This window comes from Schistocerca piceifrons, chromosome 4 (assembly GCF_021461385.2).
Source record: "Schistocerca piceifrons isolate TAMUIC-IGC-003096 chromosome 4, iqSchPice1.1, whole genome shotgun sequence".
In the NCBI taxonomy this organism is placed as follows: Eukaryota; Metazoa; Arthropoda; class Insecta; order Orthoptera; family Acrididae; genus Schistocerca; species Schistocerca piceifrons.
Window position 1 is genome coordinate 236,906,370 of NC_060141.1, and position 121,896 is coordinate 237,028,265.

At 42.6% G+C, this 121,896-nt stretch overlaps 1 protein-coding gene and 1 pseudogene across 1 annotated transcript; both read left to right on the plus strand.

Moving 5' to 3' along the window:
• The first annotated feature begins 60,204 nt into the window (after nucleotides 1-60,204).
• On the plus strand, nucleotides 60,205-118,669 carry LOC124795098 (peptidyl-prolyl cis-trans isomerase B-like). The gene is made up of 5 exons (XM_047258932.1): nucleotides 60,205-60,355; nucleotides 109,953-110,157; nucleotides 114,928-115,047; nucleotides 116,259-116,341; nucleotides 116,438-118,669. The coding sequence occupies exons 1-5, from the start codon at nucleotides 60,287-60,289 to the stop codon at nucleotides 116,582-116,584; spliced, it is 624 nt and encodes a 207-aa protein (XP_047114888.1). The 5' UTR covers nucleotides 60,205-60,286; the 3' UTR covers nucleotides 116,585-118,669.
• On the plus strand, nucleotides 70,307-70,424 carry LOC124797044 (annotated as a pseudogene).
• Nucleotides 118,670-121,896: the final 3,227 nt, after the last annotated feature.

Below are 121,896 nucleotides of genomic sequence, written 5' to 3' on the forward strand. Positions count from 1 at the left end.
CGAGCTAACGTTACGCAACAGTTTCTTCGTGATAACAACTTTGAAGTGATTCCTCATGCTCTCTACTCACCTGACCTGGCTCCTAGTGACTTTTTGCTTTTTCCAACAATGAAAGACACTCTCCGTAGCCGCACATTCACCAGCCGTGCTGTTAGTGCCTCAGCGATTTTCCAGTGGTCAAAACAGACTCCTAAACAAGCCTTCGCCGCTGCCATGGAATCATGGCGTCAGCGTTGTGAAAAATGTGTACGTCTGCAGGGCGATTACGTCGAGAAGTAACGCCAGTTTCATCGATTTCGGGTGAGTAGTTCAAATGGCTCTGAGCACTATGGGACTCAACATCTTAGGTCATAAGTCCCCTAGAGCTTAGAACTACTTAAACCTAACTAACCTAAGGACATCACACACACCCATGCCCGAGGCAGGATTCGAACCTGCAACCGTAGCAGTCCCGCGGTTCCGGACTGCAGCGCCAGAACCGCACGGCCACCGCGGCCGGCCGGGTGAGTAGTTAATTAGAAAACAAATCGGAGGCCTTAGAACTTGAATGCACCTCGTACAGCATTCACATCATTTCACACACTGAATAAATCATTGACACGAAATGAAACGATCGTATGGCATTACTGGCTGGGAGACCGTGTCTGAGGTTGTTCGACCACTGACACTAATTCGGCAACTTACGCGTAGTTGTGATAAAGATGAGATGAAATGAAAAGGACAACACAAACAAGCACTCCCTGACCGAAGAAAATCTACGGCCCAGAGGGGAAGCGAACCCGGGACCTCGCAATATAGAAGCAGTAATGCCATCCACTAGACTACAAACTGTGGATAACAATATCGTTGTGAAGTTGCTCTAAAACAGAACAAACGACAATCAGACAAAACAAAGCAAATGCCTTGACCAGTTATAAACGAGAAAGTGAAGAGCAATTCACATCTTCGGTAAATTTCGCAACCAGAAATTCCTTTGATAACTCCCCGACGAAGGATTTTCGAACCCATGTTCATCTGAACTTTTTGTAATGTGTTGATGTCGATAACAAATTCGTAAAGGTTCTGACACATGTTTTCACATACCCTGTAGAGCGGTTCACAGCGGTGTTAATAAATCATGTTGACTACCTTAATGACTTCAATTCTTTCCATTTTTAGGGTTCTGCATCTCATACCTTTTAGAACGGAACTCTTATAGTATCTCTTCGCTTGTATCAAGTAGGCGACCAAGTTGAAATTCATGTCATGTACCAAGGTTCAAATGGTTCAAATGGCTCTGAGCACTATGGAACTTAACATCTGAGGTCATCAGTCCCCTAGAACTTAGAACTACTTAAACCCAACTAACATAAGGACTTCACACACATCTATCCCCGAGGGAGGATTCGAACCTGCGACCGTAGCAGTCGCGCTGTTCCGGATTGAAGCACCTAGAACCACTCTGCCACAGCGGCCGGCCATGTACCAAGGTCTACGGTCCCTGGGCAGTGTAAACAATTTATGTTTCTAAGCCAATGTAATCAAAAGATACGGCCATTTATGTCACAAATTTTGACTATTACAAAATGACCCATCTGACCTAGGATACTTCTCGTTTTTAAAATCGCGAAATTTGGCAAAAAGCAAGGCTTCACGGTACAAGTAATAAAAAAATCGGAAACCTGTTAAGTGGTAACTGTATCACACAAAAAATATTTTTTGTCATTTTTTATTCGTCTGTCTGTCTGTCCAACTGTTAAGACCTCTTTTTCTCAAGAACAGGTAGACGCATCAAGTTGAAATACATGGTGTCTTGGCAGCGTTGGCGGCAACGGCCACGATGAGTACAAAAAATGTTGCTATCCATCTTGGTAGGATACTGTGGAGTTCACTGAACACACATGATTGCCGCATTTTCCCGCGGCCTCCTACGAATGGAAGCATTCGAGCATGGTTGGGTCGTGAGGCTCAAGCTTTTGGTATCGGAACGCTGTGTACGACATGTTCAAAGGGTACAGTACCGCCCGACATTGAAAATATGTACAACATTCTTCGTTATTCTTGTCAGTACAACAAATTTTTTCTAATAATAACCCAATTTCAATTAATACAGCGAAGCCGGATACCAGTGTGGGAAAGAATGACAATTTATTTATTTAATTGATCACACATGCACTCCCACAAAATAAATCCCTACATCCAGTTTGGTGAGATCTGTGAAATGAATGAATGTATGGTCGTCTGCTAACCATAGATAGTGAATGTGCAATATATGATCATCTTTGAGACGATCCTTTGGCCACCTTTGGTGGAACCAAAGAGATGAAATTTACCTGAGCTTTGAGCGCCTGAAATGTGGCTGACCAATACGGTAGCAAGGTGCTCCCACACTTCGGCAGAGGTGCGAGAGGACCTGAAGAACGGCCATGTTTCAGCACTCTGCCGCTGGATCTAGTGTTGGTAAGACCTGTCCTAGGTGTGCTCCATAAAGACAAAAGAGTGGAGACATGGTATGCATGTGAAATACTTAAGAGTAGTTTGGAATAATAATTTCTCTATTTCAGGAACTTATGTGGGGAGATTTAAATGTCAGGGAGGTAATATTAAGGGGATCGTAGTAATCTTCGGAACTGACCAATGGTCACAATGAAACCACGTGTAGCAATAAGTTGAAATACTTCCGAGTGCTTAAGTTAAGCTGAATTACTAGCGTGTGTACTATAAGTTGTAAATATTTAAGAAATGGCGTGTGCAGGACTTGAAATTAGAGACGAGTACTTCCACGTGGTGAGTACTGTGTGTGTCTCAATCTGTGTGTGAGACAAAGGATAGAGAGAAGTACTCGTCCATGGTATCAGTTGAGGACTCGCGTGTGTGATGAATATGTTCTTAATATTACTTTGCGTGCTATGTTTCCGTGTGACACTTGATTCAAACTATAATACTCTGAGAGAGAAGCAGGGTGAGTCAGCCGTCTATCCAGCAACGCCACTTGGCTTGCATTGTACAGGAAGACGTGCAGAGTTCGTAGTAGGAAAGAAGAGTTACGAAGTGGGGCAGTGTCGTGTGAAACTGGGATGAATACGAATTGAAGTGGGAAAGCTGAAAGTAATAATGTTGTGACTATTCCTTGTGTTGTATTCCATGTTGCAGTGTGGTGTATGTCATGTAATTTAAGTATGTGTGGTTTGCATGGGAGAGTAGCAAGGTAGTTTCATAGGTAGTGGGTTATGCATGTTCCTTTTGTACTGCTCGGTCTGGAGGAAAGTTTCGTGATGATGGTTGTGAGAGACGAAGTGTGAGATATATAAAAAAAAAGGATGCACCATCCTACCCAGAAAGTGCACTGTAGCATTAAGTAATTACGAGACCGTAAGATAGAGAATCACCAATGTAAAGCCATGCCCACTGGGCGGAATTTCTCATGTGTTATTGTTGTAGGTTATAGAATTTGCGTGTATAGGTTATAGAATTTATCGGAATAAATAAGATAGTGAAAAGAAAAAGATTGGTGGCCTTTTCCTTCGAATAGTATGTTGTCATGATACCCAGAATTTATAATGTGTGCGCCATTCATATTCAGTGCGGTGCCACGTGTTGATCAAAGCCGTTAAATAAGAAAGAAAATGTGGTATTGCCAGTGCGTAGTGAACAGTCAGAGTCGTGTAAATTACTAATAGTCAGAAGTGCGTTTCCGTCGCGTAATATTCAAACAGGAGAATAACTTGTAACTTAATTGTGAGTACTAGACTTCATGTTACTCGATAAATAAGAATGAGTCCACTCGCTTGGCAGACCACTCATCTTGCAGGCTTGGCTGCTTGATGCCACAGTATGAGCAAGGTATGTGGGTGCCTCTCAATGTGGAGTCTCATTTGGACCTCCAGGGAGAGTGGGTGTACGGATACCATCTCCTGCTGGAGATAGTCTTGCGCAGATAGGCTTGCGCGGACATTCTTACTCCTGTAAGACTGTCTCGGTGATTTGGACAGAAGTTTAAATTTTTTCCGGAATTCATCTTATTGGGTTTTAACCATGGTCATCGATCATCAGAGAGCTCAGCAGTACAGAGGTCAGAGGCTGCACCATCCAACTGCTGTTTGCTCTCTAAACACTGCCTGAGATCTTGGTGGTAAAGTATTTGCAGCACCGATGTAACAAGGACGTGTAATTCTTCTCTGACGCCCTCAGCAGAGTTTGCTCTCGTTTTGGCGTTGCAATACCCATGAGTTTGCATGTGCATTTTTCACAAAATTATCATTTCCGATCGGCATTCTGTCGCAAAGTCTAGGTTTATCGGTATGTCTGTTGATTAGACCACTCATAAAAGACTACTATTTTCAGTATTTCAGAGTAGGTGCCCCTTATAAAACCTGCAAACTACTTATTCCCAACAACATTATTTTGTGCCCATGTTCTATTAAAGCAATGTTTATAGATAAAATAAATCTCTTTGTGATACATAATTTCGATTCTTATTTAGTAGTCATACGATGAATTTCATTTCCTACCCATATTTATAACTAATGAGCGTACAGACTGACTACTAACTTTATGAAATTATAGCGCGTGTGCAACCCTATTAAGTTAAGGGGGTAGTTAAAGGGGAGCAGGGAGCAAGAGCAGCTCTCAAATTCTGTTGAATCCCAGTGTTAACACACACTTCTCCACCCGGGCACCTTATTCTATACAGTAATCCCCTTTGCTTAGAATCCAGAAATTTGGCAACTAGCAAGGCTTCATCTTACAAGTAAACCGAAAAAAAATCAAAAAATTCCAAAACTGTTATTATATCACATAAAAATATCTTTTTGCCGTTAGAACTTACATTGCATTCATCACCTTTGAGAAAGAGAATAGAAAAACATTACTGCGTGTAAACATAAAATGTAAATTGTAGTCATGTTATACATTGAGCAGGCAAAGAAATTGTTACACCTGCCTACTACCGTGTAGCGCCCCGTGAGCACGCAAAAATTCCGCAACACGACGTGCCGTGGACTCGACTAATGTCTGAAGTAGTGCGGACACCATTAATGCAGCAGGGCTGTCCATAAATCAGTAAGAGTACGACAGGGTGGAGATCTCTTCTGAGCAGCACGTTCCGAGACATCCCACATAATGTTCATATCTGAGGAGATTGGTGGCCAGTGGAAGTGTTCGAACTCAGAAGAGTGTTTCTGGAGCCACTCTGTAGCAATTCTGGACGTGTGGGGCGTCGGTTTCTCCTGCTGGAATTGTGGAATTGCCCAAATCCGTCGGAATGCGCAACGGACATGGGTCGATGCAGGTGATCAGACAGGGTGTTTACGTACGTGTCACCTGTCAGAGTCTTATCTAGTTGTATCAGGGGTCCCATATCACTCAAACTGCACACGCCCCACATCATTACAGAGCACACAGCATCTTGAAAAGTCCCCAGCTGACATGCAGAGTCAATGCATTCATGAGGTTGTGTCCATACCCGTACACATCCATCCACACGATAAAATCTGAAACGATACTCGTCCGACCAGGTAACATGATTCCAGTCATCAACAGTCCGATGTTGGTGCTGACGGACCTAGGCGAGGCACAGAGATTTGTGTCGTGCAGTCATCAATGCTACACGAGTGGGCCTTCAGCTCCGAAAGCCCATATCGATGATGTTTCGTTGAATTGTTCGCACGCTCACCCTTGTTGATGGCCCAGCTTTGAAATTTGCAGCAGTTTTCAGATGATTTGCACTTCCATCACTTTGAAGGATGCTCTTCAGTCATCGTTCGTCCCGTTCTTGCAGGATCTTTTTCCGCCCGCAGCGATGTCGAAGATTTGATGTTTTATCGGATTCCTGATATTCACAGTTCACTCGTGAAATGGTCGTACGGGAAAATCCCCATTTCATCGCTATCTCGGAGATGCTGTGTCCCATCGGTCGTGCGACGACTGTAACACCACGTTCCAACTCACTAAAATGTTGATAACTTGCCATCTTAGCAGTAGTAACCGATCTAACAACTGCAGTAGACACTTGTCTTATATAGGCGCTGCCGACCGCAGCGCCGTATTCTGCCTGTTTACATATCCGTATCTGAATACGAATGCCTAAACCAGTTTCTTTGGCGCTCCAGTGTAGTATGTAACAAAAATATTTTATTAAATCATCTCTCGCTGCATATATGAATTGAAGTCGCCTGCTCGCTTCTTTTTGCATGGTCGCCTGCTCATTTCTTTTTGTATGTCCGGGCTAGTCTCAGGAAGTACTGCAGAAATTTTGGTACGGTCTTGGGATTCCTGGGACCAACATCTTGGCAATATTGATATCGATAACGGACAAAAATCGTCGAGATGAACTATTCGATATATAATTAAGGTTGTATGGAAGCCTCAGCATGCGCGTTCTTTTTTTTTTTTTTTAATTTTTAATGCCACGAATGCATTAGGTCACAAACTGTAGAGTAAACTTTTATACAATTTAATAACAAGCTGCAAATGCTGGCCGGCCGGAGTGGCCGTGCGGTTCTAGGCGCTAGAGTCTGGAGCCTAGCGACCGCTACGGTCGCAGGTTCGAATCCTGCCTCGGGAATGGATGTGTGTGCTGTCCTTAGGATAGCTAGGTTTAATTAGTTCCAAGTTCTAGGCGATTGATGACCTCAGAAGTTAAGTCGCATAGTGCTCAGAACCATTTGAACCATTTTTGCAAATGCTGATTTATAGGCTTTTAATTCGAAAACTGCTCTAAAATTGTATTTTTGCGAGTCACAGAAATTCCCTTATTAACGACCGAACCACAAATTCAACCTATGGCTGTGTAGGACCGAAATATGGCCCTGCCGGTGACTTGTCTCCAGTCTCATAGATTCCATACTCCAGCTTGAAACATCATTCGGTTGCCAGTTCCCGCAACGGCTGCAGAAATCCCGAAGGAACTGTTTCTATTCCTTCTCCCTTGTTTGATCGCTGCCCACTATTTAGCTATTACACTTCCGCGTCTGCCTCGTCTGCCCATATTTTCGCTTCTCAAGCCATTTGTAGTTCTTTTCCTGGGACCGAAGGGTTTCCTGGGGCTTTTTCCGTGGCAGGGAAGGTACCACCAACAGACACCTCCACAGCGAGTGGGGCGCCTTCCTTCTTGCTGCCTCCCTGACGGAGAACGGTATACGGAGCACACGTGTAAAAACAAAACGTACTATACGTGTCGAAACTCCAGCCACCAGCTGCAACTGCTGCTGCTACTGAACAACGCTTACTCCACGCCATAGGCAGCGGTGCTTCCCGTGATAGCGTGTTCTTGACTTGCCTTGTACACTGAGGTGACAAAAGTCGCGGTGTAGTGATATGTACATATACAGATGGCTGTAGTATCGCGCATGCAACTTATAAAAGGGCGGAGCTGTGATTTGTGTGCGGGTGACTCAAGTGAAAAGATCTCCGACGTGATTATAGCTGGACGACAGGTACTGACATACTTCGAACGCGGAATGGTAGATGGAGCTAGAGGCATGGGACATTCCATTTCGGATACTCTTAGGGAACTCAGTATTCCGAAATTCACATTGTCAAGAGTGTGCCGAGAATACCAAATTCAGGCATTAACTCTTACCACGGACAACGGAGTGGCCAACGGACTTTACGTAACACCCGAGAGCATCGGCGTTTGCGTAGAATTGTCAGTGCTAACAGACAAGCAACACTGCTTTAAATGTTTGGACAACATGGTTGTGGAGAAACACCGATTGCTATAAATTAACTTAGCATTAAGAAAACGGTCTTAACCGCGTTTTTTATTTATTTAGTGCCGACCGGTTTCAGCCCATCGCAGGGGCCATCTTCAGGGCGAACATACTGGCTATATAAACCCAGACATAAGGCAAATTCCTTACAGTCTCCTTCCTGCCACACCTCGGCAGACGTGACGCCACCAGCAGTAGGCCAGTGGGTAAAACATTATGTTTACGTAATCCATTCTTTTAAGATGATTATCATTAGTTTTGTCTAAGATATACTGGATGATCAAAAAGTCAGTATAAATTTGAAAACTGAATAAATCACGGGATAATGTAGGTAGAGAGGTACAAATTGACACACATGCTTGGAATGACATGGGGTTTTATTAGAACCAAAAAAATACAAACGTTCAAAAAATGTCCGACAGATGGCGCTTCATCTGATCAGAGTAGCAATAATTAGCATAACAAAGTAAGGCAAAGCGAAGATGATGTTCTTTTCAGGAAATGCTCAAATGTCCACCATCATTCCTCAACAATAGCTGTAGTCCAGGAATAATGTTGTGAACAGCACTGTAAAGCATGTCCGGAGTTATGGTGAGGCATTGGCGTCGGATGTTGTCTTTCAGCATCCATAGAGATGTCGGTCGATCACGATACACTTGCGACTTCAGGTAACCCCAAAGGCAATAATCGCACGGACTGAGGTCTGGGGACCTGGGAGGCCAAGCATGACGGAAGTGGCGGCTGAGCACACGATCATCACCAAACGACGCGCGCAAGAGATCTTTCACGCGTCTAGCAATATGGGGTTGTTTTTTTGGGTTCTAATAAAACCCCATGTCATTCCAAGCATGTGTGTCAATTTTTACCTCTCTATCTACATTATTCCATGGTTTATTACGAAGCCACGGACCCAAACTGTCAACAAGGTAGGGGCTACATAATGGTGTGGTCTGTGTTTACATGGAATGGACTGGGTTCTCTGATCCAATTGTACCGATAATTGACTGGAAATGGTTATGTTCGACTACTTGGAGACTATTTACAGCCAATCATGAACTTCAGTTTCCCAAACTACCATAGAATTTTCATAGAAGACAATGCGCCATGTCACTGGGCCACAAAGAAAATTCTGGACAAATCGAGCGAATGATCTGGCCACCTAGATCGCCCGACATGAATCGCATCAAGCATTTATGGAACATAATCGAGTGATCAGTTAGTGCACAAAATCTTGTTCCAGCAACACTTTCTCAATTATAAACGGCTATAGAGTCAGCATGGATCAATATTTCTGAAGGGTACCTCCAACGACTTGTTGAGTCCATGTCATGTTGAGTTGCTGAATTACTCCAGGCATAAATAGTTCCGACACGATATCAGGAATGATCTCATGACTTTTGTCACACGAGTGTAACGTAATGCTATCATCAAGCGCTTAACAAGGCGTCGTCCCATAAGAGGTGAATCGCCGTTGCCTTCCTCCGACTTTTAAAACGACTTAACCAGCCATATCTAAGGCGATCTAGAATATAACGTGGATTCCAGACCACAATGCAACTCGGCATTTTGTATCAAATAGTAAAAGCAAATTAGACACTAATTACAGTCAGTTTAGACTATTTTTATATGTCACCCCTTTCCCACTATTACCTCGCCGCCAGACATCACCAAAACTCTCACCAATCTGCGAAAAACCCCCAGAAAATTATGGATATCTGTCAAATATCAGTAACATTCTATTATTTTTTCATATCACCATCATCCTATCCCCATTCCACGCCTAGGGGTGACAGGTATGCCTTAACCGCAGTGTTTTTCCGGATGGTAAGCGATATGTGTACCAAGTTTGGTTGATGCTATAGAAATTCTTCCAGTTCATATGTGGCATAACATTTTACTGTTACTCGCTCCTGTAAACCGGAACGCGTTATGCAGATCTTGGTGCCTCTCGCGTCCATCTAGAAAAGATAACCTGAAGATGCATAAATAACACGAAACGCGTCGTTGAAAAATAAAAAACTAAAATTGCAACCAAGACTGTTTTTAACCAATACTGCTTCATGCATTCCACAGTTACGCTTTACATGTCACGTCCTGTCATACTTGTACCTCACGTTGGTCCCTAATGGAAAATGGTCATCAGCGCGGGCGTTGCTATCCAAGAAATCTGTGGATTCGACAGCAATAATTTATTAGGCTGGTGTAAACGTTAGTAGTGTTTGCGTTTTGCCTTTTGGTATTCCGGCTTCTATGGGTTTATTTAGCGAGCGTCATTTTTTAGTTGTTGTTCATTGTTGATGTTTGAGTTTTCATATTGTCATTTAGTCACTTGGAGATAGTGAGTGGAGCTCTGGACGCTAGAAAATGGAGCGCCAAGAGGAGAAATCGCAACATTTCCGGCATATTTTTCTATTTCATTTCAAGAGAGGGGTGGCAGCGGTGGCAACAGCCAGAAACACTTGCGCAGTGTATGTGGATAATGCCACTGGACAGAGCACGGCAAGAAAACGGGTTCTCATTTCAAGGAGGATCGTTTAACATTAGTGATCTTCCACGTTCAAGAAAACTTTTGGGGTTTGATGAAGATCGTTTAAATGCATTAATTTACAATGACCCACGTCATTGTACTTGTGAACTGGCAAATGTGATGAACTGTGATCATTCCATCATCGTGCGATATTTACATGCAGCGGGTCAACGGGAAAGGTTCAAAAATCGGGTGTGTGGGTACCACACGCTCTACGCCAAAATCACAAATATCAGCTGGTGATCATAGGAGCATCTCTGCTTGCTCGTCATCAACACCGACCACTCCTATCCTGTACCGTTACTGGTGACGAGAAATGGTTTCTTTATGTTAGCACACGGAAAAGAAAGGAATAGTTGAGCCCAAACAAAGCAGCAACTCCCTGTACACAGATCTGCGCGCATCCACAAAAGATAAGGTTGTGCATATGGTGGAACAGCTACGGTGTGGTTCACTACGAATTGCTTCCCCGAGGTGTAATCATCAGTCATGACATTTATTGTCAACAACCGAGACGTCTAGCAGACGCAGTGCCAGAAACACGAGCAGGAAGAATGCGTGAAGTGATACTACTTTACGATAACGCCCGCCCGCATTCTGCTAGACTGAAAAAAAAAAAAAACTATGCAGCAGTAGGATTGGGAAGTCATTCTGCATCCACATTATTCACCTAATCTTGCGCTCTCAGATTTTCTCTTTTTCCGCTCTCTATCGAACAATCTGCAAAGCTCTTGCTTTCCGGATGAAAACGTTCTCCGAACATGGTTCGGCGCGTGCTTCGCCTCAAAACCGTGTGATTTCTAGCAGTCGCGGAATCAAAAAGTTTCCAGAGAGATGGCAAGCTGTTTTAAATGGTGACGGAGAATATGTTATTGATGACTAAACTCTCTGTTATGTGTATCTGTTGTGATTATTAAGCCCATGGAAAAACGCCACGAACTTATGCATCAACCTAATAGTTTGTTTTGACTACTGTTAACATGTTTTTATTAGGTCACTTTCTTGTCTGTTTGTCTGTTCGGTACAAATATTGCAGTTGATTTTAAACTAACTTCTCGATAAACAAGATGGTTCAAATGGCTCTGAGCACTATGGGACTTAACATCTGAGGTCATCAGTCCCCTAGAACTTAAAACTACTTAAACCTAACTAACCTAAGGACATCACACACATCCATGCCCGTGGCAGGATTCAAATCTGCGACCGTAGCGGTCGCGCGGTTCCAGACTGTAGCGCCTAGAAGCGCTCGGCCCCTCAGGCCGGCCGATAAGCAAGAGATCTGAAACTTTCTCCATCGCTCAAAAGTGGATGACAATGCAAAATTAACACGCTTTAGTGTCTGATGTGTGGTGGAGGGGACCTCGTTTTTCTGCTTGTCTTTTCGGTACAAATTTTGCAATTGATTTAAAACTAACTTTCCGAGAGCTAGAGACTTGATAGTTTCCACATAGGTCAGAACTGGATGACAAATCGATACCAATTCGCTTTCATGTCTGGTGTGTGGCGGTGGGTATTTGTTTGCCACATTTGGTCGCTTTCTTATCTGTTTGTCTTTTCGGTAGGTATTTTGCAAGTAATTTCAAACTAACTTCCGGATGAGCTAGAGACTTGAAACTTCCAATGTAGCTTACAACTGGATCATATCGCAATATTAAAACTCTTTTTTGTCGCCGCGCGGGGTAGCCGCGCGGTCTTAGGCGCCTTGTCACGGTCCGCGCGGCTCCCCCCGCCGGAGGTTCGAGTCCTCCCTCGGGCATGAGTGTGTGTGTTGTCCTTAGCGTTACATTAAGTAGTGCGTAAGCTTAGATCCGATGACCTCAGCAGTTTGGTCCCATAAGACCTTACCACAAGTTTCCAAGTTTTGCTTTCATTTCTGGTGTGTGGCGGAAAGTATGTTGGATTTTGTGTCTTCTCGATGAGCTAGAGAACTGAAACTTTCAATATATCTCAGAACTGGATGACAGTGCAATACTAACTTGAATTGTTGTTTATTGTGTGGCAGAGGGTACTTTTTGTACCGTTGCTCTTTACCCGTTTTTGTCCCAGTTGCGAATGTTTCACAGTAGGGACGATTACCGAAAGTCTCTGTGTGAGTTCGAATCTCTCTCATTATTTCCTTCGCAGTCTATTCACGGGACATTCGAAGGTAGTAGCAATATGTTGGTTGACTCAGGTGAAGAGAAACTGAAATAAATCTGAAATTACCACATTCTCTGTTGTGGTATCTCAAAACGTTTTAAATCGATTGAAAAATTTCACACACAAGACTAAAAGACACTCTCATTCTAGGTGATCGATGGATCACAATCAAACACCTCGTTGCTCAACTGGAAGTCGCTGTTGCTAGTGCTAACACACTCGTCCTCCAGTTGGGATAATCAAACGGTGTGTGCCCGCCAGGTTCCTCGCCGTCTAACATAAGACCATAAAGAGGGACAAAGGACCATCAGTCGGCCGCTGTCGCCGAGCGGTTCTAGGCGCTTGGGTCCGGAACTGCGTTGCTGTTACGGTCGCAGGTTCGAATCCTGCGTCGGGCATGGATGTGTGTGATATCCTTCGGTTGGTTAGGTTTAAGTAGTTCTAAGTTCTAGGGGACTGATGACCTCAGATGTTAAGTCCCATAGTGCTCAGAGCCATTTGAACCTTTTGAAGGATCATCTGTGTGCAATTGCTTGCGCGTTACGAAGTTGATCGTGACAGTTTTTCTCCAAACAATCGCTTCGTGCCGGAAATAAAACGACAGTCCATGTAGTGGCGCCACACCACTCCACATCTGTTTGGGCCAACGAAGGATGCACTCTGCGGGAAGCAGTACTTGGATGATTGGGATGTTATGACGCATCAAGACGTCGTCACCGACGTCGATCAGCTGAATTCCTTAAGGCCATACATCACAGCAAAACGTTATTGCCAAAAGGTTTACATATAAAATTGAAGTGAATGACATGCACCAGCAATTTATTTTTGCAATTTTACGTTTTACAGTAAAAGTTTTCACTTTTATTTTTCAGTGTCATTCATATTGTCATTTTTTTGCACTGAAGAGACATAGAAACTGGTACACCTGCCTAATATGGTGTAGGGTCTCCGCGAGCACGCAGAGGTGCCGCAATACGACGTGGCATGGACTCGACTAATATCTGAAGTAATGCTGGACGGAATTGACAACATGAATCCTGCAGGACTGTCCATAGATCAGTCCGGAGCCGCGCGACTGCTACGGTCGCAGGTTCGAATCCTGCCTCGGGCATGGATGTGTGTGATGTCCTTAGGTTAGTTAGGTTTAAGTAGTTCTAAGTTCTAGAGGACTGATGACCATAGATGTTAAGTCCCATAGTGCTCAGAGCCATTTGAACCATTTGTCCATAGATCTGTAAGAGTAAGGGGGGTGGAGATATCTTCTCAAAAGCACGTTGCAGGTCTCTCAGATATGCTCAATAATGCTGGTGGCCAACGGAGGTGTTTAAACTGAGAAGAGTGTTCCTGGAGCCACTCTGTAGGAATTCTGGGCGAGTGGGATGTCGCATTGTCCTGCTGGAATTGCCCGAGTCCGTCGGTTTGCACAGTGGGCATGAATGGATGCAGGTGATTAGATAGGATGCTTACGTACATGTCACTTGTCACCTGTCAGAGTCATATCTACACGTATCAGGGGTCCCATATCACTCCAACTGCACACGCCCCACACCATTACAGAGCCTCCACCAGCTTGAACAGTCCCCTGCTGACATGCAGAGTCCACGGATTCATGAGGTTGTGTCCATACCCGTACACATCCATCCACACGATACAATCTGAAACGATACTCGTCCGAACAGGTAACATGATTCCAGTCATCAACGGCCCAATATCTGTGCTGACGGGCCCAGGCGAGGAATCAAGGTTTGTGTTGTGCAGTCATCAAGGCTACACGTGTGGGCCTTCAGCTCCGAAAACTCATGTCGATGATATTTCGTTGAATGGTTCGCACGCTGACACTTGTTTATGGCCCAGCTTTGAAATCTGCAGCAATTTTCAGATGGGTTGCACTTCCGTCACATTGAAGGAATCTGTTCAGTCATCGTTGGTCCCGTTCTTGCAGGAACTTTTTCTGGCCACTGCGATGCCGCAGATTTGATGTTTTATCAGATTCCTGATATTCACAGCACACTCGTGAAATGGTCGTACGGGAAAATCCCTACTTCATGGCTACCTCGGATATTCTCTGTCCAATTGCTCGTGCCCCGACTATAACACCACGTTCAAACTCACTTAAATCTTGATAACCTGCCATTGTAGCAGTAGTAACCGATCTAACAACTGCGCCAGACACTTGTTGTCTTATATAGGCGTTGCCGACCGCAGCGCCTTATCCTGCCTGTTTACATACCCCTGTATTTGAACATGCATGCCTGTACCAGTTTCTTTGGCGTTTCAGTGTTATAATCCCCGATATTGCATGGGGGCTTAATTAAATATGATTCAAAATATTTTTAGTTTTTAGTAGCTGTCTGTCCGATTACGCAAGTCTCGTAAACGGCTGGCCCTGACTAGTATTATTACGCTATCTGACTGCAAAGAACAACAAAGAATGAAATGAAAATTTTCATAAACACAGTTAATTAATTAAGTCCCCAGCAACTATAAAACCTACAAAACCCAAGCACAAATGTAACTGTTCTGTGTGTGGGAGTGTGACTCAACGTACACATCTGGCACGGTTCTTCTTCAACAAGACAAGAAATTTTAAATACCATTTATACAGAAGTAACTAAAGGAAATAAAAATACCATAATTACTCAGGAAAACCAGAATTACACTCTAATACAAGAACACAAGCCAGATGCTTTGTTGACTGAACCTATCATGACGCATTATTTAAAACATGGAAATAATGAAAAAAAACACGCAATATTCTACCTTCATATATATTGACGAAAAGCACTCTCATCGTTACAATATCTTCATTAGAATAACATCTGCTATCTCTCCCATCAAATAACTGGATAAAACATGGAACAAGCACTCCTTACTACAACATCTCGACAAGCCTTGCCCACTCGCACAGCTCAACACGAACTGTCTTCTACGAGCTCTGCCCACGCACTGACTACTACGAGTTCTCTCCAAGCACTGTGGAGGCGGCTTAATAATACTCTTTGGCGCAATCTCTGGCGCAGTGGCTCAGTGTAGCCACCTTTCAATATATCAAATAATTATTGACAGTGATTCCAGACCAAAAGAACTGGCATTCTGTGTATTTATTTTAATTAAAGTAGAATCACTAATCATATTAAATCATTGACTAACAAAAAGTGAAGCAATCAGAAAACGTAATCAGATATCACTGTAACTTCGTGCACGTAGTCATCATCGTAGGGCACGCAACTCTGTGTCACAGATAGAACAGCCCTCAGAGTGCATTATTGTTGTTACCAGGCTGGAGGGGTGTACAAGGGGTGACAACAGCGTCAGATATCAAGTGATCACTGTGAAGGGCACTGAGCTGCCGTGTACTCATATGAGACAGCGTTATTTGCACCTGTCAGGGATGGAAAGCAGCCTCATTGGGGGTCATCATTTGGCCAGCTGGTGGAATCGTGGAGTATCTAGACTCCTGGGGCCTTTATATGAGACAGTGGCCGATGTTGGGCAGCATGGCAACGTGAGGGCAGGTATACTCGTCGCCAGGTCTCCAGTTGACCACCTCTGTCCACCCCTAAGGAGGATCACCTTATGTGTACCAGTAACATCATCACCCCTTCACATCTGTGCCTGCCATCTGTTAACAAGTAGCGGACACCCGCAACATTCTGTGTTTTAACACATCATTGGTTGGAAATTAGAGACAGACAGACGTCCCATGCGTAGGTTGCCGCTCACACCACACCTGCGTTTCGTGTAGCGGCGCGACCGGCAAGCAAAGACTGCCGACGAAATGCGTCGTATTATGTTCAGTGGTGAATCGCAGTTCTGCACTATCCCGAATGACCATCGCCGGCAAACATGGTGATTGCATAGGGAAACGTCCCGTTCTTCCAGTGTTTTAGAGGGGCACAGCGATGTTACTCCTGGTGTCAAGATGTCGGATATGACTTCAAGTCATGGCTGCTAGTGACTGAGAGAAATCTGACAGCACAACAGTACGTCATGGACGTCCTGCGTCCTCACGTGTTACCTCTCATGTGATAGTACCATGGTGTCATTTTTCAAGAGGATAACGCTCGTCCACATACGGCACATGTGGCTGTGAACTGTCTGCGTGATGCTGAATTACTACCGTCGTCAGCAGGATCCCCAGATCTGTCTTCCAATAGAACATGTGTGAAACCAACTCGGACGGCAGTTGTGCCCTAGTGCCACTGTCCACGACATCAAGGACAAGTTACTAAAGCTTGCCTCAGGAGAGGATACAACAGCTTTGTGACATATTTCACAACCGGATCAATGCATACATCCAGATCAGAGGGGCTGCAACATCATACTGATAAGTGGGCTCATATTGCCAAGCTCTTGGCAAATTTGATTCGATAACGTAATCACTGAAATAATATCACACATCCCCTTATCTAAATCTACATCTACTTGAACACTCACTTTGAAACCTCCCCTTAGAAAAAATTATGAATTCCTGTGCTGATAAACCCCTTACGTTATTTGATTTTCAAACAGCTGAGTAAAACTGAACGTACTCAGACATTTCTCTCTTTACTTATTCTGATCATCACTAAACTGAGCAACAGCCTTGCCGCAGTGGCTACACCGGTTCCCATGAGATCACTGAAGTTAAGCGCTGTCGGGCGTGGCCGGCACTTCGATGGGTGACCACCCAGCCGCCATGTGCTGTTGCCATTTTTCGGGGTGCACTCAGCCTCGTGATGCCAATTGAGGAGCTACTCGACCGAATAGTAGCGGCTCCGGTCAAAGAAAACCATCATAACGACCGGGAGAGCGGTGTGCTGACCCCACGCCCCTCCTATCCGCATCCTCATTGAGGATGACACGGCGGTCGGATGGTCCCGGTGGGCCACTTGTGGCCTGACGACGGAGTGCACTAAACTGACACACAATATTTTTAACGCAACGCAATCTGACTTTCAATAATCCCTACAAAAGAATGACACCGACTAACAATAACCTATACCTTTCATGAATCACTTACCTCACAAAAATCTTTGTTACTCGAACTACTGCCATGCAACGAGCGCCAATACTGCCAGCTAAAAAAAAGCTTCTAACTACTGATGGCACTAACTACTGATAGACATAGTTAGCAAATGAAAGATTTTGATAGAGAACAAACAATGTATTTACCTTAATAGTGTTCAAAAGTCATCACATATATATCAGTTCATGATATACAGTATTACAAATTTACTCTTTCTGATGGACACACGTCCAGATCGTCCGCTCCCAAAATTCTGCCATCTCTCTCCCCACACCCACCACTGCTGGCGGCTCACCTCCAACTGCGCAACGTTACGCGCTGTTCACATCCAACTGCCCAACACTACAATAGCGAATATTCCAACAATGCCAACCAGCCACAGACTGCACACAGCACAGCCAGTGATTTTCATACAGAGCGTTACGTGACGTTACCAACATAAAAACCTAAACAGCCTACTTACATCTTAAGTGCATGGCAGAGGGGTCATCGAACTACCTTCACAATAATTCTCTATTATTCCAGTCTCGAACAGCGTGCAGAGAAACCGGACACCTATATCTTTCCGTGGGAGTTCTGATTTCCCTTATTTTATTATCATGATCATCTCTCCCTACGTAAGTCGGCGTCAACAAATTATTTTCGCATACGGAAGAGGAAGTTGGTGATTGAAATTTCGCGAGAAGATTCCCCCGCAATGAAAACCGCCTTTGTTTTAATGATGTTCATCCCAAATCCTGTATCATGACCTTGATAATCTCTCCCCTATTTCGGGATAACACAAAATATGCTGCTTTTCTTTGAACATTCTCGATGTACACCGTTAATCCTATGTGGAAAGTATCCCAGACCACGCAGCAGTACTCCAAATGGGGACGGAGAAGCGTAGAACAGGTAGTTTCTTTAGTAGATCTGGTACATTTTGTAAGTGTCCTGCCAATAAAACGCAGTCTTTGGTTAGCCTACCCCACACATTTTCTGTATGTTCCTTCCAATTTAAACTGTTCGTAATTGTAATTCCTAGATATTTAGTTTAATTTACGGTCTTTAGATTGGACTGATTTATCGTGCAACCTAAGTTTAACGGATTCCTTCTAGCACTCATGCGGATGACCTCAAACTTTTCATTATTTAGGGTCAATTGCCAATTTTTGCACCACACAGATATCTCTTGTAAATCGTTTCGCAATTTCTTTCTGACGACTTTACTAGACGATAAACGACAGTAAATCACGAATCCAATCACATAACTGAGACGATATCCCAAAAGGAAGGAATTTCACTACAAGCCGCTTGTGTGGTGCACTGTCAAAAGCCTTCTAGAAATCTTGAAATACTGGATCAATCTGAAATCCCTTGTCAGTAGCGCTCAATACTTCGTGTGAGTAAAGAGCTAGTTGTGTTTCACAAGAACGATGTTTTCTAAATCCGTGTTGACTGTTTGTCAGTGACTGCTACGGTCGCAGGTTCGAATCCTGCCTCGGGCATGGATGTGTGTGATGTCCTTAAGTTAGTTAAGTTAAAGTAGTTCTAAGTTCTAGGGGACTGATGACCACAGATGTTAAGTCCCATAGTGCTCAGAGCCATTTGAACCATTTTGTTTGTCAGTAGACTGTTCTCTTCCAGGTAATTCCTAACGTTCGAACAAAATATATTGAAACATCCCCTTAGAAAAATTTATGAATTACTGTGCTTGTTAAACCTCTTACGTTATTTGATTTTCAAACAGCTGAGCAAAACTGAACGTATTCAGACATTTCTCTCTTTACTTGTTCTGATCATCACCAAATTCATACACAATATTTTTAGCGCAACGCAATCTGACTTTCAATAATCCCTACAAACGAATGACACCGACTAACAATAACCTATACCTTTCATGAATCACTTACCTCACAAAAATCTTCGTTACTCGAACTACTGCAATACAGCGAGCGCCAATACTGTCAGCTAAATAAAGATTCTAACTACTGAGGGCACTAACTACTGACAGGCATAGTTAGCAAATGAAAGATTTTGATGGAGAACAAACAATGTATTTACCTTAATAGTGTTCAAAAGTTATAATACACTCCTGGAAATGGAAAAAAGAACACATTGACACCGGTGTGTCAGACCCACCATACTTGCTCCGGACACTGCGAGAGGGCTGTACAAGCAATGATCACACGCACGGCACAGCGGACACACCAGGAACCGCGGTGTTGGCCGTCGAATGGCGCTAGCTGCGCAGCATTTGTGCACCGCCGCCGTCAGTGTCAGCCAGTTTGCCGTGGCATACGGAGCTCCATCGCAGTCTTTAACACTGGTAGCATGCCGCGACAGCGTGGACGTGAACCGTATGTGCAGTTGACGGACTTTGAGCGAGGGCGTATAGTGGGCATGCGGGAGGCCGGGTGGACGTACCGCCGAATTGCTCAACACGTGGGGCGTGAGGTCTCCACAGTACATCGATGTTGTCGCCAGTGGTCGGCGGAAGGTGCACGTGCCCGTCGACCTGGGACCGGACCGCAGCGACGCACGGATGCACGCCAAGACCGTAGGATCCTACGCAGTGCCGTAGGGGACCGCACCGCCACTTCCCAGCAAATTAGGGACACTGTTGCTCCTGGGGTATCGGCGAGGACCATTCGCAACCGTCTCCATGAAGCTGGGCTACGGTCCCGCACACCGTTAGGCCGTCTTCCGCTCACGCCCCAACATCGTGCAGCCCGCCTCCAGTGGTGTCGCGACAGGCGTGAATGGAGGGACGAATGGAGACGTGTCGTCTTCAGCGACGAGAGTCGCTTCTGCCTTGGCGCCAATGATGGTCGTATGCGTGTTTGGCGCCGTGCAGGTGAGCGCCACAATCAGGACTGCATACGACCGAGGCACACAGGGCCAACACCCGGCATCATGGTGTGGGGAGCGATCTCCTACACTGGTCGTACACCACTGGTGATCGTCGAGGGGACACTGAATAGTGCACGGTACATCCAAACCGTCATCGAACCCATCGTTCTACCACTCCTAGACCGGCAAGGGAACTTGTTGTTCCAACAGGACAATGCACGTCCGCATGTATCCCGTGCCACCCAACGTGCTCTAGAAGGTGTAAGTCAACTACCCTGGCCAGCAAGATCTCCGGATCTGTCCCCCATTGAGCATGTTTGGGACTGGATGAAGCGTCGTCTCACGCGGTCTGCACGTCCAGCACGAACGCTGGTCCAACTGAGGCGCCAGGTGGAAATGGCATGGCAAGCCGTTCCACAGGACTACATCCAGCATCTCTACGATCGTCTCCATGGGAGAATAGCAGCCTGCATTGCTGCGAAAGGTGGATATACACTGTACTAGTGCCGACATTGTGCATGCTCTGTTGCCTGTGTCTATGTGCCTGTGGTTCTGTCAGTGTGATCATGTGATGTATCTGACCCCAGGAATGTGTCAATAAAGTTTCCCCTTCCTGGGACAATGAATTCACGGTGTTGTTATTTCAATTTCCAGGAGTGTATATGTATCAGTTCATGACATCCAGTCTTACAAATTTCGTTTTTCTGACGGACACAAGTCCAGATCGTCCGCTCTTAAAACTCCGCATCTCTCTCGCCACATCCACCACTGCTGGCGACTCACCGTCAACTACGCAACGCTACGCGCTGTTCACATCCAGCTGCCCAACACCACAATAGCAAATATTTCAATAGTGCCAACCAGCCACATACTGCACACAGCACAGTCAGTGATTTTCATACAGAGCGCTACGTTGCGTTACCAACATAAACATCCTACTTACAATATGTTGAAAAATCGTGCTGCATATTGACGTTAACGATATGGGTCTGTAACTTAGTGGATTATTTCTACTACCTTTCTTGAATACTGGTGTGACCTGTCACCTGTGCAACTTTCCAGTCTTTAGGTACGGATCTTTCGTTTAGCGAGCTGTTATGTATGATTGTTGAGTATGGGGCTATTGTATCAGCTTACTCTCAAAGGAACCTGACTGTCATTCAGTCTGGACCGGAAGACTTGCTTTTATTAAGTGATTTAAGGTGCTTCACTACTCCGAGGATATCCACTTCTAAGTTACTCATGGTGGCAGCTGTTCTTGATTCCAGTTCTGGAATATTTACTTCGTCTTCTTTGGTGACAGTATTTCGGAAATCGTGAAGTTTGATTTCGTTTCCTCCTTCCCTTCTGAGTGTTCCACTTCTTTTGTTAGGCAGTGTATATACACAGAACGCTAGCTTGACAGCGTCGAATGTGAAAATTGAGTGATTGAGTGCCAAGTTCAGCGTCTCAGTGCCCGCGCGTGGACGCGACGCGGTCACCAATTGAACTCACTTGAGTCCTGCAGTGAGTCTGCTACTGAAGACAGTCGCAGTTGCTGTTGTTTCTGTTCCCCGGCGGCTGGACAGGTCGGTGTAAACACAGGCGCGCAGCAACCGCTCCGCCGTGGCCCTGACTCTGCCACTACCACGCGTGCCCCCTTCGTCATCCTACCACACCGCATAAAGCGGAGGCAAACGGCGAAGCAAGCACAGAGGCTGTTTACCCATGACACATGCAGAACATGCTACGGGTTTCGCAGTAGCATCACCAGTTTTTCGGGGGAAATTAACAGCAAACAGTTTTGAACTGAAAACTGGGAGTTTTTGGTTGGAAAATGATTGTAGTAATACGGTTTGGTACCGTATGCACAAGACTGCGTACCACTGGAAATGGGTTGACTGTGCCGAGAAAAATTCATTCAGTGCGTCAGCTGGGACCTGAAAAACAGTTTCTGATTTTTTGCCTTTCCAACAGCCGAGCTATGGAGATCCTTCCACAGAATCGCGGGCGTCGTATAGCTGCATACAAAGGAACAAGCGTAGCTGATTTTGGCATTGCGAAAGCACTGTTGTACGCGGATTCGAAACTTTCTGTATTCTCTGTGGCGTTCCGATTTTGGTTCAAATGGCTCTGAGCACTATGGGACTCAACTGCTGAGGTCATTAGTCCCCTAGAACTTAGAACTAGTTAAACCTAACTAACCTAAGGACATCACAAACATCCATGCCCGAGGCAGGATTCGAACCTGCGACCGTAGCGGCCTTGCGGTTCCAGACTGCAGCGCCTTTAACCGCACGGCCACTTCGGCCGGCTCCGATTTTGGATTTGCCTTGAAACGTCTGACTAATACCGCCCGCAAGAACACCGAGACTACATAACTTACCACGATAAGGAAAGAAAAGTGTTGTATGTTGAGTAATGAGCTTGAACTGATGAAAGAAACATTACAGATCGAAAATATTAAATAACAGGAATTGAAGAATTTACACTGTGGAGAGTACAAAACGCTGGAGGAGTCCCACCCGGAGACTTGATGAAACACTTAATGATCTTAAACAAGATTCAGAAAAACTGAAACGTCACTGGGAATCTCAGCTACCAGAAGAGAAAGCTCTTAAATACTGATTTAACATCGAGGACTGTAAAAAACAGAGTGGACTTTCACCATTAAAAGCTGAGTTTAAGGTTTGTAAAAGAGAAAGTGAGAAAATCATCAGTGATCATAACATAGAAAAGTCTGCATTGAGATGTGAGCGCAGCAAAAATACTGAAAAGGACGAAAAATAAATAGAAGAGATAGAAAGCAAACATTGTCTAGAGAAACGTGTTTTTGAGGAACGGTTCAGAAACTTGAAGAGAGATTGCACAGAATATAAGACGGCAAATAATAATCTGGAAGCTGTGCTGAGTGCCAAGGGTATGGAAGTCTCAGAGTTGAATGCAGAGGGTGAAATACAGAAAGCAGAGTATGTCAATATGAAACTGAAACAGGATACAGATTTTAAAAACTTAATAGAACAGTTCCACGATTTGGAAGATACATTTTCTTGTGTAATAGATTTTCAGAGAACTGTACAGTGGAGCTAAAAGAAATAAGTTTCAAGTTTGAAACATTGATAAAACATATTTCGCAACTGAATAGCAATAAAGCGAAGGAGCTAGAGAATTATATAGGTTTACAGACGGAAGGTATGATGAGAGACTCAGAAAAAGCATCTTCTGATTTGTAAAACTCGGTTTTAGGCTCAATGAAAGACAAAGGCAATACTGAGGCACAGTTAGTTCTGAGAACTGAAGAACTACACGGGATACCTACAGCTTTAGTTGTCTTACACAATTAAATAAGTTGGATTACAGTTTCAAAACATGTTGAGCAGCAGGTAACAATTGCAGAATAGCGAGACAAACTAATATTCTAACTAATTGATCACAATTAAACACCCAGTTAAGTTTGTTGCGGCCAGATAAGTAACGCGAGTACCACACGCTTCGTGTACTTCGCTGGCTCCTCGTTGCACAGACACCGAAGCATCTCGCACTAGGGATTAAGTACTTGTCATCTCATCATAATCAAAACACGAGGTCTCGCTTATCCAGCACAGCAAAGCAAATGCCCAGACCCTCTCCTATTTACGCTTTTTCCGCTTTTCATTTCTGGCTCCGGTCACATTGTTCTCCCCTACCTTCATAGTATTGTGTTTCCACCACGTTCGTCTTTTTCTCTCTCTCTTCAACGCATTCTGCCATGTGCATTGCTGCTACAACTCATAGTTTAAAACTACCTCCCTGTAATTTGCCTCTTTTTGTCTCTGTAACGAATGTAAACTGCGCTTATTTTTTTCTGTTTCTGCCCCAAAGAGTTTTAACTACTAAACGTTTTACACTCATGTTCAGGAAAAACAGAACACCTTGAACGACTTCAGGTAGGACGTTCATATTCATAGGACGTACACATTAGTGTGTTCTGCAGAAATTAGCAGCATTTGAACCATGTCGGCCCACAGCTTCAAGGTCAACGTCGATATAGTAAAAAGTGCCTGTGGCTCTCGTTGTCGCTATAAACCGAAGGTAATGGATCAGTGTGACTTGAGCAGACGTGCAGGGTGCCTCGCAGACGTATGGGCGAACCATACCGTCAAATCAGTGAGTTTGAATGAGGACGCGTTATTCACATGAGGGAATGTAATGCGTTCATCCGGGAAATCGCTGCTTGTCAGGGACAAAGTGTTTGGACAGTGTAACGGGTATGTGCAGAATGGCTCACGAAAGGCCCTAGAACATGACGAGATGGATCAGGTCACCCCATCCAGACCACCCTTCGGGAAGATCGACACCTCATCCGAATGGCATTGCAGGATAGATCTGCGTCCTCCTCGGCTCTGCCACATCAGTGGAATGGTGCAATACATCGTATACTATCAAGAGTGACGGCCCGTTCCCATTTATTACGGGATAGCTTACGTGCACGTCGTCCACTTCTCTGACTACCTTTGACGAATGTACAGAAACATGTTAGACGGCAAAGGTGTATTGAACGTCACTGGGGACAGGAATGGCATTACATAGTGTTTGGGGAAGAATCCAGGTTCTATTTGTTTGAAAATGAAGGCCGCATTTTGGTACGCTACGGGCAGGGCGAGCGGTGTCACAGTGACTGCATTTGCACAAGACATACAGCGCCAACTCATGGCCTTATGGTTTGGCGCTATGTTTACTACATCGATACGGTGTGTGCTGAAATATAGCCGGGTTGGAGATGGGTTTGACGCTGAAATATTCAAGCCTCCGTCGTCAGTGGCAGACCAGAGTAACTGAGCAAGTGACTTCCTGTATTTTACATCTGTAGACCACTTTTGCAAGTTTTAACTGTCAGTGCAATATGGCAAACTGTATAAAATAGTTTTGCTGCTGAAAGTCTCATCTGTGGAAAAAAAATAAAGGCGAACAGTGTTCCCACATTGGCAGAATCAGTAATTTGGCAGGTAAATTCAGTAAGAGCCAATCAGAATGCTTCATTCATTCACAAGACATCCTTTGTGCTGGGGCACTGGAGCCGTACAGCCGTACAGACTGGTTCTAGCACGATGGGGGCTGAGGTATCTACAGCGGGATGCTGTCCCTCATTCGCGCTTGTGGCATTGGGACATCTCCTGCAGCTGTAGGACACCGAAAATACCAGATATTTTTTTCTTCTGCAGGACAGTGCTTCAAATTCTTTTTGCGTAATCGTTCTGATTTTCCCGTCTGTGATTAGACAGTACTCACATTCCAAACAATGAGAATGCATTTATGATTAATGGTGTTTTCCCAAGCATGCACATACATGATAAAGGCTTTTAGTGGTGAGAACCTTTACCGTTTCTGAGACGTATGTTGAAAGAAGGATGTCACGATTTCCAGGAAGGCTAGCATCGATTACCCCATTAGGACCATCGTGAAGAATGCATTCGGTGTTACCCTGGACTATTTTCGTAAGCAGGTCCTGGTAGGGCGATAATTTCCATACAGACAAGTTGAGACATCACGCCCGCATCTCGTGGTCGTGCGGTAGCGTTCTCGCTTCCCACGCCCGGGTTCCCGGGTTCGATTCCCGGCGGGGTCAGGGACTTTCTCTGCCTCGTGATGGCTGGGTGTTGTGTGCTGTCCTTAGGTTAGTTAGGTTTAAGTAGTTCTAAGTTCTAGGGGACTGATGACCGTAGCAGTTAAGTCCCATAGTGCTCAGAGCCATTTGAACCATTTTTTTGAGACATCACGAAAGCTCCTACAACAACAAAAGCGACCGTTCACTATTTCTACAACACTATACGATTTTCGAGAGGTAGATTTGGCTCTTATTTACATAGACATGTGATGTCAGTATGACACTGACAGCCTTTTAGTTAGACCTGCGTGGGTGAGCCGCTATGCAAACGTCTCTCACTCGGCGTTGAACCCCCAGCTCTGAAAGCTATGCGTCAGCCACAGTAAACATGTGCATGGCTAGACTCATCTGTCATGTCCTGTTAGGATCACTTGGAACAATGCATCCTGTGCTATTCTGGGCAGACATTGCAAAAGACTTCTATAGTGTGTCCAGAGGTAGACTTGGCTCTTATTTAAATAGGCCTGTGACGTCAGTATAACACAACCTTTTAGCTGCGCTTGAGATGGTGAGTCAAAAATTACAGGTCTTCGCTTGACTGCAGGTAGAAAGGCATCGCGCCAGCAATGGTAAACACATGAGCGCAGCCCAGAGGTGTCTTGCATACGGGACTGGCGTAAGTGCGCCGTCCAGTGCGCCTGCCTTGGGACCGCTGCAGGGAACAGTTTGCTGATACATTGCGATTGACGATAGTCCAAAAGCGTTTTTACGTGCACTGAGTATTTGTGCACCGCATTATTTTAGACTGTTTAAGTGTTGTGAGCGTGTTTGCATAGCGTTACACATGCATTATTTTTTGACAATTTACGAGTTGTTTTTGTGTCTGTTGCATTACTTTGTGAACATGTTTGTAGGCTGTGCAGTGCATTATTTCGACAGTTTGCAATTAATGATCTTGTTTGTAGAGCGTTGTACATGCATTATTTCGACATTTTACGAGTTGTTTTCCTGTATGTACATCAGTATACTGCATTATTTCGGTGACTTAGGAGTAGTTTGCAGATTCTAGGCTGTGTATTGTGACCCCAAGCATGCCAGAGCGAGTGTTTTGTGTTGTTGTTGTGGTCTTCAGTCCTGAGACTGGTTTGATGCAGCTCTCCATGCTACTCTATCCTGTGCAAGCTTCTTCATCTCCCAGTACCTACTGCAGCCTACATCCTTCTGAATCTCCTTAGTGTATTCATCTCTTGGTCTCCCTCTACGATTTTTATCCACCACGCTGCCCTCCAGTGCTAAATTGGTGAACCCTTCATGCCTCAGAACATGTCCTACCAATCGATCCCTCCTCCTAGTCAAGTTGTGCCACAACCTCCTCTTCTCCCCAATTCTATTCAATACCCCCTCATTAGTTATGTGATCTACCCATCTTATCTTCAGCATTCTTCTGTAGCACCACATTTCGAAAGCTTCTATTGTCTTCTTGTCCAAACTAGTTATCGTCCACGTTTCACTTCCATACACTCCATACATATACTTTCAGAAACAACTTCCTGACACTTAAATCTGTACTCGATGTTAACAAATTTCTGTTCTTCAGATACGCTTTCCTTGCCATTGCCAGTCTACATTTTATATCCTCTCTACTTCGACCATCATCAGTTATTTTGCTCCCCAAATAGCATAACTCCTTTACTACTTTACGTGTCTCATTTCCTAATCTAATTCTCTCAGCATCACCCGATTTAATTCGACTACATTCCATTATCCTCGTTTTGCTTTTGTTGATGTTCATCTTATACCCTCCATTCAAGACACTATCCATTCCGTTCAACTGCTCTTCCAAGTCCTTTGCTGTCTCTGACAGAATTACAATGTCATCGGCGAACCTCAAAGTTTTTATTTCTTCTCCATGGATTTTAATACCTACTCCGAACTTATCTTTTGTTTCCTTTATTGCTTGCTCAATATACAGATTGAACAACATCGGGGAGAGGCTACAACCCTGTCTCACTCCCTTCCCAACCACTGCTTCCCTTTCATGCCCCTCGACTCTTATAATTGCCATCTGCTTTCTGTACAAATTGTAAATAGCCTTTCGCTCCCTGTATTTTACCCCTGCCACCTTCAGAATTGAGAGAGAGTATTCCAGTCAACATTGTCAAAAGCTTTCTCTAAGTCTACAAATGCTAGAAACGTAGGTTTGCCTTTCCTTAACCTTTCTTCTAAGATAATTCGTAGGGTCAGTACTGCCTCACGTGTTCCAACATTTCTACGGAATACAAACTGATATTCCCAGAGGTCGGCTTCTACCAGTTTTTCCATTCGTCTGTAAAGAATTCGCGTTAGTATTTTGCAGCTGTGACTTATTAATCTGATAGTTCGGTAATTTTCACATTTGTCAACACCTGCTTTCTTTGGGATTGGAATTATTATATTCTTCTTGAAGTCTGATGGAATTTCGCCTGTCTCATACATCTTGCTCACCAGATGGTAGAGTTTTGTCAGGATTGGCACTCCCAAGGCTGTCAGTAGTTCTAATGGAATGTTGTCTACTCCCGGGGCCTTGTTTCGACTCAGGTCTTTCAGTGCTCTGTCAAACTCTTCACGCAGTATCATATCTCCCATTTCATCTTCATCTACATCATCTTCCATTTCCATAATATTGTCCTCAAGTACATCGCCCCTGTATAGACCCTCTATATACTCCTTCCACCTTTCTGCTTTCCCTTCTTTGCTTAGAACTGGGTTTCCATCTGAGCTCTTGATATTCATGCAAGTGGTTCTCTTTTCTCCAAAGGTCTCTCTAGTTTTCCTGTAGGCAGTATCTATCTTACCCCTCGTGAGATAAGCCTCTACATCCTTACATTTGTCCTCTAGCCATCCCTGCTTAGCCATTTTGCACTTCCTGTCGTTCTCATTGGTGAGACGTCTGTATTCCTTTTTGCCTGCTTCACTTACTGCATTTTTGTATTTTCTCCTTTCATCAATTAAATTTAATATTTCTTCTGTTACCCAAGGATTTCTACTAGCCCTCGTCTTTTTACCTACTTGATCCTCTGCTGCCTTCACTATTTCATTCCTGAAAGCTACCCATTCTTCTTCTACTGTGTTTCTTTCCCCCATTCCTGTCAATTGCTCCCTTATGCTCTCCATGAAACTCTGTACAACCTCTGGTTCTTTCAGTTTATCCAAGTTACATCTCCTTAAATTCCCACCTTTTTGCAGTTTCTTCAGATTTAATCTACAGTTCATAACCAATAGATTGTCGTCAGAGTCCACATCTGCCCCTGGAAACGTCCTACAATTTAAAACCTGGTTCCTAAATCTCTGTCTTACCATTATATAATCTATCTGAAACCTTTTAGCATCTCCAGGGTTCTTCCATGTATACAACCTTCTTTCATGATTCTTGAACCAAGTGTTAGCTATTATTAAGTTATGCTCTGTGCAAAATTCTACCATATTCACCTACTACGTTTCCTTCTATTCCTTTTCCTACTGTCGAATTCCAGTCACCCATGACTATTAAATTTTCGTCTCCCTTCACTACTTGGATAATTTCTTTTTCTCATCATACATTTCTTCAATTTCTTCGTCATCTGCAGAGCTAGTTGGCATATAAACTTGTACTACTGTAGTAGGCATGGGCTTCGTGTCTATCTTGGCCACTAATATACGTTCACTATGCTGTTTGTAGTAGCTTACTCGCACTCCTATTTTTTAATTCATTATTAACCCTACTCCTGCATTTCCCTTATTTGATTTTGTATTTATAACCCTGTATTCACCTGACCAGAAGTCTTGTACCTGCTGCCACCGAACTTCACTAATTCCCACTATATCTAACTTTAACGTATCCATTTCCCTTTTTAAATTTTCTAACCTACCTGCCCGATAAAGGGATCTAGCATTCCACACTCCGATCCGTAGAACGCCAGTTTTCTTTCTCCTGATAACGACGTCCTCCTGAGTAGTCCCCGCCCGGAGATCTGAATGGGAGACTATTTTACCTCCGGAATATTTTACCCAAGAGGACGCCATCGTCATTTAATCATACAGTAATGCTGCATGCCCTCGGGAAAAATTACGGCTGTAGTTTCCCCTTGCTTTCAGCCGTTCACAGTACCACAAACAGCAAGGCCGTTTTGGTTGTGTTACAGGGCCAGATCAGTCAATCATCCAGACTGTTGCCCCTGCAACTACTGCAAAGGCTGTTGCCCCTCTTCAGGAACCACAAGTTTGTCTGGCCTCTCAACAGATACTCCTCCGTTGTCGTTGCACCTACGGTTCGGCTATCTGTGTCGTTGAGGCACGCAAGCCTCCCCACCGACGGCAAGGTCCATGTTTCATGGGGGGGGGGGGGGGGAGTGTTTTGTATCAGTGTAATAAATAAACTACGTGAAAGCCATCCCTAAATAAATTATTCCAAAATAAATAAAGTACAATCCTTCTTCTCCAGCAGTCCAGCAGAGGCTCAGTCATTGGTCTGCCATTTTTCCCCAGACCGAAATGGGATGACAGTGCACTATGGTGGCGGTACTGTGTACTTGGTCAGTTGGACTCTCGACCTCATGGTGAACACACAGGATTGAGTTACTGCCTATGACAACTCAAATTGTTTAAATAAACACTGCACGCAGAATAAAGACTTACATCTGTCCTATCCAGCAGCCCACCACAGGCTGAGTCCTTTTCCCGCCAAGTCCAAGGAAGAGGTGGTGGTCGGATGACTTAGGTTAGTGGAGGTAGCCCAAGTGGCCTATTTTCCCGCCAAAATTTTCACGCCATTTTCTTAGGCTAGTGGAGGTAGCCTAAGTGACCTTTTTTCGCGAAAATTTGAACTTCCTGCCATTTTCTGGGGGGAGGGGAGGGGAGAGGGTTAGGTTAGTAGAGGTAGCCCAATTGACCTATTTTCCGGCTATAATTTGAACTCACCATGACGTCATTGCGACATTGCCACATCTATCGCTGCCATCTTGAATAAATTTGGCAACAATGCAGAGTGGGGTGACACAAACTTTGTCTCACCTGCTCTTCAAAAACGAAGCCAATCACTTTCGACTAGACTCTAATGCAAATGGATGGGGGAACACAATTTTTGGTTATTTGTAGTTGGGCTTTACATCAGGAAAGAAATGGAACCCAGCATAGTTGCAATAAGGTATGTAAACGAACGACTGATGTGGATAGATTTGACAGTGTCTAGCAAGAAAATTAGGATTGTGTCAGTATATTCGCATTGTGAAGGGACAGATCAAGATAAGATGGATAGTTTTTATGAGGCACTCAGTGATGTAGTTGTTAGAGTAAAGGACAAGGACAGTGTTCTGCTCATGGGTGATTTTAACGCCAGGATTGGAAATCGAACAGATGGGTATGAAAAGGTTATGGGTAAATTTGGAGAGAATATGGAGGCCAACAGGAACGGGAAACAACTCTTGGATTTCTGTGCCAGTATGGGCTTAGTAATCACAAACTCCTTTTTTAAACATAAGAACATTCACCGGTATACTTGGGAAAGCAGGGGAACCAGATCTGTCATTGACTATATAATAACAGATCAGGAATTCAGGAAGGCTGTGAGGGACACACGTGTATTCAGGGGATTCTTTGAGGACACTGATCATTATTTAATCTGCAGTGAAATTGGGATTGTGAGGCCGAAAGTGCAGGAGGTCAGGTCCATATGTAGGAGGATAAGAGTGGAGAAACTTCAGGATAAGGAAATCAGGCACAAGTACATAACAGCGATCTCAGAAAGGTATCAGTTAGTTGAATGTAGTCAATTACAGTCATTGGAAAAGGAATGGACAAGGTACATGGACACAGTACTAGAAGTGGCTAAAGAATGTCTTGGAACAGTAGTGTGTAAAAGTAGGATGAAGCAAACAGCTTGGTGGAATGACACAGTCAAGGCAGCCTGTAAAAGGAAAAAGAAGGCGTATCAAAAATGGCTACATACTAGAACTCAGGTAGACGGAGAAAGTTATGTTGAAGAAAGAAACAAAGCCAAACAGATAATTGCAGCATCCAAGAAGAAATCTTGGGAAGACTATGGAAACAGGTTGGAGACTATGGGTCAAGCTGCTGGAAAACCATTCTGGAGTGTAATTAGCAGTCTTCGAAAGGGAGGTAAGAAGGAAATGACAAGTATTTTGGACAGGTCAGGAAAACTGCTGGTGAATCCTGTGGACGCCTTGGGCAGATGGAAGGAATATTTTGAAGAGTTGCTCAATGTAGGTGAAAATACGATCAGTAATGTTTCAGATTTCGAGGTAGAATGGGATAGGAATGATGATGGAAATAGGATCACATTTGAGGAAGTGGAGAAAATGGTCAATAGATTGCAGTGCAATAAAGCAGCTGGGGTTCGGGGCAGGTTCCATCAGACTGGACAAAAGCAGTAATCACACCAATCTTTAAACATGGAAACAGAAAAGATTGTAACAACTACAGAGGTATCTCTTTAATCAGCGTTGTGGGTAAAATCTTCTCAGGTATTGTTGAAAGAAATGTGCGAGTGTTAGTTGAGGACCAATTGGATGAAAATGTGTGGGTTTAGGCCTCTTGGAGGTTGTCAGGACCAGATCTTTAGCTTACGGCAAATAATGGAGAAGTGTTATGAGTGGAACAGGGAATTGTATCTATGCTTTATAGATCTAGAAAAGGCATATGACCGGGTTCCTAGGAGGAAGTTATTGTTTGTTCTACGAGATTATGGAATAGGAGGCAAACTTTTGCAAGCAATTAAAGGTCTTTACATGGATAGTCAGGCAGCAGTTAGAGTTGACGGTAAATTGAGTTCCTGGTTCAGAGTAGTTTCAGGGGTAAGACAAGGCTGCAACCTGTCTCCACTGTTGTTCATATTATTTATGGATCATATGTTGAAAACAATAGACTGGCTGGGCGAGATTAAGATATGTGAACACAAAATAAGCAGTCTTGCATATGCGGATGACTTAGTTGTGATGGCAGATTCGATTGAAAGTTTGCAGAGCAATATTTCAGAGCTAGATCAGAAATGTAAGAACTATGGTATGAAGATTAGCATCTCCAAAACGAAAGTAATGTCAGCGGGAAAGAAATATAAACGGATTGAGTGCCAAATAGGAGGAACAAAGTTAAAACAGGTGGACGGTTTCAAGTACTTAGGATGCATATTCTCACAGGATGGCAACATAGTGAAAGAACTGGAAGCGAGGTGTAGCAAAGCTAATGCAGTGAGCGCTCAGCTACGATCTACTCTCTTCTGCAAGAAGGAAGTCAGTACCAAGACTAAGTTATCTGTGCACCGTTCAATCTTTCGACCAACTTTGTTGTATGGGAGCGAAAGCTGGGTGGATTCAGGTTACCTTATCAACAAGGTTGAGGTTACGGATATGAAAGTAGCTAGGATGATTGCAGGTACTAGTAGATGGGAACAATGGCAGGAGGGTGTCCACAATGAGGAAATCAAAGGAAAACTGGGAATGAACTCTATAGATGTAGCAGTCAGGGCGAACAGGCTTAGATGGTGGCGTCATGTTACACGCATGGGAGAAGCAAGGTTACCCAAGAGACTCATGGGTTCAGCAGTAGAGGGTAGGAGGAGTCGGGGCAGACCAAGGAGAAGGTACCTGGATTCGGTTAAGAATGATTTTGAAGTAATAGGTTTAACATCAGAAGAGGCACCAATGTTAGCACTGAATAGGGGATCATGGAGGAATTTTATAAGGGGGGCTATACTCCAGACTGAACGCTGAAAGGCATAATCAGTCTTAAATGATGATGTTGTAGTTGGAAAGTCATTGAAAGAGTCGAAGGGTCCTATAGTCTCCTTTCATTATCATTGTATTTGCTTTCCAGTGCACTTTGGATCCTACAGAACAGTTCAGGTGTTTTCGTTGCTAAATTTCGTACCAGAGAAGACTGAGCTGTGATTCAATCCAGCCACAGCCTACTTCTTTCTATGATTTGCAAGCTAGTCTTACATAATGGCCAACCCTTGTAGTTTTCAGGTAGGCACAGAGGTTTGTCCCGTTTGTGTGAAAGTTACCGGTGTTAGGTAGGTGCCAGAAGCCTCATATCAGGGTTTTCCTGGTCACAGGGTTGTGTGGGAGAAGTTTTAGTATGAGATGGGCAATCTGCTGCCAGCTCTCCGAGGGTCTGCTGCCGAGGTCTCTTCGAAGAAGGGTGTGCTGATTTAACCGCGTGGCGCTTTGTCTCATAGCGAGAAGGGAGCATTTTGTAATTCAGTCTTACTGAACCTGCACCTTGTGCAGCTTCTGGACTCGTGTTTTGTTTTATAAAGATTGTTTAGCTGGGTCGCAGCAAGGAATGCAAGGCTTTTGCAGACTTTCAGTTTGATTCCTAATGCAATAATCCATGTGAGTTACTGTTAGAGTTTGTTGGCCCTCGGCCATTGCCCTTTGTCTATTCAAATGTGTCCTCTGTGAAATGTTAATTATTCGCGGCTGTTTGGTTTAGCCGGACGGAGGGGCCGAGCGGTTCTAGGCGCTACAGTCTGGAACCGCGCGACCGCTACGGTCGCAGGTTCGAATCCTGCCTCGGGCATGGATGTGTGTGTTGCCCTTAGTTAGTTAGGTTTAAGTAATTCTAAGTTCCTGGAGACTGATAACCTCCGAAGTTAAGTCCCGTAGTGCTCAGAGCCATTTGAACCATATTTGTGTGGTTTACTGTGGCCACGCTACGTAGAAATTGTGTCTCCGCGAACCACGTAACCACACTAGTTAACTGAGAGCCTAACTTTCCTGTGCCCCCTTTCTCTGTCCAGAGTTTACGTATTGCTCTGATTTTGGAATATTAAATATATCCTAATCGAATTATTCAATTGTATTTGTGGTTTGTGATTTCATGCTAAGCGGGTAAACGTGTACGTGTGGCCCTCGAAGAGGCGGTTTTTCCAAACTGAGGTTCAACTTTAAATTCAACCGTGATATTCGGATTTACTCTTTTATTTAATTATTTCTCAACACAGCAGAACAAACCTCCTAGTCTCGTTGTATGTTAGTGTTGGGGCCGTCCTTGCTGTTCTTTGAGTGATTGTGGGTCTGAATGCAAGTATTAAACCTTTCCCATCCCCCTCTAATTACGACCGCGATTTTAAATTAAGTTATTCTGTTGTGAATCGTATAGCATTTCACAAGCAATCGGACGTAGTTACCAGGCAACAGCAGTTATATAGATGTCTTGTATCAATGTCTTAAGAAATAAACAGTTTTGTTTCAAGTCTTATCCAGTGTACCGTTGTTACGTCCCCTTTACCTATGCCATTTACCTTTTCCCTTTTTATTTAAAACAAACTCTTTAGAGTAGATCTCGTTTTCAGGAAGATTGCTGGTTCAAATGGCTCTAAGCACTATGGGACTTAACATCCGAGGTCATCAGTCCCCTAGACTTAAAACTACTTAAATCTAACCAACCTAAGGACATGGCTCACAGCCATGCCCGAGGCAGGATTCGAACCTGCGACCGTAGTAGCAGCACGGTTCCGGACTGAAGCGAAGATTGCTGCAAGCTGCTCTTATTCACATTGTTCACACGCTTATTTGATTCATGTGAACAATCCCTGGATCATATTAATAATTACATCCGATTTTTTATGGGTGCCATTACAATAAATGTTCTTTTATGAGTTTTTTCTTATGACTAAATTAATTAATTTTCCAACTGCTGCGCAGGATTACCCGAGCGGTCTGGGCGCTGCAGTCATGGACCGTGTGGCTGGTCCCGGAGGAGGTTCGAATCCTCCCTCGGGCATGGGTGTGTGTGTTTGTCCTTAGGATAATTTATGTTAAGTAGTGTGTAGGCTTAGAGACTGATGACCTTAGCAGTTAAGTCCCATAAGATTTCACACACACACAGACACACAATTTTCCAACTCAGCCGAATCTCTTGTTTGTCGTGTGGCTTGAGTTGGTAGCGACCCAATCTTTTACTTTGATTTTAATATCAGATAGCATTTCCATTTACGTGTGGCTCTTTTAGCCATCAGGATATAGCTCAGGGCTCCACTCATTTCATAAACGCCACTTACGCGCACGTCAGTTACACCATATGCTTTATGTCTAAACGCTGGTTAACAAGCACTATTTTCCAAGGTTTCTTCTTTTTGGCTGAGGTTTCTTCATTTTCCTCTTTCCTACTTTTCATAACGTAATACCAAGGGAAGTGGCGCAATGGTTAGCACACTGTACTCGCATTCGGGAGGACGACTGTTTCATATTCCCATACGGTCACCCAGATTTAGGTTTTCCGTGATTTTCCTAAATCGCTCCAGGGAAATGTCGAGATGGTCCCTATGAAAAGGGCACGGCGGAATTTCTTCCCCATCCTTTCTTAATCCGAGCTTCTGCTCAGTCTCTAACAACAGCGTTGTCAACGAAACATTAAATTCTAATCTTCTGCCTTCTTCTTCCTAGTGTAGTCTCAAATGGTTAATTCTGAAATTTACGTGTATTCTCAGCTGTGAGCGTTTCCATTTCTTTGTTCTGAGCAGCATGGCATTCAGCCCGAAAGACTTGATGTGAACCACATGTGCCTTTTATTCTTACCATTCAGCGTCGCAGAAACCTTACTTGTTGAAGAAAATAATAGTGAGTTATTACGATGATTAAATTTAGCTACAGTAATTAGAAGAATATGAACTTGAAGATAAGCGAAGAAAGATGTGATATATTTCGCGAGATAATTCTCCACTATTTTCTGGAACTGTCCTTCACAACAGAAACTACGAATATTGTTCTGCCCCATGTATATCCACCCTGTAGACATCGTGATGATGTAATATCAGGTAAACAGTAGGTCGAAAGAGGTGTACGCGCAGTCATTCATACCACCCTCGATCAGGAAATGGGACGGGAAGACATGTAAATGAATAGTAAAATAAAAATTGCCCTCTGCTTCGCACTTCACAGTAACTGGCAGTCTAGATGTAGATTAAAAAAAATTCAGAATCAGTTAGATGGAAGCTTTAACCTGTTTCACAGGAGCTATTAGAGGTGAAAAAATTTTCACGCAACAAAACGCAAAGCTCCTATCAAAAACAAAAAAATGTTGTGCTGTCGCCCGGTACGTCCTTCTCTCCCTTTAATGAGCGCGAAGAATCTTCTCCATATTTCGACTTCTCGGAGTTTTGCTTGCGCAGTAAGGTAGCACAATGTGATCGCTGGGTCATTGCCTGAGCTGATGCAGTTGCGAGATTTCGTCTCCTATCGTCGCTCGCCGATGACCTGTATGCTGAGGCACCACGTACATGTCGCGGACGCTTCTAAGCTCAGGAAGCGACCGAACCCTGTATTAATCTACAGATCTCTCCCACAGAACGGCCTCCTAGGCGCCTGCGCCTGGATTACAGGAGTGCGCCACAGCCCCCACCTGAAAGCATACGATAGAGAAGCCCTCAGAAGTGGGTGACTGATTTACCCGCTACTTCGAGCATGTTCCCCGCCCCCCTCCCCCCCCCCCCCCCCCCGCCTCACCACCCACCATTTCTTCTCCTGGCGTTGTTGTCTGTCTGATTATTAGCGACCCTATTGGATCCATAAACAAATCTATACCACTAAGTGAAATTCGTACTAAGTCGATGTAATGAAAATGTAATTCGGAAATAGAATAAAATAAATGCAAAACTGACGCTGTCATAGTTGTATCGCGAAGACAATATACGTATTTAGAGTACAATGCGTGTTCTTCAGCGTATGTGTTCGGTCTGTAATCCCTTCCCTTCAGTTTGGCTGTACTCTTTATTATCAAAAAATTATCTCTTCGATTATTTTCAACCACAAATTATGGAAGAGAGCCGTGATCACTGTGGGTTGGCGATTTTAGAGCTTGCTGCGTGTAGATGGCGCATTCGTGGAACGCTGGTATCGAGGCGCTTTTTTGTCTTAAACTTAAGCCCTTCCGACAATTAGATTAACAGGTGTAGTCAGTCTGTAAACTGAACAGCGAGCAGCGCTTGTCATGGGGAAGTGGCCTTTTGCGAAAGAACGCTCTAGCTGCTGTATAGGATAAATGAGAATCAGTTCGCCCTTCCGACAATTAGATTAACAGGTGTAGTCAGTCTGTAAACTGAACAGCGAGCAGCGCTTGTCATGGGGAAGTGGCCTTTTGCGAAAGAACGCTCTAGCTGCTGTATAGGATAAATGAGAATCAGTTCGCCATCTAGCAGTGCAGTAGAGCGTACGTTGATTTACATAGATTGTTTTGATATGCGTTACTTGCGTCTGTCATGTTAGTTTCCAATTTATGTATTCCATATACTGTTAACAAATTTTGTGGAAAACAAACTCTTCCAGATGTACCGGAACACTGCGTTTCCACTCATTTAAAAGGTGCACTGCGGAAGGGCCGGTGTAACATTGTGAATGAGCGTGTAGTTGCTCCTTGCAATGTAGTTGGGTAGGGAGGTTGGGGACTATCCTGTTCGCTCTTTTACGAGGTCATTTTAATGAAATGTGGGATATGAAAAAGAGCAAAATGTAACAAATTACAAGGACATACAGAACATGAAGGTCCCAATTAGAACATAATAAAGGATGCCATATTATAGTGAAACATCAAATTTTGAAAGCTAAGCTTTGACATTACATTACTTTATTATTTTAGGACAGAAACACACGATAAACTGTACTTGCAAAGATCAATCATTTCCTTGGAAGTTTAGTTATATTTTTTGAGGAACTAACCTTATCCTAAATCTATGTTAGTTCTGAAATAAAGCAATAAAATTCTGAGCAAGTTCCATCGTGGTAACTGTAATGTAATGCAGTTAACTGATTCCACATGTCATCTGTTTCTGTCTTTTGTCCAGAAGCCCGAAGTTAATTGAGACACACGTTCAACACTTGCAGTTGAGAGGCACCCACATGCCTTGCTCATACTGTGGCATCAAGCAGTCAGGACTGCAAGATGAGTGGTCTGCCAAGCGAGTGGATTCATTCTTATTTATCGAGTACCATGAACTCTAGTACTCACAATTAAGTTACAAATTATTCTTCTGTATGAATATTACGCAACGGAAACGCACATCTGACTATTAGTAATTTACACAACTCTGACTGTTCACTACGCACTGGCAATACCACATTTTCTTTTTTTTTATTTAACGGCTTTGATCAACACGTGGCCATCGCACTGAATATGAATGGCGCACACATTATAAATTCTGGATATCATGGCAACATACAATTCGAAGGAAAAGGCCACCAATCTTTTTCTTTTCACTATCTTATTTATTCCGATAAATTCTATAACCGAAACACACAAATTCTATAACCTACAACAATAACACATAAGAAATTCCGCCCAGAGGGCATGGCTTTACATTGGTGATTCTCTATCTTATGGCCTCATAATTCTTTAACGCTACAGTGCACTTTCTGGATAGGATGGTGGATCTTTTGCTATATCTCACACTTCGACTCTCACAACCATCATCACGAAACTGTCCTCCAGACCGAGCGGTACAAAAGGAACATGCATAACCCACTACCTCTGAAACTACCTTGCTATTCTCCCATGCAAACCACACATACTTAAATTACATGACATACACCACACTGCAACATGGAATACAACATAGGAATAGTCACAACATTATAATCCCATCACTTTCAGCTTTCCCACTTCAATTAGTATTCATCCCAGTTCCACACGACACTGCCCCACTTCGTAACTTTTCTTTCGTACTACGAACTCTGGACGATATATGCACGTCTTCCTGTGCAATGCAAGCCAAGTGGCGCTGCTGGATAGACGGCTGACTCACCTTGCTTCTCTCTCAGAGTATTATAGTTCGAACCAAGCGTCACACGGAAACATAACACGCCAAGTAATATTAAGAACATATTCATCACACATGCGAGTCCTCAACTGATACCATGGACGAGTACTTCTCTTTATCCTTTGTCTCATACACAGATTGAGACTCACACAGTACTCACCACGTGAAAGTACTCGTCTCTAATTCCAAGTCCTGCACACGCCATTTCTTAAATATTTCCAACTTATAGTTCACACGCTAGTAATTCAGCTTAACTTAAGCACTCGGAAGTATTTCAACTTATTGCTACACGTGGTTTCATTGTGATCGTTGGTCACTTCCGAAGATTACCACGATCCCATTAATATCACATGCCTGATATTTAATTCTCCCCACAAAAGTTCCTGAAATAGAGAAATTATTATTCTAAACTACTCTTAAGTATTTCACATGCATACCATGTCTCCACTCTTTTGTCCTTACGGAGCACGCCTAAGACGGGTCTTACCAACACTAGATCCAGCGGCAGAGTGCCGAAACATGGCCGTTCTTCAGGTCCTCTCGCACCTCTGCCGAAGTGGGGGAGCACCTTGCTACCGTATTGGTCAGCCACATTTCAGGCGCTCAAATCTCCGGTAAATTTTATCTCTTTGGTTCTACCAAAGGTGACCAAAGGGTCGTCTCAAAGATGATCATATATTCACATTCACTATCTGCGGTTAGCAGACGACCATACATTAATTCATTTCACAGATCTCACCAAACTGGATGTAGGGATTATTTTGTGGGAGTGCACATGTGATCAATTAAATAAATAAATTGTCATTCTTTCCCACACTGGTATCCGGCTTTTTTTTACAAAAAATGTGTTGTTCTGACAAGAATACTGAAGTATGTTGTACCTATTTTCAATGTCGGGCGGTACTGTACCCTTTCACAGTATTCGCTGGAATAGCGCAAATAAACTCCACGATCATCTGCGGTTCTGAATAACAACCTTCTTGCTTATTGTCGCTGTCGTAGTAATTCAGTGAGTGACCTCGATATGAGATGACGTAAACTCACAGACAACCATGGAGGTATACCTCCACAGAGACAGCGATCAAATGTACATTACTGCATGATCTCCATCTATCTTTCTACGTTTTCCCTTCCGTAGGTCCATTATTTGAGAGGGAGTCCGATTTTGCCAATAGACAGAAAAGCACACAACCGGTCTATATCAGTGGTCGTCAGACTTTTTTGTATAAGAGACAATACTGAAATTGTAGAGCATCACCTCGGACCGCATACGTACCGATCTTATTATTAACTGGTAATCTACGTAAATTACTCAGAGACTTCCAAAATAGTCTTTGCAACTTTGATGATCTATTTTTCGGAGAGGGGATTAGATAGAAAGGTGTTATTTGCGACTTTATGCATAGCAGCCACTTAACAGATTTCAACGTATGCGCCACCTGTAGCACGCAGGATACTTTGGCGATATTATAGTCCCTCCCCCCCCCCCCCCCCCCCCCCGTCCACCCATGAACCATGGACCTTGCCGTCGGAGGGGTAACTGTTGGGATGGGAGGCCAGACAAACGTGTGGTTCCTGTAGAGAAGCAGCAGCCGTTCAGCAGTTGCGGGGTCAACAGTCTGGATGATTGACATGTAACATCAACCAAAACAACATCGCTGTGCTGATACTGCGAATGACTGAAAGCAAGATGAAACTACAGTCCTAATTTTTCCCGAGGGCTTGCAGCTTTACTGTAAGTTGTTGAATGATGATGGCGTCCTCTTGGGAATATTTCGGTGGTAAAATAGTCCCCCATTCGGATCTCCAGGTGGGGACTACTGAGAATGACGTAATTATCAGGAGAAACAAAACTGGCCTTCTACTGAAGGGAGCGTGGAATGTCAGGTCCCTTAACGGACAGATAGGTTAGAAAATTTAAAAACGAAAATGAAGAGGTTAACGTTAGATATAATGGGAATTAATGAAGTACGGTGGCAGGAGAAACAGGACTTCTCATCAGGTGAATACAGGGTTATAAATACAAAATCAAATAGGGAGAATGCAGGAATAGATTCAATGATGAATAAAAAATAGGAACGCGGATAAGCTGCGACGAACAGCATAGTGAACGCATTATGGTAGCCAAGGTAGACACGAAGGCCACGCCTACAACAGTAGTCCAAGTTTATATGCCAATTAGCTTTGCAGATAATGATGACATTGAAGAAATATACAATGAAATAAAAGAAATTATTCAGATAGTTAAGGGAGAGGAAAATTAATAGTCATGGGGGACTGGAATTCGGAAGTAGGAAAAGGAATAGAAGGAAAAATAATAGGTAGGTGAATATGGACTGGGGGTAAGGCGGTTAAAGGCGCTACAGTCTGGAACCGCGCGGCCGCTACGGTCGCAGGTTCGAATCCTGCCTCGGGCATGGATGTGTGTGATGTCCTTAGGTTAGTTGGGTTTAAGTAGTTCTAAGTTCTAGGGGACTGATGACCTCAGAAGTTAAGTCCTATAGTGCTCAGAACAATTTTTTTAGTATTTCTATCCTTTCCAAAGAACAGGTAATACAAGAAAAACGCCGCATGTAGGTCACCGCTGCCGGCTAATCGGTATACATACTACACGGAAAATGTCTGGTGGATTTACTGATAGAAACGAGTTCGACATAATACTCGTATTACTGGATACTACCTGCCACCTCGACACACTTTCATACAAATTCGGCAAACCCGTAAACTGAGCAAAACAATACCTTACTGTTACTGATACACTTCGTTACTCTGCGTTACATCCCCGTCGAACAAAACAATACTGATATACTTCGTTACTCTTTGTTACATGCCCATCGTCTGTGCCAGAAAAACACGCACGCCGCCCGTAACTAACACAGGCGCTCGCGAGCAGGTAGGTCGCTGCCCAGCGAAGCTACGTCAGTGCGGCTCACAATACTCTGTCAGTAATGTAACGTAACGAACGTATTGGCTATGTGTTTCGAATAAATGTAACGGTTTTTCCTAGATACTGTTGAATAACAGTGTGATTATAATTGGTTCAAATGGCTCTGAGTACTATGGGACTTAACAGCTGTGGTCATCAGTCCCCTAGAACTTAGAACTACTTAAACCTAACTAACCTAAGGACATCACACACATCCATGCCCGAGGTAGGATTCGAACCTGCGACCGTAGCAGTCGCGCGGTTCCGGACTGAGCGCCTAGAACCGCTCGGTCACCGCGGCCGGCTGTGATTATAATTACATAATTTATTTATTTACGTACATTGAAGATAGAGAGGAGAAGACAGGGAAAGGGAGATATCACTGCTGTCAACTGGACTGGGACATTCCGCGTAATCGGTGGCGACGAATGAAAATGTGTACCGGACCGGGATTCGAACCCGGTATCTCCTGCTTACTAGGCAGGTGCTGTAACCACTGCGCCATCCGGGACACGGTTTACAGCAACTGCACGAACTGTCTGGGCACACCTCACTGCTGATCCACACTCCCATCGAGCGCCACCAATCCGCATCCCCTGTTCCTTTCGTCCACATTCGCTCTTCCGAGGCTCACACAGGAGGTCGAACGTGTTTGTGCATCCGCACTGAAGCAGGTAGAGTCAGTTGCCCAGTTAGACCTATCAAATTATATGAATTTGTGTGTCTGTTATTTCGGATATGTCTGAAAGAACAGACGCCACACATTCACGTAACATAATTTATTGTTACAATCATTGTTACTGAAGCAATGTTTCAGTAGCTTCCCCTGTATGTACTAATTTCCTTTTAGGCATTGCATCCCTTGTGTTTGGCAGTCAGAAGAACCGGCGCTACGAGGTACAATCAGCAACTTGCCGTTCCGAGCTGCCTTCGTAGGTCTTTTACCTTTCCATTACCGACGAACCACTATTTCATTCAGATGTTAGCAGTCTCCAACAATAACAAACAACAATCACGTACTCACGGCCGTACTCAAATTGGTCAAGGTTCGTACTTATAACCATCTTAATTCATTGCACTATTTCAGTTTTCTTCCGGTCCTGCAGAAGTAGTAATTACAATCACAGTAATATATTCCTCACAATGTAGGGCATTTTGAGAAACTCACTGATCTCGAATCATGAACCGTGGAACCAACACGATGCATTCCAAGATGTTGTGTCAGAATATCATGACATGATCCAACTGAAATGTTAAATTCTTCAACAATCTCTCGAACAGTCTTCGATTGGCAAGCACAATTTCTTTGACGCTCCTGATATGAGCATCGTCGGCAGACGTCGAGGGCGTCCTGAACGAGGGTGATCTTTAACTTCCGTCCGCCCATTTTTAAATCGTCTGAACCATTCGTAACACGGAGAACGGTTTAAGCACTTTTCACTGTAGGCTAGAAACACCATGATTTGCTGTGTCTCTGTAAAGGTTTTATTGAGTTTCGCGCAAAATTTAATGCAGACGCGTTGCTCCTCTAACTCTGCCATATCGAAATTCGCCAACTGTGTGACACAACGTTCTACTCAAAACAGCTCTGAAGAATAACTAACACACATAGAACAATGAAACTTCCGGCAGTCACACATTAAACACAGATGTGTGCAGGGTGCCAACCGCATTTCGCTCCAACACACCATTGGCCCGAAATTGGGAATGTTCCGGAATTTTTTGAACAGGCCTCGTATAAATGAACTAGTAGATAACGTCAGAAGTTCCAAGAGGCTCTAAGTGGATGACGCTGTTGTACACGGAGAAGTCGCGAAATGCAGGAAGATCTGCAGAGGATCCACGCGTGAGAACGGAGTGCCAATTTACGGTCAACATACAAAAAATTCAACGTATTGCGAATACATGGACAGAGAGATCCTTTATTGGATGATTAGAAAATTGCAGAACAATCACTGGAAGCAGTTACTTCCATAAAATACATCTACATTTATACTCCGCAAGCTACCCAACGGTGTGTGGCGGAGGGAACTTTACGTGCCACTGTCATTACCTCTCTTTCCTGTTCCAGTCGCGTATGGTTCGCGGGAAGAACGACTGCCGCAAAGCCTCCGTGCGCGCTCGAATCTATCGAATTTTACATTCGTGATCTCCTCGGGAGGTATAAGAAGGGGGAAGCAATATATTCGATACCTCATCCAGAAACGCACCCTCTCGAAACCTGGACAGCAAGCTACACCGCGATGCAGAGCGCCTCTCTTGCAGAGTCTGTCACTCGAGTTTGCTAAACATCTCCGTAACGCTATCACGCTTACCAAATAACCCTGTGACGAAACGCGCCACTCTTCTTTGGATCTTCTCTATCTCCTCTGTCAACCCGACCTGGTAGGGATCCCACACTGATGAGCAATACTCAAGTATAGGTCGAACGAGTGTTTTGTAAGCCACCTCCTTTGTTGATGTACTACATTTTCTAAGGACTCTCCCAATGAGTCTCAACCTAGAGTATATCTAGGAGTACGCGTACAAAACGACTTTAAGTGGAACGACCACTTAAAATTAATGGCGAATAAGGCAGATGCCAGACAGATTCATTGGAAGAGCCTTCGTGAAACATAGTCCATGAACAAAGGTGTACCTTAGAAAACACTCGTTCGACTGGTTCTTTAATATTGATCTTCAGCAGGGGATCCGTAACCGATAGGACTGATAGAGGAAGTGGAAAAGGCTACAGAAAAGTAGCACGTTTCGTTACAGGTTCCTTTAGTCAGCGCGAAAGCGTGACGGAGATGATCGGCCAACTCCAGTGGCAAACGATGCAAGGGGGCATTCTGCATCACCTTATGCACTGAAGAGCCAAAAAAACTGGTGCATCTGCCTAATATCGTGTGGGGGCCCCCACCGCGAGCACGCAGAAGTGCTGCAACCGACGTGGCATGGATCGACTAATGTCTGAAGTAGTGCTGGAGGGAATTGACATCAAGAATCCTGCAGGGTTGACCATAATTACGAGGAGGCGGAGATGTCTTCTGAAGAGCACGTTGCAAGGCATCCCAGATATGCTAAATAATATTCATGTCTAGATAGAGTGGTGGCCAGTTGATGTGATTAAACTGAGAAGAGCGTTGCTGGAGCCACTCTGTAGCAATTCTGGACGTGTGGGGTATCGCATTGTCCTGCTGGAAATGCCCAAGTCCGTCGGAATGCGCAATGGACATGAATGGGTGCAGGTGATCAGACAGGATGCTTACGTGTCACCTGTCAGAGTCGTATTTAGACGTGTCAAGAGACCCATATCACTCCAACTGCACACGCTCCACACCATTACAGAGCCTCCGCCAGCTTGTACAGTTCCCTGCTGACATGCAGAGCCCATCCGCTCTATACAATTTGAAACGAGGCTCGTCCGACCCGGCAACATGTTTCCAGTCATCAACAGTCCAATGTCGGTGTTGACGGGCCCAGGCGAGGCGTAAAGCTTTTGTTTCGTGCAGTCATCAAGGGTACACGAGTGGGCCTTCGGCTGCGAACGCCCATATCGGTGGTATTTCGTTGAATGGTTCACACGCCGACACTTGTTGATGGCCCAGCACTGAAATCTGCAGCAATTTGCAAAAGATTTGCACTTCTGTCACGTTGAACGATTCTCTTCATTCGTCGTTGGTCCCGTTCTTACAGGATCTTTTTTCGGCTGCAGCGATGGCGGAGATTTGATGTTTAACCGGATTCTTGATGTTCACGGCACACTCGTGAAATGGTCATACGGGAAATCCTCACTTCATCGCTACCTCGGAGATGCTGTGTAGTATCTCTCGTGCGCCGACTATAACACCACGTTCAAACTCACTTAAATCTTGATAACCTGCCTTTGTAGCAACAGTGACCGATCTAATAACTGCGCCAGGCACTAGGCTTATATAGGCGTTGGCGACCGCAGCACCGTATACTGCCTGTTTACGTATCTCTGTATTTGAAAGCGCTTGCCTATACCAGTTTCTTTGGCGCCTCAGTGTAATTCCGACAGTGTACGTTCCTAGCAGAGTCACCCAATATATTGCTGCTCCTAGGTGTATCTCGCGAAAAGACCAAGCAGATAAAATCAGCGACATTGGAGCCCACACGGAGGCTCACCGGCAATCGTTCTTCCCGCGAACCATCGCGACTGGAACAGGAAATGGGAGTGAGTGACACTGGTACACAGACTGACCTCCGCCACAAGCCGAATGGTTGCTTGTGGAATATAGATGTAGATGTAAGTGTGACGTTGGTTTTGAGTTTTACCTCTCTACAGATCAAAGCTTCTGAAATAGAAATTTCCCATGAAAGAAATCAGTCAAAATGACCACAAGTGTAGTGCAGCATTCTAAAAAATTTACTTGGTCTGCCGTAAATGATGCGTAACTTACTTTCTGAATTTCCCTCGTATATTACTCGTTACTCCCCAAAGCTATATTTCTGAGGATTTCAGAAATTTTGCACTACTTTACACTGCCGAACGGTTTCTCTAGGTCGACAAATCCTACGAAAATGTCTTGATTTTTCTTAACTCTTGCTTCTATCATCAAGCGTAAAGCCAAATTTCTCCTCTGGTCCCTTTGCATTTCGGAAAGGAAACAGGTCGCCATCTACGAGATCCCCACCCTAAACCGCTTCCTAATTGAATAATAACTTGTGGAAGAAAGTGTTGTTTTTATTGCTATAAAATGATTACACTACAATCAGGTCTTCACATCAAGCGTATATTTTTTCTCGATTCTACACACACACATACACACACACACACACACACACACACATACACACACGCTGGCAAGTTGCTCTTACTGATCCGTTTTAGAATAAACCACACGAAATAAGACTAACAGGTGATATTGAATGTATACAAAAAAGGTTATCAAGAATGATCACATGACCCATGGCATAGCATCACAGAGGTAGTGAAAAACCGGAAGAAACCTGTTCGTTGAAGGTAGAAACCAAGTACCCGGCGAAAGCGTACTTACGAAAGTTTCAAAAAACAGTATTAAGTGAGCATTCTTAAAATATACTACAAGTCCTCCCTCGGGAAAGAATTAAACAAGATTAGACTAATTACAGCGCCCATAGAAGCTTTTAAGTAACAATTCCTCCTGTGCTCCGTACGCTGATGAAACGGGAAGAAACATTAATTCACAGTACAGTGATAAGTATGCTATGCCATGCTCTTCACAGCTGCTTGTAGTGTACAGATGTAGATGTAAATGCAGAGTTGTACAGACAGGCCTTCTACAGTTCTGCAGATGGCTAAATGGACTCACAGTGGACTGTCAGTTGTGTACGTGATGTACACAGATCAAAAAACGTTTTGCATCGCCCCGGTTCGCAGAACTCCTGAAGATGAGCCCCTATTAGACGGAGGGGATCCGGCAGCCGATCAGTTCCAGTCATTATACCAGAAAGGATGTACACAGCTCGTGTTGTCTGTAATCCAACCATGCCTAGACGGTCAATACCGCGGGTCGAACGCGTCCGCATTGTTACTTTGTGCCAGGAAGGGCTCTTAGCAAGGGAAGTGTCCATGCGTCTCGGAGTGAACCAAAGCGATGTTGTTCGAACATGGAGGAGATGCAGAGACACAGGAACTGTCGATGACATGCCTCGCTCAGGCCGCCTAGGGGCTACTACTGCAGTGGATGACCGCTGCCTAAGGATTATTGCTCGAAGGAACCCAGATAGCAACGCCACCATGTTGAATAATGCTTTTTGTGCAGCCACAACACGCCGTGTTACGACTCACACTGTGCGCAATGGGCTGCATGATGGCGTAACTTCTCTCCCGACGTCCATGGCGAGGTGCATCTTTGCAACCACGACACCGTGCAGCGCTGTACAGATGGGCTCAACAACATACCGAATGGACCGCTCAGGATTGGCATGACGTTCTTTTCACCGATGAGTGTCGCATATGCCTTCAACCAGACAATCGCCAGAGACGTGTTTGGAGGCAACCCGGTCAGGCTGAACGCCTTAGACACACTGTCCAGCGCCGGCCCGGTTGGCCGAGCGGTTCTACGCGCTACAGTCTGGAACCGCGCGACCGCTACGGTCGCAGGTTCGAATCCTCCCTCGGGAATGGATGTGTGTGATGTCCTTAAGGTTAGTTCGGTTTAAGCAGTTCTAAGTTCTAGGGGACTGATGACCTCAGAAGTTAAGTCCTATAGTGCTCAGAGCCATTTGAACCACATTGTCCAGCGAGTGCAGCAAGGTGTACGTTCCGTGCTGTTTACGGGTGGCATTATGGGGGGCCGACGTACGCCCCTGGTGGTCATGGAAGGAGCCGTAACTGCTGTACGATATGTGAACGCCATCCTCCGACTGACAGTGCAACCACATCGGCAGCACATTGGCGAGGTATTCGTCTTCATGGACGACAATTCGCGCTCCCATCGTGCACATCTTGTGAAGGACTTCCTTCAGGATAACGACATCGCTCGACTAGAATGGCCAGCATGTTCTCCAGACATGAACCCTATCCAACATGCGTAGGATAGATTGAAAAGGGCTGTTTATGGCCGATGTGACCCACCAACCACTGTGAGGGATCTACGCCGAATCGCCGTTGAGGAGTGCGACAATCTGGACCGACAGTGCCTTGATGAACTTGTGGACAGTATGCCACGACGAATACAGGCATGTATCAACGCAAGAGGACGTGCTAGAGAGTATTACAGATAACAGAGTGTAGAGCAATCTGGACCACCACCTCTGAAGGTCTCGTTGTATGGTGGTACAACATGCAATGTGTGGTTTTCATGAGCAATAATCTCTTTTCCAATTTTCTGTACAGGTTACGGAACTCTCTGAACCAAGGTGATGCAAATCTTTTTTTGATGTGTGTATAATGGGCGATCAAAGAATTTCCGTTTGAGAGCGTTGCTGCAACGTATATGCAAGGTAGCGCGACACCTATAGTGGTATGCAGGGTATCTTCTCTATGAATCGTTAGGCGTATTTTCTCGGATGTTTTGTCAGATACATGCAATTTCGGTTTTGCAACATGTAGCTGGTGTGAGCCCAAACAAGTACTACTCATCACGTGTTTCATACGAAAGCCAGAGTCGACGGAAAGGGTCGGATGTTTCCCTTAAAAAAAAATACATTCTCATTAGTTAGGGTGGTCCCAAATTAGTCTAGTGCATCTTTCGTTTAATCGATACGCATTAACAGGAAGAGTAAAAGACGAAAAATAATTAGTACTCCAACAGCGACTGAGCAGCGCTTCTGCATGGCGGTAGCAGTCAGCCCAGGCCAGGGTGGTGCTGTCGCCGCTTGAGTGCTGGTTAATCCCCGAGTTTTACTTTCAATGTTAAAATACCTTGATAAAAGGAATGTCGCACAAGACCAATTTGAGACTGCGCTGGCTAGTGGGCGCGTGAAATAGCACTGCAAAAATCATTTTGTTTGTAACCGGAAACAAACCGGCGTTTTCCATCGACGATGGGCATCACATGAAAGACTTGATGAGCAGTATTTGTTTTGGCTGACCACAGCTACAAGTCACAAACAAAAAAAAAATTGCAAATATCTGCCGAAAGATTGTGATGTTGATGTTTGATTTGCTGGGCGCCCAACTGCGCGGTTATCAGCAACATTTGCTCAATCCAATCTCGATTCTTTCATGAATGATGATGAAATGATGAGGACAGCACAAACACCCAGTCATCTCGAGGCAGGTGAAAATTCCTGACCCCGCCGGGAATCGAACCAGGGACTCCGTGCTCGGGAAGCGAGAACGCTACCGCGAGACCACGATCTGCGGACTCTGCCGAAAGAAACACCGGAGAAAATGCGCCCGACGTCTCTTAAGAGAGACACCCTATACAAACACTGACATATAGATAATGGCTTAGTGTGGCAGTCTTTTCTTTCTCACGTGCGTGCGGTAAATGCAGAAATGTGAACCGTGGTGGCATTATTAACAAATGCGTCCAAACAGGACCATCGTGCTGTTATTTCTTTCTCGGCTGCCAAAGGACAAACACGCTACACAACTATCGGAGAATCAAGAATGTGTGTGAGGCAGCCTGTCTGTCGAAAACCACCATTGTGGAATGTTGCACCAAGTTCCGTGCTCGTCGCGATTCGACAAAAGACGCCAGTGGAGCTGGGAAGCCAGCAACATCCATTACGGGTGATGCTAACTGAAATAAGAGACACTCGAGCACTCGCCCCATAGTCCTGATCTCTCCCCATCCGACTATCATGGCTTTGGTCGCTGCTAGAGTATAGTACAGAGGGGTCCAAAAAAATGTATCCACTGTTTAAAAGTCCATAACTGGCAAACTAATTGACAGAGTTGTCTCATCTTTGGTAGTGTAATAATTTGTAGTTCCGGCAATCGCCACACAAGCGTTGTATTGCGTTGTTTTGTTTTGTCAGATGACAGTCGCCAGATAGTCAGTGTTTTGTTGTTAGTTGCATCTAGTTACTCGTGTAAACATGGCTGGCGCAAGGCTTACATTCGATGAAAGGAAGGCAGTTTTTAAGTGGTATTTTAAGTACGAAAACATTAATGAGGTTCAACGGCAATGGCGAAATGAGTATCAAACAGAGCCACCGACACGTTTAACGATTCGTCACATTCGAGACAAATTTGAAGCCGAACGCTGTGTTAAAGATGTACACAAACATCGACTGGACAACTTGTAACAGCTAACTCCCGTCGTGTGTTACAACAATTCACTCGCTCACCACAGAAGTCTGAGACAGTGTGCCCGTGAAACTGGAGTGAGTCGCTCAAGTGTTCGGCGAATTTTGAAGACAGCAAAGTGGAAGTGCCACATCCCACGATTGCTACACACAATGAACGAGGACGACCCAGATCGTAGAATGGAGTACTGCGAGTGGTTTACTAACATGGTGCGCAACGATGAAGAGTTTGCAGGGATGATTGTGTGGTCTGATGAGGCACAGTTCAAACTCAATGGTACAGTAAATCGCCACAATTGCATCTACCGGGCCTCCGAAAATCCGAACGTCCATATAGACAAAGCCGTGAATTTGCCAGGAGTAAATGTGTGGTGCAGTTTGTCTTACCGGGGCTTGATTGGGCCATTCTTCTTTGACGGCACAGTTACCGATGATGTGTACCTTCAGAAGCTTCAGACATCCATTCCACCTGCCATCCAAGACTTTTATGGAGATGGAAGAGCTTACTTTCAACAAGATGGTGCCCCAGCCCACTACCAAAATCGTGTTAGGGCGTATCTCGACGAAAATCTACCAGGAAGATGGACAGACCGTAGAGGTGCTGTGGAGTATCCACCCACGTCCCCCAGACCTAACTCCTCTGCACTGTTACCTAAGGGGAACGCTAAAGGACGTCGTTTATCGACAAAAGCCACGCACATTGGATGAACTTCGAGAACCCATCGTACATTCGTGTGCAAATATCCAACTGAACACGTTGCAGTCAGTAGTTCGTGCTGCAGTTCGGAGGCATCGTTTGTGTGTGGATGTTAATGGTGACCATTTCGAACACCTACAGTGATATCTTTAGGTATGATTTTAAGCTACACTTTCATTAAAAATGAGACAACTCCGTCAATTAGTTTTCAAGTTATGGGCTTTTAAACAGTGGATACATTTTTTTGGACCCCTCTGTATATTACGAGGGTAATCCCAAAAGTAAGGTCTCCTATTCTTTTTACAAGCACATAGACCTGTTTATTTCTACAATGCTTTACATCAGTTTACAGCTTGAACATTTAGTTATTTTTCGACATAATCACCATTTCTGTCGATGCATTTTTGTAGACGGCTGTGCAAGTTTTTGTATGCCCATGTCATACCAGCTCGCCGCCATGCTCTTCAGAAAGTTATGAAGCTCTTCTTTCACCTCGTCGTCGAAGCTGCACCTAGGGAACAGATGATAGTCACTGGGCGCCAAGTCAGGACTATAGGGTGGGTGGGTGATTATGTTCCACTGAAACTGTTGCAGGAGAGCAACGGTTTGCCGAGCGGTGTGTGAGCGAGCGTTGTCATGGAGAATGTGTACGCCCTTGCTCAACATTCCTCTTCTCCGGTTCTGAATTGCCCGTTTGAGTTTTTTCAGAGTCTCACAGTACCTGTCAGCGTTAATTGTGGTCTCAGCGATTCAGCTCCGACGACGAGGTGAAAGATGAGGTTCATAACTTTCTGAAGAGCATGGCGGCGAGCTGGTATGACATGGGCATACAAAAACTGCCACAGCCGTCTACAAAAATGCATCGACAGAAATGGTGATTATGTCGAAAAATAGCTAAATGTTCAAGCTGTAAACTGATGTAAACCATTGTAGAAATAAACAGGTCTATGTACCTATAAAAAAATGGAAGACCTTACTTTTGAGATTACCCTCGTAATATACAGAGGAGTCCAAAATACGGAAGTTAACTGAAATCAGCAAGCTGTAAGATGAACAGGAATGTCACTTTTGTTAAAAAATGGTTCAAATGGCTCTGAGCACTACGCGACTTAACTTCTGAGGTCATCAGTCGCCTAGAACTTAGAACTAATTAAACCTAACTAACCTAAGGACATCACACACATCCATGCCCGAGGCAGGATTCGAACCTGCGACCGTAGCGGTCGCTCGGCTCCAGACTGTAGAGCCTAGAACCGCACGGCCACTCCGCCCGGCTTTTGTTAACAGACAGTAATTACACTGAAGTTAACGCGAATCGTGATAGTGCCTGGACGTTACAAAAGGGGTGATATGGTCCTTAATAGGGTGTGTGATCACCCCAGGCCAGTCGATTCGCGAAATACCCTCTCGCTCCAAGAGCTTCTCCGACTAAGCTGTTCGATGCGGTCGCGCATTCTCATCCATAAAAATGAAGTCAGGGTCGAGTTCATCAGTGAAAAGACGCACAGGGAGAAAGAGTACAGAGTCACAATAATACTGACCGGTGAAGGTACTATGTTCAAAGATTTGACGGTCAGTAGGCCCGTACAGTACTATATTCCCTGGACCACCAAAACGATCACGACAGACGATGATCCTGGGTGCATTACGTTTTCCCACTCCCGTACGAGAGTACGCCCAGCATTGTCGAACATGATCGTTTTGATGGTCCAGTTGTCATGTTGAGTGGGCGTACTGACTCCAAATCTTTGAACACTGTTCACTGACCGTCAACAATATTGTGACGTTGGACTAGTTACCCATGTGCGCATTTTCTGGTGTACATTCGCCGCTGACTTCATTTTTATGGACCACAATGCTCAATCAGATCGACCAGCCCAAGTAGAGGAGCTTTTCGAACGTGAGGACATTCAGCGAATGGACTGGCCTCACTGTTCCCCCGATTTACGTCCCGCGTGTGTGATGCGAAGGTGAGAGACGTATTGCAGCAAGTCCGCACGTACCAACGACTGTCCCCCATCTGTAAATCGGTCTGGTGGAGGAATGGAAATCACTATCACAAGAAATCCTAACTAGCGTTGCGGCCAGCAGGGGAGCAGTTGCAGAGCATGTACGAGGGGCGTTTAAAAAGTCCGTGCAAAAATAGAAACTACTTACGTGTTTGGGGTAAACCTTTATTATTTTTCGACATACTCTGCTGTTAGACTTATACACTTCGTCCAACGCTGTTCTAATTTGTTGAGCCCTTCCGAATAATACACTACTGGCCATTAAAATTGCTACACCAAGAAGAAATGCCGATGATAAACGCGTATTCATTGGACAAATATATTATACTAGAACTGATACGTGATTACATTCCCACGCAATTTGGGTGCATAGATCATGAGGAATCAGTACCTAGAACAACCACCTCTGGCCGTAATAACGTCCTTGGTACCCCTGGGCATTGAGTCAAACAGAGCTTGGATGGCGTGTACAGGTACAGCTGCCCATGCAGCTTCTACACGATACCACAGTTCATCAAGAGTAGTGACTGGCGTATTGTGACGAGCCAGTTGCTCGGCCACCATTGACCAGACGGTTTCAATTGCTCAGAGATCTGGAGAATATGCTGCCCAGGGCAGCAGTCGAACATTTTCTGTATCCAGAGAGGCCCGTACAGGACCTGCAGCATGCGGTCGTGCATTATCCTGCTGAAATGTAGGGTTTCGCAGGGATCGAGTGAAGGGTAGAGCCACGGGTCGTAACACATCTGAAATGTAACGTCCACTGTTCAAAGTGCCGTCAATGCGAACAAGAGGTGACCGAGACGTGTAACCAATGGCACCCCATACCATCACGCCAGGTGATACGCGATGACGAATACACACTTCCAATGTGCGTTCACCGCGATGTCGCCAAACACGGGTGCAACCATCGTGATGCTGTAAACAGAACCTGCATTCATCCGAAAAAAATGACGTTTTGCCATTCGTGGCACCCAGGTTCGTCGTTGAGTACACCATCGCAGGCGCTCCTGTCTGTGATGCAGCGTCAAGGCTAACCGCAGCCATGGTCTCCGAGTTGATAGTCCATGCTGCTGCAAACGTCGTCGAACTGTTCGTGCAGATGGTTGTTGTCTTGCAAACGTCCCCATCTGTTGCCTCAGTCATCGAGACGCGGCTGCACCATCAGTTACAGCCATGCGGATTAGATTCCTGTCAAATCGACTGATAGTGATACGAGGCCGTTGAGATCCAACACGGCGTTTCTTTTACCCTCCTGAACCCACCGATTCCATATTCTGCTGACAGTCATTGGATCTCGACCAACGTGAGCAGCAATGTCGCGATACGATATACCGCAATCGCGATAGGCTACAATCCAACCTTTATCAAAATAGGAAACGTGATGGTACGCATTTCTCCTCCTTACACGAGGAATCACAACAACGTTTCACCAGGCAACGCCAGTCAACTGCTGTTTGTGTATGAGAAATCTGTTAGGAAATTTCCTCATGTCAGCACGTTGTAGGTATCGCCACCGGCGCCAAACTTGTGTGAATGCTCTGAAAAGCTAATCATTTGGATATCACTGCATCTTCTTCCTGTCGGTTAAATTTCGCGTCTGTAGCACGTCATCTTCGTGATGTAGCAATTTTAATGGCCATTAGCGTAGGAAATGTCTAAGTCTGCAAAATAGCTACTTGTTGCTCCAATCACCTCCTCGTTTGAATAAAATCTTTGTCCCGCCAGCCATTTCTTCAAATTGGGAAACAAATAGTAATCCGAGGGAGCCGACTCTGGAGAGCAGGGGAAATGTGAAACGAGTTGGAATCCTATTTCCATAAATTTTGAGACCACAACTGCTGAGGTGAGTGCTGGTGCATTGTAGTGATGGAAAAGGACTTTTTTCGCGGTCCAATCGCCGGCGTTTTTGTTGCAGCTCGGTTTTCAAACGGGCCAATAATGATGAAATATATTCACCTTTAATAGTTTTACCCTTTCCCAGATAGTCGATGAGGATTATCCCTTGCAAATCCCAAAAGACAGTCGCCATAACCTTTCCGAAGTAACGGTCTTCGCCTTTTTCGGTGCAGATACTCCCTTGGTAACCCATTATTTAGATTGTTCTTTGGTCTCAGGAGTATAGCAATGTATCCATGTTTCATCGACAGTGACGTAACGACGATTAAAGTCCTGCGGATTCTTTCTGAACAGCTGCAAACCATCCTTGCAACACTTCACGCGATTCCGTTTTTGGTCAAGCGCGAGCAATCGCGGAACCCATCTTGCGGATACTTTTCTCATGTCCAAATGTTTACGCAAAATATTATGTACCCGTTCATTCGAGACGCCCACAGCACTAGCAATCTTACGCACCTTAACTCTTCTGTCATCCATCATCATATCATGGATTTTATCAATGCTTTCTGAAGTCGTAACCTCCACAGGGCGTCCAGAAAGTTCAGCATCACTTGTGGCCATATGGCCACTCCAAAAGTTTTGAAACCTCTTATAAACTGTTCTCATCGAAGGTGCAGAGTCACCGTAATGTTTATCAAGCTTCTCTTTAGTCTCCTAAGGCGTTTTGCCTTTCATAAAGTAAAGTTTAATCACCACACGAAATTCTTTTCCGTCCATTTTTTGACAATCACTCGGCTTCCTTGATTCACACAAACGCCAAACACAGAGAAATAGACCAATATGGCTGAAACTTGGTGTCCTTTCTTTCCAATGATGCTATTAAGTAAACATGACCTCGATACGCGCCGGTGGTGCCATGTCTCGGACTTTACACGGACTTTTCAAACGCCCCTCGTACTGCCGTCCGTAGTGATCACTTTGAATTGCCCCCCTCTGTTTATTGATTGTATAGCCACTGAATTGCTATTTATTTATTTAATGGGATAATAATAATTATTAAAAGGTGGCAATTTTATTTAAGCATTGATTCTACTCTTTCGATTGTTGCGAGCAGCGATAGTGCAATGCTGCTCGCTTTGGAGAATACACATTTTATAAGAATTATTTGGTCCAGGAAACACTTTTGCGATCACGGTTGCGATTTTGACGGTATTCGCGTAATTGTACTGATTAAAAGTTATCGTTTCCGAAAGACGCAGGTTCGATTAAAGTTGTGTGCACTTTTGCGCGTATAATGAAAATATTCATAACACGTCGCGTAAGAAAAAGAAACATGCGAATCACAACCGTGGTCAAACGAAGAAAATATATGATAACGTAAATGTTCTTTGCTGTTATTCAGGACAGGCTCAGATTAGACCTTGCAATTTTTAGTTATAGGAAATGACAAGACGTTACACTTGGGAGATATTTGTTTTGAGTAACTTGTGTTTACCTTCTCTCTCTCTCCTTTTTACAGCCTTCATACCTTCACATCGATTAAGGAACTTTTTCTTCTCTACCGACCAGTACGAGAACAAAATTCAGACTCAACAAAATGTCTTACATCGAATTATTATATGCTTAACCCTTAACAATCATATATAGTTTCGTAGAACAAACAACGCTAAGTTATTCCGTGCACTAGAGAGTCTTTCATACACTGAGCATAAAAATGAAAAAAATAAAATTATAATTACATTTTTAATATCATGAATACCTCTGTAAATCATGAAAATAAGGTTTGACATCGTCGTAATATTAATTTTCATCGTTGTAGCACTACAACTTGCCCTATTGAGATCCATGTCCCGTCTTTTGTAACGTCCAAAATCGCGGTAACTTCAATATAATTATTACCTTTGAATAAAACTGACATTTATGTTCGGAACATCGCGTATTTGTTTCAGGTACTTTCTCTATTATTTTGTAGCAGCTCTTTCTAGGAATGGTCCAGGTTTCATCGAGCTATGTTACCTGGCAGTCAGATACCACGCTAAAGCTAATTCCGTCCTTAAGTTTTGCCCTCCAGTGTATCTGTGAGTTTCTACAAGAGAGGAGAACAAGAAATCCTAAAAGCACCAGAACACGGCAGTAACTCACACATATCAGGAACATCACGTGAACATGCCATAATACCCTAAGAAGGCACTTGATAATGGGAATCACTTCTCGAAACGTATTGGGTAAGAATTAAATATAGGAACACCGTTACTGTCAGCAGCAAATGTTGTTTTGCAAGAAACAAAACGACTATGTTCAAAGTTTTCACCAACTATTTGCCGTGGATAAAGTAAAAAATATCGTAAGTTGTATCATTCAGATTGACTCTGGCTGCGGAAACCTACGCACTTCCCCAATGATGTTACAAATTTTCATTGTTCAAGGGTAAATGTATCAGTTTGGCCGGACGCAGTGGCAGAGCGGTTCTAGGCGCTTCAGTCCGGAACCGCGCAGGTTCGAATCCTGCCTCGGGTATGGATGTGTGTGATGTCCTTAGGTTAGTTAGGTTTAAGTAGTTCTAAGTTCTAGGGGACTGCTGACCTCAGATGTTAAGTCCCATAATGCACATAGCCATTTGAACCATTTTTGTATCAGTTTGACTTAAGAGACCCTGGTAAGGAAAAGACAGAGTCGGAAGTTATAAGCGAAAATCGTTCTGATATCTCTGACAGGACTGGAATACTCTCTTTCAAATTCTGAAGGTGGCAGGGGTAAAATACAGGGAGCGAAAGGCTATTTACAATTTGTACAGAAACCAGATGGCAGTTATAAGAGTCGAGGGGCATGAAAGGGAAGCAGTGGTTGGGAAGGGAGTCAGACAGGGTTGTAGCCTATCCCCGATGTTATTCAGTCTGCATATTGAGCAAGCAGTAAAGGAAACAAAAGAAAAATTCGGAGTAGGAATTAAAGTCCATGGAGAAGAAATTAAAACTTTGAGGTTCGCCGGTGATATTGTTATTCTGTCAGAGACAGCAAAGGACCTGGAAAAGCAGCTGAACGGAATGGACAGTGTCCTGAAAGGAGGATGTAAGATGAACATCAACAAAAGCAAAACGATGATAATGGAATGTAGTCGAATTAAATCGGGTGATGCTGAGGGTATTAGTTTAGGAAATGAGACGCTTAAAGTAATAAATGAGTTTTGCTATTTGGGGAGCAAAATAAGTGATGATGGTCGAAGTAGAGAGGATATAAAATGTAGACTGTCGATGGCAAGGATAGCGTTTCTGCAGAAGAGAAATTTGTTAACATCGAGTATAGATTTTAAGTGTCAGGAAGTCGTTTCTGAAAGTATTTGTATGGAGTGTAGCCTTGTATGGAAGTGAAACGTGGAGATAAATAGTTTAGACAAGAAGAGAATAGAAGCTTTCGAACTGTAGTGCTACAGAAGAATGCTGAAGATTAGATGGGTAGATCACATAACTAATGAGCAGGTATTGAATAGAATTGGAGAGAAGAGAAATTGGTGGCGCAACTCGACTAGAAGAAGGGATCGGTTGGTAGGGCATATTCTGAGGCATCAAGGGATCACCAATTTAGTATTGTAGGGCAGTGTGGAGGGTAAAAATCGTAGAGGGAGACCAAGAGATGAATATACTAAGCAGATTCAGAAGGATGTAGGTTGCAGTAGGTACTGGGAGATGAAGAAGCTTGCACAGGGTAGAGTAGTATGAAGAGTAGCATCAAACAAGTCTCTGGACTGAAGACCACAACAACAACAATCTCTCACAGTGGAATACATGTACTGGTACTGTAGCTGCTAAGATTGTAGATTAGACCATTCTCAGAGGCAGTAGTATAGACCAAAACAAGAAAAAAATCTCGTTAAACATGGCCTCTAAAATGCATATCTCAGGATCTATGAACACTTTTTCAGCAGGAGAGGACAATAGCTAAGATGAACAATTGTTTATAGCTCTTAAGTTATGCAATTTAGAGCCCATGTTTACTAGACCTTTCTTGCTTGTTTTGATCCATACTACCACCTCTGAAAGTTTCCCACGCCACAGTCTTAGCAACAACAGTACCAGTATATGTACCCCACAGTCAGGACTATGGGAACCATTTTCGCTTATGCCTTTTGACTCGGTTGATTCCTGATCGGGGTCCCTTACCAGATATCGATACAGTTACCCTTCTCCATAATCCCTGAAAGTTTGTAAGATTGTTACGGAATTACTGTGTATAATGCGCTCAGCCACTGGCAATTTAGCTGATGAAAGGCCCTTAACGTGCACAAGTTCCTAAGACGAAGCCTCGGCGGACACCACTCGGGTCCCCTCCGCTCGCGCCTCCCTGCTTGTGGCTGAGAAGGGGACTCCACTGTGCATGAGGCCCTTCGCTGCTAGGCAGTCGCATTCCAGCCGGCAACGCGTGGGCCTCCCACTGCCTGTGCTTTGGCGCTCCCTCGGCGTGTGTGAATGTGTGTGGCTGTGTGAGTGGATGTGCGGCCGCGACCACGTGACGTCAGCCTTAACGAGATTACGCTGGCAGTCGCGGGACCCTCTGCCGTAGCTCGCCACCAGCCAGCCAGTCAAGATGGCAACGTCGGCGCGAGCGCACCCCCTGCTGCTGCTGGCCGTTCTCCTGCTCTGCACAGCAGTCCAGGTGCGTGCGCTCTCCCTGCCTGTACCCGGACAGATGTTCCTTTATTGCCGCCTCTTTTTTTTGTGATACCTAATGTTTCAGCGACTTCCGCTGTACTGATCGTCAGGAGTTAAGTGTCGTACTAACTGGCCCTGTGGTACTTTCGCGTGTAGTCAGCCGAATTACGTCACAGGGGCGTCACGAAGTCATGGAACTTTCATATGATACCAGAAATGATATGGATATCTGTGACGGAGATACGTTAGAAACAATGCTAATCCGTTCTATGCTAGAAAACGGCTTATTTCTTTCTGTGCATTCAGCATCAAGCGCTGATGTCCAGGCACCACAAAGGGTACAAATTCAGACGCTGTCCAGGTAAAAGTTGTTGTTGATTCTGATCTCGGTGGCTTCTTTGGTGACAGAATCCCGGTAGGAAGGCGCACGGAATGATAATTTTTCTTCAAACCTAATCATTTGTTTCTTTACGAGGCTGTGCTTGGCAACGGCAAGTTTGTCAAGACCGCGGTATTTAATGTGGCGTCGGTCCCCTATGCAGTGTGCTGAAATCGTTCGTAAAGACTAACCAATGTAGCTGCTACCGAATTCGCAAGTAATTTTATAAATTGCAGGAACACTGAGACCAACGCTAGCTTTTACTAAGTGCATCATCTCTCTAATTTGCTGGCGTTCGGAAAATGGACGGAATTCCGTGTCTGTTCGGAACGACCCAAGAAAATTAAACAGATGCTGCACCAACTGCCAGCCGCTGTGGCCGAGCGGTTCTAGGCGCTTCAGTCCGGAACCGCGCTGCTGCTACGGTCGCAGGTTCGAATCCTGCCTCGGGCATCTACATCTACATTCATACTCCGCAAGCCACCCAACGGTGTGTGACGGAGGGCACTTTACGTGCCACTGTCATTACCTCCCTTTCCTGTTCCAGTCGCGTATGGTTCGCGGGAAGAACGACTGCCGGAAAGCCTCCGTGCGCGCTCGAATCTCTCTAATTTTACATTCGTGATCTCTTCGGGAGGTATAAGTAGGAGGAAACAATATATCCGATACTTCATCCAGAAACGCACCCTCTCGAAACCCGGACAGCAAGCTACACTGCTATGGAGAGCGCCTCTCTTGCAGAGTCAAAACATCTCCGTAACGCTATCACGCTTACCAAATAACCCTGTGACGAAACGCGCCGCTCTTCTTTGGATCTTCTCTACCTCCTCTGTCAACCCGACCTGGCACGGATCACACACTGATGAGCAATAGGTCGAACGAGTGTTTTGTAAGCCTCCTTTGTTGATGGACTACATTTTCTAAGGACTCTCCCAATGAATCTCAACCTGGCACCCGCCTTACCAAAAATTAATTTTATATGATCATTCCACTTCAAATCGTTCCGTACGCATACTCCCAGATATTTTACAGAAGTAAAATGGGTGAGTTTGATGTCCTTAGGTTAGTTAGTTTTAAGTAGTTCTAAGTTCTAGACCTCAGATGTTAAGTCCCGTAGTGCTTAGAGCCTTTTGAACCATTTACTGCACCAACTTAAAGACAACCTTAGTAGCAGGCACGTCAGCTCAGCGTGTTCCGCCAGAGGGCTGCCTGCTCTCTTTAATAATAATAATAATAGTAATAAAACTGAGCGAAGTATTCAACGATCAACTGGAAGAGGTCAAGTGAGATGCACTCAAACCAAACGACAGAAGAATGACGGAAAAATGTGGCCAGCGCGGCTAACCCCTGCAGAGAACTCAAGTTAGATTCCTGGTACTGTATAAATTTTTGCTTGGTGTGAGGATTGGAACGGGGTGAACTCTAGGGATGGGAAAATTGAAACCAGTGTTTTACTTCTGAATAACCGTTATTTTCCGGTATTTGTTTGAGCTCTTTTATAACAAATGTTATTTTAGCTTTTACTGATAACCGAGTAAGGAACCGAAGTATCAGTTAGTCATGACAGCAATGCTAATTTTTTTTTTTTTGTTTTTAAATAAATCGTTTTTTTTTGTAAAAAGAAATAATTTTTAACAGCAAGATTTGCATTGGTTGGAAGTATTGCATTATTATAGAAAATGGGAAAAGCAAACAGCGCTACATTATTGACAATTCTGACAGAAACGAGCAACAAACACGTGGCACAAAAATTGGTACAGCACTGCCAGTGTTGCCAACTCTAAAAAACCCGAGTCGCTAGATTCAATATCAAAAGTCGCTAGAAAGTCGCTAAAACTGGTTTTACTAGGGGTGTACTGAAAATTTCGTGCTGTGAATGGTGCAATAAGCCAGTGGGGGAGGGGGGGGGAATAAAATATTAATAAAACTCTCATACGTAATTGCTATATTGTCTTAATTAAATGACACATCGCTTGCAACAACATATATATAAAATACGCTAACGTTTAATTAAACTTGTTATCATAATTGACGCAACACATGAACTGTTGTTTCAATCACAGTAGTTGGTTGGTTGGTTTTTGGAGAAGGAGACCAGACAGCGTGGTCATCGGTCTCATCGGATGAGGGAAGGATGGGGAAGGAAGTCGGCCGTGCCCTTTCAGAGGAATCATCCCGGCATTTGCCTGGAGTGATTTAGGGAAATCACGGAAAACCTAAATCAGGATTGCCGGACGCGGGATTGAACCGTCGTCCTCCCAAATGCGAGTCCAGTGTCTAACCACTGCGCCACCTCGCTCGGTAATCACAGTAGTCAAATATAGTAGAAATATACAACTATATTTGTAACAAAAGAAAACAAGGAAACAAATTAAGTTACACAATATATACATACCGGTATGTGAACTATTCATCGTCGTCACTCAGAAGATCGAATAACTCTTCTGTTTCATGCTCTGACAGAACTGTAGTTGATGTAGAGGGCTGAACGTCGCGCAACAGATGATGCAGTTCGACTGGTTGTGTCGGAAAAGATGCACAATCTTTATTTTGTTTCTTCAGCTGGTCTCTCAATATGATCAAAGCATTAATTGTCTTTAACGATAATCTGTTACGTTGTTTAGTTTTTATAATGTTCATAGAACTGAATATTCTTTCCATTTCTGCATTTTAATGCGGTAGGCATAGAACAGTCATTGCTAGCTGTGAAATCAAAGAAAAAGGATTCTCCCCTGCGGTATTTTCATACTGCAAAACCTCACTCCAAAATAAAACAGTGTTAGTAGTGATATTCCACCTAATGAAGTTGATATTATGCCATTCTTGCAACATGTTGTTATTGTTGTGGTCTTCAGTCCTGAGACTGGTTTGATGCAGCTCTCCATGCTACTCTATCCTGTGCAAGCTTTTTCATCTCCCAGTACCTACTGCAACCTACATCCTTCTGAATCTGCTTAGTGTATTCGTCTCTTGGTCTCCCTCTACGATTTTTACCCTCCACGCTGCCCTCCAATACTAAATTGGTGATCCCTTGATGCCTCAGAACATGTCCTACCAACCGATCCCTTCTTCTGGTCAAGTTGTGCCACAAACTTCTCTTCTCCCCAATCCTATTCAATACTTCCTCATTAGTTATGTGATCTACCCATCTAATCTTCAGCATTCTTCTGTAGCACCACATTTCGAAAGCTTCTATTCTCTTCTTGTCCAAACTATTTATCGTCCATGTTTCACTTCCATACATGGCTACACTCCATACGAATACTTTCAGAAATGACTTCCTGACACTTAAATCAATACTGGATGTTAACAAATTTCTCTTCTTCAGAAACGCTTTCCTTGCCATTGCCAGCCTACATTTTATATCCTCTCTACTTCGACCATCATCAGTTACTTTGCTCCCCAAATAGCAAAACTCCTTTACTACTTTAAGTGCCTCATTTCCTAATCTAATTCCCTCAGCATCACCCGACTTAATTAGACTACATTCCATTATCCTTGTTTTGCTTTTGTTGATGTTCATCTTATATCCTCCTTTCAAGACACTGTCCATTCCATTCAACTGCTCTTGCAAGTCCTTTGCTGTCTCTGACAGAATTACAATGTCATCGGCGAACCTCAAAGTTTTTATTTCTTCTCCATGAATTTTAATACCTACTCCGAATTTTTCTTTTGTTTCCTTTACTGCTTGCTCAATATACAGATTGAACAACATCGGGGAGAGGCTACAACCCTGTCTTACTCCCTTCCCAACCACTGCTTCCCTTTCATGTCCCTCGACTCTTATAACTGCCATCTGGTTTCTGTACAAATTGTAAATAGCCTTTCGCTCCCTGTATTTTACCCCTGCCACCTTTATAATTTGAAAGAGAGTATTCCAGTCAACATTGTCAAAAGCTTTCTCTAAGTCTACAAATGCTAGAAACGTAGGTTTGCCTTTCCTTAATCTTTCTTCTAAGATAAGTCGTAAGGTCAGTATTGCCTCACGTGTTCCAGTGTTTCTACGGAATCCAAACTGATCTTCCCCGAGGTTGGCTTCTACTAGGTTTTCCATTCGTCTGTAAAGAATTCGTGTTAGTATTTTGCAGCTGTGACTTATTAAGCTGATAGTTCGGTAATTTTCACATCTGTCAACACCTGCTTTCTTTGGGATTGGAATTATTATATTCTTCTTGAAGTCTGAGGGTATTTCGCCTGTTTCATACATCTTGCTCACCAGATGGTAGAGTTTTGTCAGGACTGGCTCTCCCACGGCCGTCAGTAGTTCCAATGGAATATTGTCTACTCCGGGGGCCTTGTTTCGACTCAGGTCTTTCAGTGCTCTGTCAAACTCTTCACGCAGTATCATATCTCCCATTTCATCTTCATCTACATCCTCTTCCATTTCCATAATATTGTCCTCAAGTACATCGCCCTTGTATAGACCCTCTATATACTCCTTCCACCTTTCTGCTTTCCCTTCTTTGCTTAGAACTGGGTTTCCATCTGAGCTCTTGATATTCATACAAGTCGTTCTCTTATCTCCAAAGGTCTCTTTAATTTTCCTGTAGGCGGTATCTATCTTACCCCTAGTGAGATAGGCCTCTACATCCTTACATTTGTCCTCTAGCCATCCCTGCTTAGCCATTTTACACTTCCTGTCGATCTCATTTTTGAGACGTTTGTATTCCTTTATGCCTGTTTCACTTACTGCATTTTTATATTTTCTCCTTTCATCAATTAAATTCAATATTTCTTCTGTTACCCAAGGATTTCTACTAGCCCTCGTCTTTTTACCTACTTGATCCTCTGCTGCCTTCACTACTTCATCCCTCAAAGCTACCCATTCTTCTTCTACTGTATTTATTTCCCCCAGTCCTGTCAATTGCTCCCTTATGCTCTCCCTGAATCTCTGTACAACCTCTGGTTCTTTTAGTTTATCCAGGTCCCATCTCCTTAAATTCCCACCTTTTTGCAGTTTCTTCAGTTTTAATCTACAGGTCATCACCAATAGATTGTGGTCAGAGTCCACATCTGCCCCTGGAAATGTCTTACAATTTAAAACCTGGTTCCTAAATCTCTGTCTTACCATTATATAATCTATCTGAAACCTTTTAGTATCTCCAGGGTTCTTCCATGTATACAACCTTCTTTCATGATTCTTAAACCAAGTGTTAGTTATGATTACGTTGTGCTCTGTGCAAAATTCGACCAGGCGGCTTCCTCTTTCATTTCTGTCCCCCAATCCATATTCACCTACTATGTTTCCTTCTCTCCCTTTTCCTACACTCGAATTCCAGTCACCCATGACTATTAAATTTTCGTCTCCCTTCACAATCTGAAGAATTGCAACATACAGTCTATGAAATCGCTACTAAAACCCAGTTCTTTGGCTACATCCGCTACAGCATTATTTTTATTCACTTTTAGTGTTTCTTCAACTTTCAGCATTGACATTTTTTTCAGGATCGTAACTTTATTTGGCAGTCTTTGTTGAATTTCTTTTATGAGTTTCAGGCTAAACTGAATGCATCTCTTCTTCAAATAAACTTTATTTTCTTCAGACAAACTTGACTCAGACAATTTCTATAGTTAAAATCTTAGTTTTGTTAATGAAAATACTGGCCCAAAATAGTTTTGAGTCGTCAGTACTCCAAAAGTCGCCAGATAAATCGCTAAATAATTTTTGTCGCTAAAAAGTTTTTTTTTGTCGCTAAGACGAAGGCAAAAGTCGCCATTTCTAGCGACAAAGTCGCTGAATTGGCAACGCTGAGCACTGCTGAGACAATGATGTCCCTGTTGCAGTGTGTCGTAGCTTAGGGTACGAATGTAACGTGCTGTGCGCACGACTTGCCTCACCTGGTCTTACAGTAGTTTGTCGCTATCTTCGCCGGAGATACGTTGTATTGCAGAATGCCACCAACCCTGTTCTGGAAACATTTTTCCAAGTGACTTAACAATGAAGTACAATGCTTCACTTGCTTTAAAACATTAAAGATTTGTCTGCCATTTCTATGGCATACTAAAAGAGGAATGAAATTATGGTAACAACAATAAATTAGAACTTAACAATTCATTCATAGCACACAATAAGAATAGAAGTAGCTGATATGCTGCGTGAGTCTGCGTAATGCACCTTTATCTGCTTGTAGCCCTTGAAAACTGACAAATTAACACGAAAAACAGAGTTCCTCAACCTCAGTTCTCACTCTTTAGCACTGACTATTCGTAATGACCAAATACTAGTCTGATCCCCGATTACAGCGTGATTTTCGAGCAGAGTTACAAAAAATTAGAATCAGTGGAAGGATACTGGCGATTTTTTTTAGTATTCAACCAATTATCATTTTTCGAGAAAGGCGACAAACGGTGGACGGACTAAGTTTTCTTTTATTTACCTGTTTAATTTCATGTTTTGATTCTATCTTGAAACTGAGAAAGTCAAAATTTTTCAATCTTTGTTCGATTTCTACGTTAATTCTAGGAAATAATATGAATAAAAAACCGAAAATCCGGTATTTCAGAAACCGGTTATTTTGAGCGGTTTTAACATCCAGGTTAAACAGTGGAAGAAAATCGAAGGTCGGTTGTTTCAGCGATAACCGCCATGACTACTGCACACAGCCTCGCGAGGCCAACAGAGAAGCTACTTGACCGAGTAGTAGCTGTTCCAAGGTCAAGAAACCCGAAACGTCCGGGAGCGCGGTGTGCTGAGCCCATCCTATGATGCCATTGGTACAGGAGGACCTGGCGGTCGGTCGTGTCCGATTGGACGGTCTAGGACAAGAACGCCGAACTTTAGTTACCATTTTCTTTATTAGCATAAATATCAGTCACGGATAAATACACGTGAGCTTAAGCTGGATTCCGTGAACTTCAAACAAAGCTACAAAAATAGAAATTTTGCTTCTTAGTCTCAATTTTAGGCGCAACGTCGACCTAGACTTGGAAATGCTGCACAGAGCGCCGACGGCACATTAAATATCCCAATTTTTACGAATGTGCTGTTGCCGCAAGCAGCCTTATAAACGAATACATTGTTATGTTTGATGAAACGAAAATCTTAATCCATGCATCTGTCTACTTGGATTCTGTCATCAACGAAGCCGTTGAGATCAGGACCAGCGACAACATCTTTACCTGGACAGCGGCTATACCCTTAGAGGCCCATAGAAACCAGCGCTCGATGCTGAAAGGCTACAGAGAATAAGGTGAACTTCCCACTTCCATTATACAGGATGTAAATTTTAAGTTGACAAACCAGAATAACCAAAAATAAGCTTCACATGAAAAAATGTGTAGAATCCAAAGTTGATTATTTTCGAGGGGGACATCTGCTGATGCTAAAATTAGCCCGCCATCCCAGCCCCCTGGGGGTGGGGCAGGAGGCAACTTTAAAATTTCAAATGGGAACCCCCATTTTTTATTGCAGAATCAGATTCTACATAAAAAACTAGGTACATTTTGTCTTAAACATTTGTTTCGATTCTTGGTAGTTGGCGCTGTAATTCAAGAAAATCCATGTTCTCATTTTTTGCATGGAAAATGGTTACGGATAAATACAAAAATACTTATTTACTTCGTAAATTTTGATTCGCTAAAACTAAAACTCTCCCTCTCTCCCCATAGAGTGGGATTTTAGAGAGAGGAATCAGAGTTTTACAAATGTTGACACAAATATTAATGTTTTCCGCAGATATTTGGGTCAACATTTGTAAAACTCTAATTCCCCTCTCTCAAATCCCACCCTATGGGGAGAGAGGGAGTTTTAGTTTTAGCGAATCAAAATTTACGAAGTAAATAAGTATTTTTTATTGAATTACAGCATCAACTACCAAGAATCAAAACAAATGTTTAAGACAAAATGTACGTAATTTTTTATGTAGAATATGATTCTGCAATAAAAGATAGGGGTTCCTATTTGAAATTCTAAAGTTGACTCCCGCCCCACCCCCAGGGGGCTGGGATGGCGGGCTAATTTTAGCACCAGCAGATGTCCCCCTCGAAAATACTCAACTTTGGATTCTACACATTTTTTCATGTGAAGCGTATTTTTCGAGTTATTCTGGTTTGCCAATTTAAAATTTACACCCTGTATAATGGAATCGGTATCGCTACCGATGTTCGTCCATCGCAGACATCACCATAATATCTGGTAGCTTACGCAAATTCCGAGATTTCGTGACGTCTTCATGACGTAATTCGGCCAACTAGATGCGAAAGTACAACACGCGCTATTAGTACGACAGTTAACTCCTGCCGTTGTCGACAGAGAAGTCGTTGGAAGCTAGAATATACAAACAAATCCGATGCGGCAAGAAAACCGAGAAATATTGTACAAAACTGCCGCCGCGTAAAACTACGTCACCATGTCCATGTGTACCAGTCTGCTACTTAAAGTAAGTTCCTCACCTCTGCAACAATTGGGTTAACAACCCGCGCATTCGCAGGGCTTCGAAGTGGTGCTGAACCAAGATCTCGATTTCCGAAAAACGTTTTATTCAGTTCCAATGCGAGATCTTCGAAGGAGAATACGTTTCTGGTAGATGTATAACCAGCTCTGCGACTGATCGATACTTTTCGGACAGGCACGATCCAGCACGTTATCCTGGATGGAGATTCATCCACAATAGTTGGTGTGTGGTGGTGGAGGTGGTGGTTAGTGTTTAACGTCCCGTCGACAACGAGGTCATTAGAGACGGAGCGCAAGCTCGGGTTAGGGAAGGATTGGGAAGGAAATCGGCCGTGCCTTTTTAAAGGAACCATCCCGGCATTTGCCTGAAACGATTTAGGGAAATCACGGAAAACCTAAATCGGGATGGCCGGAGACGGGATTGAACCGTCGTCCTCCCGAATACGAGTCCAGTGTGCTAACCACTGCGCCACCTCGCTCGGTAGTTGGTGTGTCCCGGAGGAGTTAGACAGAACCTTTACTGTTTGTGTTACGCAGGGTGATTCCGTAATGATGATACAAACTTTCAGGAACTATGAAGAAGGGTAAAATGCATCAATTTGATGCAAGGGACCTTGGTCCAAAAACGTTCGAGTTGAAAGTTATAAGCGAAAATCCTTCTGATTTCTCTGACAGTGGACCTCTTCTACTGCAAGCTCTTTGCTTTCCATGTTTTCGGAGGAGGTAGTATGGACCAAAGCATGGAAAAAAATGTTCAGTGAACATGGGGTCCAATGTGTATAAAGCTAAGATCACTTGTTCATCTTTGCTAGTGTGAAACTCATCTCTTCCACTGAATAACGGTTAACAGCACTTAAGGAGTGCGTTTCAGGGCCCATGTTAATTAGACAATTTTTTCTCGTTTTGGTCCGTACTACCCCCTCCAAAAACATGGATAACAGAGAGCCTACTGATCGCCAGAGGCAGCAGAACGATTTTCCCTTATAACTTTTGACTCGGTCGTTTCCTGTCCAGGGTCCATTACTTCAAATCGATACACTAACTCGTTTCTTTCATTCCTTGAAGTTTGTAACATCACAGAATTACCCTCCACATTACTGACTACTGGTATTAGCTGCAATCTCATACTTTTAGCAGATGATGCAGTTATCTATAGGAAAATTCAAGCCAGTAAAATTTACAGTGCCAACGGCCTCGCCGCAGTGGTAATACCGGTTCCCGTCAGATCACCGAAGTTAAGCGCTGTCGGGTTGGGCTAGCACTTGGATGGGTAACCAACCGGTCTGCCGAGCGCTGTTGGCAAGCGGGGTGCACTCAGCTCTTGTGAAGCATACTGAGGAGCTACTTGACTGAGAAGTAGCGGCTCTGGTCTCGTCAACTGACATACGGCCGGGAGAGCGGTGTGCTGACCACATGCCCCTCCATACCCGCATCCAGTGACGTCTATGAGCTAAGGATGACATAGCGACCGGTCATTACCGTTGGGCCTGCATGGCCTGTTCGGAAGGAGTTGAGTTAAAATTTACAGTAACATCCTGTTAGGCGTCAACAAAGCATCAGTCTGTTGCGAAGACTGGCAATTAACTCTTAATGTAGGAATCTGTAATGTTCTGCAGTTCCCTCTGACTTCATTACTAATAAGTCACAGCTACAGGCAGTCATCTCATGCAATGGGCGTTCAGTAAGTAATGGAACACTTTTTTTTCCCGAAAGCAGGTTGGTTTTATTGAAGATTCCAATACACTGTGTTATTCCCCATTCTTTTGGCTCAAATCCCTATATATATATAGTTAAGGCTCACCGGCCATTTTTTTATATATATATATATATATATATATATATATATATATATATATATATATATATATATATATTTAAGGCTCACCGGCCATTTTACTATCTTCTTCCATACGCATGCACAAACAGTGCCCCAACTCTTACGAGAATCGGCAGTAAAGCCGCGAGTAATGAGTATAATGGGCAGGGGCACTATGAATATAGTCCGGGACAATAAGTTGCGAATGTGGGTCTCACGGGAGGCGTGCCAGAGATAAGTCCCTGCAGTCGCACTATCCTCTGTGTCCTCGGTGGCCCAGATGGATAGAGCGTCTGCCATGTAAGCAGGAGATTCAGGATTCGGGTCCCACTCGGGGCACACATTTTCAACTGTCCCCATTGATTTATATCAACGCCTGTATGCAGCTAAGGGTATTCATTTCATTGTAATTTCAAATCCCTGTTTTTGAACACAATCTTCATCAATGCGACGGCCTAGCGCCATCTTGCTGGGAGGGCCTATATGCCCGCTTGGTATCACTCTACTGGTCGACATCGTCTTGCTGCACCAGTAACCTCACCATCATCCATGTACTGCTTCCCGCGGAGTGCATCCTTCATTGGGTCAAACAGATGAAAATCGGAAGATACGATATCTGGGCTGTATGGTGGATGAGGCAGAACAGTCCAGTAAAGTTTTGTGAACTCTTCTCGGGTGCGCAGACTTGAGCGAGGCCTGGCTTTGTCATGAAGAAGGAGAAGTTTTCATTTTTATGGCGACGAACACGTTGAAGTCGTTTCTTGAATTTCCTGAGGCTCGCACAATACACTTCCGAGCTAGTTGTTACACAGTGATGGAGGACACTAAAAAGAATAACTCCTTTAGAGTCCCAGAAGACCTTCGCTATGACTGAGGCTGTGGCTCTGAGCTTTATCTTTGGAGGGCAGGTGATTTGCGGCCACTCCATGTTTCCGGTTCGAAGTGATGAACGCATGTTTCATAGCTTGTGACGAGGATCGACAAAAAATTGTTACGATCAGCCTCTTAACGTGCAGGCAATTTCGCAGAGATAGTCCTTCGTTGCGGTTCATGGTCTTCAGTCAGACGTCGAGAAACCCATTGGGCACACACATGCTGGACGAGTGTGTCAGCACTACCAAAGGAGACGTTGAGTTGTGGAGCGAGGTGTCTATGATCTGTCGATCACCTCGAATGAGAGTGTCCGCACGTTCCAACATCGCAGGAGTCACAGCTGCAAGCGACCGGCCAGCACGCAGGAGATCGGACAGTTTTGCGCGAATTTGGTGCTGTAATGGGAATGCATATGAATATATGCGTTGCTCTGGTTTTCCGCCAAAAGAAACTCAATGACAGGTCTCTGCTTGGAACGCACCTCCATTACAGACGCCATTTTGAAGGCTACGTACGAGGAGCATTTGAAAAGTCCGTGCAAAAATAAAAACTACTTACGTGTTTGGGGTAAACCTTTTTTATTTTTCGATATAGTCTCCTTTTAGACTCATACACTTCGTCCAATGCTGTTCTGATTTGTTGATCCCTTCGGAATAATAGGAATTGTCCAAGTCTGCAAAATAGCTATGAGTTGCTGCAATCACCTCCTCATTTGAATAAAATCTTTGTCCCGCCAGCCATTTCTTCAAATTGGGGTACAAATAGTAGTCCAAGGGAGCCAAGTCTGGAGAATAGGGGGGATGTGAAACGAGTTGGAATCCTATTTCCATTAATTTTGCGACCACAACTGCTGAGGTGTGTGCTGGTGCGTTGTCGTGATGGAAAAGGACCTTTTTACAGTCCAATCGCCGGCGTTTTACTTGCAGCTCTGTTTCAGACAGTCCAATAACGATGAATAATATGTACCTGTAATAGTTTCACCCTTTTCCAGATAGTCGATGAGGATTATCCCTTGCGAATCCCAAAAGACAGCCGCCATAACCTTTCCAGCCGAAGGACTGGTCTCCGTCTTTTTTGCTGCAGATTTTCCCTTGGTAACCCATTGTTTAGATTGTTGTTTGGTCTTTGGAGTACAGTAATGTATCCATGTGTCATGCACAGTGATGAAATGACGCCTGAAGTCCTGAGGATTCTTCCTGAACAGCTGCAAACTATCCTTGTCACGAGAGGCCGGCCCGCCAGTTGAAAGAAGGCGGGGAATACTGTGTTGTCAGTAAAACAGCAATAACAACAGAATGGGTTAGTCGAACGTGGATGTCACCTGAATAACAAATACATCAAGTACATTTCAAACCTTTTGAAGCGACCCTTGTCAGCTGGTGATGATGTGACTCTGAAGTAGGAACGTGAGGGAGCGATCATAGCTAAAACAAGACCAGGTGGACCACATGTACTGTCTCGAGCACTACAGAGAGTGACTGTAAAAATAGCATGAAATCAGTGAAAGGAATTACTTGTGAGTTCCATCATGCAACCAGCAGTCCAGCCAAGCACAATGACTGTTTATAGGGAGTTAAAAAGAATATGGTACAACGATCGAGCAGTTCCTCATAAACCACAAATTTCTGTAGTCAGGGCTAAGTACCACTTGAGATTGGGCACGAGCGACGCCATGGGACAGTGGATGACTGGAAACGAGTGGATTGGAGTGGTGAATCACGCTATACTCTGCGGCAATTCGATGAAAGGGTTTGAGTTTGGTGAATGCTTCGAGAACGTTACCTGGCGTCGTTGTTTGCAGTGCCCATAGTGAAGTACGAAGGTGTTGGTGTTTGGGCTGGAGTGTTTTCCGTGTTGGTGTTTGGGCTGGAGTGTTTTCCGTGGTGAGCGTGTAGTCTCGTAATCGCGCTGAGGGAACTGCTAAATGCGGAAGAATATGAGCACATTTAACGGCATTATTTACTGCGCACAGTAAAGACACAGTTCAGAGACGTTGATAGTTTGTATTAACATGACAATGTATCCTGTCACAAGAGAAAATCTGTGAGGCAATGGTTTGTGGAAAATAATATTTTCTGAAATGGCTAGCTTGTCCAGAGTCGCGATCTGAACCAAATGGAAAACCTTTGAGATGAAACTTCCTGGCAGATTAAAACTGTGTGCCGGACCGAAACTCGCACTCGGGACCTTTTCCTTTCGCGGGCAAGTGCTCTACCATCTGAGCTACCCAAACACGATTCACGACCCGTCCTCACAGCTTCAGTTCTGACAGTACCTCGTCTCCTACCTTCCAAACTTCACAGAAGCTCTTCTGCAAACCTCTTCGAGTCTCGGTCCGGAACACAGTTGTAATCTGCCAGGAAGTTTCATATCAGCGCACACTCCGCTGCAGAGTGAAAAATCTCATTCTGGAAACCTTTGAGATGAGTTTGAAAAGTCAACTTGGGTCCACACTGCCGGCAGGAGTGACTGAGCGGTTCTAGACGCTTCAGTCTGGAACCGCGCGACCGCTACGGTCGCAGGTTCGAATCCTGCCTCGGGCATGGGATGTGTGTGATGTCCCTTAGGTTAGTTAGGTTCAAGTAGTTCTGAGTTCTAGGGGACTGATGACCCCAGATGTTAAGTCCCATAGTGCTCAGAACCATCTGAAACATTTGATTTGGGTCCATACTCCAGCGTCCAAGATCTCCTCTCTGGGTTCTGCACTTGAAGAAGAATGGGATGCCATTCCTCCATAGACATTCAGACACATCACTGCAAGTGCCCCTGCACCGCTCCCCCCCCCCTCCCCCCCCCCCCCATCCCCATCCCGCCCCCCAGGAGAGGGAGAGTTCAAGCCGTCAGAAAGGAGAAGGATGGACACACCCCATGTTTACTGCTACGAGTAGGTGTACGGATACTTTCATTCAAATAGCGCATATGGTAAAATAAAAGTGCCGTCTACCGTACACCCAACTATGATTCGCAGAGTACAGAATTACGTAGCTGGACACGGTGTGTTTAGTAAGCGAGGTGCCACATTATACCGTCTCCGGGAGAGCTGTTCGTGACTTGTAGGGCAACTGTCTAAAGGCCGCAGGAATCTCCTACGTCTAAGTAGCTTTGCAACTCAAAATTGCTTATCGGAGAATGGGTTGTTCAAAATTAATTGGCAGTAAAACAGAAGTCATGTATTGCTGCTCCACACCCTCACAAAAAAGGATGTGAATTAACTTCTCCATCGTTGGTCTGGGTGTAGCATTGTAGCCTCGACAACTGAAGGTCGCTCTGTGAAAATCAGCTGTGGCCGCGGTTTTTGGTTTTACACTGAGGTGAAAAAAAAAGTCATGGGACAGCGATACGCACATATACATATGGCGGTAGTATCGCATACACAAGGTATAAAAGGGTAGTGCATCGGCGGAATTTTCATTTGTACTCACGATTCATGTGAAAAGGTTTCCTACGTGATTACGGCCGCACGACGACAATTACCAGACTTTGAACGCGAAATGGCAAATGGAACAAGACGTATGGGACATTCTATTTCGGAAATCGTTAGGGAATTCGGTATTCTGAGAGCCACAGTGTCTGCAGAAGATACCAAATTTCAGGCATTACCTGTCAAAAACCGACAACAGTGACCGACGGCGTTCACTTAACGACAAAGAGCAGTGGCATTGCGTATAGTTGTCAGTGCTAACAGACAAGCAACACTACGTGAAATAACCATCGAAATCAATGTAAAACGTATGACGAACGTATCCGCTAAGACAGGGTGGCGAAATTTGGCATTAATGGGCTATGGCAGCAGACGACCGACACGAGTGCCTTTCCTAACAGCACGACATCTCCTGCACTGCATCTCCTGGGCTGGTGATCATATCAGTTGGACGCTAGACGACTGGAAAATCGTGGCATAGTAAGTCCCGATTTCAGTTGGTAAGAGCTGATGGGAGAGTTCGAATGTGCCGCAGACCCCACGAAGACACGGAGCCAAGTTGTCAACAAGGCGCTGTGCAAGCTGGTGGTGGGCACATGATGGAATGGACTGGGTCCTCTGGCCCAACTGAACGGATCATTGACTGGAAATGGTTATGTCCGGCTACTTGGAGACCATTTGCAGTCAAACAACGATGGAATTCTTATGGATGACAATGCGCATATCACAAAGGCCACAACTGTACGCGATTGGTTTTAAGAACACTCTGCAAAGCTCGAGCGAATGATTTGGCCACACTTTCGCAATTATGGACGTCTATAGAGGCAGCATGGCTCAGGATGCTTGCAGCGACATTCAGCGACTTGTTGAGTCCATGTCACGTCGAGTTGCTGCACTAGGCCGGGCAAAAGGCGGCCCGGCACAATACTGGAGGTATACCAAGACTTTTGTCATCTCAGTATAAACGTGCCGTTCATGTGTGTGTCTTTTAGGGTAACAGAAAAAAGACTACAGAATTGTCTGTGTGTGTGTGTGGGGGGGGGGGGGGGGTTCGACGAATGAAATACAGTAGAAGTAAACGCAGACTGAAATTAAGAAGAAACAAGTCGAGTAAACATCTTCGCTACTGTGAGACGCCCTCTATTCTGCTGAAAGCTCTCTGTTTTCGATACTTTTTCAGGTGGTAGTATGGGCCAAACAAGAAAAAGGTCCGATAAACATGGGCTCTCAAATGTATATCTTTGGAGCTATGAGCCCTTGTTAGTCTTCGTTGCTGTGAAACACATTTCTTCTACTAAACAAGTGTTTATAACACTTAAGGTATGCATTTCAGAGCCCATGTTTACTAGACTTACTTGATTCGAATAATCATTCTTGTCATATCTCTGAATAGTGATCGTTCCTCCTGGGACGACTTGTGTAGGGGTGTCGCGCAAGCGTAAGAACCCTTGTCTTTCGTGAGAGTTCTACAAATCGAAAAGAGGTTTTGGGAAAATGACAGTGCGCACAGCGGCACGTAATTTTGTTTTATAGTTAATTCTCTTCACACTTGTATCAAACCGACACTGAAGCAAGCATTTTGTATTTAATGTGACGGTATACTTTCCTTTACTGCATTGGAAAGCTATTGAAAATACGAGTACAATGCTATAAAGCTTGTTAATATATGCGTCAAAACGTTTCGTAAAATGACCTAAAAAATTTGCTAAAATTGAGAAGCAGTGATAGTGAATCCAGTTCTGCGATGTAAACCCCGCCCAGTGGGTGTCTCATGTCAGGCTCGGTACTGATGAAAAATTATATGTCGAAAAAGTATATATTTCAAAAAAAAAATTCTTCTTAAACATAATGACAGACGAAAGTTTGAAATAGTTTTCCTAACATTAGCACACACCTCCATTTACAACAGTCGTAGCTTCCCTGTATCTCTGACATAGAAAGCAGGGCCAAGAGGAGATACATTTTATACTGGTAGTCTCATTCTACCTTCTTGCTTGCATATAACGACAGTCTGTTATGGGAGCCACGCTTGTTCGCGTTTTTCACTGAAATGGTTCAAATGGCTCTGAGCACTATGGGACTCAACATCTGAAGTCATCAGTCCCCTAGAACGTAGAACTACTTAAACCTAACTAACCTAAGGACACCACACACATCCATGCCCGAGGCAGGATTAGAACCTGCGACCGTACCGGTTCGCGCGGTTCCAGACTGAAGCTCCTAGAACCGCTCGGCCAAACCGGCCGGGCGTTTTTCACTCAGCAATAGTCGATTCCTGCTGCCTTCCCTCTTGTCTCAGGACGTTTTCCAGACTGTTTTGCGAAAGTTTCACGGTCAACATTAAGAAGTGTTATAACAATGCACTCCTTGACTTCCGATGTTTCTCTTTCGAATGCTGTTAAAGAAACTTTTTTCCATGTAAAAAAAAAGAAAATCATCCATGCTTTGGTATCTTGTGTCATGCAAAAGTATTAATCACGCAAAAAATATGTGCCCCTGTGCGTACTGTCGTTTGCCAAAAACTGCCTTTCGGTGTCTGGAACCGTTCACAAACTGAGAGGGCGATTGATGGTGTACAAGAGCGTTTGCAAGTAAAACAAATTACGCAGCTATGCAGAATTTAGCAGCGTTGACAGTCAGATCGACTTCGCTAATTCAGTGAATATATCAGCACTTACGTATCTCTATATATCAAAGTTAAAACGAAATTCTCTTTAATTAAATGAAGGAACTGAATGATTTCGTGGTGAGTTCAAACTTCTTGTCCCTTAATCCAAACAAAATCCGGCAGGCAAACCCACATTCACAGAATCGATAGTGGAGTGTTTACTTGACCAATCGGATGCGGTATTGGGAAATCGGTTTACCGAAAACCGGATTTGGGAGGCCTTGTAAACGTACTTAGAGAGGCGTAAGAGCGGTCTTTCTTCCACCGCTCCTTCCGCGAATACAACAAAATGAAACATTAACACGTGATACAATAAATAGTACGTTCTGTTACGCATTTTACAGCGATCTACAGAGCGTAGGTGCAGACGTAGATTCGAGGTCAGTTGGAAACGAGGATTCCCGCCTGGCGATCTCCATGACAGTGGTAAATTTCTAACGCAATCTACAGGTCGTGAACGATTACTGTTTACAACGTACCACATTGGTGTAGGGATAGTCGAGAAGAACAGTTGTATACAGCACACTTGAGGTCTATCAATGCTGGAAATAATCTCATAGTGGTCTACAAAAGCCGCCCGAGGTTTTGACTATTCTCTTGCCCACTCAATCCACCGGATTACAAGTTAGTCGGTGTTAAACGTTTGAAAATAATTCTTGTCTCTTCTGGCTAAAATCGTCCTTGAATATTAAACACACCATCTTCCTGTACTTACAGACCGTAAAATTGACATCAGAACCAATTTTTTAAAAAATTTTATCATTGTAAAATTAACAATTAAATTGTTCTGTTTCTCTGGCCGTCTCTCTGTGACACTGATCTGCTTGTAAGGGTTAAGTTTAGAGCGAGATGTAAACGTAATTAGCTTTTGCATAACGTATACAAAACTTGGTTTTCTTTCATTACCCACGTGAAAAACTTTAAATTACTAATGTTAACAAAATAAAAAAATATATAAAAATATGACCGACGAAGATGGTGGCATAAGGAGGCAAGAGGATATTCAGAATCTCACGCAGCGCGCATGCGCCGAAGCGTAGGTTGCTTTTGTAGGCCAATTTGAGGTTTTTTCGCGGACTGACAATTGTCCTGTATCAAACTGTTCGCCTCAACTTTCCCTACGCAACTGTGGTCCGTTACAAAGTTATCGTTTACACGCAGCATAATTCAGTCAGTGGAAAATATGTCCGCAGCACGTGATCTCTCGTCGCTGCCTCTACACTGCAGGGTTCCATGTTCGATTCTCGGCCGGGTCGGAGATTTTATTCGCTCGAGGAGTGGGTGTTTGCGTTGTCCCCATAATTTCGTCACATATTCGTCAACACGCAAGTCGCCGAAGTGGCGTCAAAGAGAAAAAAACCCATATGGGGTCTCCGGTCAATAATGGCATAAGATCATTTCAGTGAATAACATTAGAAAACATGTAAGGTTTACCGCAGCTTGTGTCCTACCTGCAGTTACTCTGATACACATTTTACCCCATCAGTAATATTGTACGGAGATCCTTTAAATGTGGTAAGTTCACGAATTTCATTTTCAATAACTGGGATGACTCTCCTGCCTGCTGGAGTATTCTCACGTACTTGTTGCACCGGAGTAGTCAGTATGACGCAACATCCTCACAGTCTGTTCGCGGCTGCACGTAACAGGCTTCTCTGCAGGATAACAAGTCGTGACTTTACATCACATCACCGATTAGGTGCCACCCACTGTAGCCGAGCGGTTCTAGGCGCTTCAGTCCGGAACCACGCGGCTGCTGCGATCGCAGGTTCGAATGCTGCCTTGGGCATGGATGTGTGTCATGCCTTTAGGTTAGTTAGGTTTAAGTAGTTCTAAGTCTAGGGGACTAATGACCTCAGCTATTAAGTCCCATAGTGCTTAGAGCCATTAGAGCTATTAGGATGCTGCTTAAATTCGTAGCGTTTTTCCATAAGTTACACAATGGACACGTATCAGAGAGTTTATTCATCAATATCATACCCTCCTTCACTATTTACAACAACCTACCAACGCTGGTATAACATTCAGACTGTAGAAATCACGTGGTTTGGGGCGAAGGACTTGTCGAGTCAGGTTCGGAGCGCATTTTCATTCGGAAAGGAAGTTCCTTGAATGTTGTTCGAGAGAGCGGAAAAAGTGAAAATCTGAGGGCACAAGATCAAGAGAATAAGGTGCGTGCGGAATGACTTCCCAACCCAATTACAGTACAGTGTTTTTGTCAGTGTAACAGATTGTGGGGGGGGGGGGGGGCTTATCGTGGAGTAGCATCACTTCACACAGTCTTCCTGGTCGCTGTGTTTGGACTGCACCTGCCAGACATCTCAGTTGTTGACAATAAATATCAGCAGTGAAGGTTACACCTCGGGGAAGCTTTTCGTAGACCGCCATTCCGTCGCTATTCCACCAGATGCATAGCCATGGGAAGGCGCTGCTTTGATTGGGCTCAACCATTCTTGCCTTTTCCTTACGTTAGCATAAAGAACTATTTCTCGCCACCAGTAACGATACAGCATAGGAATTGTCGCTGTTTTTCACGAGCCAACTGATAACGTGCAAGCAGAGATGCACATATGACCACCCGCTGATTTTTGTGATTTTGGCTTAGAGCATGTGGTACCAACGCATCCGATTTTTGAACCTTCTCCATTGCGTGTAAATGTCGCACGATGGTAAAATGATCATATCTCGAGTACACTAACGTCGATAGTTGTGATTAATGCGTTTAAACGCTCTTCATCAAATCCCGAAGGTTTTCCTGGACTTGGAGAGCCACTAACGTCAAAACGATCTTCTTTAAAACGAGAAAACCATTTTCTTGCCGTGTTCTGTCCAATGGCATTTTCCCCGTACACGACGCAAATGTTTCTGGATGCCTCCGCTGCTATCACCCCTCAAACAGAAGAATACGTCGGAAATGTTCAGTTTTTTGCACTTGGCACTCCATTTTATAGCGTCCACAGCTCCTCGCACTATCTCCAAATGACGATACGTAAACTCAAATAGCAATAGTGAACAACAAATAAAAAATGAAAATCGATAAATAGACCCATAGCAACTGAAGTACCAACAAGGAAAACAAAAACGCTACGAAATTTTCCACCAACCTAATATTTAATAGGAGATCATACCACGAGTGGGCAACTGTTCGTTGATAAGTCTTCTCCCAATTTTGTCGCTGTTTTTGGCATATGATAAAACGCTCTGGTAGATTTGTACGTTAATCCTCGCAATACCCAGAGAAGGGGGGTGGGTGGGGGGGGGGGCAGGTACTTAACATCCTCTTTTTTAAAAAACTGTAATTTAGTCAATTAAATACTTTATATTTTAAAATTTAGAAGAAAAGATTTATTTCTTCTGCCAGATTCCATAAATGTCTTAAATTTTTCAGATAAACTTGTTGTTCTTGTGGTCTTCAGTCCTGAGACTGGTTTGAAGCAGCTCTCCATGCTACTCTATCCTGTGCAAGCTTCTTCATCTTCTAGTACCTACTGCAACGTACATCCTTCTGAATCTGCTTACTGTATTCATCTCTTGGTCTCTTTCTACGATTTTCACCCTCCACGCTGTGATCTACCCATCTAATCTTCAGCATTCTTCTGTAGCACCACATTTCGAAAGCTTCTATTCTCTTCTTGTCTAAACTATTTATCGTCCACGTTCCACTTCCATACATGGCTACACTCCATACAAATACTTTCAGAAACGACTTCCTGACACTTAAATCTATACTCGATGTTAACAAATTTCTCTTCTTACAGAAACGCTTTCCTTGCCATTGCCAGTCTACATTTTATATCCTCTCTACTTCGACCATCATCAGTTATTTTGCTTCCCAAATAGCAAATCTCCTTTTCTACTTTAAGTGTCTCATTTCCTAATCTAATTCCCTCAGTATCACCCGACTTAATTCGACTACGTTCCATCATCCTCGTTTCGCTTTCGTAGATGTTCATCTTATAACCTCTTTTCAAGACACTGTCTATTCCGTTCAACTGCTCTTCCAAATCTTTTGCGGTCTCTCACAGAATTACAATGTCATCGGCGAACCTCAAAGTTTTTATTTCTTCTTCATGGATTTTAATACCTGCTCCGAATTTTTCTTTTGTTTCCTTTTCTGCTTGCTCAATATACAGATTGAATAACATCGGGGATAGGCTACAACCCTGTCTCACTCCCTTCCCAACCACTGCTTCCCTTTCATGCCCCTCGACTCTTATAACTGCCATCTGGTTTCTGTACAAATTGTAAATAGCCCTTCGCTCCCTGTATTTTGCCCCTGCCACCTTTAGAATTTGAAAGAGAGTACTCCACTCAACATTGTCAAAAGCTTTCTCTAAGTCTACAAATGCTAGAAACGTAGATTTGCCTTTCCTTAATCTATCTTCTAAGATAAATCGTAGGGTCAGTATTGCCTCACGTGTTCCAATATTTCTACGGAATCCAAACTGATCTTCTCCGAGGTCGGCTTCTACCAGTTTTTCCATTCGTCTGTAAAGAATTGGCGTTAGTATTTTGCAGCTGTGACTTATTAAACTGATAGTTCGGTAATTTTCACAGCTGTCAACACCTGCTTTCTTTGAGATTGTAATTATTATATTCTTCTTGAAGTCTGAGGATATTTCGCCTGTCTCGTACATCTTGCTCACCCGATGGTGGAGTTTTGTCAGGACTGGCTCTCCCAAGGCTGTCAGTAGTTCTGATGGAATGTTGACTACTCCCGAGGCCTTGTTTCGACTTAGGTCTTTCAGTACTCTGTCAAACTCTTCACGCAGTATCATATCTCTCATTTCATCTTGATCTACATTCTCTTCCATTTCCATAATATTGTCCTCAAGTACATCGCCCTTGTATAGACCCTCTATATACTCCTTCCACCTTTCTGCTTTCCCTTCTTTGCTTAGAACTGGGTTTCAATTTGAGCTCTTGATGTTAATACAAGTGGTTCTCTTTCCTCCAAAGGTCTCTTTAACTTTCCTGTAAGCAGTATCTATCTTACCCCTAGTGAGATAAGCCTCTATATCCTCACATTTGTCCTCTAGCCATCCCTGCCTAGCGATTTTGCACTTGCTGTCGATCTCATTTTTGAGACGTTTGTAATCCTCTTTGCCTGCTTCTACATCTACATTTATACTCCGCAGGCCACCCAACGGTGTGTGGCAGAGGGCACTTTACGCACCACTGTCACTACCTCCCTTTCCTCTTCCAGTCGCGTATGGTTCGCGGGAAGAACGACTGTCTGAAAGACTCTAATTTTACATTTGTGATCTCCTCGGGAGGTATAAGTAGGGGGAAGCAATATATTCGATACCTCATCCAGAAACGCACCATCTTGAAACCTGGCGAGTAAGCTACACCGCGATGCAGAGCGCCTCTCTTGCAGAGTCTGCCACTTGAGTTTGCTAAACATCTCCGTAACGCTATCACGGTTACCAAATAACCCTGTGACGAAACACGCCCCTCTTCTTTGGATCTTCTCTACCTCCTCCGTCAACCCGATCTGGTAAGGATCCCACACTGATGAGCAATATTCAAGTATAGGTCGAACGAGTGTTTTGTAAGCCACCTCCTTTGTTGATGGACTACATTTTCTAAGGACTCTCCCAATGAATCTCAACCTGGTACCCGACTTACCAACAATTAATTTTATATGATCATTCCACTTCAAATCGTTCCTCACGCATACTCCCAGATATTTTACAGAAGTAACTGCTACCAGTGTTTGTTCTGCTATCATATAATCTTACAATAAAGGATCCTTCTTTCTATGCATTCGCAATACATTACATTTGTCTATGTTAAGGGTCAGTTGCCACTCCCTGCACCAAGTGCCTATCCGCTCCAGATCTTCCTGCATTTCGCTACAATTTCCTAATGCTGCAACTTCTCTGTATACTACAGCATCATCCGCGAAAAGCCGCATGGAACTTCCGACACTATCTACTAGGTCATTTATATATATTGTGAAAAGCAATGGTCCCATAACACTCCCCTGTGGCACGCCAGAGGTTACTTTAACGTCTGTAGACGACTCTCCATTGATAACAACATGCTGTGTTCTGTTTGTTAAAAACTCTTCAATCCAGCCACACAGCTGGTCTCTGTACAACTTCATTTGCTGCATTTTTATATTTTCTTCTTTCATCAATTAAATTCAATGTTTCTTCTGTTACCCAGGGATTTCTACTAGCCCTCGTCTTTTTACCTACTTGATCCTTTGCTACCTTCACTACTTCATCTCTCAAAACTACCCATTCTTCCTCTACTGTATTTCTTTCTCCCATTCCTGTCAATTGTTCCCTTATGCTCTCCCTGAAACTCTGTACAACCTCTGGTTGAGTCAGTTTATCCAGGTCCCATCTCCTTATATTTCCACCTTTTTGCAGTTTCTTCAGTTTTAATCTAGAGTTCACAACCAATAGATTGTGGTCGGAGTCTACATCTGCCCCTGGAAATGTCTTACAATTTATAACCTCGGTCCAAAATCTCTGTTTTACCATTATATGATCTATCTGACACCTTCCAGTATCTCCAGGCTTCTTCCATGTATACAATCTTCTTTCGTGATTCTTGAACCAAGTGTTAGCAATTATTAAGTTATGCTCTGTGCAAAATTCTACCAAGCGGCTTTCTCTTTCATTCCTTACCCCCATTCCATATTCACCTACCACGTTTCCTTCTCTTCCTTTTCCTACTATCGAATTCCAGTCACCCATGACTATTAAATTTTCGTCTTCCTTCACTATCTGAATAATTTCTTTTATCTCATCGTACATTTCATCAATCTCTTCGTCATCTGCGGAGCTAGTTGGCATATAAACTTGTACTACTGTGGTAGGCATGGGCTTCGTATCTGTCTTGGCCACAATAATGCGTTCACTATGCTGTTTGTAGTAGCTTACCCGTAGTCCTATTTTTTTATTCATTATTAAACCTACTCCTGCATTACCCCTATTTGATTTTGTATTTATAACCCTATATTCACCGGACCAAAAGTCTTGTTCCTCCTGCCACCGAACGTCACTAATTCCCACTATATCTAACTTTAACCTATCCATTTCCTCTTTAAATTTTCTAACCTCCCTGCCCGGTTAAGGGATCTGACATTCCACGCTCCGATCCGTAGAACGCCAGTTTCTTTCTCCCGATAACTACGTCCTGTTGAGTAGTCCCCACCCGGAGATCCGAATGGGGGACTATTTTACCTCCGGAATATATTACCCAAGAGGGCGCCATCATCAAGCTGCATGCCCTCGGGAAAAATTCCGATTGTAGTTTCGCCTTGCATTCAGCCGTTCGCAGTACCAGCACAGCAAGGCCGTTTTAGTTTGTGTTACAAGGCCAGATCAGTTGCCCCTGCAACTACTGAAAAGGCTGCTGCCCCTATTCAGGAACCACATGTTTGTCTGGCCTCTCAACAGATACCCCTTCGTTATGGTTGCAGCTACGGTACGGCTATCTGTAACGCTGGGGCACGCAAGCCTCCCCACCAAGGGCAAGGTCCAGGGTCATGGGGGGGGGGGGGGGGGGGCAGATATACTTAACCCAAATATTTATGTCTTAGGAGTAAATCTCAATTCCCTAAAGAAAGTCACATTCAATATTTTCAGGTTCAGGACCTTACTCACATACCAGTGTCTCCTTAAATAGTATGTTGCGAGCAAAAGTCAACAACAGTTAACGAAATTTCTATTTTTTAATGTGGGCATAAAGTACCCCTGTGTCGGTAGTACACTTTATTGAAAGTGCGTTTTGCTACTAAGAGTATGCTAAAAGATATTTTCAGGTTCTGGACCCTACTCACCCCTTAATATGTTTTAAAAAGTATATACTTAATATACGTCAACAATAAATAATGATTTTTAAAGGGTGGGCGTATACTTTCCCACAGTCTACACGTGACTGCACTTAAGAGGCTTCTTCGTAGAATAGCAAATCTAGAGTGCCAGTGAAATATCGACTGTGTGCCCTTACGTGAAGTCCTCGTGGACGAGACTATTTGATGTATCAGAACAGGAACGTGTACTGGGGTTGGGCAAAAACACGGAAACGCCGCGAGAAATGTATCTTTGAACATAAATGCAGATGCTATCTGAGCCTGAAGGTTGCACGGTTGTGTTTGACCACGTTCGGCACCTGTGCAATGTCCTCAACACGCTGGAAGTGTCAGTTGTGGTCAGAATAGTGTTCCGTGTATTTGCAGGTACTCTTACCTTATGGCGGAGTTACGTGGATTCGAACGTGGGCCAGCTGTTGGCGCTGGTATCGTGGGTGCTTCTGTAACCAAGTTAGCCAGAGAGCTTGCTGTTTGAAGAAACACCGTACCGAATATTTATATCGCGCACAGAGAAAGCAAAAAACATAATCCGTTAAGTCAGAACGCGGATGAAATTGTATGCTGAGCGATCGTGACAGACGGTCATTGAAGAGGATTGTGGCGAAAAATAAGACGACGCCAGTTGAAAAAGTCACTGCAAAACTGAATGTCGCAATCGCGAACCAGGTCAACAGTACCAAAACAACGTGAAGGGAGCACCGTAAACTCGGAATTGCAGGACGAACTAGAATTCCAGTACCGCTCATTAATGGTACAAATGCCCTTAACAGAAAAACGTGATGCAGAAGCCATAAAACCTGGACTATGGAGCAATGAGAGAAAGACAGTTTGTAACCTACCCCTCACTTATCGACCTTAATGACAGTGAAAAATTAAACCGCGTGTGCCTAATGGAAATTTGAGAAAAGCAATCGTCACCGAAGTTAATCTGTCGGTAAAGAGGGAGGAAAGGGTTACATATAGATGAAAGGAAAAATGCAAATGAAATTGGTGGAAATTAATTTTGAAAAAGGGTACAGTTAATGAAGAAAGTAAATGTGCCGTATTTACGTTAACAATTAACTGGCGTTAATTAGATATTTGAGATTTGTGGAAAATTACGGTCGCCAGTCCTATGGACAACTACTATAATAACTGAAAAAGAAAGGTTATTGCACATATAATTAGCACTAAAAGCGTGGTAACTGAAGGTTGACACATGTTGTGTGAAAACTGAATAATTTCGCTACACTCTGACTTAATTTAGCAAAAGAACTAACAAAACCGGAAAATTGAAAGTAATTTAGTGACTGAAACTAATAGTGAACTTTGCTTCTGAAGCACTACGAAATTAAAGAAAATAAGGTTAGTCTTGGGCTACCGCAACAATCATCTCAAAAGCTACTTGAATCTACACAATTTAGAAATAAGAGATTTTACTTTGAACTTGAATTAAATGATTTTGAACAATTAACAATAGTAAAATTTAGTACGTACCAAGCTGAACTGCAGTCACAGGTAAGCTAAAATATATACGCACACCCAATTTGTGCTTGTTTCATCTAAATATTGTAGCCAGCTATGAATACTTTAATTGAATTTTGAAATTAAAGCAGTGAAATATTACTTTAATGCTGGCGTTTGAATTTCAACGACACTCGGGTTCATTTCGGAGAAGGAAGGGACCCTGCTTGGTAATGCAATTGGGACAATGAGCAACAAAGGTTTATGCTAAGTTGCTGTATTTTAGTGATGCAAATAGAACAGTTTGAAAAGCTGAGGTCTGCCATACAGTTCTAAAACTTAACGTGCTTTCAGTCTTCCTTGTTGGTTGATTGAAGGTTTGAAGTCGTCGATCGATGAGGTGGCGACATTCACTTATTGTCGACGGTAGCTGTTGCAGAAGCTGGATGTTGGCGCGCCTTCTTCTCGACACGGTCACCAGGCGAAACAGGCTCTTGATGTGTGCCAGCTAATGTTTCCCGTCCGCGACACCGTGCCAAAAACTATCATAGCAAGTCGAGCGCAATTACATGCTGCCAAACCCCGAAAGCGCGGCATATACAGGGTGTTACAAAAAGGTACGGCCAAACTTTCAGGAAACATTCCTCACACACAAATAAAGAAAAGATGTTATGTGAGCATGTGTCCGGAAAAGCTTAATTTCCATGTCAGAGCTCATTTTAGTTTCGTCAGTATGTACTGTACTTCCTCGATTCACCGCCAGTTGGCCCAATTGAAGGAAGGTAATGTTGACTTCGGTGCTTGTGTTGACAAGCGACTCATTGCTCTACAGTACTAGCATCAAGCACATCAGTAGGTAGCATCAACAGGTTAGTGTTCATCACGAACGTGGTTTTGCAGTCAGTGCAATGTTTACAAATGCGGAGTTGGCAGATTCATTTGATGTATGGATTAGCACGGGGCAATAGCGTGGCGCGGTACGTTTGTATCGAGACAGATTTCCAGAACGAAGGTGTCCCGACAGGAAAACGTTCGAAGCAATTGATCGGCGTCTTAGGGAGCACGGAACATTCCAGCCTATGACTCGCGACTGGGGAAGACCTAGAACGAGGAGGACACCTGCAATGGACGAGGCAATTCTTCGTGCAGTTGACGAGAACCCTAATGTCAGCGTCAGAGAAGTTGCTGCTGTACAAGGTAACGTTGACCACGTCACTGTATGGAGAGTGCTACGGGAGAACCAGTTGTTTCCGTACCATGTACAGCGTGTGCATCCACTATCAGCAGCTGATTGGCCTCCACGGGTATACTTCTGCGAATGGTTCATCCAAAAATTGTCAATCCTCATTTTAGTGCAAATGTTCTCTTTACGGATGAGGCTTCATTCCAACGTGATCAAATTGTAAATTTTCACACTCAACATGTGTGGGCTGACAAGAATCCGCACGCAATTGTGCAATCACGTCATCAACACAGATTTTCTGTGAACGTTTGGGCAGGCATTGTTGGTGATGTCTTGATTGGGCCCCATGTTGTTCCACCTACGCTCAATGGAGCACGTTATCATGATTTCATACAGGATACTCTACCTGTGCTGCTACAACATGTGCCTTTACAAGTACGACACAACATGTGGTTCACGCACGATGGAGCTCCTGCACATTTCAGTCGAAGTGTTCGTACGCTTCTCAACAACAGATTCGGTGACCGATGGATTGGTAGAGGCGGACCAATTCCATGCTCTCCTGTCCTCAACCCTCTTGACTTTCATTTATGGGGGCATTTGAAAGCTCTTGTCTACGCAACCCCGGTACCAAATGTAGAGACTCTTCGTGCTCGTATTGTGGACGGCTGTGATACAATACGCCATTCTCCAGGACTGCATAAGCGCATCAGGGATTCCATGCGACGGAGGGTGGATACATGTATCCTCGCTAGCGGAGGACATTTTGAACATTTCCTGTAAAAAAGTGTTTGAAGTCACGCTGGTACGTTCTGTTGCTGTGTGTTTCCATTCCATGATTAATGTGATTTGAAGAGAAGTAAGAAAATGAGCTCTAACATGGAAATTAAGCGTTTCTGGACACATGTCCACATAACATATTTTCTTTCTTTGTGTGTGAGGAATGTTTCCTGAAAGTTTGGCCGTACCTTTTTGTAACACCCTGTATATATATATATATATATATATATATATATATATATATATATATATATATATATAGTAAAACAATTACAATACATAAAGACACAGGACATAGAAATGTCATATCTTCAGGATGGAAATAGGAGGATTTGCATTTCCGGCATTACAAGTTGCTCGGATGAGTCTCGTATCACATTATGTCCAACTACTGACCGAGTTTATGTCTCAAGTGTGCAACGTGGCAGGGATTCAGTGATGATTTGGTCAGCCATATCATGGTATTCCATGGGCCCTATGGATACTCTGCAAAGTCGTATTACTGCCAGAGATTATGTGACAGTAACGCTGATCAGGTCCATTCCATTGTACGATGATTGTTCCTCAATGGTGAAGCTGGATTCCAAGACGACAAGGTGTCTGGTCTTACAGCCCGCATCGTCCAGGACTGGTTAAGCGAGCGCAAAGATGAATTGTCACATCTCCCCTGGCCACAGTAGTCCCCAGATCTGAATATTGTGGGCCTTTGTGGTCTACTTTGGAGAGAAGGGAGTGTGATCGCTATCTTATCTCTGTCATTGTTATCTGAACTTGCCACTCTTTTGCAGTAGGAATGGTATAATATTCCCTTGAAAACCATAGAGGACCTTCATTTATCCATTCCGAAACGGCTGGAAGCTGTTTTGAATGCCACACAGTATTAGGCGAGGTAATGGGTTGTATTTCCGGTGTCTCCATATTTACAGGCTGTTTATAAATGAATATCGGGGTTTTAACGCTTTATAATATTTATTACATTAAACTTACAGTTATAAATGATATGTCAAATGAAAGAGCAACTCAGACAGTTGTGTTTGGCATCAGTGTGCATGTGCAGTGCGCAATGTTTATGCCACAATCCGCTAGACAGCGGTAGTAGCGAAGATGGTGACTAAAGTGCGCGTCATTTACGACGGCGGCCGAGTTTAGGTTCGTTCTGCGCATCTGACGTCACAAAACACAGTCAGCCAATGAACAGAGAACGACGTTGCCAAAGCTTGACTGCAGTGCAGAGCGCGGATGAGTGTCTTCAGTTTTAGAAACGTTCAGTCATAAAGAAAGTAATTGAACAAAAGCAATGTCTTGATAGCAGACTTTCTATAAAAGAAAGTTTGGAAAAAGCATTATTTATACCAACTGCTTCATATTCTATTAATTAATTAAACCAAACAAGCAATAAGCCTCCTGATTCAGGCGATAGCAAGGAAATTCATTCTCACCAACCAAATGGTTCAAATGGCTCTGAGCACTATGCGGCTTAACATCTATGGTCATCAGTCCCCTAGAACTTAGAATTACTTAAACCTAACTAACCTAAGGACGTCACACAACACCCAGTCATCACGAGGCAGAGAAAATCCCTGACCCCACCGGGAATTGAACCCGGGAACCCGTTTCTCACCAACCGCTTTTCCGCAATAAAGAACAGTGGTAATTGTTTATTTCCTATTGTACTTCGACGAAACGTGAGTAATTCATAGACATTCCAACAGTGTTCGTCGGTGTTTTTCGTGATTTTTTTAAGTTCTCCAGGAATTCTGTTGTACAACGAGCTGCGTTAACGTAACGGTTAAAGTGTTGGGCTGCTAAGCCAAAGGTTCCGAGTTCAAATTTGTTTGGTGCTTAATATTTTGTTTATTTAAAAACAATATCGAAGTGTCTTACTACATGAATTTTATTCGTTTGAATGTAATTTTCTGAAATTTCTAGTGGCAACTAAAATCGACCATACGGAAAGTATACGCTGTGGACTTTTACCTCTGCAAGCTCTTCAAAATTTCGTGCAATGGTTTACTACATTAAATGCTGCACAATAACTGCGTTGAACAGCGAAACAAAATTAAGTCATTTATGGGGGGAAAGGTATCAGTCAAGAAGATGTGTAAAAATCAAATTTTTGAGCCAAATAGTTATTGTGAAATCGAATGATAAATGTGTCAAAGCAGTCGGAACACCATGTGTCTGCACAGGCGAGCAGTGCAGTTCTGACAAAATCGCGCACAGCGCGGAATGCGGGGAGCACGTCTCTGAAGCAGCGAAAGGGTTAATGCGGCCGTGGTGGCTTTACTTCATAAACTGCGCGCTCCCCCCTAAACGTAAGCTTGCGAACTATGCTATACTATGGCGCTGCTTCTCTTGGCGCGTGCGTCGTTTGCAACTGGCAACGCAGCAATCTCCCGCGTCTGGTCGGGCATGCGCGAGCCGCCAAGATAAAAGAATTGAACTACAGTGAACAGAAAGCGTTTTGTGTTTTGCAATTTGCAAAGACCGAATGTGTAGTTACTGTGCAATGTGCGTTCCGGCTGAAGTTCGGTTCTGATCCTCCAAGTGAAAATAACATTCGTAGATGGTGTCATCAATTTGAAGATACCAGCTGCCTTTGTAAAGAGAAGAGCACAGGACGACCAAGAGTTAGTGAAGAGACTGTTGAGATAGTGAGAGAGTAGTTCACTCGTAGCCCAAAGAAATCAGTCCGGAAGGTTAGTCGTGAATTACAGGTTTCCGTGTCGACTGTTTGCAAAGTTTTAAGAAAACGTGTACAACTATGTCCTTAGCGTTCACAGTTATTACAGGCTCTAAAGCTGGCAGACCATATGTTACGTGCCAACTTCGCAAACGAAATGTTTCATGACGATGAAGATTTTCCAGATCATGTTGTCTTCAGTGATGAATCGACCTTTCACCTTAGTGGACATGTTAACACTCACAATGTGCGCATCTGGGGCTCAGAAAATCCTCACGAGGTGGTACAAATGCGACGAGATTCCCCTACAGTATCCCGGCAGGAAGTTTATGGGCCTTTCTTTTTTGGTGAACCTACTGTAACTGGCACTTCTTACCTTGGTACACCAGAGCAATGGCTCTTCTTTCAGTTGGAAGAAAATTTTCCAGCAAGATGGTGCGCCACCTCACTGGCATAGTGAAGTACACGATTGGTTGAACTTCACTGTACCCAAGCACTGGATAGGCCGTAAGGGGCCCAATGACAGGGCTTGCTTTGCATGGCCTCCACATTCACCCGACCTAACGCCATGAGATTTTTTCCTTTGGGGTTTCATCAAGGATCGTTTGTACGTGCCTCCGCTACCAGCAGACCTCCCTGAATTAAGAAACCGGATTGAAGCAGCTGTTGCCACAATCACTGAAGACACACTTATAAACGTTTGGGAAGAACTCGGCTGTAGACTTGATGTGTGCCGTGTGACAAATGGTGCTAACATTGAACATTTATAAGGTTCTTGATAAAACTGTTTGAGTTGCTCTTACATTTGACATATCATAAGCTTAATATAATAAATATTATAAAGCGTTAAAACCCCGATATTCATTGATAAACACCCTGTATTCCCACCTCCTGTACAAGTGATCCTGCTGTAAAATATTAATCTCCGAAATGAATCACAGTATTAAAAAAATACTTTTTCGGGACTACTGCGCACAGTATGGTTTGATCGCCAAAGCTGGCAGCGAGACGAATCAAAAATGTCGAATTCCAGAGACCTCTCTATTGATTCAGCACCAGGTAGATGAGAAGCCATGTATGTATGGGTGCACTGTACTGAGTATGAGCCCATGAAAGACAGTGCCACCTAGAAGATAACGCTGATCCATCTTAATTAATTATATGTCAACATAAACATCAATTACACATCGTATTTCATTCCCATAATAACCACGCTGTGGCTAAAGTGCACTTACGATGTCGGCTGCTTTTCCGTTGCATGTTGCTGTTGGCAGTTCGTTTCCGTTGGTCGTAGCTAATCGAGTAATAGTTATTCAGACATATATGATTTAAATGGCCAATTAGTTTTCTGACAAAAAAGAAACAACTTAATGTATGAAATCCATCGATAATGTGTTGCAAATTATAGTACGAATGTATTATTTGTTATGGTATACTCACGGAAAACTTATGTTCCAAGACACTGTGCTGATGCATTCGACTTTCTGAAAATCATCTGTAAGAACGAATGCAGAAATGTTCTCGGCATGGAAACCTCTTAGCGGAATGTATAACTTATAGTATTCCGATCTTGCTGTAATTACAAGATGCATAACATTCAAGATTCTCCAACACAATCTGCTTCAGACAAACCGAGGTATACAGTTTGGATGACTGGTTTGCAAAATCAGGTGTCACTGAATACAACTGCACTGTCGAAGATCTCCTTATTCATTATACATATATCACACCCGGGCAAGGAAAGTGACACAAGTCAAAAATTGACAATGTTTAGTTGATGTCACTGGAAAATACGTGTGAAGTGCCCCAACGTGGACGAAATAAGTCACATCTCTATCTCGCAATTTGTCAGCTTCGAAGGCAGTTGTATATGTTCGGCTGTAGACTACTTCATGATTCGCTATATCAAGAACCGTGTATTTTCAGCGTTGCTACTGGCAGGTGTGTATGGGTCATTCAAAATGCGCGGCACATTCTATGTTCTTTATAAAAGTTAAGTGTAATTTTTAATACTATTGTCTCCGTTTGTACAGTGTCTGTATCTTACATTACAATGTCCTTCAGGCGTGCATGCATTCATTGCATGTCTGAAGAAACAGACACTGTTTTGATGATTACAGCTGTTGACAAATTACAAAATTTCATGTGTTGCAGCGTACAAGGAAAAACGGAAATTTTTCCGGTAGGAAAGGTTCATATTGTACCCCTATTCTCGGCGAAAAGTACTGCTACATTATGTAAGGCTATTTACGATTCTACGTTTTTGTAAACCGCGTTCCTAAAATTGTACCTAATTGATGTTCCTTATTAAATTGTATTAATTTTCGTAAATTATAATTTTGTATTTTTATTTTTCTAATAAAATAATTTCAATTCATTTTTCATTCCTTATTCTAAATTATGTACTAACTTTGCCTGATGTATGTTCGGATGTCGTATTGTATTACAGTGAGTATATATATATATATATATATATATATATATATATATATATATATATAATAGAGGGAAAAATTCCACGTGGGAAAAATATATCTAAAAACAAAGATGATGTGACTTACCAAACGAAAGCGCTGGCAGGTTGATAGACACACGAACAAACACAAACATACACACAAAATTCAAGCTTTCGCAACCAACGGTTGCTTCCCTCTTTCCTGACGAAGCAACCGTTGGTTGCGAAAGCTTGAATTTTGTGTGTATGTTTGTGTGTCTATCAACCTGCCAGCGCTTTCGTTTGGTAAGTCACATCATCTTTGTTTATATATATATGTGTGTGTGTGTGTGTGTGTGTGTGTGTGTTATTTGGGATGGAAAATGACAAAAGTATTACATGAACGGTCATAACAAAAACAAATAAATTTTTAGAGAAGCAAGGAAAGTGGCACAAATCAAAGAACTAATTAGTAATTACCTCATAACACCTCACATTCAACGAGACCAGAAGTACATATCCACATTACTGTTGTGTAGAGTATAATGAAATTTAATATAAAAAATAGTTATGTGTAATTTAAAGGAAGCTTATATTAATTATATATAAATTACACCAAATTCTTTAAATCGATGTTTCTCAAGTATCACGTTTTTGAGTTGTGTCACTGTTCTTGTCGGTGTGCGATGTACCTCTGAGAATTTATGTTGTTCATGCGCAGGAAGGTTCAATCGATTTGGCGCCTGTGTTGTGGGTGCCACGGTCGGCAGAACTCACATATTTGTCGACGACTTACCTCTGACTGCTATCCTTGCTCCGTGCTCTTGCATTGTACCGTTTTCTGAAGATTTTGCTGACTGGAGACGGATACATTCGTGTTGCTCGCCAATCACCTCGTCTCGAACTGATGCTAAGCAACGTAGTGGCCGGCTACAGGGACCCGTCTATTGTTGTGAGTTGCGGCACGTCGCGGTTCCGTTATTTACTCTTAGAGGAGACGTGCGGAAAATAATCACCGCATAACTAAGGCAGCTATCCAGCGATAATTCCCGGGGCGTATCTAGGATAGGGCAAAGCCCTGGGACACCCGAGAGCAAAGAGAACAAAGAAAGTCACGAAAAAGTTTAAATGGGAATGAAAAGTGGGAAATCAGTCAAATTTATCAATTAAGTGAACTCTTTCGTTATGATCAAGTAATCAAAGATAGTTCTGGAAATTGTCCAGAGGTAAAGATACGTGACTCATTTACCTCCTTCACTCAGGTGAAAGGTCAATGTGCAGTAGGACACGAAAGTCAGTTAACTAAAGTTATAGAACAAAAGGGCCGAGATGTGAGCAAACGCAACGAAGACTATGGCGGTGGATCCGTCATGAGTGATGTATGCAACTGTATGCGAAAAAGAATCAAGTCACAATTTAAATATACTTTTTGAAGGTACTGGACGGGCTAATCAAGAAACCGCTCTGTATTTCGGAACAGCTGACATCTACAAAACGTTTTGGCCTCCCAGTGCTACGGTGGTAGAATTTAAAAACTTATTCCGCGAGTACTTCCAAGATAAGGCTAAGGACACTAAATTCAATGTGTTGGGTTGGCTTACGAGACGTCATCTCTGCACATACAGAGATATTCATTGACACCGTTCTTCCGAGTAACGAACTAATTGTACCAACAGGTCTTCAAATTATAATGGAATATCACTACTTTCCTATTCATGTCTAACTTACTAGAAAGAATCAATAAGTATGCGACAGCATGCGTACGCAATACGTTCCAAAACGCCGCGCATAAAAACTGATTTTCCGATGCTCATACCTCGGGTTCTATTGCTAATTTAAAAAAAAAAAGGTAGGTTCAAGTGTTTTGGATAGACATTGGACGAGGGACCATTTGTGTATCCTTTAGGATGAACGTCTTAGTATCCCTATCCTACAGTTCAGGGTCAAAGATTGAATATTAAGCACTTCCTCCTGCTTGATGGGACGTTTGGAGGCACCATTAGTTCATGAGCGGTTCCTCGGAAAACCCCACAAAAAGAGTTTTTTTTACTATATTTTCGCCTCACCAGCAGACCAAAACTCAGCAGCGGATTTCGAGACGGCTATGGGCAGCAAATGGCTGGAATTCTTACGATATATTCTTAAGATCCCGATCTCGAACAACTTTGAAAATTTTCTCGCCATCTTTATCCGTTTCCGGGATGCAGATGTTCAAAGTTACCCTACTTGTACATATAAAACACGCACGTAAAATCCGGTGTGAGGCGAAAACGTAGTTTTATAAAGCGACGTTAACACGGAGAAATATGCTGTTAAGTGTCTCCGTTATCATCTGGGAGCCCCACGTATAGTACTGAAGCACATGCAATTTTTTTTTTTTTTTTTTTTTTTTTTTTTTTTTTGCTCATGAAATCCGGTCTGAAGTGTAAAATTAGTTTCGCGTTATTTCCGCTTCGTGTAAGTAAACTATCTAAATTTTACTGACTAGCTGGCCGCAATGCCCGAGCGGTTCTAGGCGCTTCAGTCCGGAACCGCGCGACTGCTACGGTCGCAGGTTCGAATCCTGCCTCGGGAATGGATGTGTGTGATGTCCTTATGTTGGTTAGGTTTAAGTAGTTTCAAGTTCTCGGGGACTGATGACCTCAGATGTTAAGTCCCATAGTGCTCAGAGCCATTAAAACCATTTTTTTTTTTACTGAACAAGCGGAAAGACGCTCCTATCTGGGTACAAAAAATGCGAAAATGTTCGTGTTTATTTAAAAAAACTCGGACTGAAAACTGGGGTAACAGCTGCCTCGTTCTACCTTCCTCAGCATCTTTAAAAATGTTCCCAAAAAATTTGGCATGCGCACATATTCGCGCTTTTTTATGCTGAGAGAGAAGAAGACAGTGGCAGTGGGCAAGACACAGAAAAGTAATAAATACTGGAAAACATTAGAAAGTGGTTGTGTTTTATAGAAAGAGCGAAGGAGACTATGTCAGCGTTAGAGAAGGAAAGGAACACAGTAACAGTGGAACAAAGTTGACAGTGACAGAGCAATGCTTGGAAAAGAATGATCCAGACACTGCCGAGGGGTGCGGGGGGGGGGGGGGGGGGGGAGAATAAAGAGATATTGGAAGTGAGTGAGAGGCGATGATAATGAGAGACACAGTATATTACAATGACAACGAGGAAGAGAGTGATAGTGACAGTGAGAAGAGGCAGCAGCAGTAAGAGGGAAGGAATGAGATATTAGCAGTAACAGAGACAAAGAGGGACACAGTGACTGTGAAAGGGGGCTGTGGCTGTGACAATGGCAGAAAGAGATGATGAGGTAGGCTGAGTGAGTGAGTAAGAAGGGCAGCTGGCAAGGGATGGGTATCAGCGACTTACAGCGATGGACAAGTCACTAGTGGGACTGAGTTACGGTTAGGGTAGTTCGTGCGAGTGACAAGTGACTTGCATGTTAAAAAGGTTGCAAATATTTTCGCACGCCAAAAATTTAGGAAAATTTTAGAAGGTGCTGGAAACATAGAATGAGGCAACTGGTAACACACTTTTCAGTCAGAGTGTTTTAAGTAAACAGGAACATATTCCCCTGATCAGTATAGTACCTAAGGTCTTGAAACCTGAGAGTATGTACGTTAGCGTTGCGTACGACCGTTTAGGAACAGTGCTGTCAGAAAGGATTATATAGCAAACTGCGTGATGAAACTTTCAACATCATTGAAAGACACAGCACTGAGAGGAAATTCTCTAACGATCGAAGAACAGTAAAGTATACTGACATAGACCTTAAACAAACTTAGAGTGACATTTTATTTACCCAGTGATTGACAACATTTATTCGCAACTTGGTTTTAAATGATGAAGTAAGTTACTGGCACCTATGGTAAGGTGAATTGATAAGAAATTCATCGACCATGTTCGGTGTAAAAATGGTTCAAATGGCTCTGAGCATCAGTCCCCTAGAACTTAGAACTACTTAAACCTAACTAACCTAAGGACATCACACACATCCATGCCCGAGGCAGGATTCGAACCTGCGACCGTAGCGGTCTTGCGGTTCCAGACTGAAGTGCCTAGAACCGCTCGGCCTGTTCGGTGTACAATACTCTAACATAGCTGATATCAGTTTCCGCAACTTACGCACAACCGTGCTGATGTTTCTAATAGAACCCACAAAAGTTGAGAGTTCTTTTCCAAGCGAAAAATATTTTTAAAAATATACGTTTTATTCACTGAGTCAGGAGCAGTCATCTTGTTTGGCAATACTTTCGGCAGCAGAAGGGGGATGTGTATGGTCAAAGAACTGTTTGACCGGATAGAGTGAGTCTACCAATGAAGTTGAAAAATCATAACTGGCAGAGCCCAAAGCAAGATGCCGTACACCTCGCAAGAACGCAGTTGACAAACTGCAAGACCCGTCTTTTAGCACATAAACTACAAAGATTCTTCAGCCCCTAGCTATCCACCCCGCAGGGATAGTGCAGATAAAATTAAGCAAACAACTTTATTTTGTTTTTTGTGAGAGGTTGAAATACAGCTTCACCAGTGGCTCACGGTCTTACTGTCTTGGTGGATAGTAAAACTGTTCCATTGGACAGTGATGTCATTCGAAAGACATCACTGGAGTGCACGTTGAAGGTGTGGCGGTGGGACTTGAAGTCCCATACAACTGTGGAAGTTCAGTTCACAGGCAAATATTAACTAACTTCAAACTACATTATGTATCAACAGTGGCGGTTGACGATGGTCGATACCCATCGAGTGGTCAACACTAACGCTTCATTAGTGGCCGTAACAGTGCTATTGTCAGAATCGGAGTCCTCAAGGATGGTGAGAGGGACAGGGTGTCGGTGCCAGTGCCGGGGAGGTGTGGTGCCAATGTTTTGTAAGCCAGCGACCGTGTCACGTAGGGCTTCTACTTTGGCATAGAGACACCTTGCCTTCTCTCACATGGGCGCCTTGAGAGCGGCCACGCCCATTTCCTCGTGGAGGGTAACTACCCTCGTAGGGGAGGGGCATGAAGGCTCCACCGAAACAGCTTATTCTGCTGGCGCTGGAGGGTCTGCATCCAGGAGGCACTAATCGTAGCCCACACAGTGGAGCCATAGGTGAGGGAAGGGCGGACAACCATCCGGTACAGCCGGAGCTTGGTGTTGAGGTTCAGTTCCCTGCTGGTGAACATGGAAACAACATGTCGCACTTTCCACTTCACCTTGGAGAAGGAACAGGCTTTAATGCATGATTCAATAAAAATTATCCTCTGCCACCCACTTTACAGTGATTCGTAGAGTATAGATGAATGTGTAGATACGAGAGGTGTTCAATAAGTAATGCAACACATTTTTTTCTTGGCCAATTTCGGTTGAGAACATGCGGAATTTGTTGTAAGACATCATGGAATGTTCCCGCTTCAGTCCCTATAGTTTCATGGAGTTCTGATAGGTGCCGGCGCTATATGTAGCCTTCAAAATGGTGTCTCTAACGCAGGTCCGTTCCAACCAGAGAGCGGTCAGTGAGTTTCTTTTGACGGAAAACCAGAGCACCACAGATGTACACAAGCGCTTGCAGAATGTCTGCACAGACCCGGCAATGATCAAAAGCACAATGAGTCGTTGGGCTTAGTGTCTGTCACCATCGCAACAAGGTCGCGCGACCCTGTCCAATCTCCCACGTGCCTGCTGGCCGCACACAGCTGTGACTCCTGCGACATTGGAACGTGCGGAAACTCTCATTCAGAGTGATCGACAGACCACAATCAAATACATCGCTGCTCTATTGGACGTCTCTGTTGGTACTGCTGACACACTCGTTCACCAACTGAGGTACTCACAGGTGTGCGCACCCTGGGTTCCTCGCCACTTAACAGAGGACCATAAAGAGCAACCAAGTATCGTCTCTGCAGAACTGCTTGCGTGTTATGAGGCTGATAGAGACAATTTTTTGTCGAACATCGTCACTCGCGATGAAACATGGCTTCATCGTTTCGAATCGGCAACTAAACGGCCATTCATGGAGTGGCGCCATACCACCTCTCGTCCGAAGATAGTTCAAAGCCGCACCCTCAGCCGGTAAAGTCACAGTGACGGTCTTCTGGGATTCTGAAGGGGTTATTCTGTATGATGTCCTCCCTCGTGGTGCAACGATCAATTTGACATGTATTTGAAGACAGTAACTTGTTCTCGAAAGAACAGTTACTGCTGATGACCGTGCAGCTTTTCCCTGGAATAAATGATGACTAACTGACAACCTAAGCTGCCGACAGGTGTTGTTGTTATACCTCGATGAGGGCAGCTGAAAATGTGTGCCCCTAGGGGCACAACAACATCTGTCGGCAGCTGAGGTTGTCAGTTAGTCATCAATTTGACACGTATTGTGCTACCCTCAGGAAATTGAAGAAACGACTTCAGTGTGTTCGTCACAACAAAAATGCAAACGAACTTATCCTTCTCGATGACAACACAAGGCCTCACACAAATCTCCTTACCAAAGAAGAGCTCACAAAATTTCACTGGACTGTTGTTCAAAAAATGGCTCTGAGCACTATGGGACTTAACATCTGAGGTCATCAGTCCCCTAGAACTTAGAACTACTTAAACCTAACTAACCTATATTTACCCTGCTACATGAGGATGTGCCTTGTACTTAAAACGAACTCCATAGGTCAATAAGGTTTTGACACTTTATTTGTATACTTTGACACAATCAGATACTTTGACACATATATGTAAGATTAACACACAATCGTTTGCTTTACATTTTTTTCTGTATGTTTTGCTCATCGATCGCAGTTCAGCGAAAACGCCTTGTATCTTAAACGAGTAAAAACGTTATTAGAGATATTCTATTGAATTTGCAGTCTTTCTACTTTCACATAATTTCTAGGAGTAATTTTAAGTTCTTTTCAAGCATGTTAAGAACCTTTTTAGCCCATTTTTCTTTGTCACTGCAGTACAACTGCAGGAAGTGTCCATTACCCAGACACAGCGCATCATAAAGTTTTCTTGGCGAAAAATGCTGACTGAAAACATAGCTTTGTTACCTCAGAACCCTTGTGATGACCCTAGGACCCTTGCCATGTGTTCAGTACGTCAGTTAAAACTACGGTTACGTCTGAGACCACATATTATGTGCGTAAGAACGGTAACTTTGAACCACTGGATCTCGGTAACGGGTAATGATATCGAAAAAAGTTTCAATGTTCCCCGAAAACATCATCTTTACCATATCTGGTAAAAATTTCGACGATTTGCCACGATATAAATTACAGAAGTGGCCATCCCAACAATTGGTACTTCTGGTACTCAAAAATCATGGTTTTTCGGAATTTTCTCGCGAACTGCCCATGAACAAACGATGCTTTTATAAACATTCTTAGGTCCGCACCAGACCACACATAATGCAAAAGAACCAATAAATTTGCTCAATTTGTGTGGGCTGGAGGAAGTGTGTAATGTTTAAATTTTGAACTTGTGCTGTAGGATAGCTTTAGTATGCCAGTTCTTCCGAGAGGTATACCAGTGGTTGCTAGTTTCGCGCACATCTTTTTGGAACGTATAATTGCAGTAACCAAAAGAGAAAGGTTAGCGCTGAACATATGTAGGACCTCACGCCGGATAAATATTTATGTTTAAAGAAGCGTGTGAAATGGGAAGGCAACTGGAAGACTCAGATGTGTTGGAAGGACTCTGGGAAAGTGCAGAATATCTGTAAAGGAAGTCGTCTACGATACGTCAGTGCGCTTAATGTTATTCAAGTACCCACTGCTCCTTCCTTTTAGTCCTTATTAAGAAGGCATCGAACTATTATTCAGAGACGCATTGCTAAGATCGTAACAGATCGGTATAGCAAGGATTCTAGGAGAAATTAAATGGAAATGTTTGGAAGAATGACGACGAGGGTTCTCATGAAGCCCTGCTGAATAAATTTAAAGAAGCGATCTTTGAGAAAGACTGTGAAACATTTCTACTGCTTTCAGAGTTGTATAGGTCACGCAGGGGCCACGAGCGTAAGAAAAGTGAGATTAAATTGAGACACTTTTTTTCATCACTCACTACGAGAATGGAATTTCAAGTCGCTACTGTTGGCACGAAGTACCCTCCGTCGAGCACTATACAATGGACTGTGGAGCAAATACGTAGATGTAGGTTCCATATTCCACAGCACGTAACGGTCATTGACTTGTTGCGCGCCCTGACGTGGAACTGCACACTCTTCCACCGTCCCCTTCCCGATCCGTTACAAAGGCGACGTTTTCGTTTTAGTGTGACGTCACTGCTAGCAGCGTGGCGTAACAAAACAGCTCGCGTCTTTCACTGCAGACTGGAGGGAGGGACAAAAAACACGGTGGGCGATGCGTGCCACGCAGCTGCGGCGGTGAGCTCATCCCAGCCATCCTCCAGAATGCGAACGCACTTTGCGTCGCCTCTGCAGCAGCTCTGAGCTCAGCATGCAGCAGAACACGCCAGCTCTTAACCAAGGGGCAAGCACCTCCCATTAAATATTTCCTGTATACAGTGGCAGATACAGAAAACCTCAAGGAGGGGCGCTAAAGATTTCTTAAGCTACCTTTACTTTTACCGTAATAAAAAATAATCAAGTCACATGCAAAGTTTAAGAAAGTTTTATTTAAACTTATTATACACATATGCATGGCAATGCCATCTTATGACATAAAAAAGTTACAATTGTGATTCTGCCAGTATATCTGCTGGTGGTTTTTTTAGGCTTAATGGTGACTGGAATCTTCAGATGTTTCTACTTTTCTTTTGCTTATTATATAACGATCCATTTTATTATAGTGTTACCACGTATGTATATTAGATGTCAATTATTCTCGAATAACACTATTCGCACTGAAAAATGCAACACTAGTATACTTAGCACTAAAACACACACGGTCACACTCCATGTATTTCTAATATCACTAAGCACAACACTGACTGAAGTCCGTAGTAATAGCCCACTTTTTATCACTTCCAATTTATCGCGACGATTCTAGCTTTCAGAGTGACCGCCCGGCAGCGACTCTGCTTCCCTTCTACATGTGGCTCGGTTGTTTGGAGAACATTCGCTGCCAGAATGTCCGCTTCCAGACTTTTATGGAATGTGAACAGATACCTACTGTGAAAGCGACAAGCCAATATGTACCTTAAGACATTTAATACAAGAGCGAATTTCCAATGATGACATCCGGCAATTTATGTGTGTGGAACTTTTATTGTCGATTCCGTTCCTTTCTAGCGCATTCGATAGAGGGCCTATATAGTAACAATGCGTTTTTAGGAATCTTCTCGAAAGTGACTGTTACCGGAAATAAACGTATCAATGATAAAAATATTGGTACGAGTCTCGTAACAATATTTTTACTATTGATGCGTTTATCTCCGATAACTACTATGAATTACTATTATTAATACTTCACAATCAACTGATCACTCTCACTCTTGACTAATCTTCACAGCTGCGCTTGCTACAACTAGGACTTTTTACTTATTCATTATTCAGTCTGATGTCAACAACTACCGCCCAATCTCTCTTCTGACTGCCTTATCCAAAATGCTTGAAAAAGTAATGTATTGTAGAGTAGCTTCACACCTTTGTAAAAATAAAATTTTAACAAAATGTCAATTTGGTTTCCAGAAGGGTTTTTCAACGGAAAATGCTATATATACTTTCACTAATGAAATATTAAATGCTCTGAGTAACCGGAAGCCACCCGTTGGGATTTTTTGTGATCTATCAAAGGCTTTTGACTGTGTAAATCATGGAATACGTCTAGATAAGCTCAAGTACTGTGGTATGAATGGGACAGTGCTCAAATGGTTTAAATCATGCCTAACTGGAAGAGTGCAGAAAGTTGAAATAAACAGTTCACATAATATGCAGAAAACTGGTGATTTCTCAAACTGGGGAACAATCAAGAATGGGGTGCCGCAAGGTTCGGTCTTGGGTCCTCTGCTGTTCTTAATACATATTAATGACTTGCCATTCTATATTCACGAAGATGCAAAGCTGGTACAGTTTGCCGATGATACAAGTATAGCTATCACACCCGACAGACAAGAATTAACTAGTGAAATTGTAAACGATGTTTTTCAAAAAATCATTATGTGGTTATCTGCAAATGGGCTCTCATTAAACTTTGACAAAACACAGTATATACAGTTCCACACAGCAAATGGAATGACCCCATTAATAAATATAGACTTCGATCAGAAATTGGTAGCTAAGGTAGAATATTCAAAATTTCTAGGTGTATGTTGGTTGGTTGGTTGGTTTGGGGAAGGAGACCAGACAGTGTGGTCATCGGTCTCATCGGATTAGGGAAGGATGGGGAAGGAAGTCGGGCGTGCCCTTTCAGAGGAACCATCCCGGCATTTGCCTGGAGTGATTTAGGGAAATCACGGAAAACCTAAATCAGGATGGCCGGCAAAGGGGGCTCGCCCCCCCCCCCCCCCAGATGTTTCCGCCACTGCCTGTATACCAGTGCGGTGAAATATTTGAATTTTTTTACAAGTGTGTGAAAAACAAATTTTATAGGCTGCTTCCGTCACTTTATGTTTAACCTATAAATAAATAAACAAACGCAAGGTTCAAATGGTTCAAATGGCTCTGAGTACTATGGGACTTAACATCTATGGTCATCAGTCCCCTAGAACTTAGAACTAATTAAACCTAACTAACCTAAGGACAGCACACAACACCCAACCACCACGAAACAAACGCAAGGTCACCAGTTACTAAAATGTAATACTGCAATTACAACACGCTCCGGCGGCTTTGGTCCACCATCCTGTAACAACTCGATGTTCAGCTCAGTGGCACTGCTCGCAGGAAAACAACAGGCTGGAAATTCCTGCACACTTTTGCATCTATATTACGTACACTACCTAATCAAAAGTGTCGAAACACTTATTATAGTGTCTGTCCACCCTTCGACTTTATGGCGGCCTGAATTCTGCTCGTGACACTCAAAAATTGGTTCAAATGGCTCTAAACACTATGGGACTTAACTTCTGAGGTCATCAGTCCCCTAGACTTAAAACTACTTAAACCAAACTAACCTAAGGACATCACACACATACATGCCCGAGGCAGGATTTGAACCTGCGGCCGTAGCAGCCGCGTGGTTCCGGACTGAAGCGCCTAGAACCACTCGGCCACCGCGGCCGGCCGTGACACTTTAATGAGGTGTCTCGCAGGAGGAATGCTAGTCCATTCTTCCTCCAGTGTAGCGGCCAGAGAAGCCAGTGGTGTTTGGTTCCGGAGCCCAGAGTGAAGTCGACTTTGTAACTCATCCCAAAGGTGTTCCAGTGGGTAGAGGTCAGGACTCTGGGTAGGCCAGTCCATTTGAGGATTGTTATTGTCCAGAAACTCTTGACTCACATATACTGTTTTATGACAGGGTGCATTGTCATGGTGATACAAACAATCTCGGAACTGTTTCCATAGACCTACTGTACACAGTACACACTGCTGTAAAAATTTGTTTATACCCTTCTGCATTTAGCATTTCTTTAACACAATGAGGAGATCACGTCCCAAGCAAGAAAACATCTCCAAACTGTAACACCACCCCCTCCATACTTCATTGTTGGCACCACAGATGATGGCAGGTAACATTCTCCAGGTGTTCGCCAAGCCCATACCCTTCCACAGGATGGCCATAGAGTATAGTGTGATACATCACTGCAAATCACTAGTTTCTGGTCTTCCATTGTGCAGTGACATCTCTCTTAACACCACCTCAAGCATCGCTTAGCATCGAATATAGAAATGTGTGGCTTATGAGATGCTGCTCGACCACTGTACCCCATCCTTTTTAACACCCTATGCAGTCATTGTGGTAGCCGGACTGCTGGTAGCACTTTGGAACTCACGAGTGGTTCTATCTGCTGATTTCAGCCACCAACCACAGTGCTTGACAGTCCTTGTCTTGTCAGTACGTGAGGTCTGCCTGACTTTGATTTAGCTACATTGCTCCTTTGCATTTCCACTTCACAATCACATCATGAACGGTTGATTTGAGCCACTTTACAAGAGCTGAAATGACTGATGGATTTGTTAGTCAGGTGACAATCAATTAGTGGTACACGTTTGAAGTGACTGAGCGCACCTGACCGACCCATACTGCTATGACTGCTCCTGTACTGACGACTCAATATCTGTATTTCCAATCTCCATTTATACAAGCGGGTCCACTTCTAGAGACATCTAGTGGCCAATTCTGTATTCGATACTTTTGTCTTAAGATTTTCAGTTTGTGGATTACACACTCAATTTTTACGATGTGTGCAGTTTGTAAATACTCTCACCTATCAGCACATGTCTTTCTTTGTTCTGTAATTTTTACATTCTGCTTGAAATGTGAAGGTATTTTGCCTGTGTGATACATCCTGTATAACAGTTGGAATAGTTTTATCCTGGTTGGTTCTCCTAAAGATGTTAATAATTGATGTTAAAAAGTTCCTGCACAATTCTTGTATAATCTTCAGGTTCCATATTTCAGCTTTTTCCCAGGAACTAGTTGCACACGATTTTTTATTCTTCTTATATACGAATATTATTTATGTTCTCACTTTTGAGGGTTGGAATGGGTGGCTGTATTGGCAGAAGTCAAATTGCCACTCTTCAGCCCTTAAATTACATAACTTATAATCATAACATAAAATAATTTAAGAAGTTAAAAAAGGCAACCATGTTTATAACAAGATGAAGGAGTTCATTATTTTTTCATTTGGAATCGGGTGGTGTGCATAGCGTCGATTGTGGTTGGAAAGAAGAGTAGATTTTAGGGATGAATTTGTTGTCTGAAACGAAATCACGATTGAAATTTCATTGGAAAAGAACATGAAATGTGTTGAGGTGTAAGCCAGCATTCTCAAGCATGTAGGAGATTACAAGGTTTTGGGAATCAAGACTATGGGAGATGTAGGAGAAGCAAAGGTCTACTAGGTGTTTGATGAGGTGTGATAAATTTATGAGTAGGTGAAGGGCACGAGAGGGAGGAGGTAGTCAAAATTGGAAAGCAAGATGGAGTGCACATCTTGCAAGGAGTGGGAGGAGTAGAAGTCCATGACACAATGGGATAGCTAAGCACGGAGCAGATGAGGGTTTTATATGTGTGGATGATCCTCGTGGTATTTAATACCCGTTTTTGCTCAGTCAGTACTTTTTTTTTTTTTTTTTGGGCTGGTTAGTAGCTGAGGGCTTCAGGTTAGTTTCTGATTGTTAGTCCAAAATATTTTGGAGTTTTAGTTAAATGGATTCCACAAAACGTGCAGAACCCTTCATGGCCTTCATGAACAAATTAGTCTTTACAACTCAGTGACATAATTTCTTTAACATATTTTATCTCAGCAGATATATGAGTGAGTTCATTGCATTTATGATCTGTGCACGAAATACTCTCCCTAAATTAGTGCTGCTTTGACTGTGTAACACAGTAGTGCAAGCAAAGTCTGAGAAAAGGTTTTAGCGAAAAGGCTGAAACAGCAGATTACATGATTCTATACGAATGATGTGGAACTCATACCAAGAAATTTTTAACACGTCTTTGGGAGAACCAGTTATTACCAATCTGTTCCATCTGGCATGCAGAAAATATTAGATGGGCAAAATACCTCCAGCTTCAAGAAGAATGTACCAATCCCAATACCAAAGAAGACAGATGCTGGAAGGTGTGAGTTTAACTGAACCATTAGTTTAATAAGTAGTGGGAAAATAGAGACACAGATTATCTAGGTAATAAAGAAACAAACAGTAGAAACTGACCATAGGGATTTCAGTTTGTGTTCTGGAGAAATGCAAGAAACACTAAGTAATACTGATACTGTGGCTTAACCAGGATGACAGATTGATGAAGAAAACACTGTGGTTAAAAAACCCATGATAAAATTGAGTGGAAGACACTTTTTGAAATTCTGAGGTTGTCAGTGATAAAACATGGGAACTGAAGGATCAACTACAACTTATACAGACCGTAGTTCTAAGAGTCGAAGAACATGAAACAGAAGCACTAGTTGAAAAGCAAATGAGCCAAGGTTGTAGCTTATCCCTGATGTTATTCAATGTGCACATAAAGCAAGCTGTGGAGGGAACTATGGTGTAATTTGGAATCTTGTAATCTTATGCATGAGATCCAATTATGACAGCATAGCTCTGTCCAAATCAGTCATCCAATAAAATGCTTTACTAGTGAACTTGGCTTGTGAAGTTTTGCAGATCACCCACAGACTGACAATATCAGGAATATATGAAATATTCAAGGTTTGCCAAATGACACTGTAATTCTGCCAGAGTTAGCAATGGACTTGCAAATCAGTTGAACAGAATGATTAGTATCTTGAAAACAGGTTACAAGAAAAGTAAAACAAGAATAGTGGTGGTTAGTCACAGTAGATCAGTGTGCCCCCACTCCATGGACTGTAAATTAGTCTCACAATTGACGTGTTTCACCCAAGTCTCGTCACTGGTTACGATTCGGTCCAGTAATGAATCACCATGTTTGTGGTAGACCTCCAGAAATGTCAACATTGCCCCCATTCACCATTCTTTATGGGGCTCTGTAATCATTTTTGGCACCCATCATGCACAAAATTTGTGGTAGCCTAGCTTTTGAGTGACAATTTCAAACAACAAAGTCTGTGAAACTTGTGGAAAAGAAAGCAAAAGCTCTGTTATTGTGAAGCGACAGTTTTCACAATTCGTTTCATCAACTTTAGTGACAAGATCATCAGTCACAATGCTCAGGCGTCCACTCTTCTCTTCATCACAAACGTTGGTTTGGCCATTTTTAAACTGGATGCACCATTTCTGGACGGAATATTCACTCATTACATTGTTTCCATACTCTTCGCACAGGTCACGATACATTTCTATATGTTTTAGGTTTTTTGCCAACAAAACCATATCACAGACCTCACCTCACAGCTGGTGGGATTTTTGATTGCAGCACAAATTTCAAATTCAAATATAAAAAAAACCAGATGTGCAGAAACGTTCCTGCGGTCATGGATGGATGCCAACTGAGATGCCGAGCATGCACATACCAAGACATACGCGATTGGCGCGTGCCTAGTGGCATCAGACAGAAATGTTCCCTTCTTTCTGAATAGCCTTCGTAAAACACTAGATCTTCTCTTGAGGAATGTTCTTAGAAAAATTGGATATAAACAGTTGTTGGGTTACATTCCCATTAACATATAGTGTGGGAATGTTATTAGAGGTGCTTCGAGTCAGGGCAGTGCCTATATAACATACATAGAAACACTATAAAAGAGCCCAAATTGGAAAAAAATAGTTATGATAATCAATATCTACAGTTAATTTTGGATGGAAATACAAAAAAGGTAACAGCAAAAACAGAAAGATATTGATATTGCAAAGCACTTAATGCCAGTTTTCTTGTCTAATATATTCCTATCCTTAGTAATAATTTACAAGGATTTATTACACTGTTACTTATTATTCTATTATTTTGTTTGCAAGTGAAGTGAATGAATAATCTGAAGAAGTCACAGAAAATAATCTTACATATCTGTCATTGTGCTTCTATTTTTTATAAGATAATAAATCTTACCTAGCTGCAGTGTTTACCTGACATGAAGAATGTGAATAATTTGTTATACTGTTCCTAGAAGTATGCATGTGGACATCCATGACCATTTTGTAACTAAAATTTATCAACCATTTGTGTGACCTGCAGGCAAAAGACTACAAAGTAACACATCAAGTATACTTTGATATAACTCATGGAGATGAAGATCTTGGCAGAATAGTAATTGGGCTCTTTGGAGGCATTGCACCAAAGACAGTTAAAAATTTTGTTACTATTGCCACAAAAGGAGTTGATGGTAAAACGTATGCTGGCTCAGGATTCCACAGAGTGATTAGGAAGTTTATGATTCAAGGTAATTTCTACTAAATGTGATAATATTATGCTGAAAGTTTGTTTCCTCATCTTGTTTATAGTAATCATTATATTCTTATAATTTTTGACATTGACAACATACTCATTTCAATAACACAAAGTACTGTTTGGTACATTCTCCACATGTACTCCACAAGTTATGTTGCAGTATATGGTGATGAGCACTTTTGATACCATTGTGATTTCTCTACTTTCCTGTTCCAGTCACAAAGTGAATGGGGAAGAACAACAGTCATTAGCCATTCATATGTGCTCAGATTTTTCTGGTCATTTTGCAGGTAATATATGAAGGAAGAAATATGTTACTTGACCCTGTTTGGAACATATGCTCTCAGTATTTCTGTGTAAACCTCTCCGTGATGCACATCTCTCTTGTAGCATCTGCCATGGGACTTTAATTAAAATCTTCATGGTGCCCTCGCTAAATAATCCTATGACATATGTGCCACACTTCTTTGGATCTTCTCTATTAATCTGTTCTGGTAAGGCTCCTAAACTGACAAATAATGTACTATAGAGGCATCTCATGACGACCTTGTAAACAACTTCTTTTGTGGCTGATTTACATTTCTTTAGGTTTCTTCCAGTGAATCCTAGCAATATCTTCTCTTTTTCCTACAAATAGTTTTATGTGGTCATTCCACTTAAGGTTACTCCACAAAGCTACTCCCTCATATTCTGTTTACTACAGTGAGGCTTAGTGGTGAAGTGACAGATTGTCATTCCAGCACTCTCATGTTTAATTTCTGGCATAATTTTTATGTCACACACTGGTTCAAAGTCCAAATTAATACTGTAGGTCCCTGGGAAAATCAGCTCAGAAGACAGTGTAAGGCAATACTGTGGTGTTCGAGCTGAACTTGGTTTGATGACAGCTTTATCTTTTACCTACTGCTTCAGTAATTAATTGGCAGTAGTGTAAATGACTAATAATTGGCCTTATTCATTTTTATGCACATTACGTTAAATTTATCTATGTTAAGGATAAACTGCCAATGCAGTTGAAAACTGGCTATGATGTAATGTCTGCTTTTTGATAGTCTTTCTACTGTTGTATGTAGCGAACATAAATCTTTTAATTATAAACAGCTTTATAATTTAGTTTATTTACCTGCAGATGTGAAACTGTGATTACACACAAATTTCAGGAAAGTACTGGCCAGTAAATTGCAAGCAGATTTTATGAAGGAACTCTAAATGTTTTAATACAAGTATAGCAAAATATAAAACTATATTGATGGTATTCAATAGGAAGATCAAGTCTACAAAATGTTTTCGCTATTTAAACACTGCAAAATTTTACTCTAGGACAGGAAGGGGTTGTTTTCTCAATGTGAGTGGGTTAACATTAGTTGTAATGTGTTACTAGTATACTTTACTGCTTCTGTCTGTTGATGTATAACTAGACTTGCTCCACATGTTTGAAGGCTCTCTTCAGGCTGGCTTTATTGAACATCCTATATGATGGAACGAATGATCAACAATGCATGTCTATTATACCTTGATGAATTTTGATATTCTGATATTTATGAACAATTAAATCTAATATTCCTTACTGTAAAAGTGATTTGAATTTATACAGCAATTTTCAAGATAAGATAGTGGAACTGATAGTAGTTCCAGCTTGAACACACAAAATAGGCAGTGTATGATTTAGTCTGCCAGAATGTGAAGGAGGCTATGCCAAACAGATGGGCAAATACAGCAAATGATAAAATGCAGCCGGCCGGTGTGGCCGAGCAGTTCTAGGCGCTTCAGTCTGGAATTATGCGACCGCTACGGTCGCAGGTTCGAATCCTGCCTCGGGCATGGATGTGTGTTAGTTAGGTTTAAGTATTTCTAAGTTCTAGGGGACTGATGACCTCAGATGTTAAGTCTGATAGTGCTCAGAGCCATTTGATAAAATGCAATGAAGAAGATTCAAGTCCCTAAGAGATTTACCTAACATTGTTAAAGGAAGGGCAGTTGGCAATTCATAAAATAGACACTGAAGTCAAGAACTATGTATACAGTATTTCATATAATTAATATTCCTTTCTGTTGTGTATAAAACATAGCAGAATTTCATGTTCCTCTTTCGTCCCTGAGGAAAGAGGAGAAAGCTGGAAAAGGTTACGAAAGGAGGGCCACTCGGATGGCAGGTTGTGAGAGATCCATCTACTGTGAGGAGGAGGGGAGACAAAATCAAGGGGAAGATGTTGGAGAGAGAGAGAGAGAGAGAGAGAGAGAGAGAGAGAGAGAGAGAGAGAGAGAGAGAGAGTAGGAGGACAAAAGTAGTACACTGTTACTTTTCTGCTTATTGAATTATTTTTGGCATTTCTGAAGTGTTCATTGTTATTGATTAATATACTGCAATCTTCAAATAATAAAATATTTTGTACACTTTATCTTCTCATTGAATACTCTCAACAAAGTTTTGTATTTTGCTCTCTTTATATCAATATCATTAAAATTTCCTCATAGATTTATTTGCAATTCATTAGTTAGTACTTTCTTGTACTTAGTATGTAATCACAAATTATGTACATGAAGTAAAGCCAGAAAGCTGTACATGTTTCAGTTTGCTATAACTAATGGAAAAGATACCACCCAAACACTAGATATATAATGTAGCCAGTTCCTACACATAGCTAACATGAAGCTAATTTTGGAAAAAATGAGTAGGAAACAAAGAGTTGTTATTTAATAAAATAAATGACATGCCACCTCTTTCACAATGGTATTCCAATGCCCACTCATCATATAAAATTTCCTGGTACATCCTTATACCACACCTGATCTCAATCCCTTGCCACATAGGTTATATCCCTGTGAAAGTCACAGATGCATGACCTGTTATGTGCATCCCCACAGCATATCCCAATTATGTCCCACCACAGGCTTATCCTATCCTATCAGAGGCAGGGCCATCTGTGGAAGCAGTCATGTCATACGCCAGCTCTGCTCCATTTTCTGCACCATCTTTTATGTGAGAATGACCACTCGTATGAATGGCCACCACGAAGCTGTGGCCAAGAGGAGAGTTGGTCAATCAGTGAAAGAACAGGCAGCCACGCACAGCATGCTCGATTTCAATAGCTGCCACCTGGATCCTTCCCACAATGTCAGTTTCTCTGAATTATATAGATGGGAACTGTCCTAAAAATACAGCCTTTGATCTCACCATCCTCCTAGCCTTAATCTGCAATGACCTGTATCCTGAACTCTGTGCTTGTCACTTCATAAGTGAGAGTATGGTGGTACAATGTTCCTACCCAATCTTTTTTATTTGCATATCAGCTGCTCAACACCTTTCAACTAAAGGGTGAATGGTTGCCATTACTTCTTACATTATTTGCATTTCCTGACTTTCAGCAGACAGTCCTCTTAAACACACACACACACACACACACACACACACACACACACACACACACAGTGGTGTGGCCTGTTATATTTGGAGGATGGTGGGGATTATAAGCACTGTTTTTAAAGTATGAATAGCAGTTTCGGCTGTGTAAATCTTCATTAAATAATGTAGGCTGTCTGTTATTGATAATGTAGTGTAGAGAAGCTAGTTGTCATGCTGCTTTCTGTTGAAAGAAGTGTTTTGACTGATTATGAAAGCCTTAGGATTTTCCATCATGATTGGACCTGCAAAACTTGGTATTTGAATGAATGGAGTATGTTGTTCAAATATTTATTTGAGACACTTATCCATTACTGTTGATCATTAATGAGGAGAGAACTTTTATTTTTATTGATACACAAAAATGCAATTGTATGGAGGAAAAAAGAGCATGATAAGCCCACTCAAACAAAAAAATCACAGGCAGTATGAAACAATGATTTTCTGTGTAAGTTTTGTCAGTTTGAATGACTGGCTGTAAATAATACACAGCAAGCCACAACCAATAAAGTTCTGCACTCAACAATAATTCATGTCCTCCCAATCACAGAGACAAAAGTAGTGGATTCAGAAAACAATGAGGACTTTTTCCCTGGCTGATAGATACATTTTTAGAGAAGAGGACCCACCAGTATGTAATGCTTACAAATTAGCCCTGCTTACACATCATATTTTAACTATGTGTATTTTATTTGCTTATAAGAGGGCAGCCTTAAGATATATTGAGCATTTACCACCAGTTTTATCTGCTGACAAGATGTATGTTGCAGAAGTTTTAAAACTTTTTGGTCACTCAGGCCACCCTCCTAAGCTGTTGAGAGAGAGAGAGAGAGAGAGACAGAGAGAGAGAGAGAGAGAGAGAGAGAGAGAGAGAGAGAGAGGGAGAGAGAGACAGACAGAGGGTAGTGGCTTTAATTTATAATGCTGTTTTATTTTTCATCTGTTCTTAGCATCACCTTTAATTATGAATATTATCAATTACTTTTTAACATGGTTTAACATGCCATAAAGCATATATAACACAAAAATTTATAATGATACTAGTTAATGTGTTTTAGGCAGGTACCCATTGAACATTGTAACATGAAGACTGCTGGTGAATGATGACTGTTCAATCCACTAAGTTCATTGAGTGCCCTAAGATTAGATTAGATTAGATATACGTTTCGTTCTACAGATCCATAATAAGGAGATCTTAAAGGCTGTAGAACATACCACCACCACCACCATCACATTATTGCAAATACATACAAGTATAAATAAAATATTTGCAGAGGATTTACTCAGTTTGAAACATTATTTCCATTGTAGAGAACTATGACACTAATGTCTTTAATGTCAATACAAAAATTGTCTTTCCAGGTGGTGACATAGTAAACCATGATGGTACTGGATCAACAAGTATTTATGGAAAATATTTTGATGATGAAGGCTTTGAGTTGACACACAGTGGGCCAGGATTTATTAGTATGGCTAATGCAGGTAAGTACTCTCACTAATCAGCACAGTCTACTTTTTCTTTTGCCTTTGTCCAACATTGGTGCAGAGTCAGCATGGTTAGTATGGATTTGGCACGGTTAACTTAAGGGGTGACTGGATGCCCTTCCTGTCACCACCCTGTTACCACCAAGGATGGAATATATGTACCCCAACTGTCTGCATGCAGAGTTATTCATGTGGAAGTGAGCAAACGTTTTTGAAATGATTACGAATGATGTAACTGAAGTGGAACTTGGGTACTGGCCTGGTATTCACCTAGTGAGATGTGGGAAACTGCCTACAAACCACATCCAGTCTGGCAGCACACCAGTCCTTGTTGTTAATCTGCCAAGCAGATTAGGTCTGCGGCCAGTGCATTTCCTCATCCCAGAAGCAGCACCTTAACATGCATTACTATCCAGCAGGTACTGATCAGTCTTTCTTTCTCTCAGTGAGACTCCGTATTCAAAGTTCCTAAGCATGCAGATGGATAATAAACAGAGGGGGCACCAGTACATGAATAGGTTAACTTAAATGTTCAGTTCTGCCTGCTTTGTGGTTAGAAATCTTTCTCATTGAGTTGACCTTTGGACTGGCAGATTGTTAGCACACTTTCCCTCAATACTGTCCTATGGCACAATCTTCTGAGGTAATGCAGTTAAGGTCAAAAAACATCTGTTCTACTGAGGCATGCAGTAAGATTATAGTATGAAGTTGATAACGGAACATATTGCAAAAACCTTTCTTGCGACCTAGGGATTCTTAAATTTTTGTAACAGTTCATGTACCACCTAACAATATTTGTGGTTCATAATGAGAGTGAATTTAGATTAACTGTAAAATGACAACCTCAATACCAGAGTAAAAAGTTCAGAGCCCCTGCATTGACCTGAAGATGAAATGGAACAAAATGGAAAAATATTTCAGGGGTGTTTGACAGTCGCATCCTGCATCATATTCATCATGAGTCACATGTATAATAGTTTGTTCTAAACTAAAATACTCATTCTGCTTATAACAGAACACTTCACACTTATTTAATTCTTTCAAAATTTGCCATACTGTTCATATATAAACATTACCCAGATAATCAGGAACTTGCTATGTATAGTTTGCCCATAAAACAATAATATTCATAACAATGGACTGCTCATGACTTTTAGTATGACCCTTACAGAAGCTCAACTAATTATCTTATTTTGTGACTTCCTCAGGTAAAAATACAAATGGTTGTCAATTCTTCATAACAACTGTTCCAACACCCTGGCTTGACGGACATCACACCATATTTGGCAAAGTGAGTTACTGACATCATTCTGAAATTTGTGACACCTTGGTATGTGAAACAAGAAGCAGAATATATATACAAATAATAATTGTTTTCTTCTTTCAGGTTGTCACTGGTCAAAATGTTGTTCACATGATAGAACATGTTCCTACTGATTCGAATGACCGTCCACTGAAGCCAGTTACAATCAAAGAATCAGGCACCATAGACACACCTGAGCCATTTACTATCACTGATGATCTTTATGAGTAATTATAAATATCAGCATTCCTACATACTGCATAGATGGTTGATACCACCTGTAGAAATTAATCTTTAGATGTGCATTGAATGTTATAATGCTATATTTCTGTATCTGAGTGGCTGTGAACTATATTGCAGATTGTGTGTTAGTTCAGGATGCAGTGTGATTTCCATGTATAACTGCTTCAGTATACATCTACATGCAGTATCAAAACTCCTTGCACAAACTAGTCACCAAATAGCTGCATGTTGTTCTGCATGTTTCCAAGGCTTGTAAGCAACTGTGATGTCATTTTTAATAATTGTTCCTACACTTATAAATTTCTAGAATTCCATGGCATAAGTATTGTTAGTTTCTTATAGTTGCCTGAAAATTCTTTTCTGGTTCTACATTCGTCTTCTGTAAATTTGTGAGACAATGAATCATTTGCAAAATTCATTTGTTACATATTTCAGTCATTAATAATTTATGAGCATATATCTAGAAAATATAATACTTAAAACCAGTAGAAATGACCCTCATATAAATTTTCCTACATTCCTCTTTCTTCGCTTCTGAACCGCTAAATTGTATACACAAAATACGCAATGTTTTGGTTTGCAAAAGTTGCTTTAACTGTGAGTGTGGACACAAGCTAGTGAGTTTCAACTGAACAAATGAAAAACAAAATGTGCCAGACATACATTTACTAGTTTCCACGCATGCACACATACAAAATCATTTCTGGCTTTTTAGATAATGATTTACCCACATAAACATTATTTAATGTCAAACTTTATTTAATGCAAGTCTATGATTTCTTTTGCATGCTGCAGTCTCTGGGCATGGATCAAAGCATCTGCAGTGCCTCTGTTCTTCTCGTTTTCTGTTCTGTCTTTTTTCCACTGGATGATAAAAAAACTGAACGTTTAAATATTTAGGAAACGTAGGTTGCAAAAAAAGTTAGGAGCATGTTTTGTAGAGCTGTGCATACAAAAGCAAATAGTTTTTCACTTTCACTTTCATGGAAATAAGTGATAATAATCATGGCAAGATGTTTGGAACAGTATGATTGGATTGCTCTTGTTTTATAATAGTTTTTGAAGGAAGATTTAATTTCTTTTACAGATGTATTCTAAGCTGTTGTATTTTTTATTTGTGCAATAACTTTCATAATATATTCTTTTCTTTCTTGAGAAAACTTTGCATCTAAAAACCATCTTGAAGATAATTTCTTACAGGCTTGTAAATTATTCACAATCTGTTCAGATGAACATGCTTCCTTAAAGTAGAGTATTGTTTATTTTTAAACAGTACCAACAATATAATTGAATAATGTTTTCATATATAATCACTAACTCTGAAAATTAAGGAAGTTGTTACTAACAAACTGCTATGTGTTGAGAAGCAGATGCTCAGAAGGAAAAAGACTGCAATTTTTCAGTGAAACAGGGCAGAGAAAGCTAATTTAATTTTTCATTTATCCAATTCATTTTACATTTGCTTATTAATATGGTTCTAAGACATTTTCTGAATATGAGCCCAAGGAAATTCCAAAGAGAGGAAGAAAAGTAAGAGTGAATCTTATATAAATATTCAGACTGTGACTTAGATGCCTGTACAAAACAAATAACAGGCACATAAAAGTAAAAGTATCATACAGCAGAATAATTAATTCCACACTTAGTAATTTCTGTAGAATCAGACTTATCAGTGACAAATTTGTATGAAAAACAAGGATAGAGTTTTTGATAGTTATAAGTTTTCTCAAGACTTTTTGTGGTTAAGAACATTCTTCAGTTTTAATTTGATACATTGTGACACAAACCTATATAAAAGATTTTTGTAGCAATCAGAGCTTTAAACTATGATTTAATAATGTGTTTATAACACACAAAATTAAAATATTTTTCCTTTGTAATTAGGTATGTAAATGAAAATGTGATATTTAGTTCTATTTATCTCCAGTTCCAGCAGAAATTCCATTCCACCAGTCTTCCAGCAAGTTAACAAACCCTCTTAGGATATGAGTTTTTATACTATTTCTACAACATGTAAATGTATATATTAAAATGATTTGCATTAAAGTAATGCACAATTTGATGACAAGAAAATTTGTGATTGTTCCTGTTCCCATAATGTCATACTTAATCAAAATTATGCCTTCAACCTACATTTTTACTTCCTTAACATATAGTTTAAAGCCATAAATATTCTACAAATGGACCAACAGTGATTTCTGCTAGTTATGTATCACAAACTAGTTGTTTGGAGACAGAGAGAGAGAGAGAGAGAGTTCATAACTCTACATTTTTAATAAATTTGCATTCTAGGGTGTGTTGAATGAGTAGAAACCTCAATATTTAGTCTCATAGAACATTACATCCTGGCAGAAGCACAATGCTAGATGGCTAACTTACATTTGAGCCTTGGGAGGTAAATTCCAGTTAACGTCAGTGTTCACATTAATCCCCATACAATCGAAAAGTGTTAGCCACTCTTACTTTTGGACTCAGGGAGGTACATTACATTTAACATCAATGCTGCTATTAGACAGATTTTTAACTGTCCCAGTACATAGGCAGCTAATAGTTTTTTGTGTTCAGTTATATAAATGCTAAGGTGTATAGTAATAATGTAATTCCATAATTATCAATGTGAGTAGATTATCATCTCTTGAAATTGGTTGTTAGTCTGTTTTACAGAAGTAGCCTTCCATGGCTGGCTTTGCCATTTATAACTCGAGTCATTCCATGCTTCTGAAGACTCTGCTTCATGATGAGATTTATGGAATACGATGTGTGAATGAATGAACTTGTCACATTTGTACCCATGATGTGGCTGTGTCATCATACATGTAGGTTCTGGCCTCGTCAGACATTTGATGGAGAAATTGCATTAACAAAGGAAAATTCAGTCAAGAAAACTAACAAATGTGAGACAGAATCCCTGGCTAATTGTTACCTTTTGGTGGCAAAATGTGTAGTACTGCTGAGACATGCACATAAAAGTAACAATGATGATATTATTCTAGCTTTAAGATCTGTTAGCTCTTCTCTTGGGTAGAAGAGAAAGATAGAATGGGATCTGAGTGACCTGGCTTTCCTTTTTAATCGCTCCAACTCAACCCCATTCACCTCCCTGAGGAAGGAACTAAGAGTTTTGAAAGCTATGATAATTTCATTGCTTCTACCTTTATGTGTGTGTCTCTCTGAAGTACAAAATATTTCACCTCCTGAAGGTTAGCATTAGTCAGTAATACTGCCTCATCTCTTTTATTATTTATTCTATGGCCTTCATTGGACCACTGTAGTCAAAAATACAAAGTTCTAAACAAGTTGTTACACATGGATACAATTTGGTTCGACAATAACTTAATATATTTAGGTAATATAATTATTAGAGGCTATTCTTATATGAAAGGTGTTTTGCTCTTCTGTCTGCCCAATATTTCTTCATTCTTTCAGATATTTTCTTTCTTTCTTCATCTGAGACAACTCTTCCCGTACTCCTTTTATTGATTTTCATTTGTAGTCTGGTTTGCGGGTCTTGCAGTATTCTGGTTTTCTCTGTCTTGTTTTTTAGGTCATCTACTGTAATTTGAAGTTCTTTTATATCTTCCTTAATTTCTGTGATCCATTTAATGTCACTCTTGCTATTCCACAATTTTTGTATTATTTTCTTACGAATTCTGTTTTCTGGAGTTCTCATCAGATGTCCAAAGAATGAGATGCGTTTCTTCCTGATTGTGCTCATGACTGGTTCTATTTTCTTATATACTGTTTCATTTGATACTATTCTCCAATGTCCATTTATTTTATACTGTTTATTTATACATGTCCTAATTATTCTTCTTTCTATTTTTAGTATTCTGTCAATTTCTGCTGTATTAGTTGTTTTGAAGATAGTTTCAGCTGCATACGTTATTTCTGGTTGTGTAACTGTTTTATAGTGTTTTAATTTTGCATCTATAGATAGGCTTTTTTTGTTGTATGTAGTTTTGGTAATGTAATTTGCATAGTTCAGTTATTTTATTCTATTTTGCCATGATGGCTTCTCATTTAGATTGTATGTTATTATTTCGCCTAAATATTTAAATTTATCAACAATTTTGATTTCCTGTTCTCCTATTGTAATTTTGTTTGCAAGTGGTGGATCAGTTAGCATAATCTCCGTTTTTTCAAATGATATTCTAAGGCCTACTTTCTCTGCTATTTCTTGTAGTGATTTCACTTGTTGCCTGGCTTCTTGAACGGTGTTGGCTAGGAGAGCAAGATCATCAGCGAATACCAAGCAGTTTAAGCTAATATCATCTTTTGCACTTCCAATTCTTATCGTCTTTGGATTGTCCTTGTACCATTCTCTCATTATGTATTCCAGTGCACAGTTGAAAAGTAATGGTGATAGGCAGTCACCTTGTCTTAAGCCTGTTTTTATGAGGAATGGTTCCGAAATTTCTCCTCTAAACTTCACTTTTGATTTGGTGTTAGTTAGAGTGAGTTGTATTATTTTAATTAGTTTTGGATGGAGTCCTAGATTTCTTAAAATTTTTAATACTGAAGGTCTGCGGAGACAGTCATATGCCTTCTTAAAATCTACAAATGTTATTGCCAGAGGTTTGTTCCATTTCTTGTAGTATGCCATAATCAATTTTAAACTAATTATCTGCTCTGCACAGCTTCTCCATGGTCTGAAACCTCCCTGATATTCCCCTAACTCCTGTTCTAATTGCTCCTTGATTCTTTCATATAGGATCTTGAATAGAATTTTATATGTGCAATCTAGGAGAGAGATTCCTCTGTAGTTTTTTGGGTTGCTCTTATCTCCCTTTTTGTGTAGTGGGTGGATGATAGCTGTGGTCCAATGTTCGGGAAATTGTTCTGTTACCCAAATTTTTGTTAGAGCCATGTGTAAGGAGGTCTTGACTGTGTCACTTGCATATTTCCACATTTCAACAAAAACCTGATCTTCTCCACATGCCTTATAAATTTTTTGTTCTTTATGAATTTCATCTACTTCTTGGAAAGTTGGAGGGTCTAGTTTGTTAGGTTTGGTTTTTATTGGGGTATTTATGTTGATTTGTAAGGGTTCTTTGGGTTCCTCGCAATTCAGAAGTTTGTAAAATGCTTTTGCCATGATTTCTGCATTTTCCTTGTTACTGTGTGTCATTCTTCCATCTTCATCTTTCAGTATCAGTGTAGGGGCCTCATATTGTTGTAGTTGTTTCCCAAAGATTTTGTAGTAGTTCCTGGAGTTGGTTTTATGATAATTACAATCTATAGACTTTATAATATCTTTATGAAATCCTCTCTTGATTCTTCTAATATCTTGAGTGAATTTT

What these genes read in the sequence shown, in the direction of transcription:
- LOC124795098 (XM_047258932.1), top strand. Translation starts at nt 60,287, where the DNA reads ATGGCAACGTCGGCGCGAGCGCACCCCCTGCTGCTGCTGGCCGTTCTC. An exon ending in TAGGAAGTTTATGATTCAAG is followed by an intron (nt 110,158 to 114,927) that starts GTAATTTCTACT and finishes TTGTCTTTCCAG; the next exon opens with GTGGTGACATAGTAAACCAT. An exon ending in ATCACACCATATTTGGCAAA is followed by an intron (nt 116,342 to 116,437) that starts GTGAGTTACTGA and finishes TTCTTCTTTCAG; the next exon opens with GTTGTCACTGGTCAAAATGT.